This window comes from Indicator indicator, chromosome Z (genome assembly GCF_027791375.1).
Source record: "Indicator indicator isolate 239-I01 chromosome Z, UM_Iind_1.1, whole genome shotgun sequence".
NCBI classification, from domain to species: domain Eukaryota; kingdom Metazoa; phylum Chordata; class Aves; order Piciformes; family Indicatoridae; genus Indicator; species Indicator indicator.
The window spans coordinates 36,712,486-36,834,381 of record NC_072053.1 but is presented as its reverse complement, the minus strand read 5'-3'; the positions used below and the strand labels follow the sequence as shown (position 1 = coordinate 36,834,381).

The window sequence follows — 121,896 nt, the reverse complement described above, 5'->3', positions numbered from 1 at the left end:
TAATAAGCTGCAAAAATAGCAGTGCTGTTGCTAGGGTCTCCCCATTTTCACAGAACTTGCCTTGCAGTAAGGTGCATGCATTTGATGGCTGCAGTTCACTATATCCAGTGGTGACAGGGAATCTAAGCAGAGACAGATGCTGATATATCCCACAACCAAAACACTATGATCCTTTCCTCCTGTGCTATTTCCTTGTGTTCTGTGTATGAATAACTGCATTGTTCTACCAATCTGAAGAATGGGGCACAGGATTGTGTTCACTGCTGAGACAAGAGGGCAATAAGGTCAACTCTCCCCATAAAAGACGTTCCAGAACATAAAAGAAAACTGCACTGCAGTATGAGGCTCCTTGTTGTGTGCCGAGGTGACTGTGCATGTTTCTCTACTAACTTATAAATAGAAATCAGCCCTAGTAAAGTCAGAAATTTCTAACTTCCTTAGAGGGGAGTCACATCTGAGTGCCTGTGTAAGTGCCAACTCAATAGGATGAAACTCTTACAGTGTTTTAAAACAGTCTAAAATTGGGCTTCCAACTCCATGTATAGTGGCCTGAATTTTTCACATGGGCTGGATTAAAAAACAAAAAGCAATCAATATGCGTTAATCCTCTTAGTGTCTGAAGTTCAAAGCAGCCAAGGCACTCTTTCATGTGAGAAAAGCCTCCCAAACCAACTTGTGTTTGAAATTATTCTCTCTTCTTTTGTTCATTGCACCCTCTACACCTTTCATCCCAGGCAATCTACTTCTTTTGTCTTTGTTTCTTTGTGTTGTCTTCATCCCACTCCCTGTCTGGCTGAGGGCAGGAGGAAAATACATACACTAAGAGGATTCTAAACCACACGTGCTTTACTTTAGGAAACAGGCAAAATGACAAAAGTTTAATTTCCGTATAGGAGCACATACAGTCACACTTGCAGCAGGATTAATAATGGCAAGCACAGCAGTTCATTGACAGGAATGCATACCACTAAGAAAGTCTTTGAGTTCCAGTACTAAGCAGACGCTTTAGCTAGCTTCCTAGCTTCCATTTCCTGTTTAGCCTTTTCTCTCATCTCTCTTTCCCTCTCAGTGAGAATCACGTATTGTTGCTCCCACTCCTTTAGCTTCTGTTCATGTTTTGCAATGTCTTCCACTTCACATGCCGGCAGCTTTTCCTTGACAAGCTGGGTGGTCAGAGTTAACAGGCTTTCAGATTCAACCTTGCCAAGTGAATGAAGCTTAGAGCACAGCTCCTGTCATAAAAAGAGATTTGGTGGGAGTGAGAAGAAGAGAGCCTGTCAGTCACAAGATAATCAGCCACAGAATACTGCCCTATAAGAATCAATACATAGCTGTTTAAATCTGTTAGCTGGGCTACACAGGCTGGGTAACTGTTTTATCCCAGCGAAGTATTTTGACTGTGGTAGCCTCTACCACTTCCTGAAATGCCTTTTTTAAGCAATAAAATTAAAACAATCAAGTTTCACTTTCATTAACCATTGAAATTATCTTTATTTTTTAAAGTTCAGTTATCTGGCATCAACAGAGATCAGCTGACCAGTCAACCACAGTAAATACAATCTAAGCACAATGGGTTTATGTCTTACCTCAAAACTGGTGAACAATTTGCTTCACATTGCCTGCATTAGCATCGCCCTCAAGAGATGCACATCACTTCAAAATGCCCTCCTTCACCCTCGGTTTCTGTTCGTGTTCCTCTGAGGCCTCTCCACTTCTCTCTGCCTCCCAACTGTGACCTGAGGCTTAACTATGCTTACACAGGCTACACAGAAGTGCTAAAGTGATGGGTACTTTTTCAGGCATATTCTACACAACTAAGAGCAGGGCTTCAGTAAGAAATTGTGCAGTATTTCTTTCTTGAGCTTTATACTTTCTGGATTTCAGGCAGCATGAAAATGTTCATTAATTCACTTAAGATGATGAATCACCCAGTGTTACTGTTTCTGGCTTTCTGACACCTTTAGCCTCATGGCTTGCTAACATCCTGATTAATTATTTTGTAAAAGTGCAGATACACAATGAAGGAGTTTCCTGAGGGAGAAAAATGACACGGCACTGGCAAATTCTTTACCCCTTGCTCACTCATTAAATAGTAACAGTTTCCTGATTGTTCTTTTAAATAAAATGTTTTACTGAACCCAGCACTTGCAGAAATGTTTTAAGTAAGCATGTCTCCTAAAGAAAAACATTTTCACTGTGAGGGTGACAGAACAGTGGAACAGGCTGCCCACGTAGGTTGTGGAGTCTCTCTCTCTGGAGACTTTCAAAACCTGCCTGGATGCACTCCTGTGTGATCTAGGTGGTCCTGCTCTGGCAGGGGGGGGTTGCGCTTTGGATGATCTTTTGAGGTCCCTTCCAACCCCTAACATTCTGTGATTCTGTGACCCTTGAATATAACCAGTGGAAAGAAGATGTGGGGATCATTCATCCCCCCCAAAAAATGGCAGTTCTGGGGCCATGCAGATAACCAGACTTCCATTCCTAGTTATCACTGGAAGCTGTGCTACTGGGTTGCAGTGTTCCTCTTATGCAACCCTGTGGTGGCAATAACCTGCAAAGGTATCATTACCTCCCAGTTTCTGTCTTGAAACTCTGCCTTGTTCTTGTCCCCTCTCAGGTGTCTCCACTTCTCTCTGCCTTGGCAAACTGCAGTCTTTGTTGTGTTTTGCCTGACCCTTGAAGGTCTGAACTAGACCAACAGCATATTAAGTACCCTTTAATATGGTAGGCATGCAGGTCTGAGGGGCTTGGGTATCTGGCTGTGTCTGTTTTTTTGTTTTATGACATAGAAAGGAAACAAAACTTTGAAGGAAACAAAGCTTTGAAGCTTGTGGACTAAACCAAACTCTGTAGTATTTAGGTGTACTTGTCTCTGTTTTCTTTGAGATGCCACTTAAGTATAAAATGTGTCGGTAAGGAAGGAATCTGACCAATTTTCAGGTTAGATATGGAGTTTAAGTGTAACTGGCTTAGATCCTGCAAGCTCTCCCTACTAACCACTACTGAGAATGTGCTGAAAAGGGGCCATATGTACTAAGAAATATGAAATTGAACTAGAGAAACACAACAATCTGAAAATGAAAGAAACTTAAGAAACTAGTGGTACAACTGAATTACTGGAATATTCCCTGATCTGCTGTGATACATTAGTGAAACTAATTTAGGAAAGCAACATGTCCTGCAGGTACCAGAAGGGCATGTCCTTAAGTGTCTCAGTCATTGAGTAAGTATTCTCCAAGGCTTTGCATACAGACAGTTAGAGGAGGAGAACTGTTTTTAGAGAGGGTGTTCCCAGTATTTATGTGATTAAATGCCTGCCCATTGATCATTTACACAGCTGGAAGAAATTGCCTGAGGAACACTGTACTGAGTAGAGAGCCTCAGCATATGAGGTCTGAAAACAGGTAATTACAACACAAATGACAGCATCAGACAGAGAATCAAAATTACAGGTCTAAAGGCTTTATCTGGAAAGAGCCAAATGCCCTGAGGTTCTGTTTGTTTTAGTGGAAGTGAAGGACAAGCTGCCTCTCACACATCGTATCAGTTAAGCTGTTGTCATTTCTTTCAGGTACTTCTACAAATGGCTGTTCTGAAGGTTGTATGCGACCTGGAGTCCAAGTACGCATATAAAGCCATTCAAAACAAGCTACAGTTCTAAGCAGGAACAGTGTATCTGGAGCAAATTTTCCTTGCATACCCAGATGTATGACTTGTGAAAGATAAATGGGCAAGCAGAAGACAGAAGTAATTGCTTTTGAGCTCAAGGAGAAAGATTGGGACTGCCTAGCTAATGTAGGGCTGGACAAAATGCCATTGAAGTATTTTCAGCAGCTGAAGTGCAAATCACCAGGTTGCTTCAGAGCAGCCACCTTCCCTCAGACTTGGATGGATTTTTAGTGAACTTCTCTGCCCTGTGAACTATGCCAATAGGTGTCCAGAAGTTCAGCTGGGAAGACTGGCTGGTGCTGGCCTAATGGGTTTCAGAGAAGGGTCTGAGAGCTTTCAGGCTTATCTGAAATGGCATTTTGACTGTCCAGCTCATTTTCTCATCCAGAAAATCAGAAATCATGACTTCTTTACATACAAATTACTAATGGATGTTTAGACTTCACACTTCTTTCTTATATTCAGACTTTTCTGATGAGAGCTTAGAGCTAAGCATTGGGCTGCAAGCTTGTTGCTTCAAAGTCAAGGCACTCACTGTCACAACAGAGAATGTCTAAACTGGGGATAATTACAGAACTTGTAAAAGGTTGAAGCGAGAAGAAAACTACCCTCTTGGCACCAGTTTGTGCCCAGTTTGACATTTAGGCCCTGTTTTGAGCACTCTGCATTATTTTCTTCGGGGATAAACAATGGATAGACAATGAGAGACTCATAAAAATGTCTCACTCTCTCCTTCAAAGGGCATTTCTGTTTGCCTAATTCACTGTAATTCACTGAGACACTTGGTGAGTTATCGCATGCTAAGCACCCGCTGATTCTCAAACATTTTAACTATAAAATTCTAAGTGCCTACAAACTAAGTTTAGTATCCCAAGGTTAGTGATGAATAACTTACATACATAAGTAAAATTCAAGGGGAAAGTGTGTGCATGTGAGGTCAAACCATAGGATACGAGTCTTGTAAGTTTTGAAATTTCTTTATGAGAACAGTCTCTGTTCAAGGTCATGACAGCAACAATAGAAACTAAAGCACTACAGAAAGAGTATTGCTCCTGGAACTAGAAAATCACATTTTGTTGGTCTTTTTACCATGCCACAAATCAAAGATGATAAAATAAAATGAACTCATTATACACCTATGATATGATCAGGTGATGATCAGATGATCACAGGTGTATATATATATATACATGCACCCTCATGAACAACTGTTTGTGTTTCACATCATTATCAGGGTGATGACCTAAAGATAAAACGGAGGTCATACTTAAATTGCCCAGACTGAAAGTATAGGATGCAACATTCCTACTTACTCATAGCATACACTAATGGAAAATAAATTCAGGATGCTCTCATGCCTATTGCAATTTAGTTTAATGATCAAGAGCCCACAGAAGTTCAGACAATGGATCTCTAATGACATACAACTTGAGGGAACAGGATTGGGTTTATCATTTTGATGTATGAAAAGTGAAGATAAAATCCCATCAGACAGACAAAAGACAAGTGGCCTTAAGCATTTATGTCTTTGTAGGCTGCCACTTGCTGTTTGAAGAAGTAGAAATGCAAGGTGACATCAGTCTCAAAAATGCCAGGTAGGATTCCTGATGCACTAAAAGGGTCTAGCAGCCATAGTAAGCCAGCACGTACTACTTTCTACTCTCTAGTATGGAGACAGATAAACGAAAGTCTCTTACCTTGAATCTGCTACAGTATTCAGGTACTTTAGATTGCTCTGTTTCTTCTGATTCTGCCCACGGTGCCTTCTGCTCTAATTCCTTGATTTCAGCTGATTCTGGACTGGGTTTTGCTTCAAAGGCAGACTGCAAAATGGTCTCCAGAGCATCAATCTGAACAATTACATTTGTCATTATTAGCATAAAGAGTTTGGGACAACGATCTGAATAACACTGCTGTCATGTTTACAAACAACTTCATGAGTTACCATGTATTTTGAGATGACTTCTGTGTATAAAAAAGAAAATCAAATTCTAAAAGGAGAAGGAACTTGGAAGAATTTTTTACTGTACTTGGGATCCTTCAGTTTGGACATTAAATGCCTGCAACAGAACAACTTCACAACCCTCTGTTAAAACTCTCCCTGACTCAGGTGCTGACTAGTATTTGCAGATCTGTCGGGCATTAGGGTAATGTCACCTCTCAGCCATACATCCAACCATATCTGTGAATGCTAAATGGTAGCCACAGTGATAACAACACTAGGATGATACACAATCACAGATACATCTAAATATGGTGTTACTACAGAATGCTCAAACAATATAACCTCCAGCTGATCATCTCAATACATCCTCAGTGAAAAGAAACAGGGAAATGTTTAGCAGCAGGTCGCTGTCTCTTGTACTGAGGAGCCCAAAACTGGACATAGTGTTTCAGGCATGGTCTTGTCAGGGCAGAGCAGAGGGGGAGAAGAATCACCCTAGACCTGTTGGGCACACTCTTCTTGATGCACTCCAGGATACTGCTGGCTCTCTTGGCCACAAGGGTATGTCGTCATACCATGGAGATCCTGTTGTCCCCTAGGACATCCTTCCATGAATCCTAATTCTGCATGTTTATCAGCAGGAAGAAATCACTCTGTGTAACCTTTTTAATCTGTGCTGCTTTCTCCAAGAAAAAGAGATCTTGATGCTTATGGTTTCATTTCCTAGCATAAGTATACGAGGATAAAGGAATGACAATTAAGATCATTTGAAGTAACATTCTTGACACTGAAATGTAATCTTTAAAACTAGCAGTACTGGAACAGGATGAAATAAGCAATGAAATAATAACTATGTGCTTGGAAATAAATACACTCATTTAGAGACTTTCTCAGACAATTGAAAAAAAAACCCCAAAAAACTTGTATTGCTTGTTCACAATTAAACAATGTAGCACAATATTGAAACAGTATTTCTAGTATGTTGTTAAGAAAGTAATGGTAGAGGAAAAAAGAGATATACTTCTAGTCTGAAATGAATGGAACCATAAAGCTTGAGAATAAGTGACTGATTACAATTGGGCAAATAACTTGAAAACGTTTACTCCAAAACATACAGTTAAGAAAATTAATTTGAAAACTTCTCTTTTAGATAATGGTATTCAGCCAGAAAATAATATTACACTTTGGAAAAGAGCCAAGTTCACAAAACCAGAGTCATATTTCTCTAACTTTGTGAATGTGCAGGCATGCAAGGACAGCCTGTTCTTCTCAGTGCTATGATACAGATTTATTAGACTTGCACAACAGTCAACCTAATCCTGCCCAAGAGAGGTCCATGATACTACAGAAAAATGGATTTATGGCACTTGAAGTTGTTTCCATGCTGCTGAATTCAGTGAAAGTTGACTGAACCTAACATTAACCCGGTCAGTGCTCTTGGTCCCTCATCCTTAAGAATACTGCATTTTAGTTGGAAATCATAATTAAAATATCTTGCATGGATTTTAATAGTAAAATCTTAATAAGCATTTAGTTAGAAAATGCCAGACAATGCAAGTCAATAGACTGTAATTACTCTGCATCACAAAGATATGGATCAACGCTTTCCTCTCCACACTGGGGTCACAAAAATGCACAACAATTATTTTGGTAATAACAAACTGTCCTGGTTTAGAGCCGGACAGATCCTCTATTGCCCTGAGAGGGACAAAAGAATGACACACACATGGATTGGAAAGTGATGGAAAGTTTAAATGGAAAAGCAATTGGTGTTTTACAAAAAACTACAAAGCATAGTGACAAGAATATCCCAAAGTGTACAGAGTCCCTTATACCGCAGCCAAAAGCCTCTCAACACTTCCCTTCTCCCCACCTGAGGATGTACCCAAACCCCCAGGGCTCTTTCTTTCCGCCCCCTGCTAGGCAAGTCTCAGGCTGGCCAGGTCTGAGACTGCCCTCCCTCCCCCCAGCCTGCTTCTCCTGGCATTAGGCCTAGACAGGCCTAAGAGGCCTGAAATACTCCCCAACCATTACCCATTAGAGAGCATCTCCCATGGGAGCAGAGAGGGAAGAAAGAAGAAGAGAATGACTCTGCAGATGGATTTATAGGGGGCAGGATTTGTGGGTAGCAATACGCTGTCTCCTGTGTCCACCTTACTGGATTGGACACTGGGGACACCGGAGGTGTAACTTACGTGGCAGCAACAGGAGGCACCCAGCCTGAACTGCCACACAAACCATTCAAGACTGCTCTTGGTCCTCAGCTTGGTGAAACCTGTGAGACTTGTGCTACTGTTTATACACTGCTACCTAAAATCTGAAGGAGGCCAAGTATCTCTTCAGGGAAATTTCTGAGTGGCTTTCAGTTACTGCTTTTTGGGCTCTGTGACTGGATTGGTACAGAGACTTGCAGCATTAGCAATTACTGATTAGCAACCAGTAGCAAATTTACTAGTGGAAGTTCTTAGTTGTTCACTGAACAAAGTAAAACATGTCTCTGTGAAGCAAGCACAGCTAGATATTACTGGCATTTACTATTTTTACTGTATCAGTAGACACAACATAGGATGGGATCTTCTAAGGACCTGTTGTACCACAGACAGATGCAGCCTTCTTTCAACACTAGGATGTCCATCTGCAACACAGAGCAAGCTGAGAAGTTCCTTAATTTGCCCAGTGTTAGTAAGCAGAAAAAAATCACAAGCATATTAGGCTGAGTTCTTCAGACATGAAGTAAGGAAAAAATCCTCAAATCCACACACCAAAAGAGGTACCTCAAAACGGTGGAAATTGCAGATTCTTTCCTTGTACTATCCAGTATCACACAGAGCTGTTTCCAAGCATGGAGCGATAGTAAAACCTGTTCAGCAGTGCTCTGGCCTTTGTCATGGGAAAAACAGAGATTGCAAGCCTAGTAGTGATACTAGCAAACAGGAGATTGTCATCACCAGAAAATAGTATCAAGAAGAGAAGGTGAGACCTCAATACTGCTCCTATGCTCCAGCCTATGTGGTGGTGGTTTCCTAAGTTAGTCCTAGGAATACTGATTCCAGGATCTGATGCCCCACAGGACTCTTAAGCTGTAAGTTCCTTAGTCAAAGCTGATCTTATAAATGGACAGAATCTACCATCCTTGCTAACTGAAGGCACTACATCTCTTCTTGAAATCACTTGGTACCATTTTCCATTTTTGGAAGAGTATCACTGAGGCCACCATCTCAGAAGGCACAGAATTCCATGTATTCTGTGCCAGGAGAGAAACAAGCGAAGAGAAGAATGAGATGTGATATTTCATCCTCACTGCTAAGAAGTATGTCTCTGATTGAGTTCGAAAGCCTGAGAACTAAAGGTGTCCTCCCACCCTAACTGCAATGCGCATCCTGTGACACAGACCTAGGTGTCTCTGTAAGGAGGTGAAGGCTTAGGAAATGTACTTAAATCATTTGTGGCAATAACACTCAGTCCCAAGGACGTGCCAGTAGACATTATCACTGGCTCATCAACTGAAGCAGTGGTTCTGTTCTAATCATTACTTCTGTCTTCCAAAGACCTCTGAAGTACTGCTGTACCTCTTTCTTATTAGCAACGCATAGAATTCACAGGTTTTTACTGGATTTTGGATTGCATGGAATTCTCCCTGTTTAGCAGGTTATAGCCTTCATACTTACTGCTTCTTTGCAGATTTTGCTGTCCCCTGACGATGAAGCCACGTTTTCCATCACATGCAAGGCTCTATTCAAGTATCCAGGTGTCCACATCAGTGGCATTAGATTGTATACAGCTCTTAGCCCCTGATTCAACTCCACTTTCCCTGTCATAAAAAGACCACTTCGGTGTTAGTACTTCAACACTTGAGTCTTGACAAGAATCTATATTGGTTGGCTCTGTATTTTTATTAAGTGACAGCAAGTGTCTTGGCTTCTGTAGTAGAAACACCATGCTTCTCTAAAAAGCTGCTTTGACAGATACTATACCTTATTTTATTAAGGTGTCTTCTTTATGCCTCAATCCCCCTCCTGCCTTGCCTAGAAATTGTTTCCAGATGGAAGAGAGGAAAAGTGGTCAGGTTTTCTGGTTGTATGGCAGTTATAACACCAGCTTTGAGCAGGATGCCTGACAAATGTCTCCTTAGCATCCAGGGTCTGAGTGTGCAGTATACGCGCACTAAGTCTGAGGCACTGGATTCACCTTTGTGGCCTTTTGGACACATGAGTACACGTGCCATGGACAGACTGTACGGTGTTTACAGCATATGCTCTGGCTAACTACACCACGTAGTACCCTTATTTCTCATGGAGCTTCCCATGAGGAAACATAGGAGACCTGCCAAAATCAAATTCCGGTTCTTGATTTAGGACATTCTGTTCAACAAGGTCTTCACTGATTTTTAGCAAGACCTGTGATGTGCAGCACCACTGACAACATGGCTTTTCTTCTGACTAATACAAGAGCAACACCAAACTCACGTAATATAGGAAATGTACATCATGTTGCAGGTGGTGAGTCCTAATTTATAACGATCGTCTAAGGTTTAGATTTTGGTGTTGCCAATATAATAAATAGCAGCACTTCAGAGTAGCTTACAAGAGCTGTATCCAAGCTCTCTAATTTGCACTCTGGGTATGTAGTGCTTAGAGATATGGCTAATTGTGGACATGGCATTGCTGAGTTAACAGCTGGACTTGATGATCTTAATGGTCTTTTCTAAACGATTCTGTGATTCTCTGACTCTGTAACAAGAGAAATCTATGAAACACACCTTACTCTTCTTTAAATAAAAGAGAACAGTTTAGAGAAAGCAAGGTAATAAATGTACAGACAAAGCTTATGAACTTGGGGTAAATGAAAATAGCTGAGGTGCTTGAGGCTACTCTGTGCCCATAGATATCTTTCATTCTCTCAGAGGTAAGTTCCATTAGTGTTGGCAAGACTGTGGAATATGTGACATATCAGTAAATAGCTTTTGATCCACTGAATGTCAATGTCATGGAACAAGTACTACTGCTCACAGGCAACAGTGCAGTTTGTTTTTGAAATACATATGTGACTTAACCAATCTATATGACATAAAAAATACTTCAAACTGAATGGCAACTGCACAACAAAGTTCCTAGTTGTGTCAGCATGTCCACTGGAAAATGAACTACAGCTCTATGCAAAATTCTGATTTCAAAGAAATCTTCAAAATTGTCTCCTTTTTTTTGCCTTTCAGTCTTGGTGAAATCCAATTAGCATCCTAACTGCCGCCACACATTGTATTTTGAGGCCACATTTTAAGAACAAGTGCATGTTTTATTGTCCTCAATAAATTCTGGAATAAAATATAATGTAGTAGAACAACTGCATAATCGTGACTTTTAAATTAATTAATTATTTTCAAGCAAATAAACATTTTGTAGAGAAAGACAAAATCTATCTGACCTGTATTCCTCCAAAGGTTAGAGGAAATGCAAGAATTACTTATCTTATTCCCCATTCTCCTTCCCTCTGGTTCTGGGCGTACTCTGATCTAACTACTCTTTAATAATAAATCATATCATATGCAGTGAAGACTCCTTAGCAGATACAGAATAAAGGTACTGCTATCTGCTATTCACAACAGAAACAATTTTACAGTGAGGAGAAAATGTTCTAAATGTAGTGTTCTTCAGGCTTTGCTCTCTGAACTTCCTGAGGTTTAAGGATTTAAGGATTATTTTAAGAAGCTCACTGACTCAAAATAGAGTCTGTTGTCCATAACCTTAAATTTGTGTTATGGAACTCTTGGGTTTTTTGAAAACATGTTGGTCTGCAAACAAACCAAGCTTACTGCTCTTTAAGAATGTCCTCTTTCATTCAGCTGCCAATCCAAACCTATGGGGAGCCCTAAAGTAGGTTCTGAAGCTGTCTGATAAAGGGCACACCATTCAAATCAGCACCTCCCTCTGGGCTTACAAAACACATTCAGCCTTAACTCTGAAACTGTTCCTTTTACTATTTCTGTCTTTTTTTGTCATAGCCTCCTCTTTCATTAAATTTTAATAAAGCAAAGATGCCAATGCCAATTTGATTCAGCCACTGAAGACAGGAGAGAAAAGATGACTGTGAGAGTGGTAAAACTTACCAAGGAGTGCATAGCCATACAGCTGGGAGCTAAAACCCACAGTGCTTGCTTGCTTTAGACCTGTAAGCACTAGCGATGCTCCAAGATTTCTCTCCTCTTCCCACTGCAAGTAATGTAGTAATGCACATGTTGCTTTCATCAGAGATCTTATAGCAATGAAGAATCATTAAATATGTCTAACATTCAGAGATACAGCATATCCTGAGGAACAGTACACATTATACTGAGAAACATGTCTCCTTCCAGAAAACAATAAAACACAAGTGGTTGAAATTCTTCATGGAAGTCAATTTGTGCATTTCCTTCAGGACAGAGGGTTACACTGATGTACACTGACCAAGCTCTGCCTCTGTCCTACCACCTGCTTCAGTTTAACACCACTGAAGAGAACTACATGGCTTCTGTACCAGAGCAACCTTTTCTTTTAAGGGCCCAACTGACTGTACCACGACACTTAGAAACAGAGGCTATGTACGTCACTTTAAGCATGGTCAGCTTACCGTATATTCAGACTTCGTTGCCAGGTACTGGTACAAAACATAGAGAGAAACAATCTGTGTTGATAACTCATCAAAACTTTCTCGCAGCATAATTTCTGTTACTACTGCCATAGCATCTATGGAGCAAAACAATACATAATCAACAAGTGCAAATTTACACAGCTCCCTTTCACACCCACTAATGTTCACTGATACTTTATTGCTGTAGTATGCTTTGAATTAATTAGGAAAAAAGTTAAAGACTTCTTATGGCAGTAATATAGAATTGGTCTTCCTCATCTGGGTTATTCAAACATAGTGAGAAGGAAGAATGGGTTGAAAAGCATCAGACCACAGTAAAAGAGCTTTCCAAACTCAGCTCTACACTCAACTGGTTCTTCTTTGCTCAGCCCTTCAATCAGTAACTTTTTTTTTTTTTAAATCTCTAAAACTAACCTTCTTTGTGCTTTAGATTACAAACCAGAGAAGACTGGCCTAAAAATCACTGTCCTTGAGGTGACAAGAGAGTACAATGGAGAAGAAATGTTGTCACAAATCACGTACAGCACTCACTGTATTCAGCAAACAGTGCTCTGGACAAGCTCCATGGGGAGTTTCAGTGATACTCCCTGTCAGAAAGGACAGTTTGTTAAACTAAAGGCCTTGAGCCTGTCACAGAACAGAAACATAGATGGAATAAGGAGGATTTCATAGATAAGGGGGCTCTAAAAAATGAAATAAATATATGTAATAATTTGCCATTCAGCAGAACAGAGTTAGTAGAGCCAGATAATGGTTGGACTCGATGATCTTAAAGGTCTTTTCCAACTATGAGGACCTCCATGAGGCAAACTACAGACAAGTCCTCCAATTCTCTTGTCCCCTTCAGTTATTTGTTTTACAAGTGGCTGCAGTGAAAATAATGTCTTAAATACCTGTCATCACACGTAAAATCATTCACCTCAACACTCAGTCGATAGTGAAAGACAGACACCTCAATATGGCAATTCACTATAGCTAGCTCTCTCCAGTACGCAGATAGAAAGTGTACCGTCTAGAGGTGTAGCTTTTTGAATAGTTAAATGTAGTTAAGATTAACTGTACTAACATAAGTTTTGATTCTTATAACACTCTAACTGACAATAACGACTCCTACAATGTCATCAGCAGGTAAGTCAGACTTGTAAAATCTGGTGAAAACAGTTTACATTTGGAATGCAACTAATCACAGTAGAAACTCTGAATTATATGCATTTCAGAATTATGTACTAAACAGAAACACAACAGGAATGAAATACAAATATGCAGAAAAGTAATTTAAAGAAAGGAGAAGTGGTTTTAAGGTGACCTCACAGAAGATACAGCTGAAACTTTTAATGCAAATAAAAGCGCTGCAGATATAACAGCATACAACTATAGATGTAGAAACTATACGTATTTTCCTACCTTCGTATTTCTTCTGCTTTATAAAACAATCCAACAAAACATTGAACGTAAAATTATCTGGGAAAATTCCATACTGAACCTGAAGAAGGAAATAAAAAAAATTGTTGTGTAAATATGCTGTTCAAATCTTTCCAAGCAGAGTGCTCCAGGTATCAGAAACATCAGAATCATGGCACTGCACACTGCTTTAGTATGACAGTCAAGCAACGGAAAGAGATTAGCATTGCTCCTGTAATACATATCTTCTAATTTTGTATATACTTGATTTGACTTTTGGCATGTTATCTGAGCCTTTGGGAACAGGAGGTGCATTGCCAGTCAGGTTTTTATGCCTCTCCTGCATGTAGCATGTTTTGGAAACCAACACAGTTTAAAAAAAAAGCTTCTTGGGAAAGAAGAGGCAATAAAAACCATGAGGAGCCTGGGCTAAAATGCAAGTGCAACATTAATTTTTGAGTTGACAAAGAAATATCTGAACCTAAACCCATGATTTACATAACTTGTCTGCAACAGGAATTTCAGGTAAGTCACACTTGTCTCAGAAAGCTGATCAAATAGATTAATGGCTTTTCCTGGTAAAAACTTACCTTGTTTTTTAATGTGTATAAGGCTTTGTCTTGTGCACCGTATTTTAAGCACTGCCTGATCCAACTGTGGATGGTCCAGTCTCTCAAGTACCAGCTATTTGGACTATGGCGAAATCTAAAGGACAGTAAAATGTGCAGGAGACAACATGACTCTTTGTTAACATAGAAACAAATTTTCCACTCAACAAACTAAGTTTCAAAACCCCTGCCTTTCATACCTCAGATATAAATCTGTCTGCATCTTGACTTTGCAGACAAACACTGCTCTTCGAAGAGCTCCACTTAGCTCTTGCAAGCAAGAGAAACAAAACTTTGATACACTTTTGTACATGTACAAAGGGTGAATCCGTCCTTTTCACAAATGCATAATACTTTAAACTTCTCACTTTCATGAAGTTTTAGAGCTTTTCCACCAAAAAGATGGAGTAGTTTATAAAATAATAGCTTGGTATATTCATGAAGGCCAAATGAGATTGTTCTACTGATTGTGTAACACTGCAGTTTCTGGTCTCATCAAAGAGCAACATTGCTGCATGACTGGAAACATCAACAAATACCAGAATTACATCAAAATACATCTGGATCTGAATCTTTGAAGCCTGTGTAATCTGTCATCTCCCACCCTCTCTAACTCAAGCCTCAATTCAACCCTGTAAGAGAGTTCATTGTGGCTCAGTACAGGCCATCCCTGGGCTGCTGTATGCTTCACTTGCTTTAGAAATGCTTCATCAGTGAGGCATGCCTTATGTGTGGGGAAACACTGCTGGACACTCCTCCCCTGCCTCCTTGCACTGTTCCTGATAGCTATTTCTTTAGCCTCTTCTGAGACACAACATGCCATGGTTTCAGCACTCATGCCAGGCAATCTCTGGTGCTCAACCAATTTGTAAAATTAAATACTTTTAAGTTTGACCTCTTTTACTTCATTCTTACTCAGACATAGACACTTTTCTCTTTGGAGACTTAAAACCCAAGTAAGAGTCCAGTGGCAGGAGCTGCTGCCTTAGTCCTGGGCTGAATTTCATACCCCAGTATGAAGCGATGCACACTATCTTTCTCAATTGAAAATGTATGCATGAAAAATGGACTCAGTCCCCAGCACAGACGTGACTGCCACTTCCTGTAGAAAACACTGATAACTGAGCTGGGCTCATGTGCAGATGCTTGCAGCCTCAAGCCAAGCTGTAGCACCATTTAGAGGCAGGGTTGCCTCTTCCATCTGAGTGAGCACGCTTTCCAGAACATTTATCAGATTAACATGGCCACCAACTCTCTTTCCCCTTCAGTGAATCTCTGTGTATTGCATCCCACAGCTGAGGGCTACACAGATGACCAAGCCTGGGAAAGTATTGCAGCCTAGAGAGCCTTCAGAATGCAGAAGACATCCATGCCAAAAGCAGATCTCAACAACTACAAAACATCTAAATAACAGTTTTGTAAGCAGCACATGAAATCTTCCTATTAAATTAGAATTAACAAAAAAAAAAAAAAAAAAGAAAAGAAAAGCACGCATTCAGTATTAAATTACAAATATCCATTTTGTTGCTTTAATTGCTTCCAATTTTCTTCCTTCTGGAGTTCAAATACTGGGAACAGCAAGAATTTACATTTGCTTTCATTAAAGTTGTGTTTCAATAATGCTTACAGGAAGCAAATACCAATTACAGGCATTTGGATTTAACCATATTTTGATGAAACAATTTTCTAATTGCTACAGACTGTTTCACCAACCAGTTAAGAGAGGTCATGGTGCAACACTACTACCCAGCAAAAAAGCTGCCAGAATCTTTTAAAATTACTTCATTAAATGGTTAATATTGTTTCACAAGCAGAAAACAACTGACTTGTCATAAAAATATCACACCCATTCTCTCAAAGACTTAAGCCTTTCTTTTGATACAGTGTTTGTTATCCTTGCCACTAATTAGTTACACAGGAGGGAAGTAAATACTTTAAAAAACCCACAAAGGTTTTAATGGGTTTGAATATACACCTTTCTGCAAAGCTGCATTTATTCCTGAGCAATCCAAATGACTCCTGCACCTCAGGAATGCTACAGCATGCTGCAATGGTGAAATGCTTCTAGGTTTCAAGGCCACTGTGGCAGTAAAAGGCCTAATAGGGACACAATGTGGTCTAGAAACAGGATGAAACTGATCCTTAATCACCAGAAGTTTCTGGAACTGATACGCACAAAATTCACAGTCATGTTATAAAAAAAAAAAAATTAAAAAAAATCTTTGCATGATCTTTGTAGGGTTGGGACTGATTTCAGTATGTGTGTATGGACAACCACGGGATGCATTAGATGTAATCACTGTATGTTACTGTAAAGACCTTTATGTTCAGACCAGGTCTCCACTGTGCTAGGAACGATGCAAATTAAAAGCAAACAGCTTCTCAGCCAAAAGATTTTTTCTAGTTAATTCTAATAATTAATTACAAAACAGTTGACAGGGAATGAAAAGAGTGGAATGGTGCCAATATTTTTCCGTCTCCATGTCAACAAGAATATAATACATATGCAAGTACATGATCCCTCACACTACACACTTTCATTAACCCAAGATGTGGCAGAAGGAGATTTATAAGTGAAAGGGAAACACATATACATCAATCTTTTATTTTTCTGATCCATAAAATGCTGAGATGAGCTCTTCCTCCACTCTGCGAACCAAGAAGAGAAGCCAGCAGAGTACCTCCTTTTACAGCTAACCTAGAAAAACTAAACAAATATTGTGGCAGACATTTTTATGTGGAAGGGAATCAGAGAAACGAGAGGAGTGCTGGTCACTTGGACGAGTATTAACATCTTCCTCCTTCTCTTTCTCCACAAAACAGGATATAATTAAGCAAGGCAGTATGTTCAGGGAGAGATGAAACGACAGGGAAGCCGAAACTGCAGAGAGCAGAGGATTCAGAGTGATTAAATAAAGGAAGCCTCTAGCAATTTCTATGTGTTTAATGGAAAGACCGGGAGGTTATCTTGCATATATCTGCTGCTGAAACTCATTTTTGTGAGAACAAATAAAAACTCAAGAAACACATGAGTCTTCTAATGTGCTCAGAAAAGACAAGGAGATGCATCTGTAACAGTATTAGGGGAGCTCCCTGTTGGTACACTTTAATGTTGATTGTTAAAGAATCAATATGGTCGTCCCACCAGTCACTGAACTGAGAACATCTGTCCCTGCAGAGAACAAGAGGAATATCTCTAAGACAAGCTGCTCCTGAAATGCCAAGGTCATCGTGAATCTAACAGCACATGGTGCAATGTTACTAGAAATCTCCTTATTTTAAAAAATTATTCCAATGATGCAGTCCAAAAACTTGATTTTCATTAAACCATTACTTTGTACTTGTAAAATGATTTTAAGTTGGAACAGGTAACACTAAGTGCACGCTCTCAGTACAAGGCAAACAGAACATTTTTAGCAAAACAAGTACACGCTCTCCCTTCCTCACAAACTGGCCAGCACATTGTGCTACAAATACCCTTTTAGTTTACTGATTTCCTGCACAAGGCCCTGTTGTTTATTATTTACAACAGTGCTGAGGTACTCATACTGTGTTAAAGAAACTGAACAATGGAAAATTTATCAGATGCTGAAAGCCTTTTGTGGAGTTCTCTAGTAATACACTGCTTCTGCTGGTGCTCTCCCACTCTGCAGAAAAGCTGACTTGCTTTCCCTATTTATTTATTTATTTCTCATAATTTTTCAAATCTGTTTGGTGCCATCAAGTGGTGATGCACTCTCATTCTGCTTTCACATACCTAGTACTCTTAAGGAAGTAATACAGCAAGCCTGAGAACAAAGAGAAGCAGCAAGATACTGGACCATATCCTCTTCCTCAGCTTGGTACAGAGGAGTTTGTTGCTTTGGGGACAAATGAGGAAGCTGGTGAAGGAAAATTTGGTGGATTACAGAAGTAATCTGCAAGTACTGCAGAATATACTAGTAGGAACCATTTAGTTTATGGAAGCAAAGCCAGCTCAGCAGCTCTGTTCTAATTCTTTGTTAAGCTGATCAGAAATGGCCGTTTTATTCTCTGGCTTTCTGAAGGGTCAATCTAATTCTGCCAAAGGCCATCTTCATGCCATACACTATTCTCTTCTTCTCCCTCCAGGTGTGAAAAAGGAGAATGAGTCCTCTTCCTTTCTCCAATTTTGTCTGACCCAATGAGAAATAATTTTGTAATGATCTACTTACTCAGTGCACACAGAGTCTCTTAGGCATCCAGACTTCTTCAAGACTTTCTAAATTTCACTTGCTAATTTTGCATTACCATACATAAAACCAACTCCCTAAATAAAGCCTCTTGTACTACGATGTTCTTCTATGTTCTTATGCTATAGGTATTCCTGTACCATTTTTTGCCACACTGCAATGAAGCGAACAAATTACAAAAGGACACTGAACAATCACCATACTTTCATTATTTTTAATAGACATTACTTAGATGTGTTACTTTGCTTTTCTCAGAGTTAAACGGGTGTGAGATACCAATTGCTTTATTGTCTTGAACAGCTTATGACATGGCCTGGCCTGACAGTGTGTCTTAAAAGGTGTAGTTTCTGTGGAGATGGGTACTCCCTCTTTCCTTATTTTGGAAGTCCTGCAACAGTGCCACTGCAAGGCCAGTGTGCACACCGCACTCTGCACAGCTCTGGAGGCATCGCCCCCACCCCACAGAGGGTGATGGGGCACCAGAAACGTCTGGGTGTCCGCATGTTTGCAGCAGGCCTGATGGCTCCGCTCCACACTGACAGCACAGCCAGCCCCGGGGCACTGCTCCCTCTGCTCTGCTCTGCCCTGCTTTGCGCTCCCCACACTGCTCCACACAGTCTGTCCCCTGGCTCCACCACCACTCTGCTCCATACTTCCCGCATGGCTCCCTCTGCCATCACCGCTGAGGGCCCTTCCTTTTTCAAAGTGCACCTGCCACCAAGAACTTGGGGTTGTGTCTGTGATTATTCTACGAGTTGAATTCAGGGAACAGTGATGTTTCTTCCTTTGCTCCTTTCACCCTCTCTCTCTCTTTTCTCTCTCTACTTTTCCCTCTCTTTTTTCCTTCCCATTCTCCCTCTGATTCTCTCTAATGTAATAAACCAAATTAATCAGCTGTTTGGTGTCAGTTCACCTTTATTTACTCCAAGGGAATTATGTGAATCTTAGCACAACCACTCCTTGATGACCATGCTTGGTACAGGATAACTAGGTCATGACAACAGGTTTCCTATGTTCCCAGTCCCCTTGTAGGAACCAGTCCAGGAAAATAAGGCAAGTATGTGGCAGTTGTCACTGTAAGAAACTTCTTCCACCTGTACTTCAGATCTCTCTTACTTCTTTTAGAAATAGACAGAAATATAGGTTTGCATGTTCATTCGCTTTAATTAGGAGGGGCGAGAGACAGATTTCTTCTCATCCACTTAAAATCCTAAAAAACCCTGAAGCAAAATGTAAGGAGACTTAAAATGAATAAATATTGTCAGAAATATCTCTGTGAGCCAGGAAGAAGCTCTCGCAATGGATGAATCCAAAATCACTCTATATTTTACACAAGTCATATAGGGCTGTGAAGCTCCTTGGCAATGCCATGTGCTTTTCTTCCCAGGCACATTTTTTAAGCTACAGTGCATGATCAAATGAATTCCAGGCAGGCTTAGCTTGAAGACTGGAAGGCTAAAGAAACACCACCCAAAACTCTCCCTTTGTTTGTCATTTCAAGCTACAGGCCTTGGGAAAAATTGTCTGCATTTTAAATGTACCCAGAGGCACTGCTCATGTGTCAGCGTCAAAGGCAACAACCCTGAAAAAAAAATATTTGCTGACTGAAATTTCCTTTTAAACATGAACAAAACTTTATTTTTCCACCTTTTCTTTGCCTTCATCTCACCCTACACTTCACTTAGTATTCACCCTTTAAAAAATTTCACAGTCCTATCAGTCCTATAGGAAATACCTCATGCATTACCGGCTACACTCAAGGAAACACAGAGGAACACTTCCCTTTTGTGATGAAATAAAAAACACAACTGGCATATGAAGTGTAAGAAATTAACAAAAGCATTAACAGGACAGGTTTTAAAAAAATCAGATGAGTCAAGTATAACAGAGGATAGTCTAACACTGAGGCAAAAATGTGTTCTTGTACAAGAACAGATATCATTTGCAGACTCCCTGAACAAAGCCCACATTCAGCCCTTAGTCAGTTTTAATTTTTATTGGCTTTCCCTGATCTTTGGTGTTAAACAAATTTAGCTCTTGATTAATCATAAAATTTATTCTTCAAAATTAGGCTCGCTCTGCTTCTAATGGATGCATATTTCTTGCACAGCATGTTTTGTTCAGAAGCTACACAGAGTTCTACCACCACTGATTGATGTGGCGTCCAAAGAAGGGGAGCATAGGATTCATGACTGGAGCATAGGATTAGATGGGTATATGCTGTTCAGGAAAGACAGGCAGGGAAGAAGGGGAGGGGGTGTTGCCCTCTACATCAAAGACCAACTGGAGTCCATGGAGCTCCACCTGGGGATAGATGAAGTGGCGACAGAGAGTGAGGATCAAAGCAAAGACAAGGGAAAGTAATGATAGTGGGAGTCTGCTACAGGCCACCTGCCCAAGAAGACAGAGTGGATGAGGTCCCTCTATAAACAGATAGGAGCAGCTTTGCGTTCATAATCCCTGGTACTCATGGGAAATTTCAACCACCCTGACATCTGTTGGAAGGCCAACACAGCAGGGCATCAGCAATCTAGGAGGTTTCTGAAATGTACCTCCTCCAAGTGAAGGAACCCACAAGTAAAGATCCTATGCTGGACATTGTCCTCACCAAAAAGGAGAGAAAATATTTTGGGTAGAAGCACATATTACATTATAATTTAGGAAGTCTCAGGATATCACCCTCTCCTAACAACTGAAGAGACACAATTCAGCATTCAGTTGCTCAAAACCACATTCCTGAAAGTTTAGCTTCACAAAGTCTAACAATTACTACTGCATATCGCAATCAACCATACACTGGCTAGGATCTGTTTATCCTTTACTGACCTAGCCACTTTGACAGGCAGTTATTACATTTGATTGAGAGATGACAAGCTGAATTTCTGATACAACAAGCATTTCTACCAATTGTTGTTAATCTCCTGTATCACTAAATGCTCCTCTTCTTTTTTGATGGAGTTAAGACATACTTGTGAGTAAAACACAAGGAACAGCCGTAATACATAATAGAGTAAAAATAGTATCATCAAATATAAGTAAGTTGCAAAATCCTAGATTTATGTTAAAATTACAAAACAGCACATGAATGGAGAAGCAGAGAAAAGAAATGCTTTGCTTATACATAAACAGATGTAAGCACCATCAGGAAGAAATAGCAGCAGATCCAGAGCCCACAGCAAAGTCTGAAACATTTGATTGGCATTCCTGGCTCTGGAAAGGTCCTCGATTATTTATCTGTCCTTCCATCCATAGAATGTTACCATAATAGAACTGACTGAAGCAAAGCAGCTCTTCCAACCTTCTGCCATCAGGTTATATTAGGTAGCCTTGAAACCCTCTAAAATCATTTGCAAAGCACATAGAGAAGGAATCCTTCAGCTCAATCAATTTGAGTATTCCCACAGGCTTGCCTCAAACCTTTATACTAATTAGTTCATACCAAATTCAAAAAGCAAAGTCTGGGCTCAAACAACATACTACTTTGCTGGGGAAAAACTGTTCCAGGCCATTCATTGAGTTTCCTAAAAAGCTGCCCTCACCACCATATGCAAAATACTCCAAACTATACACTCCCTGACAGAACACCAATGGGCATTCACTTCTCAAAAGAACGAGATAGGATTTCTTCTGTATCAGCTCGGTTGAAGGTGCTCTGCATGCCTCAACCTGACTAGTCACAGGCCCTGTCTATTCAGAAATCAAAGGTCTTAACATTTAAAAATCAAGTATCAACAAAGCTCCTTGTTCCAAGCGTAATATTTAAACAAGTCAAGTTAAAGGAAGGCCACCAGCTAGGTCACTAAAGCTAAACCAGGCCATTTAGAATGCCCAGTGTGACTGTTACAGAGCATTGTGATGGTACAGATATTTTTGAAAGAAAATGGGGTGCTGCCTGGTTTAGTTTCACAGAGAAAATAAAACCATATAATTTTATCAACATTTAGAATTTTATTTCACATATGAACTACGGAACAAAAACCTCCAATTTTTGGCTTTACTCCTTTATGGTCAAGACAGATGGATGAGGTGGAGACCATGGAAGATTTGCTTCACTTCTTGTTACTTACAGATATATCCCCAATGAAAGAAACAAATAAACAGATTTAATATAGTATTTCTATTTTTCTCCTCCTCTTAGGATAATAGTGTCTTGTTATCCAACACTGTGTATCTCTCCCACTCCTTTTGGAACAGATCAGCAGGAAAAATTAGATTTTCTTCTTACACACATGAAGAATCCATACTAGTTTCATCATAAAGCTGAAATTCACTCAAAGAGTCACAGTCAACAAAAAAGAAGAGTATCGTCATAATAACAACAAAATGAACAAAAAGTCCAACATTATATGTTTAAGGATGTTGTTAGAACATGTCAGAGAAAATTGAGAGAGGCAAAAGCCCAGTCAGAACTTAAACTGGCCACTGCTGTGCAAGATAATAAAAAGCATTTTTATAAATATAATAATGCTAAAAAGAGGGGCAAGAAAAACCCCCACTCTTTATTGGACCTGGAGGGAAACGTTGTAACTAAAGATGAGGAAAAGGCTAAGGTTCTAAATACCTTCTTTGCCTCAATTTTCAACAGTAAGGCAGGAGGACATCAGGATAACTGGCCTCCTGAACTGGTAGATGGGGTCAGGGAGCAGTGTAGTACCCCTGACTTCCATGAGGAATTAGTTCGGGATTTGCTGAGCCACTTGGATCCTCACAAGTCTATGGGACCAGATGGGATCCATCCTAGGGTACTGAGAGAGATGGCAGATGAGCTGGCCAAGCCTCTCTCCATCATTTTCCACCAGTCCTGGCTCACTGGAGAGGTCCCAGATGACTGGAAGCTGGCCAGTGTGATGCCCATCCACAAGAAGGGCTGGATGGAGGAACCTGGAAACTACAGGCCTGTCAGCCTGACCTCAGTGCCAGGGAAAATTATGGAGCAGATCATCTTGGGGGCAATCACAGTGCACCTGCAGGATGGCCAAGGGTCAGGTCCAGCCCACATGGATTTAGGAAGGGCAGGTCCTGCCTCACCAACCTGATCTCCTTCTATGACCAGGTGACCTGCCTGGTGGATGTGGGGCAGGCTGTGGATGTATCTACCTGGACTTCATCAAGGGCTTTGACACCATCCCCCACAGCAAACTCCTGGCCAAGCTGTCAGCCTGTGGCTTGGACAGCAGCACTCTGTGCTGGGTTAGGAACTGGCTGGAGAGCCGAGCCCAGAGAGTGGTGGTGAATGGTGCCACTGCCAGCTGGCAGCCTGTCACTAGTGGTGTGCCCCAGGGATCAGTGCTGGGCCCCATCCTGTTCAATATCTTTACTGATGATCTGGATGAGGGGTTTGAGTCAGTCATCAGTAAATTGCAGATGACACCAAGTTAGGAGCAGGTGTTGATCTGTTGGAGGGTAGGAGGGCTCTGCAGAGGGACCCTGACAGGCTGGACAGATGGGCAGAGTCCAACAGGATGGCATTCAACAAGTCCAAGTGCCAGGTGCTGCACTTTGGCCACAACAACCCCATGCAGTGCTACAGGCTGGGGTCAGTGGCTGGAGAGCAGACAGACAGAAAGGGACCTGGGGGTACTGGTTGACAGGCGCCTGAACATGAGCCAGCAGTGTGCCCAGGTGGCCAAGAGAGCCAATGGCATCCTGGCCTGCATCAGGAATAGTGTAGCCAGGAGGAGCAGGGAAGTCCTTTTGCCCTGTACTCGGCATTGGTTAGGCTGTACCTCGACTACTGTGTCCAGTTCTGGGCCCCTCAGTGTAAGAAGGACACTGAGATACTTGAACATGTCCAGAGAAGGGCAACGAGGCTGGTGAGATCACAAACACAAACCCTACAAGGAGAGGCTGAGGGAGCTGGGATTGTTTAGCCTGGTGAAGAGGAGGCTCAGGGGTGACCTCATTGCTGTCTACAACTACCTGAAGGGAGGTTGTAGCCAGGAGGGGTTTGGTCTCTTCTCCCAGGCAATCAGCACCAGAACAAGAGGACACAGGCTCAAGCTGTGCCAGGAGAGGTTTAGGCTTGAGGCGAGGAGAAAGTTTTTCATGAGGAGAGTTGTTAGCTGTTGGAAAGTGCTGCCCATGTGCTCCCATGGTGGAGTCACCATCCCTGGAGGTGTTCAAGAGGGGATTGGACATGGCACTTGGTGCCATGGTTTAGTGGTCATGAGGTCTTGAGTGACAGGTTGGACTTGATGATCTTCGAGGTCTTTCCCAACCTTATTGATTCTGTGATTTCTCCAAACCACTGACTGTAAAGGACACAGTTCCTACAGTTTCTCTGTTAAAAGTACTTCAGGGCACACAGTTGAAATGACTGGTTTTGAGCATAAATGCCACTAATAATCTAGTGATTGGACAGAGAGTATCACAGGCTGAGGAAAACACATAGAATGATGGGCATGAGCAGTTGCTATAGTGACTCTGGTAAGATACGCTTTAGTGCCTTTACTTGTCCCTATCCAATCATGACAAAATCTAATTTAGAAACAACTTGCCCATTAATTGTATCTCTTCCTGGCATCCTGTCATTCAAAAACATAGAGAGAGACACTCCACATTGCACAACACAACACATTTCTTGCTTCGAGGAGATTTTTGAATCTCAGCAATTTGTAACTGTGTCAGGCTAAAAGTTGCTGTAATAAAGCTTGTTGAAGGGTCAGTTCTGCTGGAATCTTTATTTATTACTCTGAAAACATGTCAACACAGAGGCTATAATATAAGGCATAGATTAATACAGTATTGATATGGATATATTACCATTTTATTACCCCAGTGATAACCACTGTTACTTCAATTAATTCTCCACCTGCCTGAAAGCCAGCAGGAGAGTTACCAATTAAATTCATTTTTCACAATAAACACGTTTGTGATAGCCCACTTGTAATTGGTGGTATCACCTTTGTACCCAGTTTACTTTGTAAAAGAGAAATATCCTGCTAAAAACTGCTAGAAAGTCAGTTTGTAGCAGAAAGTTAGCTCCCCATTAGAAGCATACTGGAATTAAGTTTAAAACCTGGGTACCAAGTAGTACTGGGCTTTCTTCAACTAGGGCTATCTGTACTATTATGTGATCTCAGGGAATAAATTGCTTCAAAACAAGCTAGGTGTTTCATTAAAAAAAAAAATAAAAATCACATGCTTTAGCAAATCTCCATCTCCCAGTAGGGGGGTTGCAGGAACACTACAGCCAAGCCTTTATTCCACTGATCAAGCTGGACAGAGACATAGCACCAGAGGCTTTTCAAACTGACAAGACTGACTCCAAGTTTTATAATAAAGGGAACTGGATTAGAGTTAGGACCGAAGTTAGGAACTTCTGCCTTCTAGTGCTAAGCTTAAACTATTAACAGTACGATCCTTTAACATTACTGTAACAAAAGCAAGTAACAGCTTCTCAGGGTAAAAAGCCAACCAACCTATCAAACAACCAAAATAGCCTGTAACTAGATATTGCTAGTAGAGTATTTGCAAACAGTAACTTTTTAATGGTGCCTAATGCACTGCCTAACTTTAACCAGAGATAACAATAACATAATCTTGTCAGAGACCTAATTCACTAAGCTGGAGTCCACATTGAAGTGATGTTTCATTTTCCATTTATTCTGCTCAAATTCTTAAAAAAAAAAAATCTCCCAGAAACATATCACACAATAGCTTCAAAATACTGTAATATTACACACACTGACACAACCTGACACTGAAAACAGTTTGTTTACAGCTGAACTTGCAGAGATTGCAAGCGATGTGTTCCTCTGACTTAAGTATCAAAGGTTACAACACAGAAGTGGGATGAGCAAAACCATTTATTCCACAATGTTTTTCAATTTCACACTGCATGTAACCAAAGCAAAAAGGAGATGCTGGCAACACAGTGCTGGAGGAATACAAATACTGAATGGATCTTAGTAGCCAACTTCAGAAAAGCAACAGCCAAACTTTTCATTTGCTGACAAACATTTAAAAAACTGGATTTGCACAGTTCTGGTTGCATCTCTGATTTGCTACTGTAGAACAACCGTTCAAGTTAACCTAATTTTGACCTATCACCTGTGTCCTTCTCATTTACTGCCAGAGTCTGATTTTCATGCGCTCTGCTGTCTTTCTGTATCCCATGGACAGAAGAGAGGCAAAGCTATAGGATAAACTGTCAAGGTTTTCATATTAAGCATAAACACCTGCAAGAGAGGGGACAAAACACCTGGTGCTCACCTGTAGCTTCAGCCACAGCTGCATTTCCAAAAAGCACAAGTGCATAGCCAGGTCTTGGCTGATAGGCAGCTCTCCATGAATCCACTTACATTTCACATCACGCCTCAATGAGCAACAGCTTGTCGGCATTTTTTTATTCTTCCAATCGCACATTTTCATGAGAAAAGTATTTTTAGCAATGAAAACCAAAAAAATTTTATTCCACTGTGTATGATGTCAAGCACATGGACCAGTAAGCAAATCCAGGACAATCATGGCAAAACTGGCTCAGGCACTTTTGTCAGATGGTTTCAAATGTGTAGGCTCTTACCAGCTTTGTGATTGTTTTTTTCTTTTCAGAAAATTACTGTACTGCTAGATGTGTTATTTAAAGAGAGACAGTAAGTAGCTCACTTTAAGTACTGCATCTGCTATAAGACAAATGTGCCTATGCACAAACAGGTACAAGCTGAGCAGTAAAGTGAGGTTTTGCTGCTTAGTAGCAGCAAAGGGATATTTTGTAGTTCCTCCCGTTCTGAGACAGGAGTTACAGCCAAGACCCTTAAGTTGTAACCTATTACTGCCTCTCTCATGCTGATGAGCGTCAGTACATGATGCAAGGCAGGAAAACTCTACCACCTTGCCTTCTTCCAGTACTCAATTAGATCTTGTATTCAGGCTTCAAACTGACATTTTTCAAGCATTCAGTTCTCCAAGGTACTCAGTAGAAGAGGTCACGTTACCCACTGCAAAGCAGAACAGAGAAGACACAATACGGGGGGGAAACCTACAACCATGTGCAATCACTGTGCTTTTTTTATTTCCTTCCTTCAAAGGATCACAAGTTTCAAAAGAGCACAACAGTAACTTAGAAAAGATGAACTAGCTGCTTTATGATTTAACTTGGACAAGTGAAAAGGGGTGACTCCTGCAGGACATTAATGGAAAAGGAAAGAAAAAAAAAAAACAAACCTTCACAGAGGAAGTGGAGTGTACCACTCCTGCTGCAAATGTCTTGCTGTCATGCTCTTGCAGTAGCCACTACACCTTGTGTGCCCTGGGTTACAAGCACCACCAGCCAGTACAGTTTGTCGGAGCTTCGGCACAGGCAGCGCAGGCAAAGCAAGAGGGGTGAGTTGTCTATTTTACCTCCTCCCTGCCTGCACACACATTTTCTGCAGACAAAGACTATCTATTTTGCTTGCAGCTGGATTTAGCTTTGCTCTACTCACTTCCTAATGGTACTAAGTAGAAAGAGGCTGATAGAAGAAACGAGTAATTTTACCCTTTGTTAATGAATACAATAGTGAAAGAGAAGATATCAGAATGAAATAAATGGCAATTTAAAGAGGATGATCAAGTTGACTTTAGTGATTAAAGCCAGCTTTATTTGCATACCAGTTACTGAAGAAAAGATACTGCTCATAAAGGTGAAAATCTGCTTGCAAAGTCAGTTGCCAAAATCATGCACTTTCAGACTGACAAGCTCTACAGTGAAGGGTGGGAAATAAGTAAGCATGTAAGTTAGTAAATAAATAAATCCAAGTTCAATTTTCAGTGAGAGAAAGAAGGAATGTTTATTGCGTCTACATTTACAGCTGAGAAAATGGGAGCTGTCTTGCATATTCCTTTTTAATTTTAACAAGGAAGCCAAGAAAGTGTTCTTTGTCAGTTGTTTAAATGCTCCCTGAACTAGATCCTGGATCAAATCCTCACCTGGTTTAAAGTGACAATACATAGTTCCCTCAGCAACCAGGGTCCTGTCTCAATTCACTGAGGACAGGGCACACCACACATGCCCATGGATTATTAACTGGACTAAAGCTGGGAGACAAGGACAGCTCCAGCACCTTTCAGGGATGTGCATATCCCACAAAATCTGACAGATTGGTGAAGATGGAAACCAACTGCTGAGAGCTGCCACAGCATTATTCCTGAAATCACCAACTCTATATTTAACAAAGCCCCCCAGGCTTTCAGACCGATGTAGCAAAATGGAGACAGGGAGGTAGATGACAAACCTGGGGACATTCTCCTTCAGGGACAGGAAACACATTTTAGGAAATAGGCAAGGGGATACCATGAGCTTATAGAAGGGGCTTGGGCTTCTGCGTTTACCCAGCCCATCCTGTCCTATAGCTCATCCCTCTCAAAACAAACAAGCCAAACCAAACAAAAAACCCAAACCAAAACCAAAAACTACACACAACCAAAACCAACCAAGCAAAAAAAAAAAAAAAAACAAAAAACCAACCCAGAAAACAAAAGAAAGGGATTCTTCTGCCTAGGAATCAAAGATTTACCAAGGACAGAAATAGAAAAAGAAGTAACAAGGACTCTACCAGAAGGAACAGTTGCAGGTGGCTGAGGAGAGTGACTGCAGTGCTTAGTACAACGAAGCACTGAAATGCAACTGGCCTCCTTCTAGCAGTATAGATATGTTATCTAGAGCACACAGCTTTAAAAATAGCTCTAAAGCAGCATCAAAAGAACAATAACAAAAAAAAAAAGAAACCCCCCAGAAGTAGGCACCCTCAGTAACATTTTTTTTGTTCACTTTGCTACTGGGCAACTCACATTCAGAAATTTGCACCTTAATTTCCCACTTCTGGAAAACAAAACGAATAATTACCTCAGAAATCACCCCATGAAAATACTAAACCATAACCTTTGCCTATGCATACCTCTATTCAGTTACAGGAAAGCTTTGTTTGTGGGTCTGTTTGCAGTAACAGCTTCTTCTGCCCTTAGGGTGTAGAATGCTTTTTCACAGGCATGGATGTATATGCAGAAATAAGCAGACATAAACGCTGAATAAAGGTACCTGCTTATTTCCATTTTTGTACTGCACTAAACGTTTTTGGACATCTCTAGTGATGATGGAAGTATTTTGGGGAAAAAAGTCAATGTAAGTTGGTTTTTCATATTTCTTTCCTATCGAGGTCAAAAAGAAATTTATGGCCTGACAGATATAATCAGGTAACTTCCTAAATGTCTCAATAACTATCATTAACCAAACATTTTCAGTTCTACAAAAGGATAAACATCCATTTCTGTAATCAGAAACAGCCAACTATTTGAAAACTAATATTCTAAATCATTTATAAGCTAAAAAAAATGTATATACAAAAGTAGGTCTCTCCTCCTTGTCATAATAATTTCTGATTTTGTTGTAACTTTTTTGTCTACAGTCACGTGTAACAGCAGATTAGTTTTGTAACCGTGGTGCGTTATTTCATCCATTACCATGGTCATCTTAATCTTTTCATTTCCAAAGGCTTTCACCTTCTGGAACTTCCAACACATTTATTGCATACTATGCAGCAACATCCATCAAAATTGCACATGTATTCTCACAGGACAACACAACAGATACTCTGCTGGATCATATGACTAAGTTGAACATCTTCACTATTAACAAAGAAAGTACAGAAAATTTTCCTTGACTATTACAGGTGGTTTTTATGTGCTTGAATAGATTGCTCTTCTTACATGCCCAGTATAACACAGCAAGCTTATATGCAACAATGACTTGTTTAAACTAAAGACCATCTGGATTCTTCCCTTGTACACAGTAAAAATAAAGGAGAAGTCTCTCTGAAAATATACATGATCCTTGTATTTCATATGCTGGTCAAGGCAACACACGAAAAATATTTTACTGCCTTTGTCCTTCTCTCCATCATGAACTGAACAGATGACTGAAAATACTTCTGTTACAGGAAGTGAGCTTTCTGAATGCTTTTTCAGTGTTTTTATTGATGGTTCTCCCCCAGCTTATAGCACAATTAGACTGGGTACATGTTCTTAGATGAGATGTGGTTACAAGATCAGCCTTGCTGAAACCTGGCTCCAGGTTCTGAAATGTAGTTGCTAGTTATTTTCTCCAAAGATTCCTGGATCTGACAAACATGTACAGACAATGACAAAAAAAGAGACTGTGAAAGAACACAGTGAGAATAAGAGGACATGCCCTTCTGTGCAGAAATGAATGAATGCTGGAGTGGAAAAAAAAAAGTGGAGTCTTTTAAGATCAGAACGTTTATATCTGACAGAACTGGCTTGGGTGGTGACCGACAGTTCTTCCCATGAAGCAACATCACACACTGGCCACCCTGATGCAATAGCATTAAGCATGGGTATTTCTGTCATTCATGTGCAAATTACTGGAACATTCTAATGAGGTAAACCTTTCTGGTGCTTTCACTTCTTTCCTTGTCTCCCAGACTGTTAAAAAAGCAGTCCAGATCACCTGCAAAATGAAGTTATTTTGAATTGCTCATCTGAGGCTGGTGTCCAAACTGGTGAAAAGTATATTTTTCTGGTTTTAAAGGGTACTTTTCTCTCAGATAGCTCTACCACTTGTCAGTATAATTTCAAAACATAACTGCAACATACCTTGAAAAAATAGGCAGGTATTTCTGACTCATTTATTTTTATAGCTCTTCCTTTCATTTTTTTTTTTTTAACCGTGTATTTCTCTGGAGGAACTGAAAGACAAGACCTGATGAACTGATGAAGTTCGTGTCAACTCCATCCTTAGGATTCATCTCAAAGGAAGAGTATGCTGGGTCTAGATCTCTTCCTCCTTTTTTCTATTTGTGCTGGAAGAGTTTAATGGTATTTGTTACATCCTATACATTTATATACAGAAACAAAATATTAGTGGGAATAAAATATAATTTTGGCCCATTGTGATCATGTTATAAGCAACACTTTTAACTGAAAGTGTGCCTTTTGAAAGTATAGAAACCTGTAGCTTCTGCACCCACAGAACAGACACGCAGCTACAGACAGTTCAAGTACTGATACACTGGTATTGTAAGGAGTAGGAACAAATTTCACATGCATGGCGACTATAGTCCTGAAATGATTTAATGTCTGAAATCAGGCCTCAAGACTGTAACTTGCTACCATGAAAGATATAACAAAACATATGTAGAATAACTTCTAATAGATTGCTGTTGTTCCATTTTGTAATTGTAACTAAGTACTAACCACAAGTAATAAATCCTGTAATTTGCAGAAATGACTCCATTTCCAAAAAAGCCATTATTAATTTAGGAAAGGAAATTAACAAGTCTAGGTAGATTGTGCAAGAATTTGCAGAGCACATGCACACACAAACATTTACATTTTTGGGACAGTGTGTATAACTCTTTCTACATAATGGGTCACAGGCTTAATGCAATTAAAAATGCTCCTCAGCATAAAACTCTTTGTTGGCACAAAACCTACATACAGAATCCACAGTTACCCCATCATAAAACCTGTCTTCATTGTGCTAATGTTTCTATCATACAAAAAACACCCTGATGTGGGAAATAGTGACATCTCAGTGAGACAGGACAAAGTAAGGCGAACTTCAGGTCTTTGATTTGGCTGAAAGTGCTCTGCATTCTAATCAGAATTTCTTCTGGGATCCCAGGAAATGAAAGGATTTTCTTAAGTCTGACAGTTAACGGACAGGGAGAGTTATTCAGAAAAGAACAAAAAGAAGAGCGCTGAAAGCAGATGACGTCATGCCTCAAAATGGCATTTACCATCTTACTGACATTTCCACAATGTAGCATTGCGCTTTCCACACAGCTATTCTTGAGAGCTCCAGATCCTCTGTGGAGACAGTATGGCTGGAGATGCACTGCTTTAAAAGGAAAGCTGAAACAGTTCTAAATATAATACATGTATTGTATTTCAGGACCCTAAATGCATTACGATAATGGTCCGGTATACCACTTTTGAAACTCTGTTCTGCCTGACAGACTGCAAGGAAAGTCTCCAGTCTACATGCATGCAAGTTCCAACACTTCCATCTTTGTGAAAATCCCACACAGCAAGCATGGAAATACCATTTACTTTCCTCCAATTCTTCCCACAAGCACAGTTTACCCTTTTGTAAAATGACATCTTCCAGCCTTGTAGGGTCCTTGGAACCAACTACTCTTCATCTCAGACTCCCAGAGGCATCTATCATTGGGAAGAGATATCAAAATCTCCCCCTTACAAGCTACAAGCAGTTAAGAGGAAAAAATCACAGGACTCTGGGAGCATTCTGCTTATTTATCTTCCTGCATATCCACACACAGCCAACTTCTGAGGCCACGAGCATGCCATTTGCTCACAATGGATTTGTATATTTTAGAAGATATTGAAAAGTTATTCACTGGTACTGTCTTTTTTTAGAAACCTACTTTCCTTACATGAAGTACAAGAATTATGCTTGGAATTACTTCTTGTTAAGCCAGAAAGAGAGATTTCTGGTTAAAGTGTCTTTGTTTCTTAAATTCACCTCTCTGCCATTTTGTGTCTTACATTGTGGGTAACTTTGCAGGATTTTTTCTGTGAAAAATATCCTCCCAGCTACAGAGAGGTATCTTTATAAACATGTCCCTCATCTGAACTCCAGCCCATGTGCAATATGTAAAGAACAATAATAAGGGTCTTGCAGATACCAACCACATCTATTTCCTGATGCTAGCACGCTTATTTTCATTTGAAAAGGAAGCCAATGTCATAATTGGGATTTTCACATTTTCACTTGAATTACAGACCTCCCTACACTGTTTCACTACTTGCATATAAACGCATTTTGAGAATAGCTTCCCAGATCACAGTGGAATGAACCCTCCTGAAAAAGTAATGTTAACACCACCAAAAGAGTAAGTACTTGCTAACACCAAAACAAAGTAGCCTTAGAGACACACACAAGAAAAATTCAGCCAAAGCACATCTCAAAAGCCATGTGACACATCAGTACCTCTCTATTCTCTCCACACAGACCACTAAAAAGTGTATCAACTGCACATAAACATGTATGTGTATCTATACTCTCATCCGCAACAGGAGAATTACTTCTTAAGAGAAACAGTAAATAACAGTAATTATTTTTAAACTGCAGATCTCTCCTTTAGAATGTGTTTTAATGGATAACAACCTTGTATTCTAAACTGATCACAGAATGTAACAACCAGGCACAGATGAAGAGTGGGAAGGATATTTGTATGTTAGAAATCCCCGTACTATTCTCTCCCTCTTACCATGGAACATATACTATGCTTGTAATTTTTTGTCACTCTCTCTCTCGTTTTCAAGAAGAAAGAACCTATAAGATACATTATGCATAAATACTTCACTCTGACTTTCCTGTATTTTATCTGTACTATGTTGAAACTCAGCAATTAAACTACTATACTCTCCTCTTGGTGTTGGGGCATGCCAAGGTCTCTTGGCATTCCTTACCCTATAGGCCCAACTCCATTCGAGACCTTAAGTCTGTGTGGCACGATGCACATTACAATCTTCAAGAATATTAGCAAATGGTACAATTAGCACAACTGTAAAACAAAAACAAGGGCCTGCCTTAACCTCTACTTTCTTTTGTTTCATCTTACCTGTTGTAGGATGGAAAACTGATTTCTGATCACAGATTCTAACAGGACTAATGAAATCTTTATCAGAAGGAACGAAACCTTCTCTCTGTGAGAGATTTTTTCCTTTTTTTTTTAATGCAGGACATTGCTAGCATTAGCAAAATGGATTTCTCTTGTTTCCATCTTGAAGCTCTGAGGTTCAGATACTTCAGATAACTGAAGTTTAAGAGTCATGGACTTAGAACAATGCATGCACTTAAAACAGTCATCCAGTAAACTTCCTCATTAAAGTAGCAATCATGATTTACAAATAACAATCCAACATTATTTGTAAACACAATCTCTTGTGCACTTTAACAGGATGAATTACTTCTCCCATTAGGAAATCTAGCTCTCAAAATCCATGTGCAACCATCTATAAAAGAACTAATTTATTTTAGTGATCAGCAACAATTACTGCCCTCTTAAAAAAAAGTCAGTATTGGGATGCACTGAGGTAAAGCAAGCAAGCATTCAACCTGACATTAGCAGAAATGGTATCCAACACACTTAAACAAAGTTGCAGAAAATCCTAACCACCATTGCGTACAGTGAACTACATGGCTTACCTGGAGAACATAAAGTACTCAGAGGATAAAAACCAAAACTATATTCAGCCTTGCTGACCTGGTCATTACCACAGCACATCCGTGCTTGTTTCTGTTCACTCTAACGGAACAAGTTTCCCTGAGTCAATTTAGTTATGACTTGGAGAACAGAAAACCATCAGAAGTAAAAACTGTGAACAAACATCTCTAATGTAAATCATAGCTGGAGGTTGTATTAGCTGTTCAGTGGCTCAGACTAACACGCTTGACAGAAGTCAGTGCCAGAGGTCCAGGGTAGCCGTAACAAATGAGAAGTCACTGAGAAAGCACTTAGCTGTGAGTTTTAAGACAAGTAGACACAGGAATTTTGCAAAAGAGAACTCAAAGCTAGTAAGATGGAAAGGGTCAGAGCCTTGAAAGGACAAGACTTCATGGTATTTATTTGTATGTCTCAAAGTTCATGTTGGGGAGAAAAGATGCTTACTTGTAAAGGTAGTATTCTGCTTGATCCACTTCTTCTCGTGAAGAAATGTTATCAACAAACTGGAAAAAAAAAAGCTTCAGAGGGAATACTCAAAAAGCGTATTAGAAGAAAATGCAACTTCAATAAACAAAATACATTTGTTTTGCATATTCAGGTGTCCAAGAGTACTAGAGATCTTCAAGTCTTTGCTTGCTCCTATTCAGGTATTTTCAGAACTTCTAAAATTCTAAACTGAGACAACTCCCCTCCTTGCCTCTAAGAAATGTTACGCACTTTGAAAACATGGAGTCCATCTGAGAATTATGTCCACTTAGCTCAGTGCCCCCTATTTTTGCTGCTCCTCTCTGGATTTTTGCTTTTTAATCATACCCGTTAACTTGAGAATACATTTCTTTTTTTACCTTCCCCTCACCTCAGCCAATTCTGAGTGAGTATCAACATGCCTTACTTATCTTTCTGAAATTTTTTTTTCCTCATGTTTCCCTGTTGTGCCTGTTCATACTAAAAATCCTCAAGGACAGGAGCAATGGCATCTTGCATTTCACCACATATATAAATAAGAAAAAAAATGATCCCTTGCCATAAAGCATGATTATCCTCTCATTTTAAACCTTGTCCACTCCTCCAGGCAACCTCCCAAAATTCCCAGTGCTATCAAGTACTTAAAAAAAAGCCAAGTTTTCAACCAGACTTTGTCTTATGGTAACAGTGTTTTCCTGCAGGTTTTACTAACATAACTGTAAAGATGCTGGAACACTCCAGTCTTTCCAGTATAATACCTTTAGCTCAGAATATATGAACAACATGTTCCCAAGGTCAGTACTTCTCTTTATCCTAAGTGTAAGTTCCAAATAACTGACTGCTACTTTTTCTCCAGTTTCTTAACTCTCCCTGCATGCTGTGTACATGCAAGTCTCCTCTTTCAAGTCTGGCAATAGCATGCTGTGCACTTTAAATTTTAGAAAATAAGAATCTTACATGAGATCCAGGTATTAAAATGTGAGGATGTCTGACAATCTGGAAATGCTACTTATTCAGGGAAGAGGTCAGTCCAAAGCAGCAACATGAATGGAAGGAATAAAGCTGATTAAGGAACACCTATTCTTTCCAAGGACACCTTCTCAGAAGCACTGACCAAGAATGACCAATCTGTCTAAATGCTTGATCTTGTAACTCTACAAAATTTTCTTTGACTCCTCATTCATTAGCGGTGCCAATAATCCTAATGAAAGGTGTTACTGAGATTCCAGTGTGGTGACTCAACCTTACTGGATAATTTTGAAGATTGAAAATAGCGTGGTTTGGATCTGGGGTTTTTTTGGTTTGGTTTGGACTTTGTTGTTGTTTCCTGTTTTGTCATGTAGGTTTGTGGGTTTTTTTAAAACAAATAACATTTATTCTCCTTCTTCACTACAAACAGTTGCACAGGGAACTTAAAAGGCCACCTCACATTTCTGCCTTCATTCCCACTCCCCTGACTGATCTATCCAGAGAAAGGAACTAGTTACTAATTCCAATAAAAATAACGGTTTGGTGTATCCCATACCAACGTTTGTCCTGCCTCAGTCTGCTAAGGCAATGAAAGAAACTTCGCCTTTGTATTCAAAATTTATCCACCTCTGCCTCTCTGAAAAGAGCCTGAAAGTGGAAGAAGACGAAGGCAGACAAGCAGTGTGCTAATTCTTTGCATTCCTTTAGTAGCCTGAGTTCTCACAATGGGCTTGAGGGGATGTTAAAGCTCTCATTAAGACAGAAACCACAGGCAAGCAAGGAACATGTATCAGGGAAATACACTGCCAAGCAACAGGGAGGCTGAATTTTAGTGAAAAAAGACGTATTTCACTTTAGATCACTGTGCAGTCCAGGTACTAATTAAGGAATGCAAAGTAACGACAAAACAGCTTCATGCAGCAATTTAACAGTATAACAACCCATTTACCATCCTAAAACTCCCAGCAGAGGTCATACCATTTATTCACTCTCAGCCAACTCCATTTCACAAACATTCCATTGTGATCACTTTACAATTGGTATTTATTTCCTTACCCGGGCTATTGTCAAAGAGCTAACAGGCAGCTTTCTTTCATAGGTTCTGTCCATTAAGTGGGCTAAGTCAGCTGAAGAAAAGAGAAGAAGAAAATGTTTAATCAACTATCATTACAAGAAACCTTCAGAGCCATCCTATAACCTAGAATAGAAACTCTGTCCGTAAAATCAAATTCTGGTTTCTTCTTGACATCTCACTTTGAATTTGTATGAAAACAGTTATTGTTAAATACTTTAACAGAAAATAACACATGGGAAGGTTCTCAACAAGATGATTTCAACTTATTATAACGAAAAAAGCAAACTATCCTATAATGTGTTGGATGAAATTAGTACAACTAATATAACTAATCTAAAAAAAATGAACAGATATATTTAAACTTATTTGCTTTCATGCTTAACATGCTGGACACTGCTTTTAACACAGACCTGTGCTTTATTGTACAGTAAAAACGAGACAAAGGAATAAGTAGTACCATACTGATAAACCCCACAGTTACAAACAGCGATTCCAAGAAATTCTGTTAATCAAATTGGGTACTGTGCCAGTATTTTACTAACTTTATAGCATTCTGCTCCAGCACTCATGTTAACAATATTAATTTGCCCATACAGGAAATTTCAGCTTCTGATTGTTGAACAGATAGTCAAATATTCCATTAATTTAATGGGAAGTTAAATTAATTTAATTTGGAGTTTTAGTTTTGTACTGTTCCTGGAAAATAATGAGTTCAGAGAAGTAAACTGTTTATTGTTTGCCTAGCATCAGCTGTTTGATTCTTAGCTGAGAAATGAACTGACGATATCCAATCTATAAAATTCAGATACTTCAATCGTTTCCTCCTACATCTTCCAAGACCAGGAATCCAACGAATCCTCTCTGCATCACTAGTACCTCACCTTATCCTTTGCACCCCAAGACTACAATTGTTATTAAACAAACCTCTCCTTTGACACTTCCAATTAAACCAGTGGCCCACCTTCAAGAGCTGATAGGTTGGCTTGCTGTACAATTCATTTTCCAAGGAGGTCATTTCACCTCCACAACTGTCAATGAAACAAGGTGAACACTACTCACAACATCACATCAGACTGACTAAACCTTCTACTCCAGCAAAAGTCAGGGCAAGGAGCAACACTGCACTAGTAGTGTGTCTGCAAAGAATGCAGTCCATGTATGCTCTGTCCACAAGCCGTATCACTATTCATCATGTTAGAAACACACCTGCACCACTAGTGAATCCTGAAGGGTATACAGCTCTAAAATGGCATTCAGTGCTACTCTGACTGTATAGGTACCATCTCAAATTGAAATACATCTGCAAAGATTTTTGTTGCAGTAAAACGGCAGAGCCTTGATTTGGAAAATGGTTGACTCTCTGTGCAACGCTGCTGCCTGCCACATAATAGTATTATGTATTTACCTAAACCTTTCCTTCCTGAGGCACTTTGAGATGTTCTTCAAAACACAAAAAGAACATTTACCCCTGGCTGAGGGAAGGCAAGCATTTCATGACCATGAAAGCAAAGGGGAACGTAAGGCAAAGTTACTGATGCGAGCACCAGCCCATATCCCCCAGGAAGGGGATGGTGAAAAGACCCTCCGGCAACAGAAATGTGTAATGGGAGGATGCCACTGATACTGACTGTCTGGAATGTGCACATACAAGATCATCTCTACCTCAGAAAGTGAGGATGATGAAAAGCCTGGACTACACAATGGATTGACCACCTGGCATGATAAGCTCCTGATAAGCCCCTGAATGTGTATTGTGTGTATGGACAGGTAAAAGGCAAAGGAGGAGGTGGAGGCCCCTCACTCCACCAGGCACAAGCGAATACAGGAAGCATACAAGGACTACACAGAAAGGTTCTCTGGGGACAATACCCAGACACAGACCTAAAAAACCCTGTGACTACAAAACTGCATAGAAGACCTGAGTGATGCCTGCTCAGGAAGAGAAAAACAAGGATAGAAAAAGACGGACACAGAGAGAAAAAGACCGTGCAGCCTGGAAGCAGACCAGGAACTCTCTCTATTAAGTTCTGCCCACTGTAACTCATGAAGAAGAGAAAAGACATCTTTACTGAAGACATCACATGTTGGAGGCTGCTCAGAGAAGGACTTGGACTTCAGGATCTCTCTCTCCCCTCCTCCAGGGTGGACAGCACAAGCCAACAAGGATGCAGCAGCACCCTTCCTTGGACCCAAATCATCCTGGGGCTGGCAGGGAGGGTGGTAATATAATTCCTTTCATGCTCTCTCTCTCCATTTTTCCTCTCTATCTCTCCCTTCCTCTGTTCCATCCACTTTATTCAGTTAATAAATAGCCTTGCTTTTGATATTTGTGCCTTCAATTTCACAACATGGGAATGCTCAAAAAGAACCAAGTCCCTCTTCCCCTCCAGACTGAGACAGCCACCAAGGCCACACTGTACTAGGTAACCACCAAAACATCTGATCAACTTCTTTAGTGGTAAAGAAACTTTTGTGGGAATATCCTTAAAAGAACTATTTTTATTTGATTCTATATTACCCATTTCTCCAGCACTCACAAAGGTCATGATGGACCATGTAGGTAAAGTCTTTGGAGGCATTCCCAGTAGTGACAGAAGCTAGAGAGAGAACAAATGATGCAGCCAAGTTGTCAGAAACTAGCAACTGGCTAGATCCTTGCCTAAACATACTAAGCCAACTGTCATACAGCATTCTTCACCTGCATTACAAGACAGCTGGAAAAAATGCATTCACTCCAAAATATACTATGTTTGACGACAAAGCAGCATGGACCTGAGAGAGACAACTGCAGAGGCTGGGAGTTCACTTGTCATATTTCAAAACCATTTCTATTATGCATCTCCCACTGAAAAGTGGAAGGTGATACTCAAGTCTATTTTCGGCCATACTCAACCCTGAGCTTAGCACTTCTTTCTAGAGGTGCATGAAGATGAAAAGTCTGCTTTATATAATACTGAACAGCTAAGTAAAATATAAACCAAATTAAAATAATGCTGAGTTTAAGATCTCAAGACTGTTAGCCATTTATACAGAGGCCTCTTCTGGGAGAATTCACACACAGAATTTTAATGACTGACCTTTCATGCTGTCTACAAAGTTAGAATTCTCCATCACAATTTTAACACAGAAAGCAATATGAAGCAATTATCTATCAGCTCCAGTAGGAGTCATAATAAAATGAAAGCTGATTGAATCTTAAAGACAAATCAAGTTAATGGAGAATTTAGCTTTGTTTTTAGAAAAACTACTGTTTCTGCTATAGTTTCTAGATATGAATGATTCACAGTAATTATTCATATTTGTTACACAATTCAGTTACTTTTTGTAAATCAAGTTTATTTCTTAAGCTTATATTCAATAATCAAGATTTAAAACCTCTTCTAACCTAAAAACATCCCAACAGACGTACCAGAACGTAAAAATGTGAATACCTCAGTTTTCTAGCACTGAAGTAGTAAAACTTGAGTGTTAACATTGGGTATAAGCAAATAAATGTTCAATGGTGGAAGCAAAATTCTGTGTACATTTTAATAGATATATGTTGCAAATATTTTTTTACATAGTGCAAGGACTTGGGTCATCAGTTGATTAAAAACTCAACATGAGCTGGCAACCCTAATGGCACTTGCAGCACCAACTTTATGCTGGGCTGCATCAGAAGAAGTGTGACCAGCAGGATGAGAAAGGTGACTCTACCCCTCTCACTATGCTCCCTTGAGACCCCCACCTGGAATACTGCATCCAGTTTTGGCGATCCCCAGCATAAGAAGGACATCAAACTGCTGAAGCAGGTCCATGAAGATGATCAGAGCGCCGGAGCACCTTCCCTATGGGGACAGGCTATGAGAGTTGGGGCTGTTCAGCCTGGAAGAAAGAAGACTCTGGGGAGACCTTAAACAGCCTTTCAGTACCTGAAAGGGGCCCATAACAAGCCTGGAAGGGACTTTTTACAAGGGGTTGTACTGATAGAACAAGAGGGAATAGAATGAAGCTCAAGTAGGGTAGACTTAGACAAGACATTAGAAAGAAATTCTTTATGGTAAGGGTGGTGAGACATTGCAGCAGGTTGCCCAGAGAGGTCATGGATGCCCCCAGCCAGGCTGGATGAAGCGTTGAGTAATCTGGTCTAGTGGAAGGTATCTCTGGCCATGGCAGGGGGCTAGGAACTAGATGATCTTTAAGGTTCATTTAAACCCAAACCATTTTATGATGCTATGATTTATCTGAGAGTCATTATCAAAGAGAACACTAGGTACATATAATCTCTCATAAACACTGCGTATAAAATACATTTCTCAAAGATGAAACTTTACAAAACTTTAATTTCTCTATAAATATATTTCTCAATATTGCATAACAATAAGAATGCCTTTAAACAAACTAACAAAACAAACCATATGCCTGAACTGAGGTTATTTACTTCTGGACATGGCTTCACAGTTATCTCTAGAATAATGGTATCTGATATTTCACATTCACCTTTGTTTCATCTGTTCATATAAACTCAAGGTCTGGCTGCCTGTAAAAGGGTGATTTAGGAAAATATCAGCCTTCAACTGACAAGTCAGTGGTTACAACATCTAATACCCGTTTTGTGGCCTAGGAAAGCAACACAGTTTTAGTTTGATTCACAGTGTACACCTGTCTACAGTATGTAGCCATATCAACAAGCTGCACATACTGCCACTGTGTCTTATGCAGGACAGGGCTGAAATCCAGTAATATGGCAGCCAAGAGGAAAACACATACAACTATGACACAAAGTTTACCTGCCCTGGGAATGATGGACAGACCTAGTATCTTAACTCAAAGGCTAATATTTTGTTTTCTATGTAAAGAAAGCCTTGATCTCCTCAGCCCTGAGGAGAGGGCCTTGGGGGTGCTGGTGGATGACAAGCTCAGCATGAGCTGTCAATGTGCACTTGCAGCTCAGAAAGCCAACCAGATCCTGGGCTGCATCAGGAGAACTGTGGCCAGCAGGTCAAGGGAGGTGATTCTCCCCCTCTACTCTGCTCTGGTGAGACCCCACCTGGAGTACTGCATCCAGTTCTGGAGCCCCTATTACAGGAAAGATAGGGATGTGCTGGAATGTGTCCAGGGAAGGGCCACAAGGATGATCAGAAGGCTGGAGCTCCTCTCCTATGAAGACAGACTTGGGAGAGTTGGGGCTATACAGTCTGAAGAAGAGAAGGCTCTGAGGTGACCTTCTTGTGGCCTTCCAGTATCTGAAGAGGGCCTACAAGAAAGCTGGGGAGGAACTTTTTAGGCTATCAGGTAGTGATAGGACTAGGGGGAATGGAATAAAGCTGGAAGTGGGGAGATTCAGACTGGATGTGAGGAAGAAGTTCTTTACCATGAGAGTGGTGAGAGCCTGGAATGGGTTGTCCAGGGAGGTGGTTGAGGCCCCATCCCTGGAGGTGTTTAAGGCCAGGCTGGATGAGGCTCTGGCCAGCCTGATGTAGTGTGAGGTGTCCCTGCCCGTGGCAGGGGGGTTGGAACTAGATGATCCTTGTGGTCCCTTCTAACCCTGACTGATTCTATGATTCATTTTAAAGACACCATTAAAACATAAAGGAAGCATGAGCCAAGTACTTTACAAATGTGTATGTTTCACATCTTAGCATCTCTGTATTTCCACATCCCTAGCAGCTTTTGGAAAGAACTACAGAAATCACTCGAGTTTGTAAAGGCAGTACTGCCACCTGCTGTTGTGGATGAGCCACTTCTGCTACCACGATTTTTTTCTAACAAAAGAAAATAATTTCCTATCTCATTTGAATTCTGCCACCCCTTGGGATTCTCGTAATTGCTATTCTGCTTATCAAGATGCTTACTGTCACTTTATTTTGCCCCTGATAGTGATGAACCAATGAAACATGCCTCTCATTTCCTTGATATCTCAGTTTTAGTAAGTTGAGTCCAAATTATTTCTAGACAGGAAAGTTCCTTGCAGCAAGCATTTCCTAACTTCTGAATTAACACCTTTTCAATTCCTATCTTTTTGAACAAATGTGCTTCCATACACAATATACTGTCTTGATCTTTCCCATGCTTTCAGTACTGAAGTTTGCTAAACTCATTCAGGCTTGCATTGCCAAACTGAGACTACAGAGAAGACAATAAAGCGTATCTTACATGGACACAATGTATGAGTTTGAATCTGAGATGGCACCACATCACTGCAGCAAAAAAGTGGAACTAACTTTAAATCAGAAATACTCATTTTTCCTTTACATCTATCCTCACAACATAGTTTTGCAGAACTCCTGTTCTAAACCAGTGTTTGAAATATACAAATAAAACAGCAACACCTCAACACAAGGACTTGTTCTAGCTACAATCACAACTTACTACACACAAGACTATGTGCAACCATGCAACTGACAGCTACAGAGCAGACATCTGCAGGGCTATCTCATCTTTGAAAACACTAGTACAGCTGATACCATGTTAGCGTCTTTTCTCTTTTCCATGAACACAAAATGAAAATGCAAAACAGCTATTTTAAAAAACCATGGAACAGACATCTGCTTGGATCAAAACAACAGCAGAAAGAACTGTGCTATCCAACAGGTCTTGCCATGCCTGGGGAAAGCCAAACAGACTGTATCAACTCTCACACAACGTTTTCCTGTACAGTGAATCTCTCTGCCTCTAACATTTGTTAAAGTAAGAACCCTTTACCATTTGGAGGTGACTGATTCAGATGCATGCCAGGGCACTAGGGTGTCCAAAAGACACTGCACGAGCAGTCCTATTGACAGTAAAGAGCTACAAGGTATTAATGGTCTCTGCAGGATCCAAGCTTCAGCCACGAGCATACACCAGCTGTTTCTGGCTCACATACAGTAAAACATGTTGACAAAACCAACCTAGGTATTCATAGGCAAATAACAGAAACAAATTAGTGCATAAAAACCACCACTGATCATTTTGGCTGTCTTCCTGCCTGACAAGGTCTTGAATTTCACTAGCTGATTCTACTTTCAACCTGATAATCTATTTTAGAATTAACACACATGGTTCAGGAACCCATGAAGGAAAAATGGAAAACAATGATTAAGCAGTAATGGGTTTCCAGAATGATTCTGGTACAAAAGAATGCATTTGTATCTTTAGCATGGAAAAACACCTTGCGTGATGCTTTCTATTTAACATTGTGGCCAAAAAGATGGTGGAATGTAATTAGAAATGTAATGCAGCCAAGGAATTTAGGGATGAAATCTGCACAGGAGATCTCATTAGCAGACAGTTTGATGTACAGCTTCCTCGGAAATACAAGGTTTAGTTTTATTTTTTCCACTAAAATTTCTACAAGAAATGTAACTTCCCTGCTCCAAAACTCTGAAGAAAAAGTTATTTTAAAAATGGTACTGCTTATAGACTAGGTCTTCTTTCATACTGTATTACAGCTAAAACAAAGACAATGAAAAAGATATTTGGTGAAAGTTTTAACTGACAGACATTAAATGATTACCTTCAGAAAAGCTTTTGTGAAACCAAAAATCGTTTCTAAAAACCTAAGATTCATTAAATGGGTAAATTCTAACTTGTTTCTGCATTATAGTTCAGAACATATATAATAGATTTTTAACACGTTGGGCAGATTTTGACACAGAACCTCATAAGCCTTGTGCTCTACACATAATTTTATTTTGAAGTATTTATAGGTGATAAACTAGTCTAAAATTAGTTCAGGTTGCAATTAGTTAGTCAAAGTCAAGAAAAAGGAACAAACTTATCTCACCCAGGCTATGCTCCTCTTTGTGTCTCTTTTCCCATTTTGAGCTGTCCACATAAGCTGCAGAAAAAATGTATCTTCTACCTAATGAAGAAAGAAATTACTACATAAGCCAGGTTGCTTCGGTATTTCTAAATAAAATCACACTTTATTGGATACCACCTTCTCTTGTCACATTCACTGAGTTGGATGCATTAAACTGTCTATGACACAGCTGGCAGCAGTAAGCTACCATACCGGTTCAGATTTGTTGTGTATAAATGAGCCATTACCTCATAATTTTTAAAACAGAAACGCTCTCCCCTTTTTTCAGCATGAAACAAATCTTTCCAAACCTGTACTTAAGAAAATTATACATCTGAAAAGGAATAAACCCCCCAAAACAACAATAAAGGATACCTTCTTCATGCACACAAATCTTTCTCATCAATTCTCATCAAGCGCTAGCAATTAGCTAAATGCAGACATAAAAGTATAAGCAAAAAAATTAATACACACGGTGTGGCTTTTGTGTAGCTGTTGGCTATTTTTCCACCTGTAAAGATTTGTCTTACTGGCAATGAAAAGCAGATGCTTGCCTGGAAAAACTCAAGTTTTTAATCATCTTTTTTCACCTCCTGAGAACTACAGATTTCAGATAAATGCATTTGAAATTTTTTTCCAAGTATTCTTTGTACCACCTTTGACATCTATCTGCTCAAGATGCTGTTCCAACTTTTGAAACAAATGTAGAATTTTTCAGTTGGAAGAACAAATCATGTTTATGCATCTCTCACAGGTGGTGAGGCCCTGAAAATGCATGAGGATCATCTGGATAAAATTTGTTGAAGGAAGATACAGTAATATATACAGAAGGTTGTAGAAATTAAGAAACATGAAGTAGTTTTAAAACAGGCTATGCTACACAGAATTCTTAGTCACTAACTTAAAGCCTTTGTCTGAAAAATCTGCTCCCACTAATAGTTGGTTACTCCTGGGTGTGAAACAACTTTTCTCCTTGTCATCCTTCTGACAAGCAATTATACGTACATGTCCAACTCTGTACATCTTTGGAAATTTTTGTCAAAAAGACCTGATACACAAAATTCCACAGTCAGAGCATGAGAATGAACACAACGCTTTACCAAACTGTTACAAAGTAAGAGGTATTTTTTGTTTGGCTAGTGGGGTTTCTTTTAAAGGTATTTTTCATGACGTTGAAAAAAGAGGCCCACAAAATACTATTAATAAAGTTCTGTAAGTTCATTCGCAGTTATGGATGTCACTAGCAAGAATAAGGCTTTAAGTAAACATTAATGAGTTCATTTCTTCCCAACCGCCAGGATTTTTGGAAAGGTGGCTTGGTGGCTTTTCAAAAGCATCAGTCTCCGTTCTGCTTCTGTCACCCGCGTCAACAGTTTTTGCTGAACACTGGCGGCCACGTGTTCGGAGACCTCCCCTCAATTCCCATAACCCCAACAGGCACGTCCTAAAATACCAAGCTATGAAATCGGCAAGGTAGAATACCTATTTTTAAAAGCCACGTTAAGATTACAGCTCCGTATCAAAAGCTAGTGACACACGGTTTTCAGAGTTGCCTCCAATTCTACAGATGGAGCGCTAGACAAGCCTAAACGCGAAGGGAAAGCCCCTGCGCAGCACTCCGCCCCTGCTCGCACTCCCCGCGGTGGCTGCCACCACAGCCAGCAATAACCACGGTGACCGAGGAGCCTGTCCCGTCAAGGCCCGTATCCCGCGCCCGCGCCGTTCTTCAACAAGCCCCCCGCATCCCGCCGTAGCAAACTCCGCAGCGCTGGCGAGCGCCGCTGCTGCCTGCCAACGGACCACCAACCTGCCGCAGCACCGAGTGTCCTCCCGTACCAGAGCACGCCTCGCCTGAGCATGGGCCCCGCCATTGTGCCGAGGGAGGAGGCGAACGGCAGGACGGGGCAGTCCTGCGCGCGCCCCGCCCTCGGCCGCCGGCGGCAGGCCCGTGCACAAGATGGCGGCGGCGTTTACCGGTGGCTCTCAGCAGATAGTGCGGGAGGTGGTGCTGCGCTCGGCGCTTCGCCCGCCCACCTCGGGCTGCTGGGGCTGCTTGCCTGGAGGTACCGTGGGCTGCGCGTAGGGGCGTGCGGCGGTGTGCCCGGCCAGGGCCTGCTGTCAGCAGGTTGGGGACACAACCGGAGTGCTGTAATTCCCGGCATTCCCGGCGACCGCCGCCGGCCTTGTACCTGACGGGAGTTGTAGTGCTTGCGGGACTACCCCGCTCGGCCCTGGGTATGGCGGGAGGGAGAGTGCTAAAGGGCACCCGATGGGCTTCAGAATGGGTCTGTTTGTGCTGCGGTGGGCAGGTCGGGCAGAGCTATCCTAAAGGGACGGTTAGCAGCAGTATTACTTAATTTATGCCAAGTTTGCCACTCTCGGGGTATGAACAAAAACCAAAAACAAACAACCCAAAAAAAAAAAAAAAAAACCAACAAAACACCAAGGCAAAAAAAGAAACCAGGCAGCTTCATAACTGGGTATTTATTTTGAGATGACGACTTTATCCTGGGCTGCACCTGTGAATTATAATCACCACTACTACCATGCTTGGGCTTCAGAGGCCCTTCATAAGCACTCCCTCGCCCAGAGAATAAAATGGGGGCATGTGGAAAGGAGGTGTATGGCAGAGAAATCCCCAGCGTAGGCCTCACCTGGAATCTCAGGCTGCTGCACCACTGTTGGTTTCACTCAGATTACGACTCTGTTAGGCTCCCCAGGGGCCCCTGAATTCAAGAAGGGTAAAATTCTGCTGCCTCGAGCTCTCCACTGACAGCACTTGTGACCACTGAGTGTCCATGTAATGTGTTGTGCCTGTCCCACCCCAAACACTGGCATGATTCTCGCACCATCTTTAGAGAGGTCCAGGACAAGGATGGTCTTTCAGTGTTGGACTAGATGAGAAGGCTTTGTGACAGCAAAAAGTTCACAAATAGCATTTGCATGATTGCTATGTTAAAGAAACTTACAATACAGCACAGCTAAAGTCAGCACCCAAAGTGAATTTGGGGATTCAAGATGAAATGGCTTATATCCAATGTCTGTACTACACTGGACTTCATTAGGTGTCCTGAGTGCTACTACAATCTAAATAATAATCTTTCTAGTTTTATCTTTTGCCTTCCTAATGCATTTGGAGCTTCTAGAAGAGTGCTTTCTACTACAGTCAGGACAGCATATCTGAGCAAAGAAGGCTGTGCCACTAGTGAATTGTGATGAACTTTTAAGACAGACTGTTATAAAAGCATGAGAAAGGAGGAAGATCTTAATGTTGGGGGGAATTTTCAACCCACCACACTCTTATACAGAATCCTCATGTACTTTGGCTACGCAGAGAGGAATGGTGTCTCTATTTTTTCTTTTGCATGTCAAATAAATATGTATTTCTTCATCTGTGTATGCATTAACTGTGGAAAACTGTGACATACTGATTAGACTATTTTGTCAGGAGTGTGAGCAGTTTCTGCAGTCTTTATAATATGATGCTGCCAGTAGTCTGGCATCACACAGTATTTAAAAGTAATATTTAAAAAATGCAAAGTTCAGTAGTATTAAAATATACGGCAGGATGCAAAATTTAACCTTCCTCTTTCTTTTTTATGATAGGGAAGCGGTATCTGCTAACAGACAGTGATATAAAGTTACAAGAATTTCAGCGGACGAAAGTGGCAATTAGAAATGAAGTTCATGGCAATAAAGGTATTAGCGTTTATTTCATAATCACCATTCTCAGTTCTAGCCCAAGTCTTAGGAAAGAAGACAGTCGAAAGAATTGTAATAGGACAGTAATTGACCCCATTTAAAGCAACAACTTATGTTTTCCTCTTGAAAACTTTGTGACTAAACTTACTGGAAGATCTGAAGCTTTGTGGAATGAAACGGTATGAGTTATGTTGTGTTGGAAAATGTGTAGAAACTTTCAGTTATGCAAGGTGTCCAATTTTGTCAAATAGTCTGATGGAAAATATTTCGGGATAAAACTTCCTTCAAATATATCGTCAGCAGAGAATGTTAATACAAGCCTAATAGCTACTCAACTCTCCAGAGAAGGCCCATGAGTGTAATTTTCTTTTAATCTGCTCTGTAAATTTAGTTTGCTTATTCTTTTAGACTTTTTTCTTCCTTTTACCTAATGTAAGTTCTTAGTTGTATATCCAATTACAAATGATGTATGCATACTCAGAACCTGAAAAACAAATTCAGGCTTTCCAAATTAAAAAGGAGCTATATTGGGGGATTTTTTTCATAATGAATAATTTGTCATGCTGTTTAAACTATATACGTAGGCAAGGTCTTTGACAGCGTCCCCCAGAGCAAACTCCTGGCAAAGCTGGCAGCCCATGGCTTGGACAGGAGCACTCTGCGCTGGGTTAGGAACTGGCTGGAGGGCCAGGCCCAGAGAGTGGTGGTGAATGGTGCCACTTCTAGTTGGCAGCCAGTCACTAGTGATGTCCCCCAGGGATCAGTGTTGGGCTCTATCCTGTTCAATATCTTTATTGATGATCTAGGGGGCCTGAGTCTATCATCAGTAAGTTTGCTGATAACACCAAGCTGGGAGTGGGTGTCAATCTGTTAGAGGGTAGGAGGGATCTGGAGAGGGACCTTGACAGGCTGGATAGATGGGCAGAGGCTAATGGAATGAGATTTAACACGTCCAAGTGCAGGGTTTTTTACATTGGCCACAACAACCCCAGGCTGGGGACAGAGTGGCTGGAAAGCAGCTAGACAGAAAGGCACCTGGGGGTACTGGTTGACAGTAGGCTGAACGTGAGCCAGCAGTGTGCCCAGGTGGCCAAGAAGGCCAATGGCATCCTGGCCTTTATTAGGAATGGTGTGGCCAGCAGGAGCAGGGAAGTCATTCTGCCCTGTACTCAGCACTGGTTAGGCCACGCTTTGAGTACCGTGTCCAGTTCTGGGCCCCTCAATTTAAGGAAGATGTTGAGCTGCTCGAGTCCAGTGAAGGGCAACAAAGCTGATGAGGGGTCTGGAGCACAAGCCCTATCAGGAGTGGCTGAGGGAGCTGGAGTGGTTTAGCCTGGAGAAGAGGAGGCTTGGGGAAGACCTGATTGCTGTCTACAACTACCTGAAGGGTGGTGGTAGCCAGGTGGGAGTTGATCTCTTCTGCCAGACTACCAGCAACAGAGCAAGAGGACAGTCTCAAGCTGTGCATGGGGAAGTTTAGGCTTGATCTTTGATCTTAGAAAGAAGTTCTTCACAGAAAGAGTGATTGCCCATTGGAATGGGCTGCCCAGGGAGGTGGTGGGGTAGTCATCCCTGGAGGTGTTTAAGAAGAGGCTGGATGAGGCACTTAGTGCCATGGTCTAGTCGATTAGTTACAGTTGGGTGATCGGTTGGACTTGATGATCTTGGAGGTCTCTTCCAACCTGGCTGATTCTGTGATTCTCTGTGGTTCTGTATTCCTTCTTTAAGGAACACAAACATAAATCGTCCCTTAATATTTGAGAAAGGCCAGGTAAAACCACATTTCCTGCACCTGTTTAATCATGTTCTGGTGATACAAGTTGACAATTATTCCAAAGGATGTAGTTGATTTTAATTTATTTTGTGTGGCAAGGAAGAGACAATTAATCACATTTAGTTTTATACAAACCAGTCTTCTGGGACATAGATGGAGTAAAGTCAATATGACAATGTTTCTGTGTTATATGAAAATGGGATTTAAATCGTGGAGTGGCAAGTCATAATGTTGTTATGTTTTTGTTCTGATGGTGACATAGTCATATTTGAAATTATTCACCCTGTGCTTGAGATACTTTGAATTTATTGCTATGGGACACTCATTCATGCTAGAACAGTTTGACAGAAGGGAAGTATTTCCCTTAGCAGATGGCCGTTGACCTTTTAGTTTCATACAATCTCTGAGAACTCATTAAAACAATCTGCTAAGCACCTGTTTGTGTGAATGTATGCATGGTTTCTGTAGTCAGTGTTCAGCCTGATACTTGAAAAATAAAAAGAAGTAATGTGGGCTAATAATGAACTTGGTTTAGAAATGGAAAAGGCAGTAATAACTATCTGTTACAGAGAATATATAGTAGCTATTGATTATTATAGTAATAATGCAACCATTAACTGCAATAATTATACTGTTAGATATAGCAGTTTGAAAATTACTTAGATTAGTTCTAGTAACTACTGTGTATTCTTCACAAACAGAGTTTGGATCCCAGGTGTCCACTATTGAATACAACACAACCGTTTTATATATGCTTACTTACGTATCTGTACATTGTTCTCACTTCACAGGATTCGGCTCGGGGGTGCTCATTTACACTTCCTGTGTAGTTATTACCTTGGAAACAGCAGTGATCCAGCAACTACTACAAAAAGTTCAATTCCCTGCCCAGCATGGCAAGGGAGAACTGTTAGAGAAATGGGGCTGTCAGGCTGTACATGTGGTTTTGATTTTGTGTATGTCAAGTAAGTCTTGAAATGAGAAGCTGAAGGACTTGTCATAGTGCTCATTTTGTCATAGGAAAATGTGCTGGATAGAGAGGAGGAGGCAACTCACAGCTTTATGATTGTCGATAGAAATACATAGATTATGTGTTTGCATCAATTGTGAAGGAATGTAAATCTTCTGTACAAACAGTGTTGAGTAGTTCTTAAGCTCATTTCAATATTTAGTGGAATTGATCTTGTTTGTTTTCTTACTTTTTGAAGAACAAACTTAAGGTAGAAAATGTCAACCTACGAAATTTCCTTCCTTTTCAAAATTTTCAGTTTACCTGATCTGTTCCATAATATACAGAATGAAGTTAAGCTCACAGTAAGCATGTTCTTGGTTTTCCAAGTCTGGTATGACTTCCTGATGATATCTAGGCATGCTTCTTTGTGAGAAGCTCTATACAATTTTCTTGGTGAAGGAAACTAGCTTTCTGTTTCATTGAATCACCATTGAACCACCAAGTTTGCCACACAGGTAGTGGAATTGTCTGTAAACTGCTGCTATAATGTGTTTTATTTTCAGATCCATATTTTGAAAGTATTAAAGAAAAACTAAAGAAAAACGAAACGATTCTCAAAAATGAATTAAAAACTTTACTGCATTTGTGCCAGAATTCATCTGATGTGGAATTAGCCAGAAAAGTTATTTACAGGTATTTTTAACAATCCAGGTAACACTATTTTCTGTCTTTATTTATTCAATTTTATTAGATCACCTTAGGTTATGGGGTTATCTTAGCTGAGGGCTTGCCCTAATTCAGAGGCTACATGCATAGTTAATCCTTTAAACTAAGGCTGTAGTTTTCTTTACTTTGGATCTTCCAACCCTCCAGAGACTCTCAGATGAAGGAGAATCATGCTATGGGAGCAAAGTGGTGTCCTACTGTGTGCAGAGTAAGTGGAGAGAGGTAGTAGTGTTCCATGGCTCTTCCAGCCAAGGCATGCCTGATTATGAACTGGTCTGGACTCAGCAGTGGTACGTCAGGAGGTTTTGTGAATGACCTTTCCAGCAGTTACAGTGTAGAGGTTGTGAAAAGAAAGTGAAACACCTGATTTTTATGTTTTTATTTATTTTTTAGCATATGAGAGAAAAAGTTGAGGTATTTTAGCAGATACTGGCACTAAAACAGACTGTTCCAATTTCGTGTGCTGTTACCCTCTGAATAGAAAGTAAAGTAACTGGGAATTCTCATGGAAGAGATCCATTTGATTACTAATCCAACGCACCTAACTTTATCAGTAATAGAAGAGTTTACATATAACTAGTTAATTTATTACTTTACTCAAAACAATATTTTTCCATAAAATTAATCTCCTGTTATCTAAATGTCATTGACTGATGCAGGTAGAGAACATGCATCTCTGTTGTTGCTGATACAGATCTTGCTGTCTGTCTAAAGCTATTTTCCTGTAACAAATTCCATGTCCTCTGACGCTAACTTTTTAAAAATCTTTCTAATAGGTACCATGAACAGAATGGAATCACAGCCTTACATAATTTTAAATTTGGGCCCCTCTTTATGAGGCTATGTTATGAGTTGGACCTTGAAAGACCTGCAGTAGAACTTATCAAAGATCAGGTAATTCCTCTATGTATTTTGCAAATACTGTTGTTATTACTAGTCCAATGTAAGTGATTTGTATGCTATACAATGTATTGCAGTAGCAAGGATGTCTGTATCATTAATGTAAGGGCACAGATTACATGGTTTTTCTTCTTTTAAAGTAGCAAAACTGTAATTAAGTGAATATTAAATGCTAGTTTGATAACTTTGTTATTGTACTTCTGTATAACTGTGTGAATAAAAAGTATTGATTTAAAAAATAATTCCTTCAGTGAGCACAGCTGATGCAGGTTTTCCTGCATCCTGTGTTGCATTAGATCATTCTTGGAAATGAACACTTCTGAGTTTCTGTGTAGAAGTCTTCTGAAATCCCTTGGGTTATTTGCATCAGCGATTTCTCATGTTACTGTCTGCTTCAAACTCCCTCTGAGCCCTCTAGAGTTGGTACAATACACATCAGCTCAGGAACTTGGCCATTTTAGTACTGAAGAAACTTACGGAGCTTTGTTTTGGACCATCTATAAAATGCTATGTGTGCTATTATGACAAGTTATTAATCATGCCCAGCATATAATAAATTACAAATATTTAGCACAATAATGTTGTGTTTTCAAAAATCTCTGGTAGCCAGTGGAAAGTCATCTCTATTATGTCAGTTAATATGGTATGAGGCATGCCTAGCCAGAAGTGGGAAAAGGTTTGTGGATTTTGGTTTCATTTGACTTTTTTTTTTTCATTGATATCGATGTCATTGAGATAGGCCCTGTAGTACTTGCAGGTCTTAGTAACTGATGGGTAATAAGGTACAGTACTGCTTCTTTAGACTCTGCTGCAGAAGTTTAGGCTTAATATCTCTGTCATTTTATTTAGCTATTCCCAACACACAGTGTGATTAAAGGGAATGTAAAATATACGTTCTTCTGCTACTCTGCTTGTCATTACTCAAGCCATTGTGCTGATCTGTTCATCATTTGGTATTGTTATTAGGAAAAAATTCTTTTAGTTTCATAGTGCTGGTACTTGACTCCCAAACATATTGTTAATCTGCTGCACCATATTTCTCCTGAGATTTCAAAGTTGCAATAGTGACTTCTGCTTGCATTGAATTAAAGATCACAATCTGTCATTAAAATAAGAATTAATAGTGGGAATCTTTGGGAAATTTCTGTTTATTGTTAGTGAGCATTTGGCCGTACTGAATCACTGGTATTTTAGAGGTTACTTGGCAGAGGTACAGTCAGGGAATGCAGAGAGTTAGATGTTGAACTTCTGAGGGCGGGCCTTCTTCCAGTGGGAAGGGCTGTTAAATGTTTTCCACAGTAAGAATGCTCACTGTCCTAACTTTCCTTATTGCTCTGTTTCTTCTACAGAATTTGCGTGGTTTTTTCTCAGAGAGTGCATCATTCCATATTTTGATGACTATGTTATTTAAAAAGGGCAATTTTGAAAGTAAGTACTGTGTGGGCTAAGACGAGTGCATCTTGAGGAGGATATTTCTTACTGTAAGTGTGTGTATATATAAATACATATTTTTAATTAATATTGCTGACTGGCTTATAGTTTTATAAAGCTAAACATCATGTAAAGCATGTAGATGTGAATGATGTTGCACAGACTTGTGATTATCCAGTGGGGCTTGTTTCTTGAAGCCTCTTCACTGAACTCTTTGTTTCGTAATTTCCCATAGCTTTTGTTTTCTCTCTTCAAAGTTTGTTTTACATGGCTTTTGGAACAGTGAATTCTTCTCCATACTGTTTGGCAGTTCTGCATTTGTATCAGAGCAGGGCAGAGTACGCTTTTCCTTTGATAACAAAACCAGGCTGTAGTCTCTTGGTTTGTCGTAACTGGTGTACCCACACAGGATGGCTACTGCAATATTTAAGTCAAGTGCTTCAAATCAGTTTGGCCCTTTGTGTAGGGATAAAAGGGAATCATCTGACACTACTGAAAAGACCTTCCATGAGAAAGGTTTAAATTGATCATGGAGTAATGCAAATGCCTTTATTTCAGATTTGTTTGACATGCAATGGTTTGTTTCTTGGCATTTGGCAAATCTAAGTCCAACAGTTGTCCTAAAAGTTGAGTCTTCACCACAGTTGAAATAAGTAGACCAGAACCTGAATGCTATGCTGTTAGTGTAGTAGAGTGTGTGCATTATTGAGGAGCTGTTAGGTAGTTTGCCTAAAGTGATGGAAACTTTGATCAGGTGTTTAAAAGACTTGCTTTTTGGGTAAACAGCAAGAATGAGAGTGATGCCATTGTTTTAGATTCGTATGAAAATAATAGAACCAACCGTAACGCTGGATGGTAATAGACGTTGAAAACCTCCTTACTGGGAAGAAATATTTACATCCAGCTGACCCTAAATTAAACTTTTTGAAATGTATTAATTTCTTTTTATAAATAACTGATTTCAGTTTATGTTCTTATTTTGAAAAAGCTGATTTTTTTTTTTCAGTTAGTAAATGTACAGCCTTAAATTTGTGAAGTGAGTAACACTAACATCTTCTGGATAGGTGCTTTGGAAGTCCTGGTAGAAATGAAAAAACAAGGTATACCTTTCAACAAGGAAACCTATCTGCTTGCATTTGCAATATGTTACAAATTGGTAAGTACTTCCAATTTACAGAATGAAAAACTGTTTGAAGTGCCTTCTCTGTGTCTTCCTTTTTTGGGAGATTTAAAAATTTCAGTATGTTCCCAGATAGGATTTCTTATCTAGTGCAAATATTTTAGCCACATTTAAGTTCTAAATTGCTTCATTATGCATGACATGGTGCACATTCTCATACAAACTAATGTTGCAAAGCAAATCTCTAAAAGATACATGGATGTAAGCATTAAGGAACAAATTTGATACAGTCATTGATATCTCACAGTATTATTTCTCTGGAATTCATGCATCTCTTTAGGTTATACTCGGCGTTTGAGACTCAATATTGATTTTTGTGATGGTTTAAAACTGTATTTTTAATTTTTCTTTGCAAAGTTGGAGCAGAGAAAGTGAAGGAATGTAAATAAGTCACTATTGGGTGTAAGAAAGCAAAATAATGATTGTTCTAAACACTTCCATTAGGTAGAAATGTTTAAGAATCACAGAACGAAGTTGGGGCAGTCAGGGTCTGAGTTTGCAGCTTGCTGGGCTGTCTGGCTGCTTCTTCTTCTCTCCTGGCTGAAGATAACACACTGACCTTGGCGAGCTAAGTTAACAGCCTCTCTGCTTCTTAACTCTCTGCTTTCTGCCAGGGGGGTCTGGGGGGAGGAGGCCCCTGGGAGAGAGGCCCCTTGGGAAAGGCCCCTTTGGGGGGAAAGCAAAGGGAGCTTGGTTGTGCTTTTCTGTTGATTGTATATATTTGTAAATGTTGTGAATTGTGTAGATTTGTACTTATTCATTGCATTCATCATAGATTGTAGATTAGCTTGTAAATACAGCCTTCATTTGCTTTCCAGACTGAGGTAGCCTGGTTATTGTCGGTGAGGGGGATTTCAGCTCTCACACTGATACATTTTGTAGTCTAGCTTCCTGAACAAACAAGGCATGTGTATGATATGTTCTATTTGTCAGACATCTCCCACCTGTTTCTCCCCTCCCCCTTCAAGTAACTTGGAACCGTTTCTGTAATTGCACCCAAATTTGACAAGGATTAGAGTTTTGAAAGGTAATCTGTTCCTACATGCCAGGTGAAAATGGGCAGCTGAGTGGAGAAAAGAAACCTAAATGAATGCCTTCAGTGCAAGATAGGCTACCACTTGAGCTGGACTGTATTTTTAGCTCACAGAAAGAGAGCATGAGCTACACAGCCTCTACAAGTATTTCCTCAGAACTCTTTCCCTTTTGTAGTAAAGTGGGGTCCCCAAAGATGTTTGTCTGGGCTTTTTGTGGTTTGTTGTTGTTGGTTGTTTGTTTTTGTTGTTTGCTTGTTTGTTTGTTTTATCTTCCTCCCCATATTTGAATCAGTTTTGCAATTTGAAACATTAGCATAGGTGCTTTCCCAAACTGAGGAGGAAACTCTTCTTCAAGGTCCCTGTGTTCTTGGGAGGAAAGACACTAGCTAAGGCAGAACTATGCCACCAAAACTTCCTCAGATTTCTCAGTTAACTGTACACTGACACTTGAGTGCACACGTGGTAAAAAGGAATTGGCTTAAAAAAGTAGTTCAGTGGTAATTTATGTGGTGCTTCTGAAATTCTCAAGTTCTAATGTATCAAAGCTGTCTTTAACCCAGGGGAGATAGCCACATGGCTTTGGTGTTTGGAGAGCTGAACAAGTGCTGTGAAAGTTGTCTGCTTCTAAAAATAGCTACAGATTGACGGATACAATCTGGGGATATAACCAGTTCCATGTAAAGTACCATTTTTAGAAAGTTATGAATATACAAAGATTCTGACACCGTGCTACAAGCCAAGTTTATAACCTGATGTTTGCTGCCAGTTTCCACTGAGGAAGCATTTACCACTTTGAGGTTGTTTCTGGGTCTATAGCTATGTAGCTGAAGGCTTTCATGGAAACCCACTGTGTTTTTCTAAAGGGTCCTTTGCTGCCTGTGCTGTAGCTTCTTCCCTTTACATGTTTCTTTCCATGACTTGCTGTCAGAAAGCTTGAATCCATGGCATATGTAACAGGAAGAGGTTCCTGAGACTTCTGTTTTCTACTTTCTTGCCCTGCCTCTGTTTTCAATACAGAATCGGGCCCGTCATTACTTGCTTAGCAAATTGATACAAATAGAGAGGAGAAATTATCCTAAATTCTCGCTTGATTATTGTAACAGCCACAATAAATTGGGGGTGAAGGATGTGTTCAGTAAGATAAAATACTATCAGCAAGGGGATTAGGTAGAGCTCTTTCAAAAGCTTAATCTGTTGATTCAGCTGCTAGAGGCAGGAGGAGAAATCATGAAGCAAAAATGCTCATGATAAGAAACATCAGAAAAAATCTTGAAGGTAAATATCTTCAAAATGCACTACTTGAATGCTGGAAATAATGGGGCTGGTATCATTATGACTAGTGTTGGATTTTCACCAGGTTAATTCTTTGTTTCTTTTGAACCATGTCAGAGACCAGTACAAAAATATGTACAAGGCTTAAAGATCAGCAATTACTGCTGGTGGATAAACACAGGAATTAATGTTTAATCCTTACAGAGAAGTGTTTTAGAGGTCAACTCTAAAACACTTCTGGGATCTTTTAAATTGTTTTAAGGCAGTTCTATCCTCTAATGTAACAGATGGTCCTAGTGCAAGAAAATGCTATAGGTGCTTTTATAGTCTAGCTTTGAAGAAAACAAAATATGTATGTAATAACAATCTTCTAGTGGTTAGAATGCTTCAAATTTTTCAAAGAATGTCTTTTAAGCTACGGATTTCTCATGTAGTTTCAGCACTGGCATGAAATTCATCCCATAAGCACCTAAATAATGACCTTCTCCATTAAATTGTGGCCAGTATTTTGCAGGAATGACACTTAGAATAAAAGGGACAGAGATCAACACCAAACACTAGGAAGAAATATAAATGCTTTTATCTGTATTGTTGATACTAGCTGTTACAAAACTTTCCTGCTTCCAACTTTTAACTTTGAAAGATATTATTTTGTTTGGGATCCAGTCAGCTCTACACGTATTTTCCAGAATGAGAAGCATTGATTTTGAGAATGGTGGCTTGTGAGATAGCACACAGTTAAACTCACTGCCTTTTTCTATAGATTCCTATTGGAAATAGGCCCATCAACAATGGAAGCTTTCTGTGTTGGAAACCAGGGACATGTCTAAGATATATTATTAGAATATATACTTTGTAAACATCTTGTAAGGTTTCATCCGTAAGAGAGGGTAAAAACTGTTGAATGTTCAAATTTGTACATATGCAGATTTCTTTAGTGTTACAGTGCTGAGTTGTTCAATGCATAGAAATCACTGATTTCTCCTTAGCTATCCAATGTAGCTTTTTGAATAAAGTAAGGACAAAAGGTCAACTTACTTGCTGATTTGGGAATGACTGAAAAGTGAAAAGTGTCTATTATTTTTAGCGTGCTGCCCTGGGTTGTTTTATCTCATGTAGAAGCCAAAACTGCTAGGGCAAGTCATAGGTATTAAAATAATGGAAGTTATTTTTACTGTCTTACGAATTCCATAATTTTGTGTATTGTATTTTGTTGTGTTTCACAAGAAGTGCTGCACAGAATCTGCTTGGTTAAATTGCCTTAATGATCTCATAGTATGTTGACTTCCGAATGTAATTGCAATTGCCTGTAGTACTTTCAGACCAGAAGAATAACAAGTGCAACTTAGGTTTGAAATTTCTCTGCAGGACAGCATGGAGTCATGCAAAATCTCTGAGAAACTGCTTGAGGAAGCACAGCTAAAGGGTGATGTGTTACCATTGCGAGCATTCTGCTTTGCTGTTGCAACTGCTCTGAAGCAGGTAGAGTACCTTATGTTTTTAATCGTGCCTGAATATCTCTGTTTTTATTGTAGAAAGGTAGCTGGTGAAAGGAAGCTACCATAGAGGAAGCATTAACTGATCTATGAAACAGATTTTATTCTATGTAAGAACATCAAGTACCTGATGTACTTTAAAGTCAGTGAAAGTGTAGGATTATAGATAACTCACACAAAGTAAATGTGAATGTTGTGAAATCTAGGTGCGTGTCCTGACCCTAATGCACAGGTATTTTGTGCTGCAGACAATGCCATATAGAGTATTTTTAGAAGAGGAAGCAGAACTGTGCCTTCAGGTTAGATGTAACCATAGACCTAGTCCAGCAGATGCTGCTATTTAGTGTCATTTTCCTTCTTAATATATCTACATAATTTAAAATGTTTATTTTGGGAGGCAAACTCAAAGGCAGTAATGTGTATTGCCCTCCTGCCTGGGAGATGGCCTGTTTTTCTCCACAACGTGTTTTTTTCAGTGGAAGCTTTTTGTGTGCATCATGTGCATGAATACTGCTGTGAAGAGGCTCCAAGGCAGTACAGGGTGAAAGACTAAGCAGGAGAGTAACAGGAAGATCTGAAGTCTAGTGTTTCCTCTGACATTTATTTGTGTATGCAGCTTGATGAAATTCTGAACCTTCTCTGTTTCATGTCTAAACAGAGGTCACAGGCACTGTAACAACAATTTGATGTTGTTTACAGATTGGAATGAATGGAGCAGACTCATTAATATTTTCTTACGCACTCTGGTCTTTTTTGCACTGTCTCTGCAAAGACAGATACCAAACAATAGCATCACTGAAATTAATTTATTCATGTGCATTATGGTATGACAGGGCTTCTCTGAGATTAAAACCCAAAATCTCTGTTTCTTAAACAGCATGAAATATTCTTAATGGTGCTGCTTATGTAAAAGTCAGTTAAAATACCTGTTTGCAGACAGAATAATGCTCCATGTTGCACTTAACTGTTCTTTCATCTGCATGGTCTTTGACAGTACATCTTGCTGTAAGATCTTTCTTGATCCTAGATAGCAGTAGTTGGTTCACTGAATGCCAGTGTACCTTTTACTGTCTATATAAATCAGCACATATAGGGTACTGTAAATGTCTGTGTTTAAAAGTGCTCGGCAGGATAAATACCCTCATTAACATAAACTGTGCTCTGTTGTAAGTACTTTGGCATGTGCCAAACTGAGCACATGTGCAGATCTTTTAGCTTTTAGGTGTTTTCCTGCTCAGTGTTACATGCTTCCTTTGCCTGATGAACTGAAGGAGGAAATGCTATCTTTTATACTAAAGAGCCACATGACAAGGAAATTCCAGCATCAGGTGTTCCTTTCACAGCCTGGATGCTGTTTGGAGTTTAAGGGTCTTGGTGAAGGGGTTCTAGATGATGAAAAGTTGTGAAAAACTGTTCTTGACTGTTCTTTTTTAACTGTTTTATGAAAGTATGTCATATATGTTTAACCAATTTTTTTTATTATTTATAATTCCTTCCTAGAATGATGTAGCACAAGCCAAATTTCATTGTTCCCAGATAATGAAAACAGAGAATAATTTATACAATAACCTTAAAGTAAGTGTAATTGTTTTGTATTACAATCTTGGAGGGAAGTGTACTATACTGGACGATAAACTTTCAGTTGCCCAGGCATGTGTCAGTACTGTTGCTGAGCCTGCTTTTGAGCCAAGAGACAATTTCTGTCAATTGGATGAGTTACATTCTGAATTGTTAACACTCTCCTCATTTCTTAAAATCACTTCCTGCAATAGATGAGAATGGAAAGTAGACCAGTACTACGTCTGTGAGTGTAGATTCATGAATAGTTTCTAATTATGGCATCATGACTTTCTGCTTTCTTGCTACAAGAGATTAAAAAAAAACAAAAAAAAACCACAGCTCCAAGTAAATTCTTTCCTTAGCTATGCTTTGTACACTTAAGGCTCTTCTGTGCTTATGAACCTTAACCACATATGTACATAAAAGAACTTTTTTCTTTAATTGCATGGTCTAAAACCTGAAGGTAAATATACTGCATGTGTCCTATAAGTGACCTGTCTACACTATAGAAAAAAAACAGTTTATTCAAGAACAGCTTAACGCAGCTCTTTCAGAGGAGGTCTCCTTCCAGGCTCACCCTTCCTTGCTTGGTCAAATCTGTGGGGAAAAAAACCCCAGAACTCTATGGAAATTGATCATTACCTCTGGTTTCTTCATGCTTAATGGATTTTTATCAATGTTACATCTAGAAACATACTTTGTCCTGCTCTGATTCATGTCCTTCTCCACTGCTTTTTTAAAAAAAATGCATTCTGATGATAAGTACTATTTGTATGATGTGATTTTTTTTTTTTTAAGGTTCTTGTCCAGCTCAGATCTGGTTCTCTAGAAGAAGTAATAAAGACATTAGAGGCAGCAATAGAAGTGGATATTCCTCCCTTTGTGAAAAAAATCAAGTTTTCTGAGCAGGTGGTAAGTATATAGTAATGTAAGAAGGCCCATGGTGCTTGTCTGAGGCAGGATGAATGGTTGTTTAGCTACAGAACTTCAGTTGCTGGAGTTCACCCTACTGAAGTTGTTTGGGTTCTGATGCATTCAGATGCTTAAAGTGGCTGGCTAGCTTTGTGTACTGTTGGAGAAAGCACTCAGCTATCTTTTTTTCATTGTGCATCCTGCTGTTAGAAGCTCAGATTTTATCTGATTGTAGATAAAGTGTTCCCTAATGACATTAAATAATTTAGTCCCTTGCCTTCTATGCTATTTTCATTTGATGTAAAAATGAGAATAAATTTCTGGTCACAGTGGTGGTGGTGTTTTCTCCTTCATAGCTGGCTACAATCAAGGAAAAGATGGAAGAAAACTCTGACCTTTCTGCCAAATTAGAAGATATTTGTATGAAACTACAAGCTTCAGGACAGATAACTACATGCACGCTGGAAGATATGCTTTTCCAGATTCCTAATTCAAAGAAGACCCCTGCAAAGCCTTTGAATCAAAAGCAATTGGGCTATCAGACTGCTAAACCTCTTCAGTTGAATCTGTTCTTGGAATAGTTCAATATTTGACGGTAAACTGAACCACTGTTAGCAACTCTTAGAGGCTAGGTTCTTCATCTCTCCTCTACAATGAGCAATTGTTTGTGTTGTTTATGTGAAACTGCATCTTAAGTGCAAGTCATGTAGCTTCCACGTTTCAGTTTTGATGCTAATGCCAAGCCATTGATGCAGGAATCTAATAACTTCTTAGACACCGTTGTGCATAAGAAGCAGCATTTCTTGTGATTCGCTGCTGAAGGCACATTGTTGGACCACTCTCACAGCACCTGAGCATATGGTTTACTCTTACAAAGTCACACCTCTCTAAAACAATTTGTGTCTTCTCTCTAGTGCATAATCATGGGTCACGATTCAGCAAAACATTTCGGTATCTGCACCTGCCAACTCATTAGAGTGTCTCCAAACCCTCTCCTCATACTACCTTTCATGGCACTATAGGCACTTTGATGTTTTTTCCAGCCGCTTTTAGTTCCCAACAAATAAAATGTTCTATAAACATCCTTACCTATCTTCTATATTGATTAGGAGGCGAAGTAAGAGTTCAAAAACAACTTGTGACAAAATCAGCATGTTCCAACAGTTGGTGAAAAACATGTGAAAAACATCCTGTGACCAAACAATGCAATAAGAAACTCAAGGTCCTCATGAAACAAAGAAGAAGAAAGAAACAATCCTGAGTGCTGCTCAGGCATCACTCTTCAAAATGCAGGCATGCCCAAGGCCTTTGAAATGCCAGCCTAAGATACCACCATGACAATGGGTGTTAGTGTGCTGTTCAGAACTGGGGTGACAATGGTTTGAAATTTTAATTCAGACACTTAAATTGTTTTTTTTCTTATGCTAAATGTCTTTACAGAAATGAACAAAATAGTATGTGTAGCTGACCTAACTTCTGTGATTCATAATTCAGTCTTCAGCAGATGTAACGTTCTGACTGAAAGTCTAAATAAAAAGTATGGAAGTGTTTTAAATGTTTATTCAAATTCTGTGCATCTCAAGAGGATCAGAGGAAAGCAAGCATCTTTATTCTGTTTAATATCTTCAGAAGCAATGTTAGTATGTTTTTTTCCTTATCAAACACATTCATGAAAACGCTGTGGCGGTGTGGCAAATGGAGTTACGTACTTCACTCACAAGGGGGGTGTTGGTTGGCTTCTGGTTTCCTAGCGACCAAGGTTAGGAAACCAAATTTATCTAAAATTAAGCAAATACTTAGGGATTTTCCTGGGTCAGAGTAGCTGGCATGTCAAGGGCAGAGTTACTAGAGAGCATTTCTTGGAGACAGCCTCAGAAAATAGGATGTACGCTACATTAGTGTAGCCAGTGGAATAACTATGTTCATACATGAAGCTTTAGTCAAGGATGAAGTTTAAAATTAAAAAGAAGCCAACACTGTGGAATTCAATTAATATATATGTAATTTAAGGGTGAAAAATCTGATTTAAAAAAAATAATTTGCATTTTAAAGTGAATCACTGCATTTTTTTTCTAAGTTTCATTGCAGGAGACCTCTCTAGGGAATGCTGCTTAAAGCTTTATCTACTAAGTAGATCAGAGGAGGACCCTAGGGCTCTTTTGGGTACTGTTACATGGGAAAGGATTGTTATTTATCATGCTGGAATGTTTCTCCTGCAATAAAAAGAAACATGAGCCTTGTGCATGTCCTTGCACTCCAGCTGCTTTGAATCAGGAAACAGCAGGTGGCGTTTCTAGATCATGCTTTCCTACCAGTTGTGATTTTTCAGGGATAATTTGCAGTGTCAGCTGTGCAAAGGCAGGGCTGAGTGAACACTTTGCCCTGTGTTTAAAGCATGCCACTGTAAAATGTAAAACCCAAGCATTAGTCAGCAGCCTCTTATGGTTGATGGTGGGCGTAGACCTATAGTTTTATCATTTTTAATTTAAAACTCCATTTATTGAAATGACTCATCTTTGCTAATGACCACAACACAGTTTTTACAGTATTCTGTGGAAATGCTAATCAACTAACATCAGGCTGCTGATGTTAATTCTAGCACACCAATTATAAAAGCCTATTTTGCTATATGTTTTAGCAAAATTTGGGCACCTTTTCAACTGGAATTGGAAGAGTATTCATTTTTACGTTCACCTGTGATCTGGGTTGTGTGCAGTCTTCAAGACTGATATTCCTTTGCTATAGATGCTTCTGCTTTTTCATATTTCTTTTCACAAGCATCTTGAGTCTTGTTAAGGAAGCACCACTTCCTCTGTGTTGCTCCCAAGTTCATTTTCTTCTCCAAAACCATAAAAATGAAGGTGAAAGGTTGGTCATTGCAGGGGAGCTAAGGAATGCTTCCAGGCCTCAGGAAGTAGCAACTGAAAATAAATGCAGAAGCAGTGATAATGGAGGGAAGTTGACACGGGGACCATCTGTGCAAATTAGACATGGGATCAGAACCTGAAACCTGCTCTCTGCATGAATGTTACATTTGTATGATAGTAACAGGAAACTCCTTCCTATGGAGGTGAAAGCAGCAATCTGACAATCTGGACACTGTGGAGGTGCTGTTCAGATTTATTCATCTTTTGGACTATTACCCCTTGCTGATTTTTCATGTGGCACTAGTGATGTTGCTGGTAATAACCTGGACTGCATTAAGGGTAACTACAAAGCACTGGGGATAAGGCTGGAGGGCAAGTGGGATAGATGGTGTCTCCTCAATCCTTTCAGTAAGAGACAGGAAAAAATCAAATGTCCAGAATTCTTTGGGGAATATGGAAAATGATCTTAAGATACTTTCATCTACATTGGAACTGTAGCACATTTTGTAACTTTTTCACAGCTTGTCTGGTTCATATTGTAGAATCTAAGATTGAAATGGGTGAGATTCAACATTCTGTTGCTACCTGGATTGTTCTGGACAAAACCAGTGCCCTCAGTCTCTGATTTAAATATTCAATTCCTAGATTCTCCATTTAGACACAGCATTATTGCAACTCTCTGGTTTATTTCAATATGAAGTATCTCCTGGTATTTTGGCTTGAGATGATGATACAAAGTTTTCAAAGACGGCTCATGTATAATCTTTTATTTTGACCTTTGTCAGCCTTTATTTGTCTTCTAAAACTTCACAATTTGCCAGGACAAAAGAAAATACACATCTCAAGTGAACTTTGCTTTACCATAGCAGTAAGAACAGGCCATTGGAGCAGTGGTCTTAGTATTTCTTGCTCTGTTTGAAGTTAACAGGGCGTTTCCTTTTCATGTACAGTAACAAGGCAGATAATTGTGTGGACTAATACTATGTTACCAGCAATCTGCTCTGATTTTCTTTCCAAATAGCCACAGATAAGTGTGCAGGCCTTACTCACTACCTGCTTCATGGCTGAGGCAGAGAAAAAAAAAAGACTCACTTTTGTCAAACACAAGGCTTTGACTTAGCTGCGTGGGCTAATGGTATACATGGAAAGGCAACATGAGGGTTGTTTGTCTGAAGTATCTGGGGCTCTGTGTTCCTGGAGTGCCAAAGGGATGAGTATTTGCAGCAACCTGCCCCTGCATCTACACCTACTCGAAAAGAAATTGTCCTCTTAGTTCACATGAAAGGTGTTTTTTCCAAGGCTTTTTACTCAAGGTAGATTTTAAGACATGCATTTCATGTCCAATTTCCAAAGTCCTGAGTTTCTGTGCAGTTAAGGGAAGTCTGTGGGGTCTCAGTCTCACTGAACTTTGTGAGTTGCTTCAAAGAGATTAGGACCTCAACCATATTCAGCAAAAAATACAACATGAAATTTAAGTTGAAAATTGCCCTCTTCTAATCTTGCTTGTTTCAGGTAGTGCAGGCTAACTACCAAGCACAAAATGACCACATTTACTTTAGGAATAGGAAATGCTTTCTAGCACAAGACCTGACAACACCAACCTTGATGGAAAATTTTAGAAAATAATAATGAAAAAAGTAACCTTGTATTAGTACTTGGAACAGCTGAGAGAGTGCAGTGTGAATTCTCAGGTAACAAGTCCTTGGTTATTACTCCATCTGTAACTACCTAAAAGTGCCGCAGCACCTCCTTCAGCTTTAGGGCAGTAAATGGAACTTGGTCTGGATGGCAGGATTTTAATGGTTTTTTTTTTTTTTTTTGCTTGCTTAACCATGAGAAAGAATGGTCCTGCACTCCTTTCAGACACTCTCTATGTTTCATAAACAGAGCTAGAGAGTCCAACGTAACTTGTTAGAACGAGAAAGGGAATCAGTTTACAAATTCACTTTAGCTAATTTAAAAAGTCCTGCATGTGTCGTTAAACATTAGCAAAATAGCTTGAGAAGCTTCTCCTTCTTCTCTGTAATACCATCACTTGGGGAGTGGTAAAGGGAAGGAAGGAAAAAAAAAGGAGAAATAGAAGGAAGAGACATTGTTGAGAACTTCTTCTTTATGTTCAAAGCTTTATCAGTTCTCACATCAGAATGACAGAAAAAGAGAACTGTGATGGAGAAAGGATGATGCATTTAAAAAATTGCCCTGGTGGTTAAGTACTTTCAGGGGAAATTCAGACCACAGATTCTGCTCCTCTGCACTTTTACTACCCTTTGGAAGGGTTTAAGATTTGTAAGCATTGGCAAATGAAAGGTTTGGGAAATGCTTCACAAAATGCTGAAAAGAAAAAGAAAAAAAGAAAGTGTATGCTTAGTTTTAGAAAATAACCCATTGCAGGCCTAATGCAGCTTTCTATGGCCAGTCACACAGGTGAAAGAAAACATCAGCATGACAAATTTCTGGCCTGAAAGTTTACACAGGATGCAGCTTTGTATGGGCAGAACTGGTCAGGCTTTAAGGCATTTTACCCTCAAGTTTCTGAACGTCTTTCTCTGCTGTAGATATCCAGACCAAGTAATCTGCTACTTTGAAGAACATGTGTTGGAAAAAAATGTGATGTCTTGTTGTATTTCCATTACCAAAGCCAGTTTCAGACATTTCATTTGTTTTACAGGTATTTGTAACCATGTTAGTGACGTCTATGTATTGGCTTGATTTTTTTTCTTTTGCAAACTAATCACAAAACTGTAGAGTAACTTACATGGGAAGAGATTGTTGGAGATCATCTTGTCCACCCCCATTTTATGTATTGGCAGAGAATTGCACTGAAACAGGGAAAGGAAATTCAAAGCCTTGCCTGTGCAATTGTAGCCGCGTTGGGGTAGCTGCCTTTTCTTCTGGTGAAACCCAAGCTTGTTCTTTAACTTTTTATACTAAAGCCATATATCAGAGTATCACAGTATAGCAGAGGCTGGAAGGGACCTCAAGAGATCATCAGGTCCAACCTCCTGCCAAACCAGGATCACTTAGGGTAGTCCACAGAGGAATGCATCCAGGTGGGTTTTGAAAGTCTCCAGAGGAGACTCCACAGCCCCCCTGGGCAGCCTGTTCCAGTGCTCTGTCACCCTCACTGTAAAGAAGTTTCTCCTCATATTTCTGTTTAATTGTTGTGCTTCATACCTGGTTATAGTTGGCTCTTGCTCATACCTACTCCTAAAGTGGCTATGTTCTAGACAGTTTTTACATGGAGACTGAGAAACTCTGAAGCAGAGCTTGTACCAGTAACTAGCTTCTATTGTTCTCTTCCTAAACAAGGGTGACTAAAAATACCCTCTGACCTGCAGAGAGTGGAGCAAAGAAATCTTCCACTGACAGATGATTTAAAATATCTCACTGCTGTAACACCATTTTATTCTACTCACAGTCTATTACCTACTGACTAAATATAGTGAGTCTTTACTATTAAATATATAGTCCTTTTTTTCCCCCACATTAGCATTTTTTTCATATTTGCTTTGCTCTTCTACATGTCTTTTTCTTAGGGTCGCAGTGGACATGCAACTTCCTAAGCAAAGTTAGGACTTTTCATATCAGGTATTCAATGAAGTACCTATATGATTAGCCACTTTTGTCTCCCGTAAGTCTTAGGGATGAGAGTGGTAGCAATTTTTTTTTTCCTCCAAGGATGTTTGTTTAAAGACCTTGTGATAAGTCTTAATGACAGGCCTAGAAATGTTCAGATCATGGGAAGAGTTTGCGTACTGCCAAAACAGCAGCAAATAAGAAGCAGTACCCCAGTTAGCCTCTTGAGTATGCCTGGGTGCTATGTATGTCGTGTACAAGGCTTGTAAGTGATACAGGACTTTCTTTGCTGTCTCTTCTCCCTTGCTCAGATTTGGATGTCCAGTGAGCTTCAGCAGGCAGACATTTTCTGTAGTTTGAAGATGACATGCTGCTTCTCCTTTGTGCTCAAATATAAAGGTAGGTGTGATTTCCACACACATCCATGCCATGCACCCCCACCCCCCCAGTCATGTTCTGCTGGGTCCCAATCCTTCTCTGTCATTTAGCAAGAGGTGTAACACTGTCCTCCCTTTGCACATGTGAGTGTCATACATGTTACTTTAGCACTTTGTTTGCATAATTCATGTAATTGAAAATTCATGTGAAAACTGGAATCTACTGCTTAGAACCACTGGAGATAATTTAACCTTATTCCTGACTTACCTGTGAGAAAGACTGAGGGGCTAAGAAGTAACATTGATGTGATGGGATTATTCCATGTTTTATAGACAAATAAGTACTTATAGGCAAAATCTTGATATTTGCCTCAGTTTTGGAGAGACTGTTTCTGAAAATTTTGGGGCTGTTTTTTGCTGGTTCTGTATTACATGGATTTTCTGTGCTGTCAGCTCAGAAAATCAAGTACAAGGCAAGGTATCCCAGAAATGAGGCACTGCAGACGGGATACCTTTTAGTAGAAGTGTTGTTGACAGTTTTGGCTAGTAGCTATAAGGTATGTCTGTGACTCCCAGCTGTGAAAGGAATTAATAGCTCCTGGCATTCAAGTCACATGCCCACTTTAAGTGTTCATAACTGTGCAGTTTTACTTCCAAAGCCCTTCCTTTTGCCAGAAATAGAGGTGCAGAAGGATGATGGGAGGTGATGTGATCTTGTCATTTTGCTATACATCATGCAAATCGAAAGATCCTGAAATTCTGACATTTTTTTAATTCCAGCACAATTAGCCTGAAAGCTTCATAAACTCCAAGCTGTTTGAATGTTCCCATAAAACACGCCTTATCCTGGAGTGTAACTACTTTTGTATTAAAGCATCACAATAGGCTTCATTCGGATATGTGAAGCTCCTGGGCTTCGCATGTTATCCTCACAGACAAGCTGACTGGATGATGACTAGACAGTGAGATGGATTTGGACTGTTTGAAGGGCAGGGTTCAGAGAGTTGTGGTTGGTAGAGCAGTCTAATTGGAGGCCTGTGGCTAGTGGTGACTTCCAGGGGTCCGTACTGAGTCCAATCCTGTTTAATATATTCGTCAGTGATCTAGGGAAGGGACAGTGTACCTTCAGCAACTTTGCTGATGATACAAAACTGGGAGGAGTGGCTGACACGCCAGAGGGCTGTGCTGCTACCCAGTGCAAACTGAATGGGCTGGAGAGCCAGATGAGAAGAAATCTAATGAAATTCAACAAGGGCAAGTGTCAAGTACTGCATCTGGAGAAGAACAATCCCATGTATCAGTACAGGTGGGAGGCTGATCTGTTGTAGAACAGCTCTGGGGAAAACGACCTGGGAGTCCTGATGGATTACAGGATGACCAGGAGCCAGCCCTTGTGACCGAGAAGGCAAATCAAGAAAAGTATGGCCAGCACATTAAGAGAAGTTTTCTTCCCCTTCTATTCTGCCCTGGTGAAGCCACATCTGGAATACTGGGTGCAGTTCTGGGCTACCTGGTTCAAGAAGGACAGGGACTTGCTGGAGAGGGCAAAGATGATTCGGGAGCTAGAACACCTCTTATGAGGAAAGACTGAGAAAATTTGGTCTTTTTTGTCTCCAAAAGAGAAATGCTTGTAAATACTTAAAGGGTGGGTGTCTGGATGATGGGACCAGGTTTTTTTGAGTGGTGCCCATTGACAGGACAACAGATAACAGACACAAACTTGAACATAAGAAGTTCCATCTAAACATGAGGATGAACTTGTTTATGTTGGGAGTGGTAGAGCGCTGGAACTTTCTGCCCAGAGAGGTGGTGGAGTCTCCATCTCGAGACATTCAAAACTGCTTGGATGTGTTCCTTTGTAACCTTCTTTAGGTGAAACTGCCTTGATGGAGGAGTTGGGCTTGATGATATCCAAAGGTCACCTCCAACCCTTACCATTCTGTGATTCTGTAGAAACTCAAGAAAATGCAGAAGCCAAACCTCCACTGGCATAAGTTGTTGTGTCACTTTCCTTCAGCTCTGATTACTTCTGCTGTTAAAGGATTTTTCACTCGTTCCCAACACCAAACACCCAGTCTATAACCTTTATAAATGGTTAAAAGGGCAGCTCTAAAAATGTTGTTGTTTAAACAATAAGCTGAAACATAATGAGTGAGAATACTTCCTGTTTCCCTAAATGACCTTAAGTGAAAAAAATGAAGATGTAAAGCTGAGAGTATCAGACATATTTTAAAGTGTAGAAAAGAGTAGAAAAGAACCCACATGGTAGATTTGCAATTTATTATGCAAAGCCAATTTTTGTCTCATCTAATTTAGTTTATTTTCTTCCTTGCGTAAGTGAATAAACCCTGTGGTTTTGGTAAGATTTATACCTCATCATTGGCAAGGTTATTCTGATATGCAAGGATGCCATTCTCCTTGTATTGATCTTTATCCATGCTCTTTCTCTGGTAGTGCAGTATTACTGCTGAGCACATACCTCATGCTCTGCCCGATACATCAGGAAGTGGGGACCTTTACCTTTGTTATGGACAGATCTTTCTTTGTGCATCTCGTGGCTACTGCCTGTAGCTGCTGCCATGCTTTATTGTTTCATTTTCCTTTACATTTTATGGAACAGGCTGAGACTCAGAATTCACCTTTTCTACAGCAAAACAGTTGCAAAGATGTGTGGCTAAATCTAGACCCACCTATGTCATGTTTGTGAAGCTAGGGTGAGACTGCAATTATTTTTACTGATGGATTCAAATGTTTGAGAACTAGTAAGGCCAAAGGGATTTCTGAGCAAAGAAAATGTTCTACATGCATTCCCCCATTGAAAGCCAGCTGGAGTTTTGTGCACTTTCTCTTGATAATGGTAAATGTGATACTGCTGTTCTGGCATAGAAAAGCTTTTTGTTTGCATAGCCTATATATTGTAGTTGTAGGCTATAAATTTCAGTAGCATGGACAGAAACTGGGTGAATACACAGAACAGTGTTTTGCTGTTTCATGGGACCAGATAGTTGCACGTGCACTCAAGCATTAGCTGCACTCTGAACCATTAGTTGCACTGGAATCATACCTGATAGCACAGATAGCATCACGCTGAATCTGCAGCACCAGAAGGCAAATGAAGGCAAGATAAAGCAAGAACTCTTCAAGCCTTGCCAAAAGAGATGCATCTCAGAATACCCTATGTCACATATAGAGCAAACTGTATACATAGGAGAAACCTTGTGCAACTGAGGATCTAGATATCAAGCAATAGTTATGCTGGCTATTCCATAAAACAAAATTTACTGATATGTTGCATTAAAAAAAAAATTCATTACTAGAGATAATGTTACACCTAGACAGTAGTTGCTTAATATTTACTGAGTCCCTTGTGCGTGACGTCAGATAAATTCCTTACGCGCTGTGGATGTAATGAAGTACATGGCTAATGTTTCTGATGTACTAGGAGGACACCTGCAGGTTTGTCATTAACTTCATAAATACAGGTCATGTAAGTCCAACAACTTGCCCATATTTTAGGTATTTTCAACATAGTTCTGTGTTCAACATTGGTAAGACAACATTTCTTTTATGGATTCTTTGCAAGTAAAAATGAATTTTTATTCATATTGCCTACCTGCTGAATTCTGCACTGTGCTTACTGGTATTCTTGCGTAGAACAGGCATCTACTGGGTACGCTGAACCTGCATGTACTTAAAAATACTCTGCTTCCATTCTACCATGGTTTTTGTAACTTTGTTTGACTATGTGTATTGGGTTTGGCCAAGCTGGAGTTAATTCTCCTCACAGAATCTTTCTAGTGCTGTGTTTTGCAGCAGTAGTTGATAACATGGCAGTGTTTGGGCTAATGTTGAATAAGTATCCAAGCTGTGTCTTTTCAATGTTTCCCTGCCCAAAGAGTATGCTGAGGGGTGGGCAAGATCTTGGGAGGGGACAAGGCTGAGCCAGCTGACCCAGACTGCCCGTATGACGTCAGCTCAGATATAAGAATGAAGTAAAAGAAATAAGTGTGGGGATTGGTCCATGCTGTCTATCCCCCCAAGTAACCACCAAGAGCCCTGCTTCCCAAGACCGACCATCGTCCTGATGATGGGAAGTAGAGACTAACATCTCTCTCTCTGCTTTTCGCTTCTGCATGGTCTATTTCTTTTTGCTTATTATTGTTATTAAAATTGCTTCTATCTTATTATCAGCTTTTAAAATATTTTTTCCCTCTCCCCCTGTCCACTTAAGAGGGGGAGTGATAGAGCGGCTTTGGTGGGCATCTGGCCTCCAGGACAGAGCCAAACCACCACACTATGACTGATCAGACGACATAACATTGAAGAAACACCTTGTTGTGTAAAAGATATTGTTCATAGAATTAACAGTTGTCTTACTGTGACAAAGGTACAATAAAAATATGCCCTCTATCGTTTTCAGCATGAGATACTATCTCTCAAGAACTCCACAAGCCATAATTCTATCAAAGTGATTGCATCTTTGGAATTATTTCAAAGAGTAATGGAAATACAGAATAATGCTAGTTATTTATGTATGGTTTTGAAAGACCCATGAAGGTCATAGTAACCTTCACCCACCCACCTCTATACATAAAAGAACAATTAGATGAATTTTTTGGGTAAAGACTTTTTCTTCTCTCCACTCATTAGTACAAACATTCATGAATTGCTAGAAAGACCCCAAGTATCCTATAGTATTACTAGACAAGATGAACTTTTTAATTTGGCATTTACGTTACACTATTTTGCATTTGCCAATTTGGCATTCATGGCCCTCAGTAGCCAGCAGTCTAATACTCTCTCAACACATTGTATTTAGAAAAACTCCTGAAATGTCAGAAAAATGCCCACATGCTGCACCAGCACATTACAATGAATACAGCTGAAACATCACTAAGTTCCGAATGAGAAAGTTAGTTACCTATTCTTGTATCTTGTTTCTGTAGCAGGACTGAAAATAGACATTTGTATGTCACTATATGAAAGTTTTGTCACTGAAAGAATCATGCTTCTTATGCTCTCTTTGAGATCTTATTATGGTTTGAGAACATTGTTTTTCCAATATATTTAAAATGCTCAGTCATGAAAAGTGTTGTTGTGTGGAACTTGCAGCTTGTCTCAACACTCATGTCCTCCCATGCATTTTCTGCAGTGGCAATTAGACTCCATGACCAAAAGCTTAACAGTTCCAAATGGTTTCTATTGATGCTTTGAAAATTGAGTTTTTGAAACTTGTTCTTCTTATTGTCATGGTGGGGCCATGACATGGCCCAGTACAAACCCAGACAGGCTTTAAGATGTCTAGACAGGTTCCCTTTCTCTCCCCTCCTTCCTGCAGAAAAGCAGGGCAACGCAGGAAAAAAGAACATAGGGGACAGGACTCCTGCCTAAGAAGCCACAAGCCTAGAAGTCTAGCCTGCTTCCCCTTGCCACTAGAATCATGCCATGCCTCAGTTTACCCAGAAGCTAAGCAAGCGCCCGTTGTGAAGAGCGTCGTTAACTGCCTGCCGTCCGCTGAAGCCAGATCAGCCTGGGACCACACGGTAAACTCTCACACAGCAGTAGCAGCATCCCCATGTGGATAAAACTAGCTGTGAGTAATCAATTCATTGTCCTCTGGGTTTAAAGGTTCTTATCGAGCTTCCCCCTGCTGTAATCAAGTGCTATCTGCTCTCGGGGACTTTCTCTTTCCAAGATGTTGCCTCCTAATTTGCATAGTTTGTGTTTTGCCCTAAGACTGCATATTCTCACTGTAAATATATATTCCAACTGTACAATGATCCTATTCAACGAGATTTGGCATATTTTATTAATAAAGGGTTACTATTTTTATGAATACCCATTTGCTATATCATTCATTATTGTTGTGAGGAAAATTAATTAATAATATTCCCCCCTCGACCACAACACTTATATTATCTGTCTGGAGTATGTAATTGGAGGAAAGGTGGTTTCACTGAAAATAAGCAGCTATGCAAAATAAATAGTCATCCTTTTGCAATTAAGAGGGAAATAGACACAAAGACACATTGACTATTACTTGTTTCCAAAACATCAAATTTTATAATTTGTCATATCATGCAAGAACCTTTAATTATTTCTGATTATGTGCCCAAATTTTGCTTTTTCCCCCCATTTTTTTCTACCTTATAGGTAATCTATTTTTATCTATTACAACATTGGCTGTAATCATTATGAATAAATTTCTTTGAGCTGCTGGCTGTAGTCCTCCTAAAGCAGCCCAACAAATCAGCCAGGTTTGTCTGATTGTGCAGCAAGAGTGTTCTTAGCCCATCTATTCCCAGCCATAGTAAGCCCATGGGTTTCTTCTACTCTTCAGTGTTGGCCCAATTACTGCCACATTTCCATTATGTCGCTCAAAATATTTCTCTGCATCTAGAAATCCTTTGCTTTGAATCCCCTGTGACTCTGCTACTATTAGCTTAGTTCTTCTCTCATTCCTGTTACAGATAATCATAGAAACACAGAATAATTTACTTTGGAAAAGACCTTTGAAGCCATGTCATGGTAGGGCCATGACATGACCCAATACAAACCTGGACAGGCCTTAAGATGCCTAGACAAGATCCCTTTCTCTCCCCTCCTTCCCGCAGAAAGACAGGGCAACGTGGGAAAAAGAACAAAAGGGACAGAAATCCTGCCTGTCTGGTAAACAAGTTGTTTCCCTGGGTGAGAGCACATAAGCTGACCACTGCTCCCCCAGATACAAGGTCTTTGTTTCTGCCTTTTGTGGTTACAGCCTGGCAGAATGCCTTTCCATTGGGCAGCTACACGTTAGCTTCAGTGCCCCATTTGACCAATTGATCACTGGTCATATGTATATAGAGGTTGACCTGATAGTCGCCTTTGCCTTGTTCAAACCTTGCTTCAAGTCTTGCTTCAAACTTTGCTTTAAGCCTTGCTTAAGCATTGCCTTGCTTTCAAGCCTGCTTGGACCCATCTCGTATGAAGCTGCTTTGAGTTGCCCTGCCCTGCCTCTAGTGCCTGGTCCAGAGCCTGGGATAAAGCCACGAGCCATACACAGCAAGCCGGAGAAGTCACAAGCCAAGAAGCCAGATCCACCTACCCTGCTTCCCCTTGCCACTAGAATCATGCTGTGCCTCAGTTTACCCAGGAACCAAGCAAACGCCTGTCGTGAGAACCGTCGTTAACTGCCTGCCGTCTGCTGAAGCCAGATCAGCCTGGGAACACAGGGTAAACTCTTCTTGCTGGCAGTCTGCCATGCCAGCACCGTATGAGTGCGCCCCAAAGCTAACCCAGCAGCAGCAGCATCCCCCATGTGGGTAAAACCAGCTGTGGGTAATTAATTCACTGCCCTTTGGGTTTAAAGGTTCTTATCAAGCTTCCCCCCTGCTGTAATTGAGCAATATCTGCTCTCGGGGACTTTGCTTTCCAAGTTGTTGCCTCCTAGTTTGCATAAAATTGTTTGTATTTTGCCCTAAGACTGCATATTCCCATTGTAAATATGTATTCCAACCATACAACGATCCTATTTAACGAGTTTTGGCAATTTTCATTAGTAAAGGGTTACTAATATTTTTATTAATACCCTTTTGCCATATCGTTTATTATTATTGTAAGGATGATTAATAATATCCCTCCAAGACAACAAGCCATGGTAGTCTACCACCACCATGGCCATTAAACCACACCCCGAAGTGCCGTATCTACATGATTTTCGAACATGTCCAGGGAAGGCGACTCTACCACCTCCCTGGGCAGCCTATTCCAGTGTCTGACCACTCCTTCAGTAAAGAAATTTTCCTAATATCCAGTCTAAACCTCCCTAGGTGCAATTTGATGCCATGTCATTCCCTGTACTAGGTAAAAGAGACCAGAGCCCACCTCACTACAACCTCCTTTCAGGATGTAGTTCAAGGGAGCCAGAACATCTCTCAACCTCCTTGTCTCAAGACTAAACACTCCTAGTTCCCTCAACACTTTCCTGACACTTGCTGTCTATACTCTTTGCCCAAATTCATTGCCCTTCTTGAGACGTGTTCCAGCAACCCAATGTCCTTCTGGTAGTGAGAGGCCCAAAACTGAACACAGTACTCAAGGTGTGGCCTCACTGGTGCTGAACACAAGGGGACAATCACTTCCTTACTCCTGCTGGCCACACTATTCCTTATGTAGGTCAAGATGTTATTGTCCTTCTTGGCCACCTGAGCACACTGCTGGCTCATGTTCAGCCAGCTTTCAACTGGCACTCCCAAGTCCTTTTCTGCCAGACAGCTTTCCAGCCACTCTCCCCCAAGCCTGTAGTGTTGCACAGGGTTAAATCCTTCATGGTTAATCACACATAGGGGGACTTTGAATAAACAGAATGAATAAAACAATTGCTCTCTTGTTCTTTACAGATTTTGTCAGTGCTGGAGAAAGAAAATCAGCCCACTCCCATTGGGTGAAATAGAAACTGGATGTAGACAACACGCAAAGGAGAACACATACCTGTAATTTATGGGAAATGCCTTTGACAATGAGGGTGAGATTTCTCCTGTAGCAAACTTGGCCACTTGCTAACTCATTTATTATCAATATGCTTTTCCTATATACATTAATGTAATTTCCTTTACGAGTTGCACACTCGGTATCTTCTTACTTTTCCTATATGGGAGAACAATAGCAGGAAGGAGAAATACGTGTGTATTATTTAAACTGAGGAAGGTACAGGTGCAAAATTAAGTGATTTCTAGTTCAATACCAGAAGATGTTTACACAAATACAAATGGGAACCACTTAGATATGTGCTAAGAAGATATTTGCAAGAACTGTTGTCATGCAAGTATAATGATTCATAAGCTGCTATTCTAATACTATTACTCCAAGGTACAAGGAAGTAACTACCATATCCTGAGTAAGAACGCAATAGATTTGTTAGAGCCCATCAGGCGTTTACAAGGTCACATGGATGTGGGAGACAGGACAAACAGCTCTGAGGCCTGATGAAACAGAAATCTGGGACAATTACTTTACTTGATTCCCCTAACATCACCCAATTATCTTTGACATTTTTAAGGTTGTGTGAGTCACCCCATTATAGGAAAGCTGTAAGTGTTCTGTGTGGGCTTTAGTAATAAATAACAACGACAACATTATTGTTGTTGTTATTGTTAGTTGCTCAAACATATACTTGAAGTGTTAATTTGAATAATTTCAACAAAAGTTTTAATACCTGCTTGCAAGCAGATATTTTATTATTAGAGTGAACTTGAGCATTTTACAAAGTATACATAAGAGTTATCATTGCTATCTTTACTTCTAAATAGGAGGACTTCATTTACAGATAGGTTCCAACGACTCACCACACCTAGCCTCAGCTGGCAGTCTGGAAATATTTTCTAACTAAATTGCTTTTTGGCAGAGAATAAAACATTTTATTACATTTTCCCCTAAAGATTTTCTGTCTTCTACTGAAGAAGAACCAACTTTTTTTTTTTTCCCTTCCCGTTTTTGGAGGGTTTTTTTGTTGTTCTTGGTGGTGGTGGATGGTTGGGGGTTTTTTGTTTGTTTACTTGGGTTTGGGTTTTTTTGGTTGGTTTTCTTTGTAGTTGAAGTTAAGTTTATTATATTTCAGGTGAAATGAAACACTCATTTTCTGAATGGTGTCTTTGCAAAGTACTATCAACAATGAATGCACTACATCTCCTATCATACATCTTAGTTCTGCAAGCACAATACATAATTTCTTTTCCTTGGAGGAGGAGACCGCATAGTTGTTTTCTGTAGGCTTCAGCCAGCTAAGGATCCTGGCCACTAGAGAAAAATAGCATTCTAACTGAGAAATCTTTTTCAAATGAGACTCTGTTGTACCACCTAGCAGGAGCCATAAACACAGTGCAGATCTCCTGTCATGGCCTTCTGTTCCTCCTTTTACTCATTTGACATGACTTTTAAATTTTCCAGCAGTACCAGATCAGTTGGGCAAGGGAAACCAGAAGTTTTAACTGAGGATAAAGAGCAGAGTCAAAACTACTGGCTGAAAGGAAACTGGCACAAGTCAATAAATCAGTATGAATCTTTAGCAGCTAGCAGGTCACTGTCACTAATCCAACTGGCTCCTGTGGTGACATTATGCATCACATTTTGCAAAGCTGTTGACATGGTCTCCCATAGTATCTTAGTACCCAAACTGGTGAGCTGGATAAGCAGATGGTTAAGTAGGTCAGCAGGATCACTGGGCTCAAGTGATGGTGTGAGCATGAATCTGAAGTCCAGCTCTCGGCTTGTTACTCACTGTGTTCCTAAGGGAAAGATACTGAAGCCTACTGTTTAATATTTCAGTTATTGATCTGGATGATAAATTGACAATCCTCAAGCCTGCCCATTCATAACATGGAGCCAGGGAATGGTAGATATGCTGGAGGGTATGCTGAGAGGAATCTGAAATTCTCAACAGGCTAGAGAAATGAGGTGTCAGTAGCCTCAGAAAGCTTAATAAGGACAAGTCCTAAGTCCTGACAGAGAATAACTTCCTGCTATAATACAAAGATTGGGATGAATGGTTGGAAATTAACTTTGTAGAGAATATTTAAATGCTATCAGCAACTGCCTCATAGGAAGATAGGTAGAAGAGAGAGACAGACTCTTCCTGGGAGCACACAATGACAGGACTGGAGGAAACACAAGCATAAATCAGAACAAGGGAGTAAGAAATAATTCTCACAAGAAAATTTCCATTGTATTCCATTTCCTGAGAGTCTGTGGAGTTTCCATCCTTGGGAGATACCCAAAGCAAAACTGTTCAGTGTCCTGCTACATTTGATTCAGCTGGGCCCCTTCAGAAAAAAAAAAAAAAGTTGGATTAGATGATGTCCAGAAATCCCTTCCAACCTCAGTTGTGCTGTGATTTTCCAGTTCTGTAACTACTGTGTCCTTTTCAACTGCTGAAGTTATTAATGCAACAACACTATTTCTCTTTGTCAGTCAGACAAGCTGTAATTTCCTTGGTAACATGAATTCCTCGTTCTCAGATTTTCCTATTTGCTAGATCAGTTGCCATATTTTAAGATCTGACTGAAGGTGGAGGAACTCCTGATTACTTCAAGATTATCCTTTTTTTTATTTTTTCACCACACAGTTACTCTATCAGGTGGGGATTTTGGAAGGCAACGTTCACAAATTGCTTCCATAGTTGCTATTGGTGCCAATAAAAATATGGCGATACATTTCATCTTCTTCATGTTTTTTATTGCATAAAAGTAGATAGAGAAAATGAAACTCTTCTGCTTTTCCAGAGCTTAACTAGCAATTTCCTACACAGGAAAATCCAACTTCAAATGAGTTATTCCTGGTTTACACCATAAGAAGGCAATCAAGTTCACTTGATAATCAAATCATATTCCTGGGCTAAAACCACTAAGAACCAACAAATAGTTAAAGGTTCAATAAATCTCACTGTGAAGAGAGGAACAATTAGGCTTTAGATATCTACTGAAATCTCTTATTCCATTGCTCTGACTTTATGTCAGTTTTCATCTCATTTAGAAAGAGACTTTATTTCAGCAGTGTCTGCTGTGTCATAAAATGAAGGCTTCCATAACCGCTATTTACCTTAATAGTTTTCAAATTTTATCCCCCATGGCTACAAAAGGGAAATGTCAGCTATATTTACAATGTCAAGAAAGACAACATTTTTTTCTTAAGCTTTCATCTTGTTTGCTCCCTTAAAAACACTAAAAATGAATAGAAAAGAATTTCCTGGGGAAAACTCTGAAATACTTAGATAAAATAGAAGGAAATGACAGTGAAAGAAAATGACAGGCATGTGTGTCATGGATGGGGGTGGGAAACTTCAAATTATGAAGCAGAGGGTAAGAAGCAAAATGTTTCTTCATCAGTAGCTAAAAAGTCATAACATTATTAATCATTTGCATAGGACAAGAAATGTGCATAACAGTGAACTGGGAAAAATAAATAGATGGATCTGTCATGGATTTACATTTTAAAGGAAGGGGGAAAGTCAAAGGAACACAGTACTGCACATGTACCCATATCAGCTTTCAAGTTTTAGAGAACAGTTTCAAGTTTTTATAAGGCCAGGCATTACTACAGTTGAGAAATGCTTTCTGAGTAACTTCTGTCACAAAAAAAAATCTCTGTCAAATCAACCTATTTCTCTCCTGCAAAGCTGTGCTGATTTCAGTGAAAATTTCTGCAGTCATAAAGGGTTTCACTTCAGAAAAGATTCAGGCAGCAATTTGAAATCTGTTCTGAAAAATAAAATTGTTATTTGGTGTCATTAGATGACGTTACAAAGGTGACCTAATTTGTGCTTGTTTTTTGGGAACCTGCTAGCTTATGTTTCTTGCCATCACTAGCTCTTCATTTGTCTGGTGTAATATATGACTTAGGTTTGATTTATACTTTTTAGGGAGAAGAAGTTGATATATAGATATAGATGTAGATATGTACTACTTACCTTTATCCAGGTAAGTTGGCTGCTCCCTAGGAAGCCAGTCTCCTTGTACAGCCAGCAGAGAGACATTAAATGTCATTTTCTGTGATGGTGATTCACAAAAGCAGGGAGAGTAGATCTGGAGGCTGAGACAATTACTACCTTCCTTTTGCTAAAAGGAGATTCTACAAAACCTTGAACTCAGAAAGCATTTTTGTAAGGCAGCGTGTCAAATTAGTTTTCAGTGACACAAACAATAAAACAAACATCAAACTGCCATTCTAATTACTAGGAATTTCAAGCAGCTTTAGAACCAACCAAAAAACTTGGTCATGCCCCTTTCCCATTCATGAATTAAGTCAATTCTCCTATTTGAGTTCTAAACTGGACTAGCTAGGGATACACTATGCTCCCAAGCAGCACTTATTAAATCACAGTGTTCATGAGTCACACCTAAAAACTGCTGTGGCTAAGAGCAAATTTGGCAGAGGGATCACGTTGTTATTCCCATCTGTTTTTTGTATTACCAGCTGAAGTTATTTTTCAGAACAATGGTGAATGCCTATTGCATGCTGCTTCAAGTATGTCAATATATATTAATACAACTCCAGCCATATTTCATTTTCATGAATGTCATGAAAGGAGTCAGGGAGGTAATGTTTGTGTTTAGACATATAAGGCAACCTTCAGGGATATGAAACTAAGTAAATTTTAAAGTAGACGAGGTCAACTGCATCTAATTCCTTTTTGTCTACTGTTTGTAAGAATTTTGATGTAGCTTAACTCGAATTCAAAGATAATTAAATCAAATAAAATCAAATTCACACTAGTATAGCACCTAACAGCATAAAACTGTAAGAATGCTCCATTTTACATACACACCATCATATAATTCAAATTCATATTCTCAATTCTGATCATGTTGTCAACCTACCAGCTGAATTCCTGCATATTCTAACTTGTGTTTTTCTAATAAATATGACATATCTAGGCTGGAAAATGCTGGTAGCTGTCAAGGTTCATAATTTCAATGTATTGGTGATCTCAAAACTCAATATGGCTGGCTAGTATATTCTCACATAAGCTTACTGAGAAAGCAATTAAATAACCATTTGTTTGGTAATGAATGAAATAGTAGAAACTGATACCCAAGTCCAACACTGTAAAGACTCTATGAAAAGTTTGGACTGTACCAGTCAAAAAACTTGGCCTTGTCAAACCTCATATAATTAGCCCTGGCTCATTAATCCAGCCTCTCCAGATCCCTCTGTAGAGCCTTCTGCAACACTCCCACTCAACTTGATGTCATCTACAAACTTACTTACTGAAAGGATCATTAGAGCAAGGTCAACATTCCCAGGGAAATGAGGCTGGGCTGGCCCAGGCTATTTCCAGCCAATTTGAACCCACATTCTCCTCTTTTACACAGAAGCTTTGTGAGAATATCTCTTACTTGAGCTCACATCTCAGTTTTCTGGGAAACTAGTGGAAATAATCAGAAGGATGTGAGGCATGCTACCTACCCTACCAGGTCCCTACCAGGCACCTACTCAAAACTGCCACAGTTGCAACAATAACGCAGCTTGGAGGGAATGTCATGCTGCCTGAAATTTGTTATTCTTCTCTCCTGGGTTTGGCTTCGATAGAGTTAATTTTCTTCATAGGAAGCTGGATGGGATCACATCCAGGACAGCCAGCTGAAGCAGCCAGCAGGTATTCCATACCTTACTGATATCATGCCCACTGTAAAAAGTGGGGTGGGATGTGGTGTGGGCAGGCAAGTGTTGGGTGAGCTATTTGGGGTTTATGTATTTCCCTTTATATATTACTTCATTAGTATTACTATTGTTATTCCTGTTATTTTCTTGAATTTATTGTATTGTTCTATTAATCTCTCATTAGCTCACTGGGGGTTTGCCTTTTTCTCTAGGTTTCCTTCCCATCTTATCAGGAGGAGAGGGTGGGGCTCAACTGCTAGATGGGCCTAAACCACGACATTTTCTCTGAGTACCCTTACTATATTTCTTCTGCAAATTTCTTATGTCTCTGACCTAGTCAAATACACTGTACACCACAGAGCCTACAATTCTGTCATAATGAACTTTCAAGTATCTCAGTTTCCCTAAACTTTGATTTGCAGTTAGTTGGCTGAACAGTATGGTGGATCTCCAACATCTACCAGCTTGTTTTCAGGGATGGAGCATAAACTAGTCCCACAGCTACACACATGATACTAAGATACAAGCCGAATGAGTAAACTTTATGAGAGTATGAGCAGTAGCAGAACATCTTTGTTTCAATCAAGAACTAAAATACAGGCTCCCCATATCTTCTATTCCAATCCTCTCTTTCCTTTTTGGATGAGGACCTAAAAAGAGCCTCATACAAAAGTATGGCTTATATTGACGCCTTGGTGTTCTTAAATGTGACAGACAGTTATTCTAACTTGCTGTCCTCCATGAAGAATATTGTTCACCAGCTCAGGTGACCAGACTAATGAAACCCATTAGAGGTTAATGTAGCCTTGGGGTTTTTAAAAGAGGATTAAGACTTTCCATGAGGATGGAAAGGGAGAGGAAGAAAGTGATGCCATATAGCCAGTTTAACCTGCAGACGATGAAGTCGTTTCTAATGTATTAGCATTCTTGACAGCAAAGCAAACACAGTCAAACTCTTCAGTGGCACCTTAAATTCCAATATAGACTGCCATATCACATGGCCTACTGTATTCACCAAGGATTTCTAGATAACATATTTGCATCTGAATATGGACAAGTGCTGCTACAGGAACCGTAATACCAATATTTTCTTGTACAAACTCCTTTCTGCCTTTCCAGGATTTGCCAAGGGTAATGGTTATTTTTTGCTGCTGGCTAGCACAATGAAGCTGAAGTACAGCCTTGAGTCAAGATCCATATCTTTACAGGGTCAAATTGTTCTTTATCTAACTCAGCATCTTTGACTGCCTGTACTGCTGCTCAGGCAGAAGAAGAAGGAAGTTTGCATGTCAGGAAGATTGCTTCCTATTGCAGCATGAATAACCCACTGGTAGCAAGTTGGCTGTGTGCCATTCAAAATTGAACAGTCAAGTCAAACTGGGTCAGGTTTTCTGTTTACCAGGATAATGCTGTCTAGTCAGACACTAGCACAGGATTATTTTCTGGTCAGGATCAGCTCAACCTTGGGAGGTGGAAGAGAGAGCAAAGGAAGTTTGGTTGTCAGAAATCTTTGTTTTATCTTCTATTGTAAATAGCCAACAGGCAGCTGGTCTGGCATTCAAAGTTGAAAGGTCTAGTGGCACCTGGCTTAGGTACATCCCTTCCTCATTCAATGGGTTGAAATTCTACATATCAGACTGCAGACTCAATTGACAGACAAAGCCATTTTCCATTTCAGATCTGCAGTGGATTACGCTGATCTGCAAATGCCCTGCCTGTGCCCAGCATAGCTCAGGCTGGTATTGTCATTGCTGGTGGATGAAGAAACTGCTGTTCTGCGTCTCAGGCCCAATTTGCCACCCCATTATAACAGCAGACCTGGGATGCTGTTCATATGTGCTGAACTTTACTCTCATATGTGATACAACTGTTTTTTGTTAAAGTGAAAGTCAGTTCAACATTTCTGTGAATCATGGCTTTTAAATTTACCCTTTTAAAAGCAATATACTTAGATGGTTATAGATGGTTAAAGAAATGGGAACTAAAACTTTCATTTAAAGGTGGAGAGTGCTGTCATAGCCATCCTAATTACAAGGCTACTATTATTTTCTTGTGCAACAAATCTTAACATATGCTTCAACTGCACAGTTAGGGCATTATGCAGTTTTGCTCTATATTTTTTTTTTGGTCTTTTAATCTGACTAACACAACCTCCTACTGCTTCCCACCTGAAGAGAAAATGCATCTGCCTGGAGGAATGAACAAAAAACAAACAAAAGGAAGGAAGAGCAGAAAGGAAAAAAACATTGCTAGAAAAGATAAGGAGCACAAGCCAGACAGCACTTGATAGTAATGCTATTTCTCCTTTCACAAAGGAGAGCTCTGTAACAACAAAATGCATATCCTAACTGAACATTAGTCAGATCGTAAAGATGAATAACCAAAGGCTAGCAGAAGGTGTGAGGAGGGTTCTGACCAGGAGAGGAATGGGTTTTAGCACCTCTGTCAGGGTGAAAATCAAGAGAGCTCACCCAGCTCCTTGTCAATAGGAGCAGCAAGGTGGAGAGAGGCGGTCAGGGGATCCAGAAGGAAGTCCGGTTTCCGCAGAGCTTGGAAGAAAAACAGGGATTTGTATATAACTTTGCTTTAAAGGTGAGAATAATTTGTACCCTGCACTGATGAAGGATCTCGGAAAACAGAGGTAGGGTTACATGCAAGCAGTCAGAAGTGAATGCACAACTGCATTTTAGCAGTGACTGCTCCTCCCCTGAGGAGCTCTGGGGCTTGTTTTCGGCAGTGCTGCTGCTCCAGAAAGTATTCAAGAGCTCCTGGAAAGCATTTTTCTTAAATAATTCCTGCAGATGCACAGAGCAGGTCGAAATGACATGCTGTGTCTTACGTTCGCTCATACTGAGCTTCATGGGAGAAAATCTAAGTGGTAACTCATGGTGACACACAGACGTAGTGTAATTCCTTTTTGTACATCTTTTGCATTCTATTCTCCCACGGGTCAGCAATGTGTCCTTGTGGCCAAGAGGGCCAATGGGATCCTGGGGTGCATTATGAGGAGTGTGTCCAGCAGATTGAGGGAGGTTTTCCTCCCCCTCTACCTTGCCCTGGTGAGACCTCACCTGGAATATTGTGTCCAGTTTAGGGCTCCCCAGTTCAAGAGAGACAGGGATCTGATGGAGAGAGTCCAATGGAGAGCTACCAGGATGACTAAGGGACTGGAGCACGTGCCTTATCAGTAGAGGCTGAGAGACCTGGGGCTTTTTAATCTGGAGAAGAGAAGACTGAGGGGCTCACATCTCTCCTGTAAAACCAATCGCAATAGTCTTCACCTCACAAGACCACACTAGAAATCTTTTGATCAGTTAACAGTTTGTAAAATGCAATGGTCAGGAGGTATCAGTTGAAGAGTTTCCTTTGCTGAAGAGGACAGGACTGTGGGGCAAGAGGGATATGGTTGCTCTGATGGCCTTGCCTCTGGACATGCTCCTATATAACTGGTTCAGAAAGCATCAGGAGGGTCAGTAATGTGAAGGTATGATCTAGCAAAAACTTGCCAGGAACATCTTAAAAAGGTACATATTTGATTAAATGTCTTTGGAAGTTTTTTCAGGTTTGAACAGTGTAGGATATCTTGCTGGATAAATAGGCTTCATGTTCATGTTAACACCATAAAGAAGCTCCAAAACAAATTTTTGAGACCTTTAACATGCAGGTTGCAAGGTAGGTAACATTTGTAAGATTACTTTTTTTTTTTTTTTAAATCAGTTAAGTTCTCTGAAATTATTATGCTGTATTTCACTGGTTTCTTTTTTTTTTTTTTATGACTCACTGCAGTTGAGGTTGACATTGTAAGGTCAAAAGTCAAAGACAGTTAAAAACAAAATATTAAAATGGGAAAAATCTTCTGATGCAGAAGCAAATGCTTCTTTCCTTTTGACAGCACCCTAATTGAGCTGCTTGAGCTGCAGAAAAGAGAACGTGGCAGGTTATTTTTGGCAAAGGGATCTTTAACTGTGCCCTTACAAATGTGCATTTGCACAAGAGCAAATCTAGGTTTGCTGACTGATGCTTTATGAAGCTGATGTTTTGTGAAGATATGAATGGGATGAAAAACCCCTTCATATCCTGATTGACAGGAGTTTATGGTTGCTGTCAATCTAAACTTTGGGGTTTTTTTCTTGTGTCTTTGAACAAGCTCAGATGTGGAAATAGCTACATTATAAATATACTCTGGCTGACCAGACTAGTAATTCATGGATATAAAGATAAAAGGCAGATTAACAATCTTTGCCCCCTAGGAGTCAATCTGTGTCTTCCCACTGCCTGCTGTTACTCACAGGTTCAGCCTGTAATCCCAAAAATTGCAAGCACTGAAATGCTGAAATAGTGGGAGGTGTTGGGGTTGTTTTGTTTGTGGGGTATATGTGTGTGTTTGGGCTTATTTGGTTTGGTTTGGTTTGGTTTGGTTTTGTTGTGTTTTTTTAATTAATCTAAAAATGTTTGTATCTTGCCTAGAAGCAAGGACTGATGTGCCATACTCTTGGTGCTGGCTCTTGGAAATGGTGGAAAGTGCACCTGAGTCTATCATTGTGTCTGCTTGTCTATCACTCTGGGATATTTTTTTTTCTTTGAAGCATTTCACAAGAAAAGAGTGGAAATGGCTCAGCAGCAGTGGTTTCAGAGTTCCCTGTAGCAAGCTGATCAATGGTCTATGCACTAAGGTCCTGAAGAGTAAAAAGAAAAAAAGAGAAAACATTTTGTAAAAATGAAAAATAAAAAAGCAGAAGCATAAGGAAACATAGTTTGCAGTTTGCCACCATCTGTCAAAAAAGTTTTCGAGTAATCACTCACACTTTCTTTCCTCAGTATGCACTATAAGATCTACACAAAAATGTCTCTTATGTGAAAGCCTAAAAATGCAGGACTGCAGCCCTAAAAAATAAAACAGGAAGCCTGTAATTGTGAAAAACTAAGAAGGCAAGTCATACTCTCTGTCATGTTATTAGACTTCCTCAGTGAGTCTACTGGTGATATCAGAAGAACAGAATCAAAAACTTTTAGACTGAGAAAGATTGTAACGAACTGACCTGAAACCAGAATAATAAGAATGGAAGGCACTTAAGACTAAAGGATGGGATGAACTTAAAGGTTAAAATAATAAGAGACAAGAGCAGTATCTAAAGACAGAAAGATTGTGTCAAGTTATGTAGATAATGCCTTGTTATGGCATCATTACACAAACCAAACACAGATTTGAACAAAGATCAAAACATCAAGGCATTCCCTGTGATGATTGTAGTGCTAAAGTACACAACTCTAGGAGGAAAATAAATACATAATGTAGAACAACTTTAGTGAAATTAATTAAATAATGGTATAATGAATTAAGTAATAGTATAATGAATTCAGTAATAGTATAATGAATTAGGTAGTTGATGGAGCATTTGTACAAAGATTTATGTGATGAAAAAAATCATATAACCAATCATATATAATGTCTTTGTTATTTGTACTGTATATAGTATGAACTGCTGTTGTTTGAGCTAATGGTGTGCTAGCTTTGTGGAACTACTGTCTGGCATCCATCTTTGTGAAAGTGTGAAATAAACAAAATACCTCCTCTCTGGTTGTATATTGGCATGTTACACACCAAGCAAACAATTGTGCTTTTAGGATAACACTGGAGCAATGGAAACCAAAAATCCCTACATTATCCAACAGGGAAAGAGTGCCTGGGTGGTTTCATGTTGCACAGGATTTGCATCTGCTAATACAACTCAGGTAGAAGGACCACCTGAATTCAATGCCAAAAGAAGGCACATTAGTGGATGTCTTCATCAGATGTTCATTAGTAAAACCAGTCAGGCTATTTAAAATGCATTTGTCCTACAGCTGCTTGTACAGAAGAGAGGGTGGAATAGGCTGCACAAGCACACTTCATCTCTTTCAGCATGAAATTCGGCAGATTTGGTTAAAGTAAGGGTAACATAATTAAAATGGACTGATTGCACTGGAGACAGTGACATGAGGACAACCCTCTCTTCTGATCCATTCTCCTGCCTGGCCATGAGGTGGTTGTCTCCCACAAAGTGCTAGTAACAAACATGTATGAGCTACTGTTATCATCAGTAATTCCAGACAGAATTCCCACAAAATGTATTTCTGGGTGACGTTAGTTTTAAACTAAATGATCACATGAAATTTGTCTCAAAAAATTTTTTTAGAACTTGCAATGTATTTTATCCCAGTTTAATAAAAACTCTCATTATGGAACAGCTTTTCATTTCTTTGCCTTTTAAGTAAGGTCACATTTCCTTCTAAACACCCAAGTCTTGCTGCTGCTCTCATAGATGTCTGAAACAGATTGTACTAGGTGCAATCCTGTTTCAATCTTGGCACAATTTTCTTCACATCAAGACTTCATCATTGTTCTTGCTTTTCATTATACTTGTGTGACTGGCTGGAAAGATGACTCTGTATATGGTACAAATATTTTATGTACTGAATAAAAAAAAATAAAAATCTTGGCTTATGAAACAAAAATGATCAAGGGTTAGTGTTTCTAGAAAAGATCTTTAACTTGTAGTGAGAACAGCAAGATCTGTAAAGAGTTAAGCAGATGCAGAATTCCCTGTAGTGATAAATGTTTTCCTGGGTCCATATCTCCCAATTACCTTGCTAAACCCTATCTTTTCAACACCTTTTTTTTTAATGTGACACCTTGTCTGTTGTCTTTACACTCTTCACACCTCAGCTAATTTACAGTAGCTTTCCACAAGGCAGAAATAACTTTCTTATTTTCACACAATTCCATCATTCTCATTCTCATTTTACTGTACCCCACCTTTTAGTTGGCTAATTAGTGTCTCAATCACAATTTATTCTTTAACAATTTCCCACTGATAACAGTAAGGGTACTTAAATACTGAAAAAGGTACAGTACAAACAGACAACCCCAGCTCCAAAACCACAATCCAGTATTCTCCACTCATGTAAATTGGCAGAGGTCTGATGAATAAAAAATGCTCACATTGTGACAGCTTTTTCAATCCAGGAACTAATTCTGACTCCATCCAAATGAAATCATTTATATATTTGGACTGGACACACAGTACTTTTCCAGACAGGGTAAACAGAGTGATAAAAGACCAGAAGATTTTCTCACAAAAGTGGCTGTTCTCAGTTCAGCTGTACTTTTGTTGCAGGCTGATCACTAGGGAAATTTATGCTGTGTGATCCAACACACCATCATGTCACATCTGGAAAGCACAAGCAGTGGTCTCTATTTAGTGTTTCATCATCTGTGAGTGCTGAAATGACTGACACCCAGCATGTGTTTTTAGATCACGTTTTTGCATCCTCAACCAGTGGGCAAAGACATTCCGCTGTATCACACTATGCAAACGATAAACTGTATAAAAATTTGGCAAGAGGTTTTCTATGGGGCTTTGTTACTAAGAATTTCATGTGTTTAATGTCTAATACACTGCATTGTGAGAGTGACTTGCTCTTCTCAGAGATACCCCACACCGTTTTTACCTAACTAGGACTGGTTCTCCTTTTACTGATTAACCAATTTTTGTTGTATCATCAATATTAATTTGGCTGTCCCTTTTAAAATAGTTTAAATGTACTGGGCCTTTCTCCATTTCACTACAGGCACAGGAAAGCTCCCTGGGAAAATCTGAGAGGTTCTCTTTCTCTTCTACTTTGCTTCTGCTTATTTGAATATATTAATGAATATATCTCATTCATAAAAATGAAAAGGAGATCTGTGAGAAGAGTTAAACATAACGGTTTTTATCATACTTTTGTGACTGGCAAAGGGGGAGATTCACTGATACTGGGTCACATAGGAATGAACTAGGTCACTCCCCAACATCCTCTCCTCCTCCTGACGTAGAGATAATTTATAATCTTCATAGTGGTTGTTACTTGCAATGAAAACAGAAGGGGCAGGGAGGAAAATGAGAAAACAAGAAAGCAAAAAAAGGCTTAGTTCTGTTTCATTTACCCTCTTACGTGTATTTCTAGTGTTTGTATAAGACTTCTGCACTTTTTAAGGTGTGTATCTCTGAGAATTAGAAACTTAATATCTTTATTTTCTTTATTACTTATTATAGACAACATTCCAACTGTTTTCTTTCTATGCTCAAAATATGCTTAAAATGTTCTCTGTGAAGTCTGATGATGCTAATTCTATCAGGATCTCATTAAAACAAATCAATTCAAGAATTTGATCATTACTTTACATATATGTTTTTCATTAGGAAAAAACAACCCTGAGCCTCTGAGTTCAGACTCTTTTGCTTATTCCTTAAGTTATAGTTACTCCTGCTGTGGTGGTTTTAAGGCGATGCTTTTAATTTCTTTTCACAGGGTTTGAGCAGAAAAGTAAAAGAATGTAAATAAATCACAACTGGCTGTAGGAAAGAAAAATAATGATTATTCTAAACACTTCCATTGGACAGATAGAAATCTTTAAGATTCAGTTCTAAAAACAAAGTTCAGTCTGTCTCGTGTTTTTCTGCTGGGCAGTCTAGCTTCTGTGTCTCTCTTCTGGCTTTGCTTTGGAGGTAACACACCTGCACACTGACCTTGGCTAAGTTCTAACAACCTCTCTGCTTCTTGTCTTTTCTTCCTTTTGCCAGGGGAGGTCTGGAGAAGGCAGGAAAGGGGCAGGCAGAGGGACAGCTTTCCTGGCTTTGGCCAGGAGGGTTTTATACATATCTGTAAATACTGTATATTTTGTATATATTCATTGCACTCCATTGTAGACTGCAGTTTTTTTTTAGTTTCTCTGAGGCCAAGTTAATAAATAGCACAGTCATTCTGGAGCATTCTTTATGTCCTCCCTGCAACCTGTAATAATAAAGAAATCCACCTGCCTCAGAGGTCTTCTAAGTAGTTCTCCATCACCGATTTAGGTTCACCTCTACGAGGACCACTCTCCAGTAGTGCTGAATGAAGTATGTCAGACCAGTCCCATACGTTTACTATACAGAATACCTGGAGTGTCATGAACTCCAGATCCATTTCAATGCAAAGTACAGCAGATTCACCAGTGCATATTTATTTGCTTAAATTAATACAATACATCATACACACCTTTGCTATTGAGATAGAAAGTCATAAACTAAATATTCACAAATAGTCGGTCCATTTTTTGAGAACCCAGTGTTTTATGTGAAAAATATACACCACATTATTTGCTAAATGTGTTAGGACTACAAAACGTTAGCTCTGTTACATCTTGTTCAGCCAAGCAAAATTACTTATTTTCAAAACTGTTAATAATTATTAACAACTCCTTGGAATAGTAAGTATAGCACTTATATTACTTAGTTGCACACTCATAACAGCAGAGTCCAGCAGCACCATATGAAGAAAGAAATCAGAGAGTATCTATTAGACCAACATGGAACTGTGAAAAGGTGGGTGCAGTGGCATTACTTGGTATTTCCAGTAACTTGTTCTATACAGCAAAGCGTAGGATAAGCTTCTATTATAATACTATCACAGAGTGTTTTGTCCTTTGAGATGCTGAACACAGAGTACCTGTATTTGCCCTCACAGACTGAAGGCTGCCTGGCAGCCAGGAGTACTCAGGTTCACAAGGGGGTGGCTGAATCCCGATGGCCAGACTCAAAACATCTTGTTCCACTGTTACCTACAACTTCACTTTCTCAGTACACACGTTGTATTTCTCTATCCTCAGATTTTAGTAACCTAGATGTTGACTTTTCTTCCACCTTGTCTGTTCTGTAAGGTGTCTGGCAGAATTCTTACTGCTGCCCCATAGAGCAGAAAAGCCTCTAATTTAACAAACCACATGCCTTCACTTGCCTAAACTCACTACGGTGTGGCCAGTTTACCTTTCCTCAGCATGGCTTTTTGAAGCATCTCAGTTTGCGAGAATTTGGAAAGAATCTCAGTGGTGTAAGTTTGTGGCCCAGTCTTATTTGCTGTGATGCTCTCCAATGGGATGAAGTTTGGCTTCATACAAAAATGTAGGGAAATTATATGGTTGTGATTTAATATGGAAGTGGTGGAGACTGGACTTTAATTTTCTATGTCACTACACAACCCAAACCACAAAGTCATCTATGAAGAAGGTAGACAGACATGGATTAGGAAGGAGGAAAAAAAGAAAATGTGTCCTCCAAGGTCCAGGTCATGGGCGATGTGTCTACAGGACTTCTGAGCCTCTATTCAAAGCAAAACAAGGAAGCTAATCCCTCGAAAATTAGAAATGGGAAATAACTTCATTATGAGAGCAAATTTCTGTAAAGCACTTTCAAAGCTATTAAGAAGCAAAGGCTGTTACTGTCTGTTCCCAAAACAGTGCCAATGTAAATAGCATGAAAATAACTTACTTTTGAAAAGCAAGGTGCTTTCACAATGAAGGCTGTTATTTCACTTTTAATTTGTCCTTTGGGACCTCTTTGTAGCAAGTGTCTTAGACCCAGCTGCATTTTATCCTGCAGTAGGGAGCACTATTATCTTCTAATCTCTTTGCCTGGGTCACTTGGCACTGTCTCCTCTCAGTAATAGTTTTGTTTGCAATTCCTCTGACTGGTGACTTGCAGTTTTAGATGAGTTCTTTAATATTCTGATATGAATTAGCTTCAGGTGCTCATGAATTAGCTTAGTATGATTATGTGACTGGCACAGGCTCAAGGCATCATTGTGATGGAATGTTCTCTGCTTTCTAGGAAGAATGCAATAAAAGGGATTCACATTGGAAATTATTCCCAAACGGCATTGCCATCCTGGGGACCTCTCCTCCTTTCCACCTGGCCTTGTGTGGTTTGCAATTGCTTTTGCTCCAGTAAGAAGTGAGATTGTAGAAATGTACAAATGGCAGCAATTATAGTGTCATTGAAAGTGTTTGGGTTAATCATACAGACAACCCAAACCTCTTTGCAGTTATTTCCTTTCCTAAAGACACATCTGGCATTATAATCTCTATTTGGGAACTGTGGATTGTGTACTTCCAGTGTGCATCATTTTTGTTTTTTGTTTTTACATTTTGTTTTAACATTTTGTTACAATGTTAGCCACCCAGAGCTGAGCTCTACTGAAATGTTTCCTTTGCTCCTCTTGCCTGAAGAGTGCTGTTGATAATAATTTGGTTTTTTCTTGATAAGGATTTTCTGTTTGTCCCATAACACTGTCCAGAGTAGACAACTGGGCTTTGCAGTGGAGGGGCTGAATGCCTTTCTTCGTTATCCACCACAGAAGTGAAGGGGCTTGGCTTGGTTTAACACATTGGCATGATCACCATTCCAGAAATTGCAAGTAGGTTCCTGATTTCTTGCACAGTCTTCTTATTATAGGAACTAATACAGCTGTCCAAGTGGAGAGAACTGATTTTGCATCATACACACCTGGAAACTATTCCACCTTGAGAGAGACATTTCTAAGAGCCAGTGGCTCCTGACTCTTGGCCGTATATATTACCAAATAGGAGCTTTTGTTTGGCAGAGAAAGATATTGCCAAGAAATAAACAAAGAACTTGTTTCCATTTCTAAGAGACAACCTCCCACACCATGCTGAGTTTCTTTCTACCTTGTCATTTCCCCTCTAGTCTAGTCTAAAGAATGTGGTTGCACACATTGCTCTGAAAATTTTCTGATTCTTCTGCTTGACAACATCTTCCTTCAAATAAAGCTGACTCCTTTTTCAAGAGAAATTATCTTGCCCTGGAATCAAGGAAGTTGAATGTGCATGATAAAACAGTTCATCGCTGAACAATCATAGCTATGTACCTCTGAAATACACCTCATTTTGAAAGACAACATTAATTTCATTTCTATGCCTGAAGTGATGTACATTCCACTTTGATTCGGTATCCCCTTTTTATTTCATAAAGCTGACTCCTTTTTCAAGAGGAGTTATCTTGCCCTGGAAGCAAAGAAGTTGAATGTGCATGATAAAACAGTTCATTACTGAACAATCATGGCTATGTACCTCTGAAATACACCTCATTTTGAAAGACAACATTAATTTCAATTCTATGCCTGAAGTGACATACATTCCACTTTGATTTGGTATCCCCTTTTTATTTCATAAAGCTGACTCCTTTTTCAAGAGGAGCTATCTTGCCCTGGAAGCAAAGAAGTTGAATGTGCATGATAAAACAGTTCATCGCTGAACAATCATGGCTATGTACCTCTGAAACGTGCCTCGTTTTGAAAGACAGCACTAATTTCAATTCTGTGCCTGAAGTGACATACATTCCACTTCAATTTGATATCCCCTTTTTATTTTAAAAAAATATGTACATCGGCTCTGGAGTTAATTACATTTGTGAGAGTCACCCATAAGATACAGCTTATTTTATCAACACCTTTTTCATAGTCATCATAGATCATAGAACGATTTCAGTTCCAATTTAGTAGGTTTAGTTTCAATCCCCCTCCTACAGCAGGGACACCTCTGAGACCAGGTTGCTCAAGGCCCTATCCAATCTGGTTTTGAACACTTCTGTGGTTGAAGCCTCCACAACTTTTCTGAGCAACCTGTTCCAGTTTCTTACTACCCTCATGGGGAAGAATGTCTTCCTAATATCTAATCTAAACCCAGCTTCTTCCACTTTGAAGCCATTACTCCTTGTCTGGTCACTACATGCCTTTGTAAAAAGTCCCTCTCCAGCTATCCTGCAGGCCTCCTTCAAATACAGGCAGGGATCTCTCTGCTCTTCATTCAGAATCTTATCACCCTGAAAAATAAAACCACCCTTCTGAAGCCTTGGACTACACTCCTGTTTTACATGATGAATAAAGGGCTGCTGCCCTGTGAACACCAGTTAACTCACTGGGTGTGAGAATCATTAGTTCCGTAAGGTGAGTGGCATCTTATAACAGTAGAGAGCTGTAACTACATGACTCTAGCCCTAGGAAGCTATATTTAATTATATTTAACTATATTTAATTATAACCTGCTATATATAGAGCACAATAGCAAGGCATTTCAAATCAAGAAGCTGGCAGGTAGGTGGAAAAGGTAGTATTGGAAAAGATGTACCATGTATATGGATTTTAACCTTTTAAGCTCTGATGTCAGAATAGGGCTAAGTAAATGAATTATTAAATCTGTATTTCCTTATAGACAACAGGATCATGTTTCTCATCTGTCTTGAAGATGCAAGAATCAAGGTGCTGGTAAAACAGTTAATGGAATGTACTTAATTGAATGTGCTTTTAACATTATTGTTATGAACATATAATTGAATGGGAGCCAGAGGAAGAGAAAGTGGGAATTATTCATCAAAAACAATTTGAATGGAATTCTGACGGGCCTGGAGCTTAAAAGTCAAGCCATGTTGTTAAGGGTGACTTCTGACTCCGACAAGAGGAAATCCCGAACTAGTTTTCCTCTTGAGTTACTTCTTGCCCTGTTGGGCAGTACTATTTATTTTTTAGCATACCTTCTAAATTAAAATCTGATCAGATCTGCATATTGTAAAATTATGCTTGCTAGCCAAGATAAACTGAAGACATAAATGGTAAAATTCATCATTTCCTCAGTTAAATTACTTGTATTGCTTTATGTGTAATTACAGCAAAACCTGCAAATGCTACATGCTGCTGCTGCTCATTAAATGTATTGGACTGAACAGACCATAGAACAAAATGTGAACACAGTCCATGCTATTGCATTTGAAGAGTTACTGAAAACTCCCACACTGACTGAAACACAGCAAGGCACAAACATCCCTTGTGCCAGAGGAAAAGCTTCTGTGACTGTAATAAAATCCAGTCTTTTCAAAGCCTTCCAGAGCTGCCTTTCACTATCTCACAAGATATTAGTATTCCTTCTTGTCTTCTGTTTCGCATTGCAAGTGATTGAACTAACAATTCAGTAAATGAAAGTATTTAGATTGTGTTATTTCTGAGAGTGACAGCACTTCCATGCACACTATGTTTAATAGTATACTTGCTTATACTGTGAAATACTTAGTATTTTCAGGTTTGTTCTTTTTTTTTTTTTTAGACTTATGGTTAGAAGTGTTCATATATGTTTAGTCAGATAATAAACCAAATACTAAAGTATATTGCTTTCTGATAACTAGGAAATTGTGAGTAAGTCTCTTATCACGCCGATAAAGAAAAAATAAACGTCCATACCCACCCCATTTTCTGCTTATACATCAAATGGATAAGTATGAAAATGTTACTGTTCAATGTCTGTTGCATTTGTTGATGACAGGACCTTGGACTGCTTTATTCTTTTGATGTATGTGGTTTACCTTAAATTATTTTTATCACTTAGGCTTGTTTATTTCTCAAGACTACTACAAAATTCCAATCTTTGGTAAATTACAGTTCATGTTAAAAGTTATCTGGTTCCCATCTTCCAGCTGTTTTTAAATGTCCATTTTAAATGCCTATAAGCATTGTTTGTTTTTCCATTTTTCTTTCCAGCAATTCTTTTGTACTCTTGTTCCTGTACTTTAAATACAAGTAATCAGAGAGAGAGTGGCCAAGTCTGGCCTTTTCAAAGGATCTGAAGCTGAGGCATTTGTTGTTTGCAAGGTCTGCCTCTCCTTGGCTCTCCTGTTTGTCTGAACTTCCTGTTCTCTTCTGCAGTTGTCCCTCGCTTAGCACTTCTTCCTTCTCATTGCAATAGGACTCTCTGAAGTCCTTCGTCAGGCACTCAGGTTTGCCAGACAGATCTTGAGCCACATACAGCTTGTTGTCATTGTGGTGATACATGTCAGGACTGTACTGCTCTGCCTCATAGCTGTTATCTTCCTCTTCCTGGTATGAGCTTCCCTTGACACTCTCACCATCCGAATGAAATGAGAATCCCCTCCCTTGGCTTTTCCGGGAAAGATCAAAGGGCTCTTCCTGTTCCAAGCTTCTCAAAGCATTTGTCTGAGACAGAGCAATTCTTCCTCTTCCAAAACCTTGTAGTAGTTCGAGGGGAGGAGAAAATGAATAATTTATATATGGGAAATTACCTGGCTAAAAAACAAAACATGAGATGGCCTTCAATTTCATACTTCTCTTTTGTCTTTCACTCAGCTATCTCCAAGTACTTTCTGTTTACATCTCATGACATCTCCTTTGAGATGCTGTTAAAAAGAAATACTATTGTATACACTTCACAGTTAGGTCAGGACACACAAAACATTGTGCTGTACATGCCAGACACTTGATGAGGGAGCTAGGAATAAAAGTGAACTGGCTTGGCCTCTTGTAAACTATTTTTGCCAGTGAACCTACCCACTTCCTCCTTCCTATTTTTTAAAAAATGAAAACTTTGATCTAAAGCATCACAAGCCATAATCAAAGTCTCAGGTTTTGTACACTTTTTTTTCCCAGAGTGGAAGAGAATAAAAACATGTTAATATGTTTGTTCTATGGACACTCTACTTCAAAGTTACTACTTTAAAAATAAAAAGCCAATCAAGTCTCAGCAGTCTATGAACTCCACTCTCATTTTTTTTTTCTATTCCTCCAGTGAGAAGCCACTCATGCTACTGAAAAGCTTTATACACTAGATAGTCCTTCCGCTTGGGGAGATCATTATAAACTAAAGGTGGGGGGGTTTAGCTGATTAATACAAGCCTGAGTTTGCCATATTTGTCAGTGTCTCCACTCTTGCTGGAAATCAAGACATTACCCAGGAGGCATCTCTGAGCACAGTGATGGACCAAAGAAGATTCAGATACTACAGGCATAGTTCAACGTAACTACAGAAAAGTGACAGTCTTATTTAAAAGAACAGTGAAAGCATTTGCTTGAGAATTTCACCCAATAACAAGTATATATGAAAGCCACTATTTTACCTCTTTGTTTTTGATTCATTTTGGATTTTTCCCTCAGTGATTGAATCCAGGTTTTTTTTTATCACCTATGCAACCTCGTTAGCTACAGCTGCTGCCTGACAGCAGGTTGCATCTGTTAAAATGGCTCATGAGCAGGTGGCAGCTTTTACAGTTTGTCTCGCGTCTGGTAAGTCTCAAGGGCTGATGAATCTCCGTATACTGAAAAGCTCTTAGGCTACCTTCAATTATAAGTAATTGTGTTACTAGCAGGGTACAGTAGAAGGTGTACAGGAAAAAAGAGCCATTTATTTTATTACCTGTTCTTTGTAGTTTTAAGCTAAATGACATTGGAGTATGTGTTTGGTTTGCCCTAGAGCTTGAATTTGAGGAACATCAAGAAATATTACCCATGAAATAATTATTTATCCAGAAAATCTTAACAAACAGAAAAATCTTGGATACTCAAACTCTAAAAAATAATCCTTCCTAATTCGCCCACTTCTTTAGATAATACTGCCATGTATAAACACATGACACTGACTTTAGGAAGTGTATGAGTTAGATGGGACCTAGGAAATGCTTTGCAGGATACTGTGGGTAGTCAAAAATCCACATACTACGAGATAGAGGAAATAGGAGATCTCTTGTTCTCACTCTTCTTTGTAAACTGGGTCTTGAGCCTATGGCCTTTGCCTAACATCAGTTATAGCTCTATGGTACAGAGTAACCAAAGCTCTTGGACATGGTGCCTCATTCAGGCTTCCATTCTCGTTGCTGACTGGAATCCAATCAGCAATGAGGAAGAAATTAAATCTATGCTTTTTGCTTCTTTCAGCTTCAAATTAATTTGTAATTTTTGGTGTACCTCAAAAGTGAGAAAAAATATGAACTCCTAACTATAGAATTCTGAGGGAAAAAGGTCTTCTTGGCCATGGCTCCTAGGCTTCTGTCTGTCAGCCTCTGGGGATCAAGCCCCTCATAACATTTATTCAAAAATAACGAAGTGGGAAGATTATGTCATCCAATTATTCCTCTGTCCAGCTACATGTGCTACATCCTCACTACAGCTAAATCTCTACCCACTCACTCTCATTTGTGTCTTGGGGTACCCACATGCTGCAAGAAGTTCTGTAGTACTGTAGATACTGAACCCTTCACAGTGAAGGATGGGGATTCCTGGTTTTAAGTACAAGAACCTTTGTTATGGCTGGACAAATCCTCTGCTGTCACACTACTGACTATATTCTCCCCATCATTTGATGACACCAATTTAGTGTGCTAAAATTATTTCCCTGTACTCATGAATACTGTCTCATTTTGTCTCCATCTACTCCTCTATCTTGATCTGTACCTCTGTGTCACCACAGAGTTAGTCAGAAAGGTCTCTGAGACAAGGGTCACTATTTCTGGGATCTCTAATCTGTAGCGCTTGGGTAATACTGATAGTTAATAACAACCTCCCAGGCTTATGCAGTTCAGTCTCATCCAATAGCACTATATGTATGGTACAAGATCAAGGATCTGTGGTTCAAAGCCCATTTGGGCTTATGGATATGTATCTTCAAATCTCTTAGAGAATAACCCTACTGAAAAATATTACCTTGAGCATTAAATCCTCTTTCCATGACCCCATGTTTGACTTTCATGTGTCTGGTTAGGTTCCCCTTCAACGTGAATTTGCTGGGACAGTAGAGGCACTTGAAGGGCTTGCTGTCTGAGTGCAAGTGCATGTGTCCCATTAAATTATGCATTCTGTTAAATTCCTTTCCACACAGCTGTAAAAACAGTAAAAATGAAAATTATTAGTTCAAAGGAGTACTTCCAAGGAGAACATTTTAAAAGGAAGTAGGACCTACTCTTCTCAGCTTGAGCCCTGGCAGCTTCTGTCTGCAATTTGTTTTTCAAAGATAGAGGCAAAAATCCTACAGACCAGAATATGTGGTGGAGTCTGACCTATCTAGGGCCTTCTGCACCGTTGCCATTATTTAAATTTGATGTATAGGACACACTGTCACATACCTTCCAAAAGGGGGGAATATTGTAAGGAAGGGAGGCTTAAGTATCTAACCTGGAAGCCTCTTGAATTAAATTCAAGATTTTACTCTGGTGAACCATGTAGTTTGTAGTTCATAAATCTAACCTTCAGTCAAGAAAAACACCAGGCAGACATGGATATACAAAATAAAACCAATGAAGTGTTTCTGTGAAACAGTCAAGCAGCATATTACTTCTGCTTAGGTGGAAATGAAATGGCTGCACATTTTGCTTAGAGCTAGAAAAAGCAATTCCTTTTATTTTCTTTGTTTCTTGCTCCCCCGTTTTTCTCCGATCCTTTTGTCTTCTGTTTACTAATTTATATGTTTTGGCATCTCTGGTGAGTAAACTGGAATTTAAACAGTGGTGGGGCTGCAAGAATGACTCAGCTTTCCCTGAAGCATGCTCCTGCCAGCTCATGCTATTGATTGTGGAAGTCTGTCTTTGATGAAACAATAAGAGTTTTTTTCGTTGTTGTTGTTTATCTAGATGGGTTCCTTTGTAGTCTGGTCCTTTATAAATCAAATGTATTCTCAAGACATCAAAATGACAAGCTTTTAGTCTTGTTTTCTGGTTTCTCCTTATCAAGATTTATAATTTTCTTCACATTCAAGTTGCTGTTTCCATCCTCTGCAAATTTCTGTGTTTTGTTTCTGCTTCAGCTCCTTGTTTGTTTGTTGTTTTGTTTTATTTTTGTCTTGTTTTGGGCTTGGGGTTTGTTTTTTTTTTTAATGGTTTTAGACAAATACTTTTATCACAAGATTTTAAATTTTTTACTGATGTTTATTACCATATAGCCCAGAATCCCCATTACTGAGTAAATGAAATTTCCATCAAGCAGTGTACTGACCTTGGAGAAAATTACAAAATCAAATAATTACTGAAATTCTATCTAATCTAACTTCTGATTTAATTAATTTTGGTCATACAGTAGGTCTGCTACAGTAACTTTTGGTTCAAATTCACAAAGCCATCACATAAAATATCTGATTGAAAGACAGATAGTGGAATGACCCTCAGTGAAATGTTAGAAATCCTTTTCATTTTAAACCACCTCTTGAGGAAAAATGAGAGTAGCTCATTATTATTATAAAAATTTGCAGGGGTTCTGCTTTAAAATAAAAACTAGGTTGAGGCAATGCAAAATGAAAGAGCCTGGAAACATTGGCTCATTTTTATTAAAAGTATTTGCTTCAGCTTCATAAGATCTCTTATCTGATTTGCTCTCTGTGATTTTGCTAAAGTGAGCATTCTAGTAAATAAATTTATCAGCAAGCTGTTCACCAAGACAGTGGAGGTGGGAGAACGAATAGCCACTGAAAATGTTAGTAATTTGTAAGGGTAAGATATCTGATTCCAAGGGTCATCCATCCATGTAGCAAAGAGAACTGCCTCCTCTTTGCATTCAGTGAAAGCTAATTACCCAGATGACCTATGTTCAGGAAAGTGAATGCACTAAAAAACCCTCTCAGAAAGTGCTGGGGGGAAACAAAGAGAAGAAAAAGCACTGATGAGTACAGAAAAACTGCAAGGAAGAACAGCAGCTGATTATATCTTGACAGCTGCTGGAATGACCTGTGACATGTCAAATCTCTCTGGCTATAAGAATGCCAATAATAATACCTCTCCAATGCTTCTCAACAGAAGGCATCTGCTTATCTACTTATATTATGGCTGACCTGAGTTCTCACCAGATTTTGCTTTCTGATAGCTATGTCTTTATTTCTCTAGCTAAACTGGTAATCAAGAAAAAAACAGGTTGAAAAGGTGATAGGCTAGAGTACATCATGCAAATCTATATCTTTATAAGGTATGGAATTTCAAAGTTAATGTAGTGGGAGCATTTATTTTGTTTCTATCGAGGCAACATTTATATCCTCTTCATAATGAAAAGACAGAGGATTTTGTAAAGGGTAGATCCTTACAGCACCAAAGTTTTCTGTCTCTGAATAAAGGGGATAGGTTTTACGTTTCACAAAGTTGTGTGCAGTCTTAGGGGTGTGTAATGTATTCTTGTCCTGAAATCTCCTCTGGGGACAAGAGGAAACAGTACTAGATGGAGAGGTGTGGCCAGAAAAAGAAATGCAGATATTAAAACTGTTTTTCAGAATGAGATGGATCTGTGTACCTATGCACAATGCCTAGGTAATCTATCCTCCTCAAAATGCACAAGAGAATGTTCAGATGAATATCCATGGTCCAGAGGATGACAGAGCAGGTCTTGGGCTCGTGTGTTGGAATATAGCAACTCAGAGCTAGCTGGGATTCACAGATAGTGCTTAAAAAACAGCCTGAGTCTGCAGACCAAGCAGACCAAGCAAGATTTTCTTTCTCTGTGGCAGGGCAGTAGTGTGAGCAGTGAGTGGGAGTGTGAAAGATGACCTAGTTGCATGGGAGTGAGCTCCAGTAGAACTCACCAGAGAGCACCTTAGCACTCAAGGAGATTCAAAGGTCACAAGAGATCTTGAGACAGCAAGAACAACATGATTTAGTTGTGGACCTTTTTTTAGGCCATGTACTTTAAGCACAATAAAATTCAGCCCTTGAAGAGAAAGACCTCAGCTGCAAGTCTGCTGAACACACTTTTTGCACTGGTTGGTGAAATAGAATTCAGTAGTTTGCTAGAAAGACTGATTTAGTTCAGCACTCAGTTTTGTCATCCTAAACCACCACCTTCTAGATCAGTCAGATTGTTTTGTTTTTTTCCAAAGTACTTATCTCTCATATTTTCTAGGTTTTGACTCCCTATCAAAACTCATGAATTTAGGTGGAAAAAAGGTGGAGTTCAAAACATCTACTGCAAAGTGTATCTGTCTGGTCTGGAAAGAACTCCATTGTACTCTTTATTGGAGGTCAGAAGAATTGCAAATTTCAACACTAAATGCAACTGTAAATTTCAGAAACTAGAACTAAGGTAATGCACCAGATGGTGCAACTCCTTCAGAACTCTTCAGTGTTTTGGCTTTTTTTTTTTTTTTTTTTTTAACAGAAATAAACAAGACAGCGTGGGCTCAGGTCTTTAAACGCTACAGAGAAGTTCTCTCTTCAGAAAAAAAATCAAACACAGATCCAGACTGCAGCTGGAGGAGGAAACAGAAGGGACAACTATTTGCTGCTCCCTCACTTCAGATAGTCTGTGCTTAGCTGTGATTAGACAGATAAGAAAGCCTCATGTTTTCCTTTGCTGTGAGAAAAGGGCAAAGAAAACCATTGCATGTGGTGAAGTAGAAAGGCTACTGCTGTGCTCTCTTTCCCTTGCATTCTTCTTCTTCTTCTTTTTTTTTTTTTTTTCATAAGAAGGGTGTTCCTTTCCTCAAAGAGAGAGGGAGAGGGAGAAAGACTGTAAACTGTCCAAAAGGACCGTGAGAAAACAGGAAGCTTTGAAAAGTACAAGAGAAAGCAAGATGAAATCTATTTGCAGGCGGTTCCCCGGGGACATGTGAGGCATTGTTAAGCAGCCTGTTCATACAGCTATATCCTTCCTTCTCTTGAGGAGGAGCTTGGTGCCAAAAGGCTGCTATCTGGTCATTGCCTTAACCCTCTGAATACCATCCAGAAATACTTGCTTGAGTCTTTCAAAGACTCTGCCAGACAGGCAAGAGATGTTCCTAATGCCAAAGAGGAATGCCTGATTCTCCTTTTGCTTGTTGTTGCCATCTCCACTTCGTTCAGAGGCACTGATGTTGATTCATTCCCCTTTACCCACAGGAGAAACTGGTTCACTGTGCTTACTTTTTTCTTTCCTCCTAGGGACATTGGGTGGGGACAGAGATGTGAAAAATAAGAAAAACAGGTGTTCCCATAGAGCTTTTGTTACTTGCTGGAAAACACACTAGTTGTGCTCCAGCTTCTAGTTCAAAACTACTGCCATCTCCGACTTTTAATAATCTGCTAGCATCAAACCCTATCCTGAACAAAACTTTCAGCTAAGCTGCACATAACTAAAAAATGTTGTGAACCCAGATACTGCATCAGGAACAGCTGGTCAAACAACTGAGTTTCTTTTCTGAAATTTGTGGGGTCAAAGGACAATTTTGACCAAATGGGGACAAAATGACAGGCTTGCTGGAGTTATCAAAGAATGAGTCTCCAGCATACTTGACATGGAACTGCCCAATCATACCACTAACAGAAGTTGTTTTATCAATATAGAATAGAATTTTTTTAAAAAAAGGGAAAAAATGTTAATAGGGAATAAATTAAAATCATGTAAAATGCTACAGCTGAAAGACTTTGCTGTTATTCTTTCAATGTGAAATGCTTTAAAGTTATCAAAAGAAAATGAGGAAATCAAAAAGACACATTTTGAAATTTTGTTGTTAAAATTACCACTGAATGCCATATTGTCCTATGACATTTTGACACCGTACATTTTTCAAGAGAAAATAATTTAATTTAAAATTTTTCCCCTTTAAAAAAACATTTAATTCCGTAACAATTTTGGATGAAAAAGTTCTGAGAAACATCTTCCAGATTACATTTCAGTTGCTTAGGCATAAACTGCTTAGGCTCCCCTCTGCATTTATAGCTCTTTTAGAGCAGATCAATGTGGGAGTAAAATCTTGGGTTTCACAAAGTTTGACTCTAGCAATGAACCAGAGAGACAGCAAAAGGAACAGATGGAGCATCCAATACTGAGTAAAAATACAAACATGAATAATTTGTAGGGAATATATTACTAATAAGTATGGTCAAGAAAACCAAGACCTCGATTATGTGTACAGAGAAGAATAGAGGGTGGAAAATGAATGTCAGCCTTCAATGTGCTGGAGGAAGACAGCGCACTGGAAATAACACACCATTCTAAACAGTCTCCAAGACTGTTCTGTTAACATACGTGTGTCTTGCTCTGAATTTAAGTTCAGTAATTACACTTGGCCATTCCATTCTCTTCTGTAGTTGTACTGTACTGTAGCTTTCTTTTAGTCCTTCCCTGAAATGTTGCATAACATCTCTGTGAAGTTGTGGCTCCTGTTTTTTCATTGACCACAGCTTTTGAGAACAGGCTGCCGGTCCTCTGTCAGGTGTACAACTTGATCTATGCTTTTAGTCAGCTTTTCGAGATATTAAGCAGTTAGATTTCTGTTAGGATGGCTGTGCTAAACAAATGTCAAGTATGATTTATTGTCCTCAAACTGCCATAGCATTTAAATGCTCATGAAGCAGGAAAAAAATTTGATGATGAAAGTTACTAATGTAGAGGGGGAAGGGAGTAAAGCATAGATATTTGCCTCCAATTTTATGCTATATAAGCAGAACATGGATAAAGAAAGGAAACCAGGTTGGTTTATGCCAATTTAAATAAATGCAGCTGCAATTTGTGTTAGGAAGTCTTGTTTTCCCAATACTACTGTATCACAAGATAACAGTGTTTCAGAAATATCTAGTGAGTTACTGCCTCTACCACCAAATAAATTTACCTTGCATTTAAAGGGTTTGACATCAGAGTGAACAATCATGTGGGCCTTGAGTGTCTGCTTTTGCACGAAGCTCTTGAAGCACAAATGGCATTGATAGGCTCTGATATTGGTGTGGATGAGGACATGTCGCTTCATGTTGGCCAGTAGCGTAAATTCCCGGCCACAAATTCCACATTTGTGCTCTTTCACACCCTGTAAGTAAAGAAAAGAATCAGAAAATTCTGTGGATGGAACATTTTCTGCATCATTTAATCTCCAAAACAGTAATATAAGAACTATTTGTTCTCCATTAGCAAAGCAGGTAATAAATTCTTTCACTTTTAACATAATTTGTTCAAATTGTACATACTAGTGGGGATTTTTTTTTCTGGCAAATTCTTTTACGAGTTTGAGAAGCAAAAATGGAAAACAAAATGTAAGCTTAATGAAACAACTAATGTTGTTTCTGCTGATAGGTTTACAAATCGTATTAGAAATAGTCAATAGCAGAGCTTATTTGTCCTATCTGCTGCTTATGTAAAGTACTCGACACCTGAATACACTTGCTGACCAAGAATAAAAATTAACCACTTAAGCAACTGAAGTAGTGCTTGCCTTTGATAATTTAGCATAGTTTGCTTCTAAAAAAAGACAGACCCCTTTTTGGAATAAAGCTATTAAAAATGATCTGAAGTAGTAGTCAAGTGATGTCGCAAAGGTAGACTCATGATAGATTAAATGAACAGAGAAAACTGTTCACTGTTGGTGAGGCTTCCACTAATGGAATGATCTCATTTGATCTGATGTTTACAGAACATTCCTAGCGTCTTTCTTGCCATCTAGTCGATTTACCTACGTCTAATGCAATATTCTTGCTCACACCCACGTGATCTAACTTCCAGTTTCTCAAAAAAAAAAAAAAATTAGGTGCTACAAAAATGAATGAATTTACTGTTAAATACTTCATAATTTTGAGTATAATGTGCTGAAATTAATGAGGATTGATAAGTGAAGTGCTGATGGCAATTACTCCTCCCTCAGGTCCCCAATACAAAGAAGACTTGAAATGATCTGTGCTTTCGTGCCAACCAGTGGCTTTCACAGTTAACTGGAAAGCTAAAAGTATGAACACCAACAGCAACTTTAAGTGTTTGCCTACCTGACGTGAGGTTGCATTTGGTCAGCTAAGCACAGTTAATTATGTCCTCAGCTGAACCCCTGTGCAGCTGTGGACAAAGAAGTAGAAGCTCTCTAAACTCTCAGGGGCGTTACATTTCCTTCGGCAAAAATCTGCCAAGTCTTAAATCAGAATTTTCATAGTGAATCCCAAGACCCAAGGGATTTTTCCAAAAAGAGCAGAAATTATAATCATGTTGTAGAAGAAAAAACAAACGTGAAGGTAGTGGTTGTAGGTTTTTAAAGGAAAACGTATGTATAAGGCTGAAATTATGTAACTTTCTATATTTTAATATTTTTCACATAAAAGCCAAAATTCAAGTGTTAAAGGAAAAATGTACAAAGCTGGAATCACATTTCTCTAACATGTGGGGTTTTGACTAGTTTTAGTAACATTTTTTTAAAAGTGGATAAGCCAATTTCAGACATTCTTCAATGGAACAGTTAGATTTTTCCTATTTTTGAAAGCAGTCTCTCTGCTCCTAGCTTAAACTGACTCTGCTTTCATTGCTGTCAGCAGTAGCAAGGCTATCAGTTGATACATGTTGGCAGGGATTACAGTCCTACTTGTCCACTTTTACTGACTGCCATTCTGGATAACTTAGGCCCAAAGGAGAGAGCCAGTTAGGTTGGGATTTTTTATGAAAATCAATTTTTTCTTCAAAGTCTGATGAGTAGTAATGCACTGTCTTTCACAACATACATTTGGTCTACTGCAAATCTACCTACTTCCCAGTTAAGGGTGCAAAGCAGTACAACTGGTTTTCAGTAGAATACTTCTGCTAAAGTTTCAGCTGTGTTACACAGCTCTATAAAGTTATGTTACAGAAGGTCACTCTGAAGGTAAAGCCCAGGGGCGGAGAGACATGAGAAGAGTGTCAGGAAGTAATACAGGTGTTTTAATTGAACTCCTTTTCATAACAAAACACTTTCCCAAGACTGACATGGACAGTTAGCCTCTCCTATTGCCAGCACATGAGAGCCTCTTTCTCTGCATAAAACTCTCCAGCTGGCAGAGAGCCAGCATTGAGACTCTATGGATTGGTTACTTTCTTTCCAAGGAGGTACATACATATGTCTTTAGCAGGCTGCAATCCTTGTGCTCCCTTCCAGTGCACGGTGAAAGTGAAACCTGTGCTGGCTTACCTTGTGAGTTAGGGAGTGTTGCTTGAGGTGGTGGGGCTGCACAAACTCCATGCCACATTCAGTACAGATGTATGGGCGAATATCTTTGTGCTTCATCATGTGGTTTTGCAGCTGACTTGGATACTGGAAGGTCTTATCACATTCAGTGCAATTGTACTGTATAGGGCCACGGTGGGTTGTTAAGTGTCTCTTCAGCTGAGCCAGTGTTGGAAAGTCCAGACCACACTCCACACAAATGTTCTCTCGGCCACTTTCATGCTTAGACTCATGTGCTTTCAGTTCACTAGGGTAAGCAAAACCTCTGCCACAGATCCTGCAGTTGTAAGGCTTGATGTCACTGTGTTGCATCATGTGTCTCTTAAGGTGGCTGGTTTGAGTGAAAGCCTTGTGGCATACCTGGCACTTATGTGGCCGAGTGCCCTGGTGTGTCAACATGTGTGTGTGCAAGTGGCTCAGCTGCTTGAAAAGCTTGCCACATCGGGTGCAAGCATGTGGCTTAATGCCGCTGTGTCCCAAGATGTGGGTGACCAAATTGTACTTGGATGTATAAGACTTCTCACACATAGGACATTGCCAGCGTTTCTGTTCCCCTCCCACATCAACATAGTAACTGTCATCTATCTGAAGGTTGACATCTACTCTTTCCACTTTCTGCTTATTTTCACCACCTTCTCTTACTTCAGCCCTCCTGAATGATGGCTCTGCAGGTCTTTTCACTTGAAAGGGATTCCTGAAATGAAAGTTTGGTGGCACAATAAAAGGAAACATTAAACCGGGGTGAACTTTGGGATAATAAGAGTAAGGAGTCTGCATGAACGCTGGGCTACTGGGCCATGACATGTTAGGCTTCACTGGTTCTTGCTTGATGGGCTTGGCTCCCAAGTGCTCCAGAGTTCTATAGAACTGAAAACCAAAACTGCAGAGGTCAATCATCTGGGAACTGTACTTGGGCTGTGCTGGCTGTTGGAACACCAAGGGAAGACTAGAAGAGCCTATGTCATTGTGATCTTCAGGTCTGTCAGGTGGTGATGAGGAACCCTCAAGAGGGATAGAAGGAGGCATTTTTGTTGGCATACTCTTGCGTTTCCGAGACCCTCCTTCCAAGGACCCCTGGAATGTTTCCATGTCTCCAAGAGGAGGAGGGCCATAGCGGAAGTGTGAGAGATGTGATCTGAATTCTTCACCAAACGGAGTTGTTCTGTGTGGTTTTGTGACAGGACTCAGCTGCTGCAGGCAATGGGAGAAGGGAGAGGCTCCTGTAGAGTCCACATTAAAACTTGTTTCCTCATTTTTCATCATATTTAATTTTTTATGTTGTCCAGGTTCCTTTTAAAAAAAAAAAAAATCTTTATTTCTTCCTGTACTCCTGGATTTATGTTTTGTTGACTATTTAATTGTTCTAGAGGTTGTTGGGGTTTTTTTAACTAAATGCAAGTAAGGGTGTCTTAGGCCTATACAGGACAGTTACATTTTAAAGCAGAATTGAATTTGCTAGAGAAGAACAAAGAAGCTTTAGTTTCCTTGATGTAGAATTAACGGTTTCAATCAAGTTTAACCATACAATGTCTTTGCAACATAAATATGCTGTACCATGGCATACCACTTTGAAGCTGAACCTGTATTGCAAAGTTTCTGCTGAATTTAATTCAGCTGGGCCATTTGTGAGCAAAATTCTATCCTTGGCTCTGCATGCAGAGGCTGTAGAAATTGGCGGTGCATCTAAAGGATATGGTAATACAAACAATAATGTGCACATTTATTATAGTTCTGACATGAAAATCCAAAGCCAAAAAATATTAAACTTCTTTGTATCATTAACATGTTCTGCTGCGAGAGAAAACAATGGCCAAGTAATCTAAGGACACTGTGTACCATCAGGTTTTGTGCTGTATTTCCTGGCTTCTCTCACTTTATATTGTAATAAGAAGGCAGGGATTAGTCTGTTTTCTTTGTTTTAATCCCAGATATATTTACCTGGCATATTTGGGAAGGATATTTGACAACTCTCCAAATTACATTCAGATTTATAGACTTAATCTAGAGGGGGGTTGTTTCTGACTATTTTGGCAAAATCTCCAAAACTAAACGTAGGATTAATGTCAACAACCTTACAGCTCTCCAGAGTAATTGACACCTAAGAACACTCCAAGATTTTCTATTGGTGTGGTGCAGCAAGACAGACTAACAATTTTCTTCTGGCAAAGTTTTGCATTCAACTGATCATATAGGGAGCTTCTCCTGAATTTGGGGGATTGCGAATATTGGTTCTGAGTTTTGGTTTATCTTGTGTAAGACTGCCACCTTTTGCCTTGGCAAAAGAATCATAGGATCATTTGTGTTGAAAAAGACCTTTAAGATCACCAAGTCCAACCGTAAACCTAACACTGCCAAGTCCACCACTAAACTATGTCTCTAAGTGCCACATCTACACATCTTTTAAACAGCTCCAGAGATGGGGACTCAACCACTTTCAGGGGCAGCCTGTTCCAACGCTTAGTAAACCTTTTGGTGAATAAATGTTGTCTAACCTCCAATCTAAATGTCCTTTAGGAGACCATTTCCTCTTGTCCTATCACTTGCTTAGTGGGAGAAGATACCAACACCCACCTCACTACAGCCTCCTTTCAGGAAGTCATAGAGACCAATAAAAGCTCAATTTGTCCTCCTTTTCTCCAGTCTAAAAAATCCCAGTTCCTTCACCACTTGTGCTCCAGACCTTTCACCATCTTTGCTGCTGTTCTTTGGACATACTCCAGCACTTCAAAGTCTTTCTTCCAGCAAGGGCCCCAAAATTAAACACAGTATTTGAGGTGCAGCCTCACCAGTGCCGAGTACAGGGAGGCGATGACTTCCCTACTCCTTCTGGCCATGATATTTCTGAAACAAACTGCATCAAAAAGAGTTGCTGTTGGCCTTGGCCACCTGGGCACACTGCTGGCTTATATTCAGCCAGCTATGAAACAAGACCCCAGGTCCTTTTCTAATGGCCAGGTTTCCAGCCACTCTGCCCCAAGCCTGTGTCACTGCATGCAGTTATTGTGTCTGGCTTCATTCTGACCCTGTGTCTGTTGTCCAGCTTCAGGAGCTGAGTGCTCTGAGAACAGCTGGCCCTACTACTACAGACTGAGGGAAAGAAGGCATTCATTACCTCAGCCTTTTCCTCATCCTTTGTCACCATGTTTCTCCTCACATCCAATAGAGGATGGAGATTCTCCTTAGTCCTCCTTTTATTGATAATAGAAAATAATTTCATTTTGTAAATTAAAAAATATTTACATAATTTTTTTATTGTTTTTTATGGCAGTAGCCAGATTAAGCTCTAGTTGAGCTTTGCCCCTTCTAATTTTCTCCCTGCATAACCTCATGACATCCCTGTAGTCCTTCTGAGGGATGAATTTACATGAATATGAGGGCATGTGTTTTGTCCATTAATCTGTCCAATGAGGCAGAGGCTGGGGTGGAAACTAGACAGATATTCCCTCTGTCACCTGTGACATGTTAATGCTATTTATAAAACTGCTTTTGGAAATACTAGGTGGAAAGTATGAAAGGGGTTGGATTACTAACAACACTCCTGTTTCTTTTTGGGAAAGCTCCATGATGGATAACCCTGCTTTTGAAGTCAGTCTTTCTTTTTATGTATATGATTCTTTCCCATCAAGATGGGTATAAAATGCTTTGGAAAACCCATAGCAATTCAGAATCCAACTATGTTATTTACTGCCTTTGTTAGACTGTTGAAATGCTGCCAGAAATACACAGCATGAGAGTGAGTTGTACCTAATTACTCTCTTGTGCCAGCTACTCTCTTCTTCCACAGCCTGTTTCAAACAAAATTTCAATTTTTCTGGAACACAGAGATATGCTAGAGGCTGTAGAACTGCTTGAAATTACTGGTAAATACTTTCAATACTCACCTTCAGTCAATTTCACTGAGCATAAGAGTTTGTTCCACTGTCCAGGGCTACACACATCACAGGACCAAGCCTACAATGGAAAGTTTTTAAGGGGTCAGTGACCAGAACAATCATAGAGGTGCTATACAACCCAACAAAAGAATAATACCCTAAATGAGAGAGAATTTGCACTCTAGATTTGCAGTCTAAATATGAATGACCTTAATGCCTTTTTTCCCCCTCCTCTTCAATCTTCCAAACCCTGTGATGTAGAAAATTACTGAGGAAAGGTTAAACGTAGCTTTTCTTCTCATCTCCTTTCTTGTCGGTAGTAAACCCTTGCTAATTAGAATGGAGGTATGATCTTCACCTTGACCAGAACTTTCCCATGAAAATGTGGATTCTTAGAAAAGAACACAGAAGAGACTACAGACTTGACCGCCATGCAAGAATAGTTACAGAGCAGTCCCATCTTCTTTAAATAAATTCAGTAGAGGATATAAAAACTTAAAAACACATTTCCCTAGTAATGTTGTTCTATCTGACTTGGGTATCTAATCCTATTTTAATATTCATGAAAACAAATATAGGGGCATGAACTGAAAAGTTTTGTGTTAAATATCCGTTTGTGTGTCCTGTATAAGCACTTTAAAGTATCTTTTTTTTAATTTTCCTTTGGCCATTACTATTTGGAATCTAATGCTCCATGGTGTGTGATTCTATATATTGTGGTTAGTTTAAACCTGTACAGACATTTAAAATATCAGTTTTTATCAGCAGTATTTCAGCTCATCAGTTTTGAAACATCTGTCTGGAAAGCTTACTGAGGCAGAGGTTGCCATTCTGTATTGGCACTTACACATGAAAAAAACCCCAAACCCTAAACTAGCACTCCAGAGCTTACTAAATGCTAATTTCTTTAGAAGAGATAAGCAACCTCACAGTTTCTTTCTTTACGGAAATAAATATATTTGGAAATACACTATTTTGAAAAACAGAACCACAAATAAATTCTCTCTGTGTTCTTAAGAAAAAAAAAAGGGAAAAAAAAATCTGCTGTGAGTTCAGATAGTATTTCCCAAATAGAATATCTGTGCAGTAGCTAATAATGTAGTTAATTCCATAGAAGAGGATGATAGTTTCATACAGAGTATGAATCATCATTTACTTTCTCATTTCCATTCATCATATTTCTATAGATAAAGGATTTAAAAAAAACAAAAGTATGCAAACCATGCTATTCATTCTGTAAGCATGTTTGTTGTTACAGACTCTGTAATGAAGTCAACAGCAAATTTTCTTGACACTTCAGTGGAACCAAGAATCCTGAATGAAAGTGCCTTCTCCCTATAGACTAATGATAATCCTAGCCATAAAAATGCGAGGTTGTGAAGATTCTCAAGCTTAAATGATGACTACTAATGCTCTGATTTTGTTCTTGAGCAACACAGTGGTAAAGCCAGAAATGAGACCAAGATGAGTGAAAGTAGTAGGCACCTTCTGACAAAGGAAAACAGACTACTACCTGTGTTTGCTATTTCAGAAGATGAAACAGAGGAAAGTGTAGGGAATCTAGACGTTTCTAAAGAGGCTGAACAGCTTCTCTTAGCTGGAAGAGAAACTTGACAGGTAATTGAACGTATATGAATGTAGAAACCACACCCTGTAAAAGTGCATTTCTGGTTTTCACTTTTATAGATGTCAATTGAAATATTGATATTTGTAAAAAAAAAAAATAAAGAAATCTAGCAGCTGTTCCTCTGCTGGATGTGGTGAGGTTCAGTGACAACTGACACACTATCTTGAGTTGAAGTTAAAGCAGTGGGAAAGCTTCAGCCTTAGTGAATAACAAGCTATTTTCTTTTGTCAGTCACTGACATTGTAAACCATTATTATAGAGATGATTACGGTTGTCCTACTAAGTTTAATGGGATCTCCTTTTTCAGTTCACTCTTCCAAAGAGGTTCTGGGTTTAATTATATTCAATCATACGGTCACTGAACGGAGCAGCAAATTCCTTACTTATTTTTCACTCATTTGTTATTTATGCAAAAAATCACATTAGTCTCTGGATCTGACAAAATGGCTTTACTGTAGAATGATGGAATAATCTGGGTTGGAAGAGGCCATAAAAATCATCTATTTCCAACTCCCGGTGATTAATTCCTTTCATTTCAGCTGCAAAACAGTGTTCCTTACCAAATTTACACGGTTTTGAGTTTTTGTCAGCCTCTGAAAATATCAGGAATGCATGAACAGACAAGAGTGAATCCACTATCTCTAACCAACTATTTTCAATTGGTGCACATCTGATCCCTCCTTATGATTTTCCCTGCTATTTCCTTCAATAGCAGCATGAACCCTCCGTAAGTCCTTTTTTTCTTTCTCTTCAATTTGCTTTTTTCTTCTGCTTCCCATGCGAGGGTGAAGTTTTACAATAACATTGCCATTCCTCATGTTCTTGTCTATTGGGAATTTCCTCATTTGTGAGTTGGAAAACAATCATGTGGATGCTTTTAATCTGTCGTTTTCAAATGTACCTTGTCTGTTTTCATGGGTTTATGGCCTGTCTTGAAAAAAGAGCTGGGCCAGATGATAATAATGTTCCATATCTGTAAAATCCACTCACCTGCCATTTGTACAGTCAATTTTTTATTTGTAGCTGCTGCAATGATGAACAGTGCAAACGTTCTAAATATGCTCAAAAGGTTTGGAGGTATTTCCATGCAGGGTTCACTAGATGTTGGCTCAAACTCCCACTGCTATTCAGTAATGGATTATTTGTATATTTTGTTTCCAAATTAAGGTGTTTTATTTACCCTAGACTTGAGTAGCTATAGTCATTAAAGGATCACAGAAGGTAAAACACCGTGTTCAAACCCATACCAGAACTTCCCTAAAATCCTTGTAAACCCTACATTTTTGTTCTTTATGAAAGTTCACAGAAAGTGTCCTCCAGGCATAAATATACATATTTCAGGCATATAAGTTCAAAAAATGAACTCCATTAATATATATTGAACGTATGTAATCAATCAAGTATATAAACTGAGTACATGTTATATATAAACTGTGCATATGTTAGTAGATCTAAATCAGCCTTGAAGTCTTTCTCCTACATTATTTGAAGCTAAACTAAAAGGTCATTTTCATTTTAAGTGAAGAGAGCACTGTTTCTGCCACAGTGTGGAGCAGGAGAAGACAGAAATCTGCACTACTGAAATGAACATTGACTTAGCGGAAGTATCCAAAATCAGTGAATGTAGATACTGAATGGGGAGACACACAAATGTTGCAGAAGCCTTAATATAACAGTCTTGGGCTGGAAATAATAGCCGTTGTGGTGTTTAGTCCATTTTTTTCCAGTACCTCTTCTGCACACACTTGTTTTCTCACTCACACATGCATGTAGACCTGCTGTCAAATAAGGCCCATGATTTAATCCTCAGCTTAATTGCCTTCTGAAATAAGGTTCCTTGTCCCATGCCTTTTATGAGACAGGAATGTCTATTTAAATGGAGAACACTATTAAGATAAAAATATTGCCATAAATATTCCTCTTCTACTTTTGAATGACTATCATTAATAGACTTGGAATTGGAAACCAGTGCACAATTTTTCATTAAAAACATCTGAAATTACTGAAAACAAGAAGTGGACCAGATCAGGGTTGTTATTTTGTTTGGGTTGTTTGGGGTTTTTTTTCCCCTACTAATATGATAGTACTGAGGACCTTGGTGTCTTTTCACTTCTCCCTGGGAAATTACCTTTATCTACTTGTATCAGGCTTCAGGATAAAACTTCTTCTTTCCATCAAAAAATGTGTGATTTTTTTTTCTCAGAAAATGCTTGGTAAAGAAAAAGTAATAAACTTGGTAACTCTTCCTAGGGTGTAATCAGAGCTTAATAAGGCTTATGGAAAGAATTCCAACAAACTCTGATAATAATCCTACACAATTTTCCTTGTTACTTGCTACAGGTTCTGTTGTCCAATGAATACGAACCTACCTATGTCATGACTAAAATCTGATGCCTTTAATTATGGTTTATTGCACACATACAAGAAAAAAAATAACATATCCTGAGACGATATGTTAACAGATAGTAACCTTTGCAGACAAACTTAATGGAAACTGTACAGTAACACACCTGAGAAACTTAGATGATCAAAACATCTGACACATTTAAACAGCTTAACATGACACAGTAAACAGATGTAACAAATGATAAACTTTCAAATATATATATATAAAATAATCTTTTCCCACCATCACCTTCATTAGCTGTTTTGATGTGTTCTTCTTGCTTCAGGTTTGAAATTTTGTAGTTTTAGATATTATTTCTGCTCTAAGGGCTTCCTATGCAGTGTATCTGTATTAATATTGTCTGTGACATTACACCAATCCTGCAAGTAGTTGAAGAACCAACAAGGAGAAGTGCAGTGCTGGACCTGATATTAACAAACAAAGAAGGACTGCTTGTAAATGTCAAGGTTGGGGGTAATCTTGGTTGCAGTGACCATGACATGTTAGAGTTTAATATCAATAGACAAGAAAGCAGGATGATAAGTAAAATTTCAACCCTGGACTTTAAAAGGGTCAACTTTCCCTTCTTCAAGACTCTACTTGGAAATATCCAGTGGACTAGGGCTCTGGAAGGAAGGGGGACCCAAGAGAGATGGTTAATGTTCAAACATTACCTCCTCCAAGCTCAAGAGAAATGTATTCCCTTGAAAAAAAAATCTAGTAAGGCAGGTAGAAGACCTGCGTGGATAAGCAAGGGACTCTTAGTGAAACTCAAAAACAAAAAGGAGGAATATGTGGAAAAAAGGACTGGTCAATTGGGAGGATTATAGAGATGTAGCCAGAGAATGCAGACAGACAACAAGGAAAGCCAAGGCCCTCCTGGACCTGAATCTCGCCAGAGGGGTGAAGGAGAACAAGAAGAGTTTTTTCAAATATATCAATGATAAAAGGAAGAGCAGACAAAAGGTGAGCCCACTGCTGAATGAGAGGGGAGATAGGGTCAGTGATGATGCAGAGATGGCAGAGTTACTGAATGCCTTCCTTGCCTCAGTCTTCACTCCTAAGACCAGCCCTCAGGAACCTCAGTCTCTAGAAGCAAGGGAGCAGAACTGGAGAGATGTTGACATTCCACTGGTCAGTCAGGACTGGGTTAGAGATCTCTTAGACCATCTCAAGACACACAAATCCATGGGGCCTGATGGGATGCAACCATGAGTGCTGAGAGAGCTGGCTGAGAGAGCTGGCTGATAGTGTTGCTGAACCTCTCTCCATCATTTTTGAAAAGTCCTGGAGAACAGGAGAGGTGCCTGATGACTGGAAGAAAGCAAATGTCACTCCAGTCTTCAAAAAGCTGGCAGCCTGTCACTAGTGGTGTCCCCCAGGGATCGGTGCTGGGCCCCATCCTGTTCAATATCTTTATTGATGATCTGGATGAGGGGATTGAGTCCATCATCAGTAAATTTGCAGATGACACCAAGCTGGCAGCAGGTGTTGATCTGTTAGAAGGTAGAAGGGCTCTGCAGAGGGACCTTGACAGGCTGGACAGATGGGCAGAGTCCAACATGATGGCATTCAACAAGTCCAAGTGCCGGGTGCTGCACTTTGGCCACAACAACCCCATGCAGAGCTACAGGCTGGGGTCAGAGTGGCTGGAGAGCAGACAGACAGAAAGGGACCTGGGGGTACTGGGTGACAGCCACCTGAACATGAGCCAGCAGTGTGCCCAGGTGGCCAAGAGAGCCAATGGCATCCTGGCCTGTATCAGGCATAGTGTGGCCAGCAGGAGCAGGGAGGTCATTGTACCCCTGTGCACAGCACTGGTTAGGCCACACCTTGAGTACTGTGTCCAGTTCTGGGCCCCTCAGTTTAGGAAAGATGTTGAATTGCTGGAGCATGTCCAGAGAAGGGCAACGAGGCTGGTGAGAGGCCTTGAGCACAAGCCCTATGAGGAGAGGCTGAGGGAGCTGGGACTGTTTAGCCTGGAGAAGAGGAGGCTCAGGGGAGACCTCATTGCTGTCTGCAACTACCTGAAGGGAGGTTGTAGCCAGGAGGGGGTTGGTCTCTTCTCCCAGGCAACCAGCACCAGAACAAGAGGACACAGTCTCAAGCTGTGCCAGGGGAGGTTTAGGCTGGAGGTGAGGAGAAAGTTCTTCACAGAGAGAGTGGTTGGCCATTGGAATGTGCTGCCCAGGGAGGTGGTGGAGTCACCATCCCCGGAGGTGTTCAGGAGGGGATTGGACGTGGCACTTGGTGCCATGGTTTAGATAGGCATGAGGTGTAGGGTGACAGGTTGGACTCGATGATCCTTGAGGTCTCTTCCAGCCTTCTTGATTCTTGATTCTTCTTGATTCTTGATTCTTAAAAGGCAAGAAGGAGGACCCAGGCAACTACAGACCAGTCAGCTTCACCCCCATCCCTGGAAAGATAATAGAGCAGCTCATCCTGGAGGTGATCTCTAACCACAGGGAAGACAAGAAGGTTATCAGGAGTAGCCAACGTGGATTTACCAAGGGGAAATCTTGTCTAACTAATCTGATAGCCTTCTGTGAAGTTATGACCAAGTGGGTAGATGAGGGAAGAGCAGTGGATGTCATATGCCTTGACTTCAGTAAAGCTTTTGATACAGTCTCCCATAACATCCTCACAGAAAAGCTCAGAAGATGTGGCATAGATGGTTGGTCAGTGAGGTGGATTGCAAACTGGCTCCACAACAGAGTTCAGATGGTCATCATCAATGGCACAGAGTCAACCTGGAGGCCTGTGGCAAGTGGTGTTCTCCAGGGATCAGTACTGGGTCCAGTTTTGTTCAATATCTTTATCAACGACCTGGATGAGGGCATTGAGAGTACCCTCAGCAAGTTCAGTGATGATACAAAACTGGGGGGGTTGGCTGACACCTGTCAGGCTGTGCAGCCATCCAACGTGACCTGGACAGGCTGGAGAGCTGGGTGCAGGCAAACCTCATGAAGTTTAATAACGACAAGTACAAGGTCCTACATCTGGGGAGGAATAACAACAGGCACCAGGACAGGTTAGAGGCTGCCCTGCTGGAAAGCAGCTCCACAGAGAAAGACCTTGGAGTGCTGGGGGACAGCAAGTTCTCCATGGAACAACAATGTGCTCTTGTGGCCAAGAGAGCCAATGGGATCCTGGGGTGTATCACAAAAGGTGTGTCCAGCAGGGCTAGGGAAGTTCTTCTACCTCTCTAATCTGCCCTGGTAAAACCACACATGGAATAATGCATCCAGTTTTGGGCTCCCCAGTTCAAGAAAGACAGAAAAATGCTGGAGAGAATCCAACATAGAGGCATGAAGATGATTTGGGGACTTGAGCATCTCCCCTATGAAGAGAGACTGAGATCCCTGGGGCTGTTTAGTCTTGAGAAGAGAAAACTGAGAGGGGATCGGATCAATGTCTATAAATATCTGAAGGTGGTTGTCAAGTGGAGGGGGCCAGGCTCTTTTCTGTGTTTCACAGTGATAAGACAAGGAACAATGGGTTCAAATTAGAACATAGAAGATTTCACCTCAACATGAGGAGAAACTTCTTTACAGTGAGGGTGACGGAGCACTGGAACAGGCTCCCCGGGGGGGTTGTGGAGTCTCCTTCTCTGGAGGCTTTCAAAACCCACCTGGATGCATTCCTGTGCTGACTACCCTAAGTGATCCTGCTCTGGCAGGGGGGTTGGACCTGATGATCTCTTGAGGTCCCTTCCAACCTCTGATATACTGTGATACTGTGATCTCTAGTCATTTCAGTGTACATACAAAATGCCTTTTCAATACAACTTAGGCTTGTTACTGTTTTGGCTCTTCATTTCTCTATTTCTTATCCTCCTTTCTCCTTTTTTTTTTTTTTTTCTTCCTCTTTATGAATTTTCTTAGTTTTTCTCTTTTGTTTTCTTCCTTCTTCACTTCTCTGTTCCATCTGTGTTTCACTCCCTCTCTGCTTCTCTATTTTGTCTGCTGAAACAGTCAGGCAAGCCTAGATAACAAAGTGGATAAGTCTACAGGCTCTGAAGTGTTAGCTGCTTACACAAAGTTGTGACAAACCACAGCTACACATGGTGGGATGCTGAAAAGCACAGCAAACCGTCTGTTCTAGAAGTGTGTAAGGGGACAAAGATTACATATCTTTGAACACCTCCACCTGCCTCATCCTCTGGTATGCACAAGGATTTCAAGGCTGCTTTGAGTGGAGAGAAATGGGAGAAGGAATAACTACTTGCTGATCTTTACCTTCGAGGTCCACAGCATAGCCCTGCACCCTCTATGCACCTTCTATGCCCACAGCAGGGTGGGCTCTGGCCTAAACTCTTGCTTTTCTCTTTTCCTTCACAGAAACCTGCCAAGTGTAGCCTAAAACAGAGATGCTGCTGAGTTACAGAAGCATGGAAAACCAGACGTATCAGCCCAAACTAATTAGTGTGACTAACTCAAGATAGTGTTCTTGTGATTAATATAAGAAACTGGGTAGATTATCATGACAACTTTCCAGCATTGTCGTCAAGCCTCCAGCTGTCTGTGGCTCAGAGCTGTACTGATCCAAAGATGTTACATTCTGATTTTTTTTCTTAGTCCATGAAGGATGGATGTGGATAAAAGTTATTTAATATAAAACACTTGTGGGCTGAGTGGCATACAGAGATAGTACTGTGTGCCGGAGAATGAGATATCTCTGAGTGATTTGCTGGAGGACCTTGTACCTTCAGAGATTTAGAGAGGAGTCAGAGCAGTGAAAGCTGCACTGTACAGGGGAGATGCCCACCCACACTCTTCTCAATCTACCTCTCCCTGAAACGCTTCTATTTCTTCTCCTTAAAGTCAACTGGAACGCATTTGTACTGCAGGTTATTTCACTCATGCTTCACTTTCTGTCTCTACACCAGGTCCCTAAACAGCTGACTCTGTACTGCTTCAAATTCTCCCAACCTGAGAAGCCATTATTTTGCCACTCTAAAGCTGGATCATTTTTGCTGATAACACTTTAACTGCATAGTCTTAATTGGTTTTTTAATACACAATGCTTCTCTTTTTTTTTTCTTTTTCTGTTTTGTTTTGTTGTTTTTTTTTCTTCCACCAAAACAGGAAAGAAAAATACGTTCATAATATGAATAGAAATTCGGAGGATATGCAGGGGTAAATTGTTACCTCAAGCAGCTAGCCAATGTGCAATATTGGGCTGCTTTTGAAGGTGCTCTTTTGTTCATGTCAGGAAGAGATTTTCTGAGTACCCCAAGCTAGTTTTGCCTGCTTTAAAAGGAAAACAAAAATGCAAGGCTGATTGATGAGAGTTGGTTACCAAGAAATGAATACAGGACTGAGTTTAGGCTGAGGATGTACTTTAGCAAATTCCACTTGGTCATAGCTCACCCTCAGTCTCTTCTTCTGGAGCTTTGGCACAGCACAGAGTGATTATGAGGCAGAATAAACTGAAAGGAGCATGAGACAGAAGTCAAACTCTTAATGCAACATTCAGGAGGCTGAAGTGCCTTTAACTTTCAATAAACCTGGAGAAATTGCACCTGACTCTGGGGAGACCAGACCTGTCTCCAGAGGGATGAAATCTGTACCTCCTGACTACCCTATCTGACTTCTCTCAGCTTTCTGTCCCTTAGCACTTGCATTTTCATCCACACAATGGCCCAGCTCTAGTCGAAGGAGAGTAGGATG

At 39.8% G+C, this 121,896-nt stretch overlaps 4 protein-coding genes across 5 annotated transcripts in view; 2 read left to right on the top strand and 2 right to left on the bottom strand.

Annotated features, from left to right (window-relative positions):
- Positions 1-844: 844 nt before the first annotated feature.
- MRPS27 (mitochondrial ribosomal protein S27) lies at positions 845-46,777 on the bottom strand. Of its 2 annotated transcripts, none has more exons than XM_054397879.1 (11): positions 46,759-46,777; positions 44,905-44,982; positions 37,139-37,209; positions 35,093-35,151; positions 14,230-14,344; positions 13,643-13,721; positions 12,218-12,333; positions 11,718-11,820; positions 9,283-9,425; positions 5,367-5,519; positions 845-1,232 (listed from the first exon to the last, which is right to left on the bottom strand). In XM_054397879.1, the coding sequence occupies exons 3-11, from the start codon at positions 37,190-37,192 to the stop codon at positions 993-995; spliced, it is 1,062 nt and encodes a 353-aa protein (XP_054253854.1). In that variant the 5' UTR covers positions 37,193-37,209; positions 44,905-44,982; positions 46,759-46,777; the 3' UTR covers positions 845-992. The 2 variants fall into 2 exon arrangements, with proteins under 2 accessions (XP_054253854.1, XP_054253853.1); XM_054397878.1 differs by having other exon boundaries at positions 46,730-46,762.
- A 102-nt stretch (positions 46,778-46,879) lies between these two features.
- PTCD2 (pentatricopeptide repeat domain 2) lies at positions 46,880-63,401 on the top strand. The gene is made up of 10 exons (XM_054397566.1): positions 46,880-46,985; positions 48,529-48,621; positions 51,914-52,043; positions 52,853-52,970; positions 54,326-54,404; positions 55,472-55,563; positions 59,262-59,375; positions 60,890-60,964; positions 61,748-61,861; positions 62,218-63,401. Exons 1-10 carry the CDS (start codon positions 46,880-46,882, stop codon positions 62,440-62,442), a joined length of 1,146 nt encoding a protein of 381 aa, XP_054253541.1. The 3' UTR covers positions 62,443-63,401.
- Positions 63,402-91,839: 28,438 nt separating this feature from the next.
- On the bottom strand, positions 91,840-112,264 carry ZNF366 (zinc finger protein 366). Its single transcript, XM_054397343.1, has 5 exons — positions 112,221-112,264; positions 108,304-109,629; positions 106,003-106,194; positions 100,149-100,323; positions 91,840-97,684 (listed from the first exon to the last, which is right to left on the bottom strand). Exons 2-5 carry the CDS (start codon positions 109,600-109,602, stop codon positions 97,155-97,157), a joined length of 2,196 nt encoding a protein of 731 aa, XP_054253318.1. The 5' UTR covers positions 109,603-109,629; positions 112,221-112,264; the 3' UTR covers positions 91,840-97,154.
- A 2,290-nt stretch (positions 112,265-114,554) lies between these two features.
- The window catches only part of ENOSF1 (enolase superfamily member 1), a 73,151-nt gene continuing 65,809 nt past the window's right edge, over positions 114,555-121,896 (top strand). The window contains 4 exon segments of the mRNA XM_054397565.1: positions 114,555-114,565; positions 117,055-117,472; positions 117,474-117,571; positions 118,585-118,902. Coding sequence (XP_054253540.1) covers positions 114,555-114,565; positions 117,055-117,472; positions 117,474-117,571; positions 118,585-118,902 — 845 coding nt within the window.

Coding starts and splice junctions, on each gene's coding strand:
- MRPS27 (XM_054397879.1), bottom strand. CDS start 37,192: ATGGACAGAACCTATGAAAGAAAGCTGCCTGTTAGCTCTTTGACAATA. Junction 9,426..11,717: donor GTATGGCTATGCACTCCTTG/GTAAGTTTTACC, acceptor TTTTTATGACAG/GGAAAGTGGAGTTGAATCAG. Junction 5,520..9,282: donor GCAAAATCTGCAAAGAAGCA/GTAAGTATGAAG, acceptor GTAATTGTTCAG/ATTGATGCTCTGGAGACCAT.
- PTCD2 (XM_054397566.1), top strand. CDS start 46,880: ATGGCGGCGGCGTTTACCGGTGGCTCTCAGCAGATAGTGCGGGAGGTG. Junction 48,622..51,913: donor TGAAGTTCATGGCAATAAAG/GTATTAGCGTTT, acceptor TTTTATTTTCAG/ATCCATATTTTGAAAGTATT. Junction 52,971..54,325: donor TAGAACTTATCAAAGATCAG/GTAATTCCTCTA, acceptor TTTCTTCTACAG/AATTTGCGTGGTTTTTTCTC.
- ZNF366 (XM_054397343.1), bottom strand. CDS start 109,602: ATGATGAAAAATGAGGAAACAAGTTTTAATGTGGACTCTACAGGAGCC. Junction 106,195..108,303: donor AACACTCCCTAACTCACAAG/GTAAGCCAGCAC, acceptor CTTTACTTACAG/GGTGTGAAAGAGCACAAATG. Junction 100,324..106,002: donor TCAAACCCTTTAAATGCAAG/GTAAATTTATTT, acceptor CTGTTTTTACAG/CTGTGTGGAAAGGAATTTAA.